At 39.8% G+C, this 122864-nt stretch overlaps 5 protein-coding genes across 5 annotated transcripts; 4 read left to right on the top strand and 1 right to left on the bottom strand.

Moving 5' to 3' along the window:
- The first annotated feature begins 10378 nt into the window (after window positions 1-10378).
- Window positions 10379-18188, top strand: LOC128698253 (regucalcin). Its single transcript, XM_053790431.2, has 7 exons — window positions 10379-10510; window positions 11162-11330; window positions 14557-14769; window positions 15322-15425; window positions 15751-15865; window positions 17183-17298; window positions 17517-18188. The coding sequence occupies exons 2-7, from the start codon at window positions 11168-11170 to the stop codon at window positions 17763-17765; spliced, it is 960 nt and encodes a 319-aa protein (XP_053646406.2). The 5' UTR covers window positions 10379-10510; window positions 11162-11167; the 3' UTR covers window positions 17766-18188.
- A 3951-nt stretch (window positions 18189-22139) lies between these two features.
- LOC128698255 (regucalcin) lies at window positions 22140-26615 on the top strand. Its single transcript, XM_070098585.1, has 7 exons — window positions 22140-22295; window positions 22896-23064; window positions 23491-23703; window positions 24160-24263; window positions 24512-24626; window positions 25458-25573; window positions 25975-26615. The coding sequence occupies exons 2-7, from the start codon at window positions 22902-22904 to the stop codon at window positions 26221-26223; spliced, it is 960 nt and encodes a 319-aa protein (XP_069954686.1). The 5' UTR covers window positions 22140-22295; window positions 22896-22901; the 3' UTR covers window positions 26224-26615.
- Window positions 26616-29003: 2388 nt separating this feature from the next.
- LOC128698254 (uncharacterized) lies at window positions 29004-73797 on the top strand. Its single transcript, XM_070098538.1, is given in 27 exon segments — window positions 29004-29147; window positions 32484-32646; window positions 34732-34944; window positions 35419-35522; window positions 35849-35963; window positions 36883-36998; window positions 37275-37525; window positions 40670-40755; window positions 42783-42907; window positions 43064-43229; window positions 44993-45205; window positions 45697-45800; window positions 46119-46233; window positions 47964-48079; window positions 48403-48653; window positions 49038-49069; window positions 50623-50760; window positions 51109-51282; window positions 51667-51840; window positions 51937-52110; window positions 57632-57785; window positions 59875-60047; window positions 64178-64405; window positions 66103-66203; window positions 68997-69111; window positions 70564-70679; window positions 72003-73797. Coding segments are annotated over 26 exon segments (3975 nt in total). The 5' UTR covers window positions 29004-29147; window positions 32484-32489; the 3' UTR covers window positions 72267-73797.
- Window positions 73798-74177: 380 nt separating this feature from the next.
- Window positions 74178-80161, bottom strand: Scox (Synthesis of cytochrome c oxidase). The gene is made up of 5 exons (XM_053790441.2): window positions 79642-80161; window positions 76115-76307; window positions 75433-75630; window positions 75100-75308; window positions 74178-74426 (listed from the first exon to the last, which is right to left on the bottom strand). The coding sequence occupies exons 1-5, from the start codon at window positions 79723-79725 to the stop codon at window positions 74268-74270; spliced, it is 843 nt and encodes a 280-aa protein (XP_053646416.2). The 5' UTR covers window positions 79726-80161; the 3' UTR covers window positions 74178-74267.
- A 6320-nt stretch (window positions 80162-86481) lies between these two features.
- On the top strand, window positions 86482-106683 carry LOC128698252 (uncharacterized). Its single transcript, XM_053790430.2, has 5 exons — window positions 86482-86926; window positions 87779-88033; window positions 96602-96853; window positions 96978-97015; window positions 105185-106683. Exons 3-5 carry the CDS (start codon window positions 96724-96726, stop codon window positions 105377-105379), a joined length of 363 nt encoding a protein of 120 aa, XP_053646405.2. The 5' UTR covers window positions 86482-86926; window positions 87779-88033; window positions 96602-96723; the 3' UTR covers window positions 105380-106683.
- The last annotated feature ends 16181 nt before the right edge of the window (window positions 106684-122864 follow it).

Raw genomic sequence — 122864 nt, 5'->3', positions numbered from 1 at the left:
TAGTTTGTGAGTTTAGCAATGTGAATGCTTTTGTTTTGGCACAGTATATAGTTTCAGTATTGGAGTATCACAGGATTCATTATTTTAAGATTGAGATTAATATTTCTGTTTATGGTCAAATGGGTGAGTGAGTTACACACATTATAATACATAGTAACATGTGTAAATTACTTAGGATAATCCCAAAAAATTCAAAAGTGACTTAATCTCACTGGGGTCCTTGTAATATCTTATTAGTGGGTATAATTATCATATAAAGTGTAAATTACCTATAACTAAAAAAAAAGTCAAAGTGACTTATGTCGACTGGGGTCCTTGTAATATCGTTAATTTAAAATTTAAAAGTCAAAGCAGCTAAGTAACTATATGCAAATCATAAACATTAAGGTGACACATCAATGACGTCTCACCTTAATGATTTGCATATAGTTACGTGGAGACAGACAAGACCATACACTGGAACACTTAAAAAAAAAAAATATATATATATATATATATATATATATATATATATATATATATATATATATATATATATATATATATATATATATATATATATATATATATATATATATAACAATGGTTATAAATGACCATAATTTTTAAAGGGGTGGACCGGTAAGCCAGCGGAAGGCCTCGGTCAGATGACCAAAAGCTCCAAAGGCGGGTCATCATCTGACTAAGACCCGCGTCAGGAAACATTTGTCCTGTTTCCTGACGAACACACACCCTCACACATTGGGTATGGGGTGCATAAAGATATTAAACTAAAGTGTGTGTGTGTGTACTCACCTAGTTGTACTCACCTAGTTGAGGTTGCGGGGGTCGAGTCCGAGCTCCTGGCCCCGCCTCTTCACTGATCGCTACTAGGTCACTCTCCCTGAGCCGTGAGCTTTATCATACCTCTGCTTAAAGCTATGTATGGATCCTGCCTCCACTACATCGCTTCCCAAACTATTCCACTTACTGACTACTCTGTGGCTGAAGAAATACTTCCTAACATCCCTGTGATTCATCTGTGTCTTCAGCTTCCAACTGTGTCCCCTTGTTACTGTGTCCAATCTCTGGAACATCCTGTCTTTGTTCACCTTGTCAATTCCTCTCAGTATTTTGTATGTCGTTATCATGTCCCCCCTATCTCTCCTGTCTTCCAGTGTCGTCAGGTTGATTTCCCTTAACCTCTCCTCGTAGGACATACCTCTTAGCTCTGGGACTAGTCTTGTTGCAAACCTTTGCACTTTCTCTAGTTTCTTTACGTGCTTGGCTAGGTGTGGGTTCCAAACTGGTGCCGCATACTCCAATATGGGCCTAACGTATACGGTGTACAGGGTCCTGAACGATTCCTTATTAAGATGTCGGAATGCTGTTCTGAGGTTTGCTAGGCGCCCATATGCTGCAGCAGTTATTTGGTTGATGTGCGCTTCAGGAGATGTGCCTGGTGTTATACTCACCCCAAGATCTTTTTCCTTGAGTGAGGTTTGTAGTCTCTGACCCCCTAGACTGTACTCCGTCTGCGGCCTTCTTTGCCCTTCCCCAATCTTCATGACTTTGCACTTGGTGGGATTGAACTCCAGGAGCCAATTGCTGGACCAGGTCTGCAGCCTGTCCAGATCCCTTTGTAGTTCTGCCTGGTCTTCGATCGAGTGTATTCTTCTCATCAACTTCACGTCATCTGCAAACAGGGACACCTCAGAGTCTATTCCTTCCGTCATGTCGTTCACAAATACCAGAAACAGCACTGGTCCTAGGACTGACCCCTGCGGGACCCCGCTGGTCACAGGTGCCCACTCTGACACCTCGCCACGTACCATGACTCGCTGCTGTCTTCCTGACAAGTATTCCCTGATCCATTGTAGTGCCTTCCCTGTTATCCCTGCTTGGTCCTCCAGTTTTTGCACCAATCTCTTGTGTGGAACTGTGTCAAACGCCTTCTTGCAGTCTTGTGTGTGTGTGTGTGTGTGTGTGTGTGTGTGTGTGTGTGTGTGTGTGTGTGTGTGTGTGTGTGTGTGTGTGGTGTGTGTGACTCAACAATCAATATTTGCACCAATAACTCATTACAGTTGTGACCGGGTGTGGAAGTGTGAATTGCTCATTACTCTATAATTTGTTCAGGATTGTAGCCAAAGTATAAACGCAAGTAACCATTCTACAGAATTCATTACCTTTGTAACTTGTGAGCTCATTACCTTTGTACCTAGTTCAGCTATCAAAACTTTGGGGGCCCAGTCCCTGGACCCATTACGTACCTCTGTAATCTGTAAATACCTTTGTAACTTGTCATGATTGTGATCAGACTTACCTGGAGTTCATTACCTTTGTAAATTGTGAGTTCATTACCTTTGTAAATTGTGAGTTCATTACCTTTGTAAATTGTGAGTTCATTACCTCTGTAACTTGCTCAGCTATCAAAACTTTGGAGTCCAGTCCCTGGACCAATTATGTACCTCTGTAATCTTTTGACTACCGCCCACAGGATGGGTATGGGGTGCATAATAAACATATTAAACTAACTAACTCCTGACGAACCTTACCTAACCTAACCTGGAACACTTAAGTCTTAAGTGTCCAAACATTATTTACAGTTTACATTATTATTATTATTATTATTATTATTATTATTATTATTATTATAATCAAAAAGAAGCGCTAAGCCACAAGAGCTATACAGCTTGCAGTTTACAGATATAATAGTTTACATGTGATAGAATATTGTTAGGCACAAGAGAAAGCCACTAGCATGCAATGTATTTCAGGCAAACTAATGCTATTGTTTAATGACTATTTAAGGACTAGACATAGATTCCTTAGTAGAATTTCATACAGCTCATTATAAATGACTCCTTTCTTCATTACATGTTTTAAATACCCCGAGACCTGAGTGTATCATGTCTATTATAGGCACAGTTATACAAAAATTAATAAGGGCTTGCAGTCAAGCTTTTCTGGATTCTCTCTCACATTGGACTCCAAGACGAATTAGCTAAACCGTCAGTTAATAAAGACAACATCGAGTATAATTCTGGCTTTTGAAACAAAGGTTTACGAAACAGAAAAGAACTAATAAACGAGTTTGAAGAAAGGACCCCGATGGAAATATAAAGGACCCCAATGGAAATATAAAGGACCCCAATGGAAATAAGTCACTCTGTCTAACTTTTTTTGGGTTATCCTAGGTTCTCTACACATATGCTGCTATGTATGATAATTCTATGTAACTATTTGTGTATACCTGAATAAACTTACTTAAAGTTAGTTTAATATGTTTATTATGCACCCCATACCCATCCTGTGGGCGGTAGTCAAAAGATTACAGAGGTACATAATTGGTCCAGGGACTGGACTCCAAAGTTTTGATAGCTGAGCAAGTTACAGAGGTAATGTGTACCTCTTCAGTACAGGAAAGACTGTGCTATAACTTAAATTGCCAGGCATACCATCTAAAGGGGACAAAAAGATACAAAACATCCAGGCCATGGGAAAACCTGGGTAGCCACAGCCACTCAAGAGGGAGAGGTTTTTTAGTGCCAGGAAGGAAAAAAAACTGGCAGGAAATGGCAGAAATCGTACACCAAATCCAGTCATTCCTGGAGTGGAACCACAGTCGATGGCCTCCACTCCAAACCAACAGATACAGATACTAATGCCGGAAAAAAAATCCCCCCCCAGTACCAACAATACCACCAGTCCGATAACATTCTTCTTTGCAAATATACAGGGTCTAAAGCCAGCAACAAACAACAAAATACCTTTCATCCGTGAACTGCTTGGAGAGGGAAAGGCAATGTTCGCGGCTTTCACTGAGACCCACATAAAGGATCACTTGGACAACGAAATATGGATCCCAGGTTACAACCTATACAGATGTGACAGAGTGAACATGCAAACGGGGGGGGGGGTTGGCCTGTACATTGCAGAGTCACTTGTTTGCACAGAACTGCTTAATGCCTCAAATGATGTAGTGGAAGTTTTAGCAGTAAAGGTCGAGAACCAAAACCTAGGCATTGTGGTAGTCTACAAGCCTCCGGATGCAACATCCCAGCAATTCCAGGGACAGCTGTTAAAAATTGACCACTGTCTGGAAAATCTTCCAGATCCTGCACCCAACATCTTGCTCCTGGGGGATTTCAACTTAAGGCACCTAAAATGGAGGAATATAGCAAATAATATTATTGCAGTAATAACACCAGGAGGCAGCTCTGATGAAAACTCACACTCACACGAGCTTTTAAATCTCTGCACAAAATTCAATTTAAACCAGCAAATAATAGAGCCTACTAGACTGGAGAATACACTAGACCTCATCTTCACTAACAATGATGATCTGATAAGAAATGTCACCATATCAAAAACAATATACTCAGATCACAACATAATTGAGGTTCAGTCATGTATGCGCGGAGCCCCAGACCGACATAATGAGATTAGTCACGAGGGAGCATTCACCAAATTCAACTTCAATAACAAAAACATAAAGTGGGACCAAGTAAACCAAGTCCTAACCGATATAAGCTGGGAAGATATACTAAGCAACACAGACCCCAACTTATGCCTAGAACAGATTAACTCGGTGGCACTCGATGTATGCACAAGGCTTATTCCTCTAAGAAAAAGGAGGAGTAGATGTAAAATAGAAAGAGACAGGCGCTCCCTTTACAGGCGACGGAAAAGAATAACAGAGCGGCTAAAAGAGGTCAATATATCTGAAATGCGTAGGGAGACACTGGTCAGAGAAATAGCAAGCATCGAACTTAAGCTAAAAGAATCCTTTAGGAGTCAGGAATCGCGGGAAGAACTAAAAGCCATAAATGAAATCGAAAGAAACCCAAAGTATTTCTTCTCCTATGCCAAATCAAAATCGAGAACAACGTCCAGTATTGGGCCCCTACTTAAACAAGATGGGTCCTACACAGATGACAGCAAGGAAATGAGTGAGCTACTCAAGTCCCAATATGACTCAGTTTTTAGCAAGCCGCTAACCAGACTGAGAGTCGAAGATCAAAATGAATTTTTTATGAGAGAGCCACAAAATTTGATTAACACAAGCCTATCCGATGTTATCCTGACGCCAAATGACTTCGAACAGGCGATAAATTACATGCCCATGCACTCTGCCCCAGGGCCAGACTCATGGAACTCTGTGTTCATCAAGAACTGCAAGAAGCCCCTATCACGAGCCTTTTCCATCCTATGGAGAGGGAGCATGGACACGGGGTTCGTCCCTCAGTTACTAAAAACAACAGACATAGCCCCACTCCACAAAGGGGGCAGTAAAGCAACAGCAAAGAACTACAGACCAATAGCACTAACATCCCATATCATAAAAATCTTTGAAAGGGTCCTAAGAAGCAAGATCACCACCCATCTAGAAACCCATCAGTTACACAACCCAGGGCAACATGGGTTTAGAACAGGTCGCTCCTGTCTGTCTCAACTATTGGATCACTACGACAAGGTCCTAAATGCACTAGAAGACAAAAAGAATGCAGATGTAATATATACAGACTTTGCAAAAGCCTTCGACAAGTGTGACCATGGCGTAATAGCGCACAAAATGCGTGCTAAAGGAATAACAGGAAAAGTCGGTCGATGGATCTATAATTTCCTCACTAACAGAACACAGAAACACCAACGTCAAAGACCTGGGAGTGATTATGTCGGAGGATCTCACCTTCAAGGACCATAACATTGTATCAATCGCATCTGCTAGAAAAATGACAGGATGGATAATGAGAACCTTCAAAATTAGGGAGGCCAAGCCCATGATGACACTCTTCAGGTCACTTGTTCTATCTAGGCTGGAATATTGCTGCACTCTAACAGCACCTTTCAAGGCAGGTGAAATTGCCCACCTAGAAAATGTACAGAGAACTTTCACGGCGCGCATAACGGAGATAAAACACCTCAATTACTGGGAGCGCTTGAGGTTTCTAAACCTGTATTCCCTGGAACGCAGGAGGGAGAGATACATGATTATATACACCTGGAAAATCCTAGAGGGACTAGTACCGAACTTGCACACGAAAATCACTCACTACGAAAGCAAAAGACTTGGTAGACGATGCACCATCCCCCCAATGAAAAGCAGGTGTGTCACTAGCACGTTAAGAGACCATACAATAAGTGTCAGGGGCCTGAGACTGTTCAACTGCCTCCCAGCACACATAAGGGGGATTACCAACAGACCCCTGGCAGTCTTCAAGCTGGCACTGGACAAGCACCTAAAGTCAGTTCCTGATCAGCCGGGCTGTGGCTCGTACGTTGGTTTGCGTGCAGCCAGCAGCAACAGCCTGGTTGATCAGGCGCTGATCCACCAGGAGGCCTGGTCACAGACCGGGCCGCGGGGGCGTTGACCCCCGAAACTCTCTCCAGGTAAACTCCAGGTAAACACAGAGAGTAGTCGTCAACAGAGCAAAGTCCGAGGCAGCTACGGTGAAAAGCTCTGTTCCACAAGGCACAGTACTCGCTCCCATCTTGTTCCTCATCATCATATCCGACATAGACAAGGATGTCAGCCACAGCACCGTGTCTTCCTTTGCAGATGACACCCGAATCTGCATGACAGTGTCTTCTATTGCAGACACTGCAAGGCTCCAGGCGGACATCAACCAAATCTTTCAGTGGGCTGCAGAAAACAATATGAAGTTCAACGATGAGAAATTTCAATTACTCAGATATGGTAAACATGAGGAAATTAAATCTTCATCAGAGTACAAAACAAATTCTGGCCACAAAATAGAGGGAAACACCAACGTCAAAGACCTGGGAGTGATTATGTCGGAGGATCTCACCTTCAAGGACCATAACATTGTATCAATCGCATCTGCTAGAAAAATGACAGGATGGATAATGAGAACCTTCAAAACTAGGGAGGCCAAGCCCATGATGACACTTTTCAGGTCACTTGTTCTATCTAGGCTGGAATATTGCTGCACACTAACAGCACCTTTCAAGGCAGGTGAAATTGCTGATCTAGAAAATGTACAGAGAACTTTCACGGCGCGCATAACAGAGATAAAACACCTCAATTACTGGGAGCGCTTGAGGTTCCTAAACCTGTATTCCCTGGAACGCACGAGGGAGAGATACATGATTATATACACCTGGAAAATCCTAGAGGGACTAGTACCGAACTTGCACACGAAAATCACTCCCTACGAAAGCAAAAGACTTGGCAGACGATGCACCATCCCCCCAATGAAAAGCAGGGGTGTCACTAGCACATTAAGAGACCATACAATAAGTGTCAGGGGCCCGAGACTGTTCAACTGCCTCCCAGCACACATAAGGGGGATTACCAACAGACCCCTGGCAGTCTTCAAGCTGGCACTGGACAAGCACCTAAAGTCAGTTCCTGATCAGCCGGGCTGTGGCTCGTACGTTGGTTTGCGTGCAGCCAGCAGCAACAGCCTGGTTGATCAGGCGCTGATCCACCAGGAGGCCTGGTCACAGACCGGGCCGCGGGGGCGTTGACCCCCGGAACTCTCTCCAGGTAAACTCCCGGTAAAAAGTTTACAAAGGTAATGAACTCACAATTTTCAAAGGTAATGAACTCCAGGTAGGTCTGGTCACAATCATGACAAGTTACAAAGGTATTTACAGATTACAGAGGTACGTAATGGGTCCAGGGACTTAAACCAGAAGTGTATAGATAGGAACTAACAGGGTCATAAGATAAGATAAGATTTCGTTCGGATTTTTAACCCCGTAGGGTTAGCCACCCAGGATAACCCAAGAAAGTCAGTGCGTCATCGAGGACTGTCTAACTTATTTCCATTGTGGTCCTTTATCTTGTCCCCCAGGATGCGACCCACACCAGTCGACTAACACCCAGGTACCTATTTGCTGCTAGGTGAACAGGACAACAGGTGTAAGGAAACGTGTCGAAATGTTTCCACCCGCCGGGAATCGAACCCGGGCCCTCCGTGTGTGAAGCGGGAGCTTTAGCCACCAGGCCACCATTATAAATTTATGAGATGTGACAAGTTAAGCATAACTATTGCGGCCAAGTACCTGGACCAATTATGTGCCTCTGTAATCTTATGACAGCATAGATAAGGGTATGGGATAAATAACAGAGATATTTTACTATGGAGAGTGTGGAAAATACTGTATATATTTTCCGGAAATACGGTAATTTATAGGTAAATAGATGCCCTATATTGTATTTTTAAAAGAAGTATGATATCGAAAATGGGAAACCTGCGGCTGGGGGAGTCAGTCGCCATCTTGGTTTTGAATTTGGATACAACGTTGGTGTAAGGGGAAGAATTTTTCGTGCTCTGGAGGTTAAAATTGTGTTGACACCTCTCAAATAGGAGGCGAAATTGGTGGATGTGCATTCCTGCATAACTTGAGATATCAGGCGACTGGACAAGACAGCTCCAGGAACCTCAGATAAGCTCTCTAGATTTGTGTATAATTCTGGCCAGTGTTTTCATAAATTTAGTTAGTGAGGTTTTTCTGAGCATGATACAACTTAATATCCAGTCAAATTGGTGAGTGATTATATTTTCCTTCTGTTATGTATATGTGTATTTATATATAATAATTTTTTAATTTAATATACAGTCCACAAATTTATATATTTACCAGAATTCCTGGTGATGTATAATTCATTTAATTAATAGGTCCAGAGCAACTTGTGGATATGACAGTGGTAGGTATCGAAGGGGGACATTTTTGCGACCTAGGTGTCCCAAATTCCTACTTGTCTAACTGATAAATAATAACTATCTATGTTCATTTATTGTTATGTACATAATTATACATACAGATAAATGCAATTTTCCACAGAGAGAGTAACAGGTCAGTAGATTGCAAGATGTGACTGCTAGACTAAGGCTAGGCTATAGGTATCACTAGCAGTACGGTTTTTATGAAAATATCAAGAACACAAAATGCAAAGTGTGGACGAGACAGGGCCAAAACCTTCAACCTTTCAGACACCTCTATGCAAACCCTACAGGATATAACTGAAATCTTGACATTATACCTGCATTCTGAATCGATTAGATGAATACCCTTTTAAATAGCCGAAATCAACACCTGACTTGAAACTAGATTGCTTTTATGAAGTATTATTTCAGACTGGGGTGGCTACCCTATAAGTGTTGGTACCTTTCCCAAAATTCTAATTCTTAGTTTTAATTAGTAATATTTTTCACTCACAAGTTCACTGGGAATCTGTTTCCCTCTGTGAAACTTGAGATAACTAATAATGAATATATCTACCGTACAAATTAAAGTATATATGGAGGTTCCAGGGGGTCAAAGCCCCCACGGCCCGGTTTATTGTGAGCTTAAATTTAAATTAAATTATAAAACAAATTAATTAACGGAGTAGGTCAATAGTTATGTCACATCCTGTTAATAATAAACATGGAAATACTTAGATTTTAACATCTAGTGACACAAATATAGTCTTACATTGAGTAACAGTAAATTAATTATTCTGTATGAAGAAATAATTTATCTCTTTTTAATGAAATATAATGCAATAATGATTAATAATGAACACAAAGCTGAAAAAATTATAAACAGTTTTTCCAATAAGTATGAAATTTACTTACATGTACAATGTATATATTTATAGATACAATATACATTTACATAATATATACCTTCAGCCTGGGAATCATTTCCACATGATGAGCATGTTAGGTCAACAGCTGTTACTGTTAGTTTAATTTTTTATTAAGTACCCCCATACCCATCCTGTGGGAGGTAGTCAAAAATATTACAGAGGTACATAATGGGTCCAGGGACAGTGTTGTAGCCTGGTAAAAGTCACATATAGAGCAATCTGGTCAGTTTAATTTGCATATAAAATCTTTTTGACTTTCTTAGGTTATCGTGGGTCACTGAACCTCTGAGGTTAAGAATTTGAAGAAAGTGTTCTTTTTTCCTTCAACTGGGGTTGAAATAATAAATACAGTAGTACAATATCTAAACTTTTTAAACACACAGGTCGTCTCTGTTCACCATTATTTATTCAGTCACTGCCTTGCCCTTATATTATGTCTGTTAAAAGAAGAATATGTTAAATACTTAGTATTAAACTGTTCATTGACATCACAGTACGACAGTAGTACAATATCTAAACTTTTTAAACACACAGGTCGTCTCTGTTCACCATTATTTATTCAGTCACTGTCTTGCCCTTATATTATGTCTGTTAAAAGAAGAATATGTTAAATACTTAGTATTAAACTGTTCATTGACATCACAGTACGACAAGACAGGTTTGCCCTTGGCAATGATCCCACATATTCTGCATTCACACAGCAATATTAAGTTACTATATACTCCCGTCTGCTCGTAACATAATGAAAAAATATATAATAAACACAATGGCCTGTGGTAATTTGCCATGAGCTATAGAATAAATGGATAAAAAATCTGTTTTCAAAATTATCTGCCACGTTAGCATCAGTGGTAGAGATCATACTGGGTTCAGTGAGCTCTCTCGCCTCACTCCTCTACACTGCTGACACACACTAACATTAAGGTAAGACAATGTATCTCTCACTCATGGGGTATATACAATATATCTCTAAATTTTTCCCCTACAGGTATATTCCAATTATATATATATATATATATATATATATATATATATATATATATATATATATATATATATATATATATATATATATATATATATATATATATATGATTTTCGAACCTGAACATACTAGGGAAATATTAGAAAAATTATTCATTTATAATATCCTTCGATAATGAGTTCTAGAAGGAGGTTATATACACTGAGAAGTATGTATCTTTTGGTATATATATACACTTATAATTTATTTGGAACTGTTTTAGGGATTAGAGTACCCTTGACTGGTGGTGACTAGATGACATGGGGCCTCAATGACCCTTGTTGTATATAATCTTTAAAACCAAATATTCAAATAACGTACAAAGGAATATTTAATAGTGTGGGTATTAGCACCTTATGCCCGTCTTGTGGGAGGTAATGAGAAAGAGGCACATCGTGGGTCTGGGTACTGGAGCCTAACCTTTCCTTAACAAGTTACAATAATAATAAACTACAGTGTTTACAACATGCAGTAACTGATAGATATTAATGATAATTAGGTTTTGATTATTAAATACAAATGGCGTTAATAATAATGAGTACATTACACAGGTAAATATGGTGAAGGAGAAAGTGGAAAAGTTGGCCGTGCCTAGCCTCAAGCTGGGTGAAGGACCACACTGGCAGGAAGACCTACAAGCTCTGCTCTTCGTTGATGTCTTCGATAAGAAACTCCGTCGACACTTCATCAACACCGGGAGGAGCCAGGAGCTCTATTTAGGTGAGCTGTGTCATCATATAATTGCACATTTATATGCATCGTGGAGTGTTTGTACACCGTGAGGAACTGAGTTTTGGGCGTCTACTCTGCAAAGTGAATTGTTTACCATTCTAATGGCAGTAAAGTTAACTTATGCCACTAGGCATGGCCCTGATAATTACAGACAGACACAGACACGGCGAAGAGGTGGGGCCAGGAGCTGTGAATCTACCCCTGCAACTACATATACATGTATGTGGCCCGGTGGTCTGGTGGCTAAAGCTCCCGCTTCACACACGGAGGGCCCGGGTTCGATTCCCGGCGGGTGGAAATTCCGACACGTTTCCTTACACCTATTGTCCTGTTCACCTAGCAGCAAATAGGTACCTGGGTGTTAGTCGACTGGTGTGGGTCGCATCCTGGGGGACAAGATTAAGGACCCCAATGGAAATAAGTTAGACAGTCCTCGATGACGCACTGACTTTCTTGGGTTATCTTGGGTGGCTAACCCTCCGGGGTTAAAAATCCGAACGAAATCTTATCTTATCTTATCTTATCTTAGGTGGGTACACAAACACGTGTGTGTAACACTAGAGGTGGGGGTGTCATACAGACTTGAGTAGAGGGAGTAGGTAGGGGGGCGGATATTTTGATTAGATATGTAAAGCACTTGTGTTATCAGGCAACCTGATGGAAATGTTTTTATAAAAGCCTTATATCTCTTCAAGGAGGTGCATTGATTCTGGTGAATAGCTCATGATCCAAGAAACTGGAGCTGCTCTTCCCTTCCTTATATCATACTTGTTTCCCCTATTCCCAGTCGCCACTAATAGTAATACTGGGAAAAATATTATTATTATTATTATTATTATTATTATTATTATTATTATTATTATTATTATTATTATGTTTTTGTTTGTTTATATGAAAATGGTAAATCCATCGGGTCCTGGAATATGCAGTACCAGTATAGAACCCACTGGAACAGCATGTAAAGAAGCTGGAAAAAGGGCTGTGGTTTGCAACGTGACTAGTTCCAGAGTTAAGGGAATATGCGCTATGATGAGAGTCTAAAGGAGATGAGCCTGATGACATTTAAAGGACAGAAAGACTAGTCGTAGGTGGTGTCACCTTGAACAAATCTATAGATTTAGGCAAGTGTAGAATCCCTGTATGAAGATCGCAAGATGTTGCTGTGTCTGACAGGAATGTAGATATAAATGGTTCAGAGAACCAACAAGTTGGTAAATTTATAATTTTGTCAATTCTCTTTGAACCATTTCCCTACAGCACTAGGAAATCTTTATTGATGAAGTAGACGAAGTGGAGAGGTAGTTGATATAACCAGTCCATCACCATTGGAGCAAGATAATACATCTTTTAGCCTAATGCAGAAACAAGTGGCGTCTTGTATACTGGAAAGTGAGATGTAGCAGCTGGGAGATGAAAGTCAATGCACCAGTGACCTTATCTCCAAGCTGCTGCACCTCACTTTCCAGTATACAAGACTGACTGGTTTAGAATTCTAAAACACTTAAGCAAACACTAGGACATATTTATTAGAAAACGTTTCGGTCCTGGGACCTCGATCACTTCTAGCATACAGAGGTTGAAAGACATTATAATAGGCGGAGAGTGAGGTGTGAGTGACGTATGGTGACTTGAAGAATGCCATGTTGGGATGAGGACGGAAAGACGATGAGATCATGTGACTCCTGTGTTGCTGGGTAGGTGGTGCTTTGCCTGCTTGAGTATCATATATGCTAATGTTTTAGAATTTTTGTAGTTTCCAGTTTTACGTTCTATTGTGTCGATGACGGCGATTAGCGAGGCTTCTAGACACCCTCAGCGTCTCAGGTCTTGTTCAGTGAGAACGAGTTGTACCTCATCCCAGTTCATCAGATGCATTTGACGAACTGTGTCAGGGAAGCAGTGGTTCCGTCCAACTTAGTGTGAACAGGGGCCGCAGCTGTAAGAAAATATTCACATATACTCCCTAGAACGCAGGAGAGAGAGATACATGATTATATACTCCTGGAAAATCCTAGAGGGACTAGTACCAAACTTGCACACGAAAATCACTCCCTACGAAAGCAAAAGACTCGGCAGACGGTGCAACATCCCCCAATGAAAAGCAGGGGTGTCACTAGCACGATAAGAGACAACACAATAAGTGTTAAGGGCCAAAGACTGTTCAACTGCCTCCCAGCATACATCAGGGGGATTACCAATAGACCCCTGGATGTCTTCAAGTAGGCACTGGACAAGCACCTAAAGTCAGTACCTGATCAGCCGGGTTGTGGTTCGTACGTTGGATTACGTGCGGCCAGCAGTAACAGCCTGGTTGATCAGGCCCTGATCCACCATGAGGCCTGGTTGATCAGGCCCTGATCCACCATGAGGCCTGGTCTCAGACCGGGCCGCGGGGGGCGTTGACCCCGAAACCCTCTCCAGGAAAACGAGTGACTTCTTCAGTCCCAGTAAAATAGCCAGTCGTGGTTAAACGTTCCTTCTAATAAATGTCCTGAACTATACACAAGTATCTTTAACCACATTCTGTCGGTATCAAAATACCATTTTTCACAAGAATAAAAACATAAGAAATGAAGAGAACTGCAGAAGGCCTATTGACCCACGCTAGGTAGGTCTGACTCACTCACTCATGTACTTGTCAGTTAGTTAGTTTAATATGTTTATTATGCACCCCATACCCATCCTGTGGGCGGTAGTCAAAAGATTACAGAGGTACATAATTGGTCCAGGGACTGGACTCCAAAGTTTTGATAGCTGAGCAAGTTACAGAGGTAATGAACTCACAATTTACAAAGGTAATGAACTCACAATTTACAAAGGTAATGAACTCACAATTTACAAAGGTAATGAACTCACAATTTACAAAGGTAATGAACTCCAGGTAGGTCTGGTCACAATCATGACAATTATTATTATTATTATAATCAAGGGGAAGCGCTAAACCCGGAGGATTATACAGCGCCTGGGGGGGGGATGTGGAAGGCATTCAGGCTCAATTCGGGGAACTGGAGCACAGATCCAATTCCCTAAATCAAGAGCCCCTCACCAACATCATGGAACCTTCCTTGAGGGGTGTACTTGTCACAGAATAGAATCTACAGTAGGTGTTTCAGTTGTTGAGCTTTAGGCGTTACCATTGTAGTAACAAGCCTTGGTTTAATAACAGTAAGGATGTCTTTGATCATTCTTCTTGATGTGTGTTGTGTGTGTACAGATGATGGAGGCGCGGCGGAGGTGGTCAGTGTAGTGATCCCGGTGGAGGATGATCCAGAGTTGATGGTGGTGGGTCTGGGGAAGAACCTGTCTGTGGTACGTTGGTCTGTTGATGACCCGGACATTCACACAACCAAGCCCAAGGTTCTCCATACCACCACTGATGACCACTTCAACGATGCGAAGTGTGACCCCCAGGGACGGTTGTGGGCAGGTAAGACCTTATGTGACCTGACCGGTTTTTCTTATATCCATGTTAATATAAAAACTATTTTAGACTCCGCTTTTCAGCACTAAGATTTGATAACGCTGAATTCAGTACGAAATGTCGTCTAAAATTAAAGCACACACTGCATCATGTGTATTTATATGCACTTGTAGGTATATTGTTCCATTCACAATATCTAGGCTAGTTTTGTCTAACACATAGCTAGACTGACCTATTAAAAGAGTTAATTTATTGAACAAATTTTTCACTTCCCTTGCAGGAAGTTTCAAAACGGATGCTACGTGTGCTCAGAAGGGAAATAAAACATTTTTGGCTGTGTTTATGGTGTTAGTTTTACAAAGACATTCCCAACGTAATGTAAATTTTCATTGACATGAACAGAGTTTTGTTTATGATTGTAGATAGTGTCTGAAATGCTTTTCTGTGGGTGACAGTCAAGTGATTATAGTATAAGAAAGAGTTCATGAACTGGACCCTAATATTCTGTTAGATCCAACAAATGCAGATGAATGCTTGACCAAACGTTTGTGTCGACAGGTACGATGTGTCCCCTAGACGACAAGGGAGAAGTACTCGAGTACAACAACTCCTCCTTATTCAAGTTTGACCACGACCTGGTGTGCACAAGCTGGGTGAAGAAGGTAGTTGAATCAAACTGGTTCTAGTATTTCATGAGGTAACTTGTTCTTAGATACATAACAATGGGCGGATTGTTCTGCCCAACACTTGAATACTCCAATAGGTATGAAATATTCTTACACATTATCATTATTACCCACAATATTACTTCTAACAGAAGTAGAGTTTTATACACTCTTTCTACAACGATTTTTTCAAGGCTGTGATACAACAAGATTCAACTCTGTATTGATTTTTATGGTCATTATTCAAATGAATCTTTCATTGAAACCTGATAACAGAATTTAATGTATTTTTATATGTGACAGTAAAAAATATATGCTTCAGGTGACAATATCCAATGGGATGACCTGGAGCCATGATCGCAAGTCCTTCTATTACATAGACTCAACTGCCCAGGTTATATACCACTTCGATTATGACGATGAAGCTGGGACTATCAGTACGTAAATAATAATATTAGTTATTATATCACTGAAGCAAGTATTCTGTGTAGCTTTAATGATGGGTTGTGTAAATGAGTGTGAATGTGTTGTTTGGATCTTGTCTGACGCTAGTCAGTAGGCCTACTGCGATATTGTTTATTTTCTTATGTCTTTTCTAATACGTCTCCACTGTTCGTATATCTTTTATATTCATGTGTCTGTTTCTATGTCTTTGTTATATTTTAGAGTTAATGACACACTACCAAGCTTGTTATACGACAAAATAACATGTACACACATATAGGATAAAATGTTATAATTAGTCTTTAGACTCCAGGTTTTCCAGGTTTCAACTCTTTATGGGCGATACTGTCTAGAGTATCTCCCAAGTGTTCTCCATTATACCGAGCCCTAGTTAAATATGAAATATTATTCCTGAATGGGGAAGTATCCCCTGAAAGTCACACTGTCTCCCCGAATTCTGATTCTTTATTTAATTAAAAACATCGTTCATTAGTTCGTTGAGAATCTGTTTTCCTTTGGGAAACTAAAGTTGAATAAGGAACATGTCTACTGTAAAATTCAAGTGCAGTGTCAGCTCAAATGTAAACTAAGTTGTAATGTATTTTTATTAATAGATTAAGACAATATTTACGTCAAATCGCTTTTAATACTATACATATGGAAATGCTTTGTTGCAAAACTTGCTTAAATTCATCAACTCGTGACGTAAATATAGTCTTACATTAAATAAGTTTAAGAAAATAGTTGTTCTACATGAAGTATGAGATAACTACTGTCTCTCTAATTAAATACAATTTTATAATAATTATTAATGAACATTAAACTCTGAAGAACGTGTAACATTTTCCACAGTAGTAATCTTTCCGTGGTTAACTTCAAATCTCAGTTCTATTGCGCGGTAGAACTTTAGTTAGTTTAATATATTTATTATGCACCCCATACCCATCCTGTGGGCGGTAGTCAAAAGACTACAGAGGTACATAATGGGTCCAGGGACTGGGCCCCAAAGTTTTGTTAGCTGAACAAAGGTAATGAACTCCTGGTAGATCTGGTCACAATCATGACCAAGTTACAAAGGTAATGAACCATCTACACGTCTATACATGGTTACAATCATGTAGTACTACCGCACAGAATGTCACCTAAAGCAGTCGACTAACATTCAGGTATCTACTGACTGCTGGGCCAACAGGGATAACAGGAATTCGATAACTTACTCATACGTCTAACCCTGCATGGGAGTAAAACCAGTCCCTTTGATGTGAGGTGAGCGTTCTACCATTTAAGATACAGGTCTCTGTTGATGGCAGGTAACCAGCGTGTGTTATTGGACTACCCAGAAGCCGGACTGCAGGACCAGACGCCCGATGGCATGACCATAGACGTTGATGGTAACTTGTGGGTCGCCTGCTTTGGCGGCAGACAGGTCAGTTCCTATTTATTGTCAAGTGAATAATATAATTCGCAGTACCGTGGATGGAAAAAATTCACTTCCTTTCCCAGCATTAATATTAATAATACTAGCAATAATGAATGTTTTCCTAAAAAATATATAAGGGGTAAAAGCATAAGGGAATAGTTTGTTTACAATGTGATTCGAAAAAATCTCCTAATTTGTCATTTACATATTTCACCTTTCTCCAGGTAATCTGCGTGGATCCTAAAGAAGCTAAAGTGTTACGAAAGATCGCCATACCATCCAAAAATGTGACATCAGTGTGCTGGGGTGGGAAGGACTACTCCACTCTGTATGTCACCTCGGGCTACTTCAAAACGCCTCCTGACGAGATAGCTGCTTATCCTTCGACAGGAGGAACTTTTGCTGTCACTGGCCTGGGTACTAAGGGCAATCCTCCTGTTAACTATAAGGTTAATCTCGACAAGCTGAAGTAGAAGTTGATATTAACAACCTATAGGAGAAGTTTATAGTTACAAGATTAAATAGAAGTTGATATTGATTAGTTAAAGAAGTTAATCATGACAGCTGAAGGAAAACATTGCAGTATTTGTGGCAACAACTGAAACACTTGCCTTTTTTATGAGTTACATGGAGTAAAAAAAAATAAGTATAGAATTTGAGGAATTTCAGATTTTGGTCACAAATTATTGTCTTAGGGAATAACTTTACTATTAACTCAAATATTCTTAATTGTATTTTACACAGATGTCATAGTGACTTGATAGTCCAGGATGGATCGAAATACTTTCCAGTTTGTTTAAAATTTGTGGATTAGCTATGATTTCTGTTATATAATGATCTTAGATACATCATGTTTTAACCTTCACAGAATATGATCAATAAATATATTTAAATGAGTTGCCTCATAATTATTGATAGTGATTCACTATTATTCCTCATGTGAAACGTTGCAACATACATGTCAATATTTTTTTCATTAGTAGTTCCCCTTTAAGGGTGGATGCCTTGTCATCCTGCTGGTGGAATGGTTGACAGTTTTCCTCCTGACAGAGCACTTATAACTCCCCTCCTGTAAACTAATTCAGGTATGATATCATGGTACTTAGGGTTATGTTAATAATATTATGGAAAGTCCAACACATCTTGTGATCCTGACTTATGCAACAATGTGGAGATGTCCAGAGGGGTGGGTATAGCAGGGAGGGGGGTGGGTATAGCAGGGAGGGGGGTGGGTATAGCAGGGAGGGGGTGGGTATAGCAGGGAGGGGGGTGGGTATAGCAGGGAGGGGGGTGGGTATAGCATGATATGAGTATCATGTATAGAGAGGGGGGGTGGGTATAGCAAAAAATATAGCAAGTATAATATGCAAGGTATGAGGTATAGCAGGGAGGGGGGTGGGTATAGCTGGAGACATGTCATGTTGAGAGGTTTAATAATATGTGATGATGTCTGACGGGTATGCATTTGTATTCTTGTGGTATAATATACCTATGTTTTAGGTGTATTGGGGAATGTATGATATAGCCGTTGTGTCGTTTTGGCATAGTGTGTAGGAGGGGAAATAATAAATTATTAGGTAAGAGTTTGTAATCTGTTTAGGGAAGTGGGAAAGGCCGATATAAGTCACTATACGGCAGTATGTTCTTTTATTGGTTTTAACAGATGCATGCATCATGTATGTACTTATTAAATTACTCTAGTTATGTTTATGACCTGATGTAGTGTCAGGCCAAGTTACTGGTTAGTGCCATATACACTGTACCTTTTTGTTTGTGCACCTAGCCATATAGGTACATGTTTAGTAAGTGCTGTTCAAAGGCAAAGTTCATAATATGGTCAGGGGTGTGTATATTAATGTATTGTATTTTTGGTGTAGGTGATTCTTCTATAACCTATGTTCAGTTATATGTATCCCTAGTGTGTATCTGTTAGCTTTTGCCTGTCACATGTAATGGGTTATAGGTAAACTGTGTATGCCGGTATGGTGCAACATTGTATGTTTTATGATTTAATTGTTTTTCACCCTTGGTTACAGGGTTCATTGTTGTAATGAAGTGTATTTTCAATAAAATATAAAAAAAAAAATAACTCCCCTCCCACCTCTGTTAGAGTTCTAGGTAAGGGTGCAAAAGTAGGACTGAACTCATGGATGGTCAAAGATTATTTGACAAATGTTCAGTTGGTTGTTTATTCTGCAGCATAAAGATCAGTGGTGTATGAGCTGTGAAGTTATACACTGGATACTGATATCTTGAAAATGTTTTAAAGCCTATACCATTGTAACTGAGTATTAGTCAAGACTCAACTGGCAAATGCAACACGACTGTACTTGTCATTATTCTTTCGTGTTAGAACGGCATCTATGCCAACTACACAAGCATCTGTTGTCATGTGAAATGTTTCTCAAAATTAAGGAATGTAAGAAAAGGAGCTGATGTGAGCCTTGACTTCAGTGTCTGATATGTTCGTTATTGACCGAAAGTCCAATTGAATGGAAAGAAGCATCTTGAGCAAGTGTCAAAGGAGTTGCAAGAGATGAAAAATTTGATAAATTATCTGTAGAATCATGCTAAGCCAACAAAGACTCTTATAATTCAACAATCTGCGGCTTAAGGAAATTACAAATAACAGCTACTTTGCTTTGGTCAGTTGTAACCCCTCTAGGAGTGAATGTGTGACCAAGAATCTTCATCTCTGACTTCAGAAACTGACTCTCAGAGAATCTAACTTTTAGGTTAGCATCAGTTAGTTCCAGTACCAGATTTAGTCTCTTGAGGTGTGTCTTCACACTGTGAGACATTACAGTCATATCTAAGGGATGCTCGTCAAGAATCTCAAAATATGTGATACAGGAGCTGCCAAGGATAAAGGCCATTCTGAGGAAATGATAATGATCTGTAAGGGTGAAAAAATTTGTTAATTCTTGACTCTCCCCATGAAGAGAGACTTGCCAAAACCGCTGCAAAAAGTCGAGTTTCAAGAAAACTTTGTTGCCACCAATGTTCCATAACAATTCACGCAGAACAGGAAAAGGTAAACTGTCTGGGATCATCTTCGAATGAGTCGACGAAAATCAAGCACAGGAGGTGTATATCTCTCGTACAGTAGATAGGTTTGAAACCCAACACACTAACCAACCATCTTGAGAAAGTAGCCAAACAAAAGAGGTGAAACATCACATTAGAAATAAATAAATACTTATTAAAACAGTATTTATCTATCAGCAGATACGCTACTGCTTGATCCCCATCAAAGGCGAGATAATAGTAGCCACAACTGTCTAGCAAAACCACAACTTTGTCATGTAATTGGTGGTATCCTTCCATTCACTGGGACAAACCTGATTACTTCCTGTTTCCCAGGAGCTGTATGACTCCTTCAGCAACATTATTTGTTGTCCAGTGTAATAGAACGCCCAAGACTCGTCTTTAAGGAGAAAAAAAACGAATCTCTGGTGCGTGAGTATGAAACAGGAACTTCGTGTAATCAAGATGCTGCGTCTGTGTAGAACATTGTATGGGCCTCTTGTTGCTTGATGAAAAGATAATAGATGGCCTGACTGGTGTCAGTCTTCCTTTGTCTCAAGTTAATGAAGTTCAGTTCTATTCGCATTATTGTCCTCACACTACTAGTTGATGGAGAATATAATCTACTTCCTTCTGGCATGTATTTAAAGGTCAGTGTGAGAAGGAATGTTCATAAGGAGTACTCTTCTTCCACTGTACAATTTTACCCTACCTGTGTCTAGCTAATGACACGAACATGTTACAAGTGACACTTAAAATTAACGTGTTAACTTGTACAGCAATCAGTTAGGTTGGAAGCCTACTTGTTAATCCATGCTCCAACTTTTACATAGGACGGTGGCCTGGTGGCGAAAGCTGTCGCTTTACACGGTGAAGGGGTAGAAACACCGAACGTGTTTCATTTACACCGGTTGTTTGTGTTCACCCATCAGTAAAATGGGTACCTGGGTGTTAGTCGACTGGTGTGGGTCGCATCCCGGGACAAAACTGACCTAATTTGCGGGAAATGCTCAGCATAACAAGCGACTTTCTATACAGTAGTATGTCATTGATGTCAGCTATGGTCTGTATACCTTGTACATGTACTTGTAGTAAATAAAAATATTATATTATAGGAACGATTACTCAGCATGACAACATTCTTCTTCTTGATTCGCTGGTACTCTGTCGACCCGGGTCTCTTCCAAATGGTGACCCGGCCTTGGGAGTGTCGTGAGACCTATGTCTCCCACGATAGGAGGTACAAGGACCTCTTCATCTTCGGGACCAACTGTCCCCAGGCCTAGCCCCATTCCCCGCCCTCTAGGGGCTCGTATGGAGAAGCTAGGCCTCTGGTCTGCCATCTGCCCCGCCCCAGGGGAATTTGTGGGAATGGCAGTCTTGTGAGCTGCAGGTGGTGGCAAGCTCTGGCTTTGGCACTTTCCCCGCCCTAGGAGTGCTCTTGGGAGTGGTGTCCTTGTCAGCGCATGACAACAACTGTAATAGCAGTGCCACTAGCTTCCACTGCATACTTATGTAATGTCTATCTGTCTGTATTGAAACCTTTCATGTAGAAAAAATAGTTGGAACCTATGTTAATAATGGTATATAAATGCGCATACATTTAGGAAAATATCTGCTGAACGGTTTGTTGTTGGCAATACTTAATTAGCTGATTCTTCTCAAGATAACAAGACAATGCTTGGTACCCCCACCATGATAGAAAGTTACCCTTCCAAATACATATGAAAGGTAATATATATACTTTATTGTTCATCAGTTGTTATTACCAAGTGTCACTGTGTATCTCCTAATAATCACGAGGATATGAAATGAATTATTGACCCAGTTGCATCGAGTAAATGGCTGTTTACAATGTGTTTTGTGGGGAAATTGTGGTTTGTGCCAACTGGTGATGCATCTCGGGAGGGGATGACTGCTACAGTAACCTCAGACCAACTTCCGATTACTTGGGCGTCGAGTGCACGATTACAACAGTGAGTACGTTGCACCTTATAACGATTATTTACGTTATTTATTCCCTTAAAACTGGAGGAAGACCAGGAATAAAGTATCATTAAGGTTCAGAACTTTTAGTTAAGAACCAAGCAAGGCCCAGCTGGTCAACACCACTATAACTGGTTGTCAATATCACACTAGAACCGACTGTTAACATCTTACTAGTACTGACTGTCAACATCACACTAGAACTGGCTGTCAACATCACACTAGAACTGGCTGTCAACATCAGGGATGGAAGATATCGGAAAAAGATGTCAGCATCCCGTGCCTTTCTCTATCGGAAGAAACACTACAAAATCTTCTAGTTCTATTCTTCCATACATCCTCTAGGAAAAACAAGTTTTTTCGAGCTTGTTTGGACGCCTGGTTAGGTTTAGATGTCTGTAGGGACAACTGGTTTTATAACATTACAACAATTAAAGCTTAGTTGTATATTCAGTAGTGAAGTATTAATTTAGCTTTATTAGTGTGGTATTTGCCAATTCTGTGTAATATTATCATGCAACATCCCACTGTATATTCATTCTCAACACCCTAATACAAATCGCATTAATAAAAATTATTAAATTACTCAGGTAAAGATGGTGAAGGAAAAAGTGGAAAAGTTGGCCGTGCCTTGCCTCAAATTGGGTGAAGGACCACACTGGCAGGAAGACCTACAAGCTCTGCTCTTCGTTGATATCTTCGATAAGAAACTCCGTCGACACTTCATTAACACTGGCAGGCACCAAGAGCTCAATTTAGGTGAGCTGTTTCATGACTCACGAAATCGTAGTGACACAACTGCAAACAAACCATACCACGGGTGGGGACAGAACCCACGGTCAGAGAGTCCTAAAACTCAAGACCGACGCGTTATCCACTGGGCCGGCTGGCTACAATAAGATTCATCCAACTCCCTCATCACTCGATCAGAGTTAAATGACATTGTCTTGTTGAACATGGTACCTTCTTACTGCTATGTGAACAGGGGCAACGGGTGTAAGAAAACATGCCCAACATTTCCACTCGTTGTTAAGCTTTAGGTGTTACCACTTGACTCACAAGCCTTGATAAATAACATTATTATAATAAAAAATAAGCGCTAAACCTATTAGGATCATACAGTGCTGCTGGTTAAATAACAGTAAGGATGTCATCTTTGATCATTCTTAATATGTGTGCATACAGATGATGGAGGCGCAGCGAAAGGGGTCAATATGGTGATCCCGGTAGAAGATGATCCCGAGTTAATGGTGGTGGGTCTGGGAAAGAACCTGTCTGTGGTACGCTGGTCTGTTGATGACCCGGACATTCACACAACCAAGCCCAAGATCCTTCATACCACCACTGATGACCACTTCAACGATGCCAAATGTGATCCCCAGGGACGGTTGTGGGCAGGTAAGATTTTGTGTGACCAGACGGATTTTTCTTATATTCAAGTTAGTATAAAGACACGTGATATAAAGCAAGACTTATTTTAGACTCTGCTTCTCCTCAGCATTGAGATTTGATAACGCTCAATCCGATAAGGAATGCCGTCTAAAATTAAGGCATGCACAGCATCACGTGTACTTAAATACACTTGTGGGCATATTGTTAGTCACAGTATCTAGGTTAGTTTTGTCTAACACAGCCAGATTTTGTCTTAATAAAAGAGCTAATTTACTGAACAAATTCTTACTTCCCATGTAGGAAGAGTTTCAAAACAGATGCTACGGGTTCTCAAAAAGAGCTAATAAAATTTTGGCAATGTTAGGTAAATTTTCAGGTAATGTATCCATGGACTGGACCCTAATATTCTGTTAGACCAAACAATTACAGGTGAATTTCTTAACCAAACGTTGGTGTCGACAGGTACGATGTGTCCCCAGAATGACAAGGGAGAAATACTCGAGTACAACAACTGCTCCTTATTCAAGTTTGACCACGACCTGGTCTGCACAACCTGGGTGAAGAAGGTAGTTGACTCAAACTGGTTCTAGTATTCAATGAGGTAATTTCTCATTAGATACAAAACAATGGGTGTATTCCTTTTGCCCAACATTTGAATACTTTAGCAAGTTTGAAAGATTCGTACACATTGCCATTATTACCCATAATATAACTTTTGTAATTATTGGCCATTATTAAAATGAATCTTTCATTTGAACCTCATGACAGAATTTAATGTATTTTTATATGTGACAGTAAAACATCTATGCTTCAGGTGACAATCTCCAATGGGATGACCTGGAGCCATGATCGCAAGTCCTTCTATTACATAGACACACCTGCCCGGGTTATATACCACTTCGATTATGACGATGAAGCTGGGACTATCAGTACGTAAATAATAATAATAATAATTAAATAATTAAGGCAAGTATAAATATGAGTGTGAATAATTGTGTTGTTTGAATATTGCCTGACGATAGCCAGTAGGCCTACTACTGCAGTAGACCTACTGCAATACTGTTGTTTATTTTATGTCTTTTCTAATATTATGTCATACCAGTGTTCTTATTTCTTTTATATTCAACTGTGTTTCGTATGTTTCTGTTTCTTTGTTATGTTCTAGACAATGTATCATGTAGAGCAAGATAGACTTTAATAGTATGGAAAAATTCTTGCATAAGGTCTACGCTCTAAAGACTTTAAATTTTTTTTTTAATTATTAAAATGTTACTCATTCTTACGGGAAATTTTAAATGTATATTTTTAAATAAAAAAAACTTGTTGAAATCAACAAACTGTTCCTTGGTATTTTTTTTTTACTTTAAGAACAGTATTTTTTTCATAGTTTACCTTAGATCTCATTCCTACGATACACTAGTACTGCCCCATAGGTTGTCACCTAGAACAGTTGACTAACACCCAGGAACCTAATTACTGGTGGGTGAAAAGGAACAGCACGAGTCCGGTAACTTACCCATACGTCTAACCGTACTTCTTGGTTTAATATCTTTATTAAGTACCCCCATACCCATCCTATGGGCGACAGTCTAAAGATTACAGAGGTACATAATGGGTCCAGGGACTGGGCAGCAAAGTTTTGATAACTAAACAAGTTTCAGTGGTAATGAACTGTTTACGTGTACTTGGTATTCAAACCAGTCCCTGTGGTTGTGAGCTGAGCGTTCTCCCGTTAAGATACAGGTCTCTGTTGATGGCAGGTAACCAGCGTGTGTTATTGGACTACCCAGAAGCCGGACTGCAGGACCAGAGGCCCGATGGCATGACCATAGACGTTGATGGTAACTTGTGGGTCGCCTGCTTTGGCGGCAGACAGGTCAGTTCCTATTTATTGTAAAGCTAATTTAAGTCACAGTACCGTGGCTGGAACAATTAACCTCCTCTCCCACAATTCAGAGATAAAATTAGACGTTTCAGTAATCTTTGACCATTATGAATAATAATAATAATATTAGCAATGAATCCATTTTTCAATATATATATATATATATATATATGTATATATATATATATATATATATATATATATACATATATATATATATATGTATATATATATATATATATATATATATATATATATATATATATATATATATATATATATATATATATATATATAAGAGCTAAAATCATAAAGGAACAGTCTGTATATAATCTAATTCGGAAAAAACTTATGCCTAACTCAAGTCATTTACATATTTCACCTTTGTTCAGGTAATCTGCGTGGATCCTAAAGAAGCTAAGGTGATACGAAAGATCGCCATACCATCCAAAAATGTGACATCAGTGTGCTGGGGTGGGAAGGACTACTCCACTCTGTATGTCACCTCGGGCACTTACAAGATGACTCCTGAAGAGATAGCTGCTTACCCTTCGTCAGGAGGAACTTTTGCTGTCACTGGCCTGGGTACCAAGGGCAATCCTCCTGTTAACTATAAGGTTAATCTTGACAAGCTGAAGTAGAAGTTGATTAACAAGCTAAAGGAGAAGTTTAAAGTGACAAGTATAAGTAGAGGTTGATATTGATGAGTTAAGGTAGTTAATTATGACAGCTGAAGAAAAACATTGCAATATTTGTGGCAATAGCTGAAACACTTGCCTTTTTTATGAGTTACATGGAGTAAACAAATGGTACAGAATTTGAGGAATTCTAGATTTTGTTTACAAATTATTAACTCAAATATTTTTAACTGTGTTGTAAGCGAATGTCAGTCGTGACAATAGTTCAGGACGAATCAAAATAATGTGTTCAAAATTTGTGGGTTAGCTATAATGTCTGTTATATAACAATGATCTTCAATATATTAGTCTGTTTTACCATTCACAAACTATGATCAATAAAAGTACTTAAGTAAGTTTGCTTCATCATTATTGATAGTGATTCACTATCATTCCTCAAGTGAAACACTGGAACACACTTGGTATTTTTTTCATTACTAGTTCCCCATCAGGGAGCCATGATGATGGCGCAGAAATTAAAGCTTTCCATTTCCTTGTCATACTGCTGGGGGGGGTCATACATTTTGTCTCCTGACAGAGCACTTATAACCCCCTCACCCACCTCTAACAGAGTTCTAAATTAACGACCACATTTTGTTTGCCAGCCAAGCATGCAAAAGTGGGATTGAACTGGATGGTCTAAGGCTGTTTAGACAAATGTCCGGTTGGTTGTTTGTTCTGCAGCATAGGGCCCCTCATGGGAGGTTCCTTGATGCTGGTGAGGGGCTCTTGATCTAGGGAATTGGATCTGTTCTCTAGTTTCCCGAATAACGCCTGAATGCCTTCCAACCCCCCTGCCCACAGGCGCTTTATAATCCCACAGGTTTAGCGCACCCTATGACAATAATCTGCAGCAGAGAGGGTAAATGGTGCATGAGCTGTGAAGATATGGACTGCATACTGATAAATGATGTCTCGAAAATGTTTTTGAACCCATACCATGGTAACTGAGTATTGACGTTCAGTATCAGTCAAGACTCGACTTGCAAATTGCAGTCGAGTCTTGCATGATTATCTACATAATCCAACAAAGGATAATAATAATGTCTTTATTTCTATAAGTACATGTACAAGGTATACAGACCATAGCTGACATCAATGACATACTACTATATAGAAAGCCGCTTGTTATGCAGAGCATTAGTCAGTCGACTAACACCTAGGTACCTAATGTACTGATGGGTGAACATGGACAACCGGTTTAAAGAAACATGCCCAATGTTTCTAACCTCGCCGGGAATCGAACTTGGACCTTCACCGTGTGAAGTGAGAGCTTTTGCCACCAGGCTGCGGGCCACCATCTGTAGCTTAAGGAAATTACAGATAGCTGCTACTTTACTGTGGTTAGTTGTAACCCCTCTAGGAGTGAAAGTGTGACCAAGAATCTTTATCTCTGACTTCAGAAACTGACTCTCAGGGAATCTAACTTTTAGGTTAGCATCAGTTAGTTCCAGTACCAGATTTAGTCTCTTGAGGTGTCTTCACACTGTGAGACATTACAGTCATATCTAAGGGATGCTCGTCAAGAATCTCAAAATATGTGATACAGGAGCTGCCAAGAATAAAGGCCATTCTGAGGAAATGATAATGATCTGTAAGGGTGAAAAAATTTGTTAATTCTTGACTCTCCCCATCAAGAGGGACTTGTCAAAACCGCTGCAAAAAGTCGAGTTTCAAGAAAACTTTGTTGCTACCAATGTTCCATAGAAAGTGATGCAGAACAGGCAACGGTATACTATCTGGGATCATCTTCACGTGAGTCGGTGAAAATCAAACATGGGGGAAGTGTATATCTTGGGTATATATACACCGAGAGGCGTGTATTTCTCAGTATATTTATACCATGAAGTATATATCCCTTAGTGTATAATCACTGAGATGTCACCACTTCACTGGTGGAGTACAGGTGACATGCAACCATGGCAACCCTCGTATAGTAGATAAGATTGAAACCCAACTTACCAAGCAGCCGCCTTGAGAATGTAGCCAAACAAAGCAGGTGAAACATCACATTAGAATTAAATAAATACGTATTAAAACAGTATTTATCTATGATCAGATACACTGCTAATGGATTGCCCTCAGAGGCGAGATAACAGTAGCCACAACTGTCTAGCAGAACTCCAACTTTGTCATTTAATTGTTGGTATTACCTGGAGAGAGTTCCGGGGGTCAACGCCCCCGCGACCCGGTCTGTGACCAGGTCTCATGGTGGATCAGGGCCTTATCAACTAGGTTGTTACTGCTGGCCGCACGCAAACTGACGTACGAACCCCCTGCTTTTCATTGGGGGAGTGTTGCATCTCCTGCCGAATCTTTTGCTTTGATAGTTTGGTACTAATCCCATTAGGACATAGGAACCAATACTCTGCATGACAACAACGGTGCTACCAGTGCCAGTAGGCTCTACTGTATACTTATGCAATGTTTATATGTCTGTATTGCAGCAATTCGTCTAGAAAAAAAAGTTGGAACCTATACTAATAATGGTAAGTAAATGCGCGTACATTTAGGCAAATATATGCTGAAATGTTTGATGTTGGCAACGATTAATTTACTGATTCTTCTCACCATGACTAGACAATACTTGCCACCTTCACCATGACAGAAAGTTACCCTTCTAAATACTTATACAAAATAATCCATATATAAATATATACTTTAGTATTCATCAGTTATTACCAAGTGTTACTGTGTATCTCCTAATAACCACGAGATATAACATGAGTTATAGACCCAGTTGTATTGAGTAAATGGCTGTTTATAATGTGTTTTGTGGGAAAATTGTGGTTTGTGCCAACTGGTGATGCATCTCGGGAGGGGATGACTGCTACAGTGACCTCAGACCAACTTCCAATTACTTGGGCGTCGAGTCTTCCATTCCAGCAGTGAGTATGTTGCACCTTATAATGTTGATTATTTACGTTACTTATTCCCCTAAAACTGGAGGACGACTAGGAATAAAGTACGTATCAGAAAAACCCATCTGGTCATCACGACTAGAACTGGCTGTCAACATCACATCATCTCGTGTTATATTAACGATGATAACATCACACTACCTGGAGTCTAGACAGAAATGTTTGGCAAGATCATACTAGTCACATTAGAAATGTTTGCAAATATCACACTAGAAATGTTAGTTAATAAGACTAGAATTGGTTATCAGTATACCAGAAATGGTTAACGCTAGAACTTGCTGTCAGCATCAAGCTAGAACTTGCTGTCAGCATCAAGCTAGAACTTGCTGTCAGCATCAAGCTAGAACTTGCTGTCAGCATCAAGCTAGAACTTGCTGTCAGCATCAAGCTAGAACTTGCTGTCAGCATCAAGCTAGAACTGATTTTCAATACCACACTAGAATTATTATTATAATCATGGGGAGCGCTAAACCCGTAGGATTATACAGCGCATGTAGGGGGGATGGAAGGTATTCAGGCTCAATTCAGGGAATTGGAGCACAGATCCAATTCCCTAGATCAAGAGCCCCTTACCAGCGTCAAGGAACCTCCCTTGAGGGGAATACACTAGAAGTGGTAGTCAAATTTATACCTATCGACACTTTGTATCTATCCCTAGTAAGATGATACAGGATATATATTAAAAGGAATATTAAAAATACTTTCCTGGGAGATAAAGTTAAATCTCTGAAGGTCGTTGTATCTCAGTTGTCTTGATAAATCAACACAGTAGACTTATCAAGACAGATTTGAGATATCCACATTTCCTGGTTACTCTTTTCCTCGTGGTAATTAAGGTTGTAAGTGTGACCATATTTCTAAAAGGGTGGACGGGTAAGCCAGCGGAAGGTCTCGGTCAGATGACCAGAAGCTCAAATGGCGGGTCATTAGTTAAGATCAGCGTCAAGAAACACTTGTCCTGTTTCCTGACACACCTTATCTAACCTAACCTGGCCCGGTGGCCTGGTGGCTAAAGCTCCCGCTTCACACACGGAGGGCCCGGGTTCGATTCCCGGTGGGTGGAAATTCCGACACGTTTCCTTACACCTATTGTCCTGTTCACCTAGCAGCAAATAGGTACCTGGGTGTTAGTCGACTGGTGTGGGTCGCATCCTGGGGGACAAGATTAAGGACCCCAATGGAAATAAGTTAGACAGTCCTCGATGACGCACTGACTTTCTTGGGTTATCCTGGGTGGCTAACCCTCCGGGGTTAAAAATCCGAACGAAATCTTATCTTATCTTATCTTATCTTAACCTAACCTCGTGGTAATTACTCAGTTCTTTCTGTAGCCTGGTAAGTGTCACATATATCACAAGCTGCTGAATCTAAATTGCATTAAAAATATTTTTGTCTTTCCTAAGTTATCCTGAGTCACTGATCCTCTGAGTTTAAGAACGTGAAGAAAGTATTATTTTTCCTCTCGCATGTATCATATCATATAGCCATCAACTGTAGTTGTAATGATAAATGCAATATTGCAATATCTGAGCTTTTTTTACAATACAGTGATCGTCTCCTATCCATGTGAGGTTACCCACAAAAATGAAACACTTTCACCATTATTTATTCAATTGCTGTTTTGCCACTGTATTCTTTAGCAAAATATTAAAATGATAAATACTTGGTATTAAACTGCTCATTGACTAAACATTATGGCAAGACAAATTTCACCTTGACAGTGATGCCACATACTGTTGCTATATACTCCCATCTGCTTGTAACATAGACAAAATTATCCTAAATATAAAAGTCCATGGTAGTTTGCCATGGGTTATTGAATAAATTGGGACAAACAAGTTTTCAAAATTAGATGCCATGTTAGCATCAGTGGTATATTTCAGGCTGAGTCCAAGAGGTGACAGTATGTGTGGAAAATTTGACATTTTCAATGCTTTATTTTTTTATTTTATTAAAAACCGCACATATATATACATATATGGATAGATACACATAGTAAAAACATACAATGTAGGTAGTAATAAACATTAACTCCGCCCAACACTACACAAGGTCAGAAAGAAAATACACCATACCTATAAGCACAAAAGCTAATCTAACACGCAACTCACAGGCAAATACATCGGCATGGTTTACATCATGCCATAGTATATACACCATGCATCCTAAACACACTACCCCCCTTCCTCCCCAATGGAAAGGCATGCCAACTGCCACTTATATTTTGCATAAGTACACACATAATAATTAACCATAGTCATGCAGGTATCCACCGAACATCTGCATAACTAAAGTGAACAGCCCCCAACACTGGCATCATATGTACACATTATAAACACAGCTTACAGAAACAAAGCTTACTTTTACAAAAAGAAAATGAAGATATGGAATTTCACAAACACAGCGGCAACAAAGGCCAATCAAAGCACAATATATCCGTGCTAACTTTATTTTATTGTGTAATGTCTTAGCTAAGAAGAATCTGTTCATGTACTAGACAAATGGAAACACTTTAGTGTATCATCGCAAAATAATCATATTACTGAGATGTGGGATGAAATTTTTCCTGATGGGTAAAAGAAAGATTACACTAGTGTCGACGGTCGAACCTCAAGCAGTTTATAAGCTGAACTGTAAGTGTGAGGATTTCATTCATTTACGTGTACATTGTTACTTATGAAAGTCGTCATGACCAAGTGTTAACTCTAACAATAACAATGACAATGTCAGGGCACTCATTAGTTAGTATTAACTGTTGGTTTAAATACAGAACCCAAAAAAAAGGTGCTATTGGTAATGAAAAAAGTCTGCAAAGTGTATCCGTGTGGTCAACAGCTTAACAAAATTGCTTCTGGAGAGACGTTATTACGACTTCATGCTGAAGTACTCCTGTGTTATTTCTCTATATAAATCATCACAGGATCTGCAGAGGAGAGATGGAGCTAAGGAAGAAGACTTCGGAAAAAGACGTCAGCATCCCGTGCCCTTCTCTACCAGAAGAAACAAAGCATAATCTTCAAGTTTTCCTATTCCTCTATATATCCTCTCGATAAAATAAGTTATTTTCTAGCTTCTTTGGTCGCCTGGTCAGGTTTAGATATCTGCAGGGACAGCTGGTTATTAAATATCAATACAGTTAAAGCTTATCTTGTAAAGCTTACTTGTATATTCAGTACTGAAGAATTAATTTAGATTTATTAGTGTGGTATTTGCCAGTTCTGTGTAATATAATGCAACATGCCCCTATACGTTCATTCTCAACACCCTATTACAAATGGCATTAATAATGAGTAAATTACACAGGTAAAGATGGAGAAAGTGGAAAAGTTGGCCGTGCCTTGCCTTCCAGTAGGTGAAGGACCTCATTGGCAGGAAGACCTACAAGCTCTGCTCTTCGTTGATGTCTTTGCTAAGAAACTCCGTCGACACTTCATTAACACTGGGAGGAGCCAGGAGCTCTATTTAGGTAAGCTGTTTCGTCATATAATTACACAGGATATATGCACCGTGGAGTGTTTGTATCTGTAAAGGATACATATTGTTCGTCCACCTAATGGCATTAAAGTTAACTTATGACACTAAACTTAACCCTTTGATTATAACAGATTCTGTGTAATCACTAAACACATTTAACTTGCATAATGACTAATAACATGCTCATTGGAAAAGCCAGATTTAACAATAGGCATATCATTCGCGGGAAAGGGAGTAGTAGGACGGGAGAAAGGAGTAGTGGTAGTAGTAGTAATAGTACTGGTAAAACAAGTGGTAGCGCAATAGCTACATCGCATTATATATATATATATATATATATATATATATATATATATATATATATATATATATATAATAACCTGTACTCTTAATACCGAAACTTATGACGATATTTCAGTTTGACTTGGACCATTATGAAGCCACACTGAAGCTATGTACTGTGTACTGTGTACTATGTACTGTGCCAAAACAAAAGCATTCACATTGCTAAACTCACAAACTAGTATTTAGTCACTTAGCCATAATACCAACTTACCTCATAATTTGTAATATTTTACAATTAAGAATAAAACTAAGTATGCCCGAAATGCCTAGCCATGCTAAGCGTTCTAGTGGTACACTCTGTAATCACAATTTTACTACATGTAAACCAAACAATAACCAAATTTCTGTAAACTCAGCATTGTAATCCTTATAGAGAATAAACTTTGAATTTGAATTTGAATTTGAGAAGGGAAGGGGGCCAGAATATATACAAGAAAGAGCAGGGGATGGCAGTAGTACAACGAGAGAAAAGAGTAGTAGAACGGGAGGAGGGAGTAGTAGAACGGGAGAAAGGAATAATATAATGGGATAAGGGAGTAGTACAGCGAGAGAAGGGAGCAATAGTGGTAGAATAATTGGTAGTACAATAGTCGAGGTAGAAATAAGACGGTATCAGTGGTGACAGTAGTGGTAATGGAAAATTCAGGAAAAAATAATGGCTAATGGCAGAGTGAAGTATTAGTAAAGACATAATAGTAGTAGCAATAGTAATAGTCAAGGAAGTCCATTAAACAAGATAACAGAGGGGCACTGTGGGAGAGCTGCTGGCTCATGGGGTAGGATAAAGTGTCCCGAGCGACCAAACCCCATAAAACGCAATCCACCTTGACAGAAGACAGGAAAGGCAATGGAAATATAGGAAAGTTGAAGTGGTAAGGAGAGGAAACAAAAGTCAATTCAAGTCATGAGTGTTGTGAAGTTTAGAACATATGACAATATAATGAGAAAGATCATCTACAGAGACAGAGCCTACACTATAGTTCATGTTAGGAATGTTATGTACACGTAATGCTTCAGTAAGACGGCATCTGTATAGACTAGAAGAAGGTTAGACATTTTTGGCAGAGGACCAGTTAATACGATGAATGACATGACAGAAAGGAGTATGGTTAGTATCGACAAGGCTAACACCTACTGTGCTCCTTTAAATTTGTCAGAAAGACCGCCAGTTTCTCCAAAATATTGGAGTGAACTCACGAAATCGTAATAACACTAATGATGACAAATCACAGAACAGGCCAAGTGGTTAATGCATTGACCTGTGAGTTTAAAGATTCACTTGCCATGGATTCAAGCACCCACCAGTTCTGTGATGTATTGAAGAGGAAACAAGGGGCAGGAAATACAATATTTCTGAGGCTGACTTCATATCTGCATAAATAACTCATTTTGTAACATTTTTGTGACTTGAATTCATATCTGCATAACTCGTTACAAATGTAACCAGATACTGAACATCTACTAACTTCTTGCATAACAAGCAGTCACCGGGGTTTTAATTTAAGCAAAATTCTGTATTGACCCTTCTAGCTCCCTCAACACTCGCTCGAAGGTAAATAACATGTTCCTGTCGACCATGGTACCGACCTACTTACCGCTATGTGAACAGGGGCGACAGATGTAAGGAAACATGCCCAATATTTCCACTATTCACAGAATCCAATCTATAGTAGATTCTTCACTTGTTAGCACTTGTGCCACGACCCTTCTTAATTAATGTTTGTGCGTACAGATGATGGAGACTCAGCAACGCACGTCAGTATGGTGATCCCGGTGGAAGATGATCCAGAGATGATGGTGGTGGCTCTGGGGAAGAACTTGTCTGTGGTACACTGGTCTGTTGATGACCCAGACATTCACACAACCAAGCCCAAGGTCCTCCATACCACCACTGATCACCGCTTCAACGACGCCAAGTGTGATCCCCAGGGACGTTTGTGGGCAGGTAAGACCTTATATGACCTGACAGATTTTTCTTATGTCCATTTTAATATAAAGACACGTGACATAAAGCAAGACTTATTTTAGACTCTGCTTCTCCTCGGCATTAAGATTTGATAACGCTCAGTCCGATAAGGAATACATCACGTGTATTTATATTCACTTGTGGGATTATTGTTTCAGTTACAGTATCTAGGTTAGTTTTCCTTAACACATAGCCATATTTTGTCTAAATAAAAGTGCTAATTTATTGAACAAACCCTCACTTCCCATGCAGGAAGAGTTTCAAAACAGATGCTACAGGTGCTCAAAATGGAGATATTAAAACCTTTTGCGTCTCTTTTTAAGGTCTTTTTTAACAAATATACATCAGAAGTTACGTAAGGTTTCATGTAATGTATCCATGGACTGGACCCTAATATTCTGTTAGATTCAATAATTATAAGTGAATTGCTTGACCAAACGTTGGTGTCGACAGGTACGATGTGTCCCCTAGACGACAAGGGAAAAGCACTCGAGTATAACAACTCCTCTTTATACAAGTTTGACCACGACCTGGTGTGCACAAGCTGGGTGAAGAAGGTAGTTGAATCAAACTGGTTCTAGTATTTAATGGGGTAACTACTTCTTAGATACATAACCATGGGCGGATTGTTTTGCCCAACACTTGATTACCTCAGCAGGCATGAAAGATTCTTACACATTGTCATTATTACCCCACAGTATTACTTCTAACAGAAGTGGAGTTTTATACACTCTTTCTACATCAATTTTTTCAAGGCTGTGATACAACAATATTTGACTGTAATGATTTTTATGACAATTATTCAAATGAATCTCTCATACGAAACTGGTGACGGAATTAAATGTATCTATATATGTGATAATAAGAAATATACATGCTTCAGGTGACACTGTCCAATGGGATGACCTGGAGCCATGATCGCAAGTCCTTCTATTACATAGACTCAATCGCCGAAGCTATATACCACTTCGATTATGACGATGAAGCTGGGAGTATCAGTACGTAAATAATAATAATAATAATAATAATAATAATAATAATAATAATAATAATAATAATTGTTATTAGATCATTAAAGCAAGCAATCTGTGAAGTTTTAATGATGGGTTGTATAAATGAATGTTATTCATTGTTTTGGTTGAACATTGCCTGACGCTAGCCAGTAGGCCTACGGCAATACTATTATTTATTTTATGTCTGTTCTAATATTTTTCCAATGTTATTTCAATTATATTTAAGTGTGTTTCGTATGTTCTTATGTCTTTGTTATGTTCTAGACATTGTGTCATGTAGAACAAGATAAACTTTTATAGTATAAAAACTGCCAACATACTGCAACAAAGCATTGGGAAAATCAGTTACATAAAACCTATGCTCTGAAGACGACATTCATTCTTAGGTACAATTTTACATGTGTATTATTAAGTAAAAAGCAACACTTCTTAAAATCAGCGAACTAACTGTTCCATGGTATTTTTTTTCACTAGGAACAGTAATTTTTCATAGTTCGCCTCATACATGAGCCCAACGATACACTAACTAGCACTGCCCTAAAGGTTGCCATCTAAAACAGTTGACGAACACCCAGGAACCTATTTACTGCTGGGTGATCAGGAATCCGGTAACTTACCCCTACATCTAACCGTACTTGTTAGTTTGATATCTTTATTTATATACCCCCATACCCATCCTGTGGGCGGTAGTCAAAAGATTACAGTGTACACAGTGGGTCCAGTGACCCATTGTGTACTTCTGCACACAATAGCTGAGCTCAGTACGTACCTCTGTACACAATAGTTGAACAAGTTACAGTGGTAATGAACTATTCAAATGTACTTGGTAATCAAACCAGTCCCTTTGGTTGTGAGCTGAACGTTCTAACATTGAGATACAGGTCTGTCTTTCTGTTGATGACAGGTAACCAGCGTGTGTTACTGAACTACCCAGAAGCCGGACTGCATGACCAGATGCCCGACGGCATGACCATAGACATTGATGGTAACTTGTGGGTCGCCTGCTTTTTCGGCAGACAGGTCAGTCCCTATTTATTGTAAAGTGAGAAATAAAATTTACAATACTGTAGCTGGAAGATTTCGCCACCTTTATCACAATTCAGAGAGAAAATTAGACGTTTCAGTCGTCTTTTACCTTTATCAATAACAATAATAATAATAATAACAATAATAATAATAATAATAATAATAACAATAACAGTAAATAAGGGCTACAAGTATAAGGAAAATATGTTTACGAACTAATTCGAAATTCAGTCATAGTGTAAGTCATTTACATATTTCACCTTTGTCCAGGTAATCTGCGTGGATCCTAAAGAAGCTAAGGTGATACGAAAGATCGCCATACCATCCAAAAATGTGACATCAGTGTGCTGGGGTGGGAAGGACTACTCCACTCTGTATGTCACCTCGGGCGCTCTCATGACGACTCCTGAAGAGAGAGCTGCTTACCCTTCGTCAGGAGGAACTTTTGCTGTCACTGGCCTGGGTACCAAGGGTACTCCTCCTGTTAACTATAAGGTTAATCTTGACAAGCTAAAGTAGAAGTTGATGTTAACCATCAAAAGTAAAAGTTGATATTAACAAGCTAAAGTAGAAGTTGATATTGATTAGTTAAAGTAGTTGATCATGACAGCTGAAGGAAAATATTGCAGTATTTGTGGCAACAACTGAAACACTTGTCTTGTTTTTATGAATTATAAGGCCGTAAAAAATTTGGTACGGAATTTGAGGAATTACAGATTTTGGTCACAATTTCTTGTCTTCAGAGAAAAATTTCACCATTAATTCAAATATTCTTAATTGTACACAAATGTCAGTAGTGACTTGATAATCCAGGATGGATCGAAATACCTTCCAATTTGTTTAGAATTTGTGTGTTAGCTATGATTTCTGTTACGTAATAATCTGAGATACATCATGTTTTAACCTTCACAAAATATGATCAATAAAAGTATTTAAACGAGTTTACCTCATCATTATTGATAGTGATTCACTATTATTCCTCATGTGAAACGTTGCAACATACATGTCATTTTTTTTTCAATATTAGTTCCCCTTCAAGAGTGGGCGCTGCCTTGATGCTGGTCAAATAAATAAAGTTATGCCTTCCCTTGTCATCCTGCTGGTGGGATGGGTGATAATTTTCCTCCTGACAGAGCACTTATAACTCCCCTCCCACCTCTGTTAGAGTTCTAGGTAAGCGTGCAAAAGTAGGACTGAACTCATGGATGGTCAAAGATTATTTGACAAATGTTCAGTTGGTTGTTTATTCTGCAGCATAAAGATCAGTGGTGTATGAGCTGTGAAGTTATACACTGGATACTGATATCTTGAAAATGTTTTAAAGCCTATACCATTGTAACTGAGTATTAGTCAAGACTCAACTGGCAAATGCAACACGACTGTACTTGTCATTATTCTTTCGTGTTAGGACGGCATCTATGCCAACTACACTAGCATCTGTTGTCATGTGAAATGTTTCTCAAAGTTAAGGAATGTAAGAACAGGAGCTGATGTGAGCCTTGACTTCAGTGTCTGAAATGTCCGTTATTGATTGAATGTCCCTTGAGCAAGTCTGTCAAGGGAGATCTGGGATCATCATCGCATGAGTCGATGAAAATCAAACAGGGGGTAAGTGTATATCTCTGGGTATATATACACCGAGAGGCGTGTATTTCTCAGTATATTTACACCATGAGGTATGTATCCATTAGTGTATAATCACTGGGAGGTCACTTCAAGCAATATAATATGTATTAAAGTTTGCTTCACTCGTGGTGTACAGACGACTTGCAACCATAACAGCCCTCATATACTAGATAAGATTGAAACCAAGTCACAGACCTGGAGTTTACCTGGAGAGAGTTATAGGGTCAACGCCCCCGCGGCCCAGTCTGTGACCAAGCCTCACCAAGCAGCCACCTCGAGAATGTAGCCAAATAAAGCAGGTGAAACCGCACATTATAATTAAATAAATGCGTATTAAAACAGTATTTATCTATGAGCAGACACGTTGCTGATGGATTGCCCTCAGAGACGAGATAACAGTAGCCACAACTGTCTAGCACAACCACAACTCTGTCATGTAATTGGTGGTATCCTTCCATTCACTGGGATACACCTGATTACTTCCTATTTCCCAGGCGCTGTATGACCCCTTCAGCAGCAATATTGCTAAGTGTAATAAAACGCCCAGAGACTTGTCTTTAAGGAGAAAAACTAATCTGTGGAGTGTATGTAACGGTACTTCATGTTGTCAAGGAGCTGCACTTGTATAGAATAGATGTGTAAAACATATTATGTGTGTTGAACACAGCAGGTGTCTGGTGATTTTGCTAATGTACCAAAGCTATGGAACTCTTCTAGCTTTGTTCAATGATGATAAATGGACTGACTGACGTCAGTCTTTCTCTGTCTTAAGTTTATGAAATTCAGTTGAAGTTCTCATACTACTAGTTGACTTCCAATATTGTAATCTACTTCCTTCTGTCATGTAATTATAGGTCAATGTGAGAAGGAATGTTTATAAGTACTCTGGCCAATGAAACGAGCATGTCAAAAGTGACACATAAAAATTAACGTGTCAACTTGAGAGACACAGACATATTTGAGTGCAAAGAGTATAGAAAGAAGTTAAGTTTGAAGGTTTAAGCCTACTTGTTTTTAATGTCCTCCAATTTTTACATAGGAACCAATAATCTGCATGACAACAACGGTGCTACCAGTGCCAGTAGGCTCTACTGTATACTTATACAATGTTTACTGCATACTTATACAATGTTTACTGCATACTTATACAATGTTTACTGTATACTTATACAATGTTTACTGCATACTTATACAATGTTTACTGCATACTTATACAACGTTTACTGTATACTTATACAATGTTTACTGCATACTTATACAATGTTTACTGCATACTTATACAATGTTTACTGTATACTTATACAATGTTTACTGCATACTTATACAATGTTTACTGCATACTTATACAATGTTTACTGCATACTTATACAATGTTTACTGCATACTTATACAATGTTTACTGCATACTTATACAATGTTTACTGCATACTTATACAATGTTTACTGTATACTTATACAATGTTTACTGTATACTTATACAATGTTTACTGCATACTTATACAATGTTTACTGCATACTTATGTAATGTTTACTGCATACTTATGCAATGTTTACTGCATACTTATGTAATGTTTACTGCATACTTATGCAATGTTTACTGCATACTTATGTAATGTTTACTGCATACTTATACAATGTTTACTGCATACTTATGCAGTGTTTACTGCATACTTATGCAGTGTTTATATGTCTGTATTGCAATAATTCATCTAGAAAAGAAATTGTTGGGACCTACGTTAATAATGGTAAAAAAATGCGCGTACATTTAGGCAAATATCTGGCAATGATTAATTTATTTCTTCTTCTCACGATGACCGAACAATACTTGGCACCTTCACCATGATAGAAAGTTACCCTTCTAAATACTTATAAAAAATAATATGTATATATACTTCAGTATTCATCAGGTATTACCAAGTGTCATTGCTTATCTCGTAATAACCACAAGGGTATAACATGAGTTATAGAATCAGTTGTATCGAATAAATGGCTGTTTACAATGTGTTTTGCGGAGAAATTGTGGTTTGTGCCAACTGGTGATGCATCTCGGGAGGGGATGACTGCTACAGTAACCTCAGACCAACTTCCAATTACTTGGGCGTCGAGTGCACGATTACAGCAGTGAGTACGTTGCGCCTTATAACGTTGATTATTTACGTTACTTATTCCCCTAAAACTGGAGGAAGACTAGGAATTTTGTATCACTTGTGGGTCAGAACTTTTATTTAAGAACCAAGCAAGGCCCAACCGGTCAACATCACACTAAAACTGGCTGTCAACATCACACCAGAACTGGCTATCAACATCACACTACAACTTGCTGTCAACATCACACTAAAAATGGCTGTCAACATCACACTAGAACTGGCTGTCAACATCACACTAGAACTGGCTGTCACCATCACATTAAAACTTGCTGTCAACATCACACTAAAAATGGCTGTCAACATCACAGTAGAACTGGCTGTCAACATCACACTAGAACTGGATGTCAACATCACACTAGAACTGGATGTCAACATCACACTAGAACTTGCTTTTAACATCACACTAAAAATGTCTGTCAACATCACACTAGAACTTGCTGGCAACATCACACTACAACCGGCTGTCAATTTCACACTAGAACTTGCTGTCAGCATCACACTAGAACTGGTTTTTAAAACCACGCCAGAAGTGGTAGTCAAATTTTTACCTATCGACACTTTGTATCTATCCCTAGTAAGATTTTACAGGATATAGATTAAAGGGAATAAAAAAGAATACTTTCCTGGGAGGTAAAGTTAAATCTCTGAAGGTCGTGGTACCTCCAATACGTTGTCTTGGTAAGTCCACACAGTGGTAGTTTCTGGTGCATCAGATCTGCGATATCAACATTTACTGGTTATTCTTTTCCTCGTAGTAATTAAGGCCATATATTTTATGGTCATATATTTTAAAGGCGTGGACTGGTAGGCCAGCGTAAGGCGGGTCATCAGCTGAGACCAGCGTCAGGAAACACTTGTCCTGTTTCCTGACACACCTTATCTAACCTAACCTAACCTCGTGGTAATTACTCAGTTCTTTCTGTAGCCTGGTAAGTCTCACATAGATCACAAGCTGCTGAATCTAAATTGCATTAAAAATATTTTTGTCTTTCCTAAGTTATCCTGAGTCACTGATCCTCTGAGTTTAAGAACGTGAAGAAAGTATTATTTTTCCTCTCGCATATATCATATCATATAGCCATCAACTGTAGTTGTAATGATAAATGCAATATTGCAATATCTGAGCTTTTTTTACAATACAATGATCGTCTCCTATCCAGGTGATGTTACCCACAAAAATGAAACACTTTCACCATTATTTATTCAATTGCTGTTTTGCCACTGTATTCTTTAGTAAAATATTAAAATGATAAATACTTGGTATTAAACTGCTCATTGACTAAACATTATGGCAAGACAAATTTCACCTTGACAGTGATGCCACATACTGTTGCTATATACTCCCATCTGCTTGTAACATAGACAAAATTATCCTAAATATAAAAGTCCATGGTAGTTTGCCATGGATTATTGAATAAATTGGGACAAACAAGTTTTCAAAATTAGATGCCATGTTAGCGTCAGTGGTATATTTCAGGCTGAGTCCAAGAGGTGACAGTATGTGTGGAAAATTTGATATTTTCAATGCTTTATTGAAGAGTGTAATGTCTTATTTAAGAAAATTCTGTTCATGCACTAGACAAATGGAAACACTTTACTGTATCATCACAAAATAATCATATTACTGAGATGAGGAATGAAATTTTCCTTGATAGATAAAAGAAAGATTACACTAGTGTCGACGGTCGAACCTCAAGCAGTTTATAAGCTGAACTGTAAGTGTGAGGATTTCATTCATTTACGTGTACATTGTTACTTATGAAAGTCGTCATGAGCAGGTGTTAACTCTAACAATAACAATGACAATGTCAGGGCGCTCATTAGTTAGTATTAACAGTTAGTTTCAATAAAGAACCAAAAAAAAAAAAGGTGCTATTGGTAATGAAAAAAGTCTGCAAAGTGTATCCGTGTGGTCAACAGCTTAACAAAATTGCTTCTGGAGAGACGTTATTACGAATTCATGCTGAAGTACTCCTGTGTTATTTCTCTATATAAATCACCACAGGATCTGCAAAGGAGAGATGGAGCAAAGGAAGAAGTCTTCGGACAAAGATGTCAGCACCCCGTGCCCTTCTCTACCGGAAGAAACAGCATAATCTAGCTCGTTTGGACGCCTGGTCAGGGACAGGCGTAAAACTTACATGTATATTCAGTACTGAAGAATTAATTTAGATTTATTAGTGTGGTATTTGCCAGTTCTGTGTAATATAATGTAACATGCCCCTATACGTTCATTTTCAACACCCTATTACAAATGGCATTAATAATAATGAGTAAATTACACAGGTAAAGATGGTGGAGAAAGTGGAAAAGTTGGCCTTGCCTTGCCTTCCAGTAGGTGAAGGACCTCATTGGCAGGAAGACCTACAAGCTCTGCTCTTCGTTGATGTCTTTGCTAAGAAACTCCGTCGACACTTCATTAACACTGGGAGGAGCCAGGAGCTCTATTTAGGTGAGCTGTTTCGTCATATAATTACACAGGATGTATGCACCGTGGAGTGTTTGTATCTGTAAAGGATACACATTGTTCGTCCACCTAATGGCATTAAAGTTAGCTTATGACACTTATGACACTTAGCTTATGAACTTAACCCTTTGATTATAACTGATTCTGTGTCATCACTAAACACATTTAACTTGCATAATGACTAATAACATGCTCATTGGAAAATCCACATTTAACAAGAGGCATTTCATTCGCGCGAAAGGGAGTAGTAGGACGGGAGAAAAGAGTAGTAGTAGTAGTAGTAGTAATAGAACTGGTAAAACAAGTGGTAGTGGAATAGGTACATATCATTATATATATAATAACCTGCACTCTTGATACTGAAACTTATGACATTTCAGTTTGACTTGGACCATTATGAAGCCACACTGAAGCAAGAAGGGAAGGGGGCCAGAATATATACAAGAAAGAGCAGGGGATGGCAGTAGTACAACGAGAGAATAGAGTAGTAGAACGGGAGGAGGGAGTAGTAGAACGGGAGAAAGGAATAATATAATGGGATAGGAGAGTACTACAGCGACAGAAGGGAGCAATAGTGGTAGAATAATTGGTAATAAATAGTCGAGGTAGAAATAAGACGGTATCAGTGGTGACAGTAGTGGTAATGGAAAATTCGGGAAAACATAATGGCTAATGGCAGAGTGAAGTATTAGTAAAGACATAATAGTAATAGCAATAGTAATAGTCAAGGAAGTCCATTAAACAAGAGAACAGAGGGGCACTGTGGGAGAGCTGCTGGCTCATGGGGTAGGATAAAGTGTCCCGAGGGACCAAACCCCATAAAACGCAATCCACCTTGACAGAAGACAGGAAAGGCAATGGAAATATAGGAAACTTGAAGTGGTAAGGAGAGGAAACAAAGGTCAGTTCAAGTCATGAGTGTTGTGAAGTTTAAAACATATACAATATAATGAGAAAGATCATCTACAGAGACAGAACCTACACTATGATTCATGTTAGGAATGTTATGTACAAATAATGCTTCAGTAAGAAAGCATCTGTAAAGACTAGAAGAAGGTTAGACACTTTTGGCAGAGGACCAGTTAATACGATGAATATGGTCTCTAACATGACATAAAGGAGTATTGTTAGTATCGACAAGGCTAACACTTTTATTGTGCTCCTTTAAATTTGTCAAAAAGACCGCCAGTTTCTCCAAAATATTGGAGTGAACTCACGAAATCGTAATAACACTAATGATGACAAATCACAGAACAGGCCAAGTGGTTAATGCATTGGCCTTTTAAGTTTAAAGATCCACTTGCTATGAATTTAAGCACCCACCAGTTCCGTGATGTGTTGAAGAGGAAACAAGGGGCAGGAAATGCAATATTTCTGTGACTGTCTTCATATCTGCATAAATACTCATTTTGTAACATTTTAATATTTTTGTGACTTGAATTCATATCTCCATAACTCATTACAAATGAAACCAGTTACTGAACATCTACTAACTCCTTGAATAAAAAAGCAGTTACTGGGGTTATAATTTAAGCAAAATTCTGGATCTACCCTTCTAGCTCCCTCAACACTCGTTCATTTTCCTGTTGACCATGGTACCGACCTACTTACTGCTATGTGATCAGGGGCAACAGATGTAAGGAAACATGCCAATTATATCTACTATTCACAGATTCCAGTCTATAATAGACTCTTCACTTGTTAGCACTTGTGCCACGAGCATTCTTAATTAATGTGTGTGCGTACAGATGATGGAGACTCAGCAACATTCGTCAGTATGGTGATCCCGGTGGAAGATGATCCCGAGTTGATGGTGGTGGCTCTGGGGAAGAACTTGTCTGTGGTACGCTGGTCTGTTGATGACCCAAACATTCACACGACCAAGCCCAAGGTCCTCCATACCACCACTGATCACCGCTTCAACGATGCCAAGTGTGATCCCCAGGGACGTTTGTGGGCAGGTAAGACTTCATGTGACCTGATTGATTTTTCTTATACATGTTAACATAAAGACACGTGATATAAAGCAAGACTTATTTTAGACTCTGCTTCTCTTCGGCACTAAGATTTGATAACGCTCAGTCCGATAAGGAATACATCACGTGTACTTATATACATTTGTGGGATTTGTGTTTCAGTAACAGTATCTAATTAGTTTTGTCTAACACAGTCATATTTTGTCTAAATAAAACAGCTAATTTATTGAACAAACCCTCACTTCCCGTGCAGGAAGAGTTTCAAAACAGTTGCTACAGGTGCTCAAAATGGAGATATTAAAACCTTTTGCGGCTCTGTTTAAGGTCTTTTTTAACAAATATACATCAGAAGTTAGAAGGAGCCTATAATCAATGTTATGTAAGTTTTCATGTAATGTATCCATGGACTGGACCCTAATATTCTGTTAGATCCAACAAATGCAGATGAATGCTTGACCAAACGTTGGTGTCGACAGGTACGATGTGTCCCCTAGACGACAAGGGAAAACCACTCGAGTATAACAACTGCTCCTTATACAAGTTTGACCACGATCTGGTGTGCACAAGCTGGGTGAAGAAGGTAGTTGTATCAAACTTGTTTTAGTATTTACTTAGTTAACTTGGTCTTAGATACATAACAATGGGAGGAATGTTTTGGCAAACACTCTAATACTTGATCAGGTATGTAAGATTCTTACACATTATCATTATTACCCACAATATGAATTCAAAAAGAAGTGGAGTTTTATACACTCTCCATCACTTTTTTCAAGTCTGTGACACAGCAATATTTGACTAATGATTTTTATGGTCATTATTCAAATGAATCTCTCATATGAAACTGGTGACAGAATTAAATGTATTTTATATATGATAATAAGAAATATACATGCTTCAGGTGACACTGTCCAATGGGATGACCTGGAGCCATGATCGCAAGTCCTTCTATTACATAGACACAGTCGCCGAAGCTATATACCACTTCGATTATGACGATGAGGCTGGAAGTATCAGTACGTAAATAATAATAATAATAATAATAATAATAATAATAATCGTTATTAGACCATTAAAGCAAGCATTCTGTAAAGTTGTATAAATATGAGTGTGAATAATTGTCCTGTTTGAATATTACCTGACGCTAGCTAATAGGCCTACTGTAATACTATTTTTGCAATACTATTCTAATAATACATCTGTCCAATGTTCTTATTTCTTTTATATATAAGTGTGTTTCGTATGTTCCTGTGTCTTTGTTATGTTCTGGACATTGTATCATGCAGAACACGATAGACTTTTATAGGTACTTTACACATATTACCTGGACCTGGAGTTTACCTGAAGAGAGTTCCGGGGGTCAACGCCCCCGCGGCCCGGTCTGTGACCAGGCCTCATGGTGGGAATACAGGTTTAGGAACCTCAAGCGCTCCCAGTAATTGAGGTGTTTTATCTCCGTTATGCGCGCCGTGAAGGTTCTCTGTACATTTTCTAGGTCAGCAATTTCACCTGCCTTGAAAGGTGCTGTTAGTGTGCAGCAATATTCCAGCCTAGATAGAACAAGTGACCTGAAGAGTGTCATCATGGGCTTGGCCTCCCTAGTTTTGAAGGTTCTCATTATCCATCCTGTCATTTTTCTAGCAGATGCGATTGATACAATGTTATGGTCCTTGAAGGTGAGATCCTCCGACATGATCACTCCCAGGTCTTTGACGTTGGTGTTTCGCTCTATTTTGTGGCCAGAATTTGTTTTGTACTCTGATGAAGATTTAATTTCCTCGTGTTTACCATATCTGAGTAATTGAAATTTCTCATCGTTGAACTTCATATTGTTTTCTGCAGCCCACTGAAAGATTTGGTTGATGTCCGCCTGGAGCCTTGCAGTGTCTGCAATGGAAGACACTGTCATGCAGATTCGGGTGTCATCTGCAAAGGAAGACACGGTGCTGTGGCTGACATCCTTGTCTATGTCGGATATGAGGATGAGGAACAAGATGGGAGCGAGTACTGAGCCTTGTGGAACAGAGCTTTTCACCGTAGCTGCCTCGGACTTTACTCTGTTGACGACTACTCTCTGTGTTCTGTTAGTGAGGAAATTATAGATCCATCGACCGACTTTTCCTGTTATTCCTTTAGCACGCATTTTGTGCGCTATTGCGCCATGGTCACACTTGTCGAAGGCTTTTGCAAAGTCTGTATATATTACATCTGCATTCTTTTTGTCTTCTAGTGCATCTAGGACCTTGTCGTAGTGATCCAATAGTTGAGACAGACAGGAGCGACCTGTTCTAAACCCATGTTGCCCCGGGTTGTGTAACTGATGGGTTTCTAGATGGGTGGTGATCTTGCTTCTTAGGACCCTTTCAAAGATTTTTATGATATGCTGCTATGTATGATAATCTGTGTAACTGTATTTGTGTATACCTCAATAAACTTACTTATAAAAACTGCCTACATATAATAAAGCATTGGGAAAATCCATTGCATAAAACCTACGCTCTAAAAACTTTCAAGAGTATTTTAATTGTATTTTTTTTATTATTAAAACGATATTCATTCTTAGGTACAATTTTACATGTGTACACAATGGGTCCAGGGACCCATTGTGTACCTCTGCACACAATAGCTGAACAAGCTACAGTGGTAATGAACTATTTAAGTGTACTTGGTAATCAAACCAGTCCCTGTGGTTGTGAGCTGAACGTTCTAACATTGAGATACAGGTCTGTCTTTCTGTTGATGACAGGTAACCAGCGTGTGTTACTGAACTATCCAGAAGCCGGACTGCAGGACCAGAGGCCCGACGGCATGACCACAGACGTTGATGGTAACTTGTGGGTCGCCTGCTTTGGCGGCAGACAGGTCAGTCCCTATTTATTGTAAAGTGAGAAATAAAATTCGCAGTACTATTGCTGGAATATTTCGCCACCTTTATCACAATTCAGAGAGAAAATTAGACGTTTCAGTCGTCTTTTACCTTTATCAGTAATAAATAATAATAATAATAATAATAATAATAATAATAATAATAATAATAATAATAATAATAATAATCAATAATAATAATAACGACTCCATTTTCCTAAAAAAAATGTAAATAAGGGCTACAAGTGTAGGTTTGTTTACAAACTAATTCGAAAATTCACTCCTAATGTAAGTCATTTACATATTTCACCGTTCTCCAGGTAATCTGCGTGGATCCTAAAGAAGCTAAGGTGATACGAAAGATCGCCATACCATCCAAAAATGTGACATCAGTGTGCTGGGGTGGGAAGGACTACTCCACTCTGTATGTCACCTCGGGCACTCTCAGGACGACTCCTGAAGAGAGAGCTGCTTACCCTTCGTCAGGAGGAACTTTTGCTGTCACTGGCCTGGGTACCAAAGGTACTCCTCCTATTAACTATAAGGTTAATCTTGACAAGCTAAAGTAGAAGTTGATGTTAACAAGCTGAAGTAGAAGGTGATATTAACAGGCTGAAGTAGAAGTTTATACTGACAGGTTAAAGTAGTTATTCATGACACCTGAAGGAAAATGTTGCATCGTTTGTGGTAACAACTGAAAAGTTGGTCTCTCTTTGAGTTAACAACGGAGTAAAGGAAAAATTATTCTGAATTTGAGAAATTCCAGAATTTGTTAATCATTTAAATTACAAAATATTTGTGTTCAGTGAGTAATTCCACCGTTAACTCAAATAGTCTTCGTTATGCAAAAATGCCGATCGTGACTTGAAGTTAGTCCAAAACAGATCGAAATATCTTCCATTTTATGATTAAAATTTGTTGCTTAATTATGATTTTTGTCATATAATGATCTTAGAGACATTAGTTTCTTGTTTTTCCTTTCAAAAAGTAAGATCAATAAAAGTATTTAAATTTACTTCAATATTAATAGAGATTCACTATCATTCCTCAAACAAAGTGTTGCAACACACATATCATAATTATCTGGTGAAGGACTTGATACTGGTGAAGGACTTGATACTGGTGAAGGACTTGATACTGGTGAAGGACTTGATACTGATGAAGGACTTGATACTGGTGAAGGACTTGATACTGGTGAAGGACTTGATACTGGTGAAGGACTTGATCCTGGTGAAGGACTTGATACTGGTGAAGGACTTGATACTGGTGAAGGACTTGATCCTGGTGAAGGACTTGATCCTGGTGAAGGACTTGATCCTGGTGAAGGACTTGATACTGGTGAAGGACTTGATACTGGTGAAGGACTTGATACTGGTGAAGGACTTGATACTGGTGAAGGACTTGATACTGGTGAAGGACTTGATCCTGGTGAAGGACTTGATACTGGTGAAGGACTTGATCCTGGTGAAGGACTTGATACTGGTGAAGGACTTGATACTGGTGAAGGACTTGATACTGGTGAAGGACTTGATCCTGGTGAAGGACTTGATACTGGTGAAGGACTTGATCCTGGTGAAGGACTTGATACTGGTGAAGGACTTGATACTGGTGAAGGACTTGATACTGGTGAAGGACTTGATCCTGGTGAAGGACTTGATACTGGTGAAGGACTTGATACTGGTGAAGGACTTGATACTGGTGAAGGACTTGATACTGGTGAAGGACTTGATCCTGGTGAAGGACTTGATACTGGTGAAGGACTTGATACTGGTGAAGGACTTGATACTGGTGAAGGACTTGATACTGATGAAGGACTTGATACTGGTGAAGGACTTGATACTGGTGAAGGACTTGATACTGTTGAAGGACTTGATACTGGTGAAGGACTTGATACTGGTGAAGGACTTGATACTGGTGAAGGACTTGATACTGGTGAAGGACTTGATCCTGGTGAAGGACTTGATACTGGTGAAGGACTTGATACTGGTGAAGGACTTGATACTGGTGAAGGACTTGATACTGGTGAAGGACTTGATACTGGTGAAGGACTTGATACTGGTGAAGGACTTGATACTGGTGAAGGACTTGATACTGGTGAAGGACTTGATACTGGTGAAGGACTTGATACTGGTGAAGGACTTGATACTGGTGAAGGACTTGATACTGGTGAAGGACTTGATACTGGTGAAGGACTTGATACTGGTGAAGGACTTGATACTGGTGAAGGACTTGATACTGGTGAAGGACTTGATCCTGGTGAAGGACTTGATACTGGTGAAGGACTTGATACTGGTGAAGGACTTGATACTGGTGAAGGACTTGATACTGGTGAAGGACTTGATACTGGTGAAGGACTTGATACTGGTGAAGGACTTGATCTTGATATCCTGGTGAAGGACTTGATACTGGTGAAGGACTTGATACTGGTGAAGGACTTGATACTGGTGAAGGACTTGATACTGGTGAAGGACTTGATACTGGTGAAGGACTTGATCCTGGTGAAGGACTTGATACTGGTGAAGGACTTGATACTGGTGAAGGACTTGATACTGGTGAAGGACTTGATACTGGTGAAGGACTTGATACTGGTGAAGGGCTTGATACTTGTGAAGGACTTGATACTGGTGAAGGACTTGATCCTGGTGAAGGACTTGATCCTGGTGAAGGACTTGATACTGGTGAAGGACTTGATACTGGTGAAGGACTTGATACTGGTGAAGGACTTGATACTGGTGAAGGACTTGATCCTGGTGAAGGACTTGATACTGGTGAAGGACTTGATCCTGGTGAAGGACTTGATCCTGGTGAAGGACTTGATCCTGGTGAAGGACTTGATACTGGTGAAGGACTTGATACTGGTGAAGGACTTGATACTGGTGAAGGACTTGATACTGGTGAAGGACTTGATACTGGTGAAGGACTTGATACTGGTGAAGGACTTGATACTGGTGAAGGACTTGATACTGGTGAAGGACTTGATACTGGTGAAGGACTTGATCCTGGTGAAGGACTTGATACTGGTGAAGGACTTGATACTGGTGAAGGACTTGATACTGGTGAAGGACTTGATACTGGTGAAGGACTTGATACAGGTGAAGGGCTTGATCCTGGTGAAGGACTTGATCCTGGTGAAGGACTTGATACTGGTGAAGGACTTGATCCTGGTGAAGGACTTGATCCTGGTGAAGGACTTGATACTGGTGAAGGACTTGATACTGGTGAAGGACTTGATACTGGTGAAGGACTTGATACTGGTGAAGGACTTGATACTGGTGAAGGACTTGATCCTGGTGAAGGACTTGATACTGGTGAAGGACTTGATACTGGTGAAGGGCTTGATCCTTGTGAAGGACTTGATACTGGTGAAGGACTTGATACTGGTGAAGGACTTGATACTGGTGAAGGACTTGATCCTGGTGAAGGACTTGATACTGGTGAAGGACTTGATCCTGGTGAAGGACTTGATACTGGTGAAGGACTTGATACTGGTGAAGGACTTGATACTGGTGAAGGACTTGATCCTGGTGAAGGACTTGATACTGGTGAAGGACTTGATACTGGTGAAGGACTTGATACTGGTGAAGGACTTGATACTGGTGAAGGACTTGATACTGGTGAAGGACTTGATACTGGTGAAGGGCTTGATACTTGTGAAGGACTTGATCCTGGTGAAGGACTTGATCCTGGTGAAGGACTTGATACTGGTGAAGGACTTGATCCTGGTGAAGGACTTGATACTGGTGAAGGACTTGATACTGGTGAAGGACTTGATACTGGTGAAGGACTTGATCCTGGTGAAGGACTTGATACTGGTGAAGGACTTGATACTGGTGAAGGACTTGATACTGGTGAAGGACTTGATACTGGTGAAGGACTTGATACTGGTGAAGGACTTGATACTGGTGAAGGGCTTGATACTTGTGAAGGACTTGATCCTGGTGAAGGACTTGATCCTGGTGAAGGACTTGATACTGGTGAAGGACTTGATCCTGGTGAAGGACTTGATCCTGGTGAAGGACTTGATACTGGTGAAGGACTTGATACTGGTGAAGGACTTGATCCTGGTGAAGGACTTGATACTGGTGAAGGACTTGATACTGGTGAAGGACTTGATACTGGTGAAGGACTTGATACTGGTGAAGGACTTGATACTGGTGAAGGACTTGATCCTGGTGAAGGACTTGATACTGGTGAAGGACTTGATACTGGTGAAGGACTTGATACTGGTGAAGGACTTGATCCTGGTGAAGGACTTGATACTGGTGAAGGACTTGATACTGGTGAAGGACTTGATCCTGGTGAAGGACTTGATCCTGGTGAAGGACTTGATACTGGTGAAGGACTTGATACTGGTGAAGGACTTGATCCTGGTGAAGGACTTGATACTGGTGAAGGACTTGATACTGGTGAAGGGCTTGATCCTGGTGAAGGACTTCACGCTATTCCTTGCCTTGTTACCCTGCTGAGAGGATACTTCTTCACCTCCTCATAGAGCTCTTGTACTCTTCCACTGCAATAGAGTTCTATTTAATCCTCATTAGTCTTAATTCACTAAGACTTATTTCCTTTATTTAGAGGGATAATATTCTGGGATAAGGGCAAACTTTTGAAAGATATTTTCCCCTCAAGGGAGGTTCCTTGACGCTGGTGAGGGGATCTTGATTTAGGGAGTTGGATCTGTGCTCCGGTTCCCTGAATTGGGCCTGAATACCTTCCATCCCCCCACAGACGCTGTATAATCCTTACGGGTTTAGCGCTTCCCCACAATAATAATAATAATAATATTGTAAGATATTCTATAAAATAACGGCTTATATGAAATAAGACACTTGCAGTATTAGTACTAAAGAAGCCATTCATAGTAAAACGTTTCCTTATTTAAATATCTTAATACTGCAAATGTGTCTTATTTCACAAGGATAAACACTATATGAATAAGACTAACTGGCAAAGTATATGTTAATAACTTTGTCCTCTTGGTAGGTCTTAATGGGGTTCCCTTCAACTCTAGGAGAGGTGTGTCTCAGTGTATATACACCGAGAGGTATCTCTTAATGTATTTATACCAAGAGGGGTGTATCTCTATGCATATACAGCAAGAGGTGTGTGTGTGTGTGTCTCAGTGCATAAACACCCAGAGGCATTTCTCACTGTGTATATACAGTGGAACGTGTGTATCCCTCAGTGTACATTTGTCATGCCCTACCTGGGCGTGGATGATTTCTCTAGGACTGACGGTAAGTAATAATCACTTTTAGTTCCAACGTTTATTATAGAAATATGTGGATACAGTGAGAGCCACAGTGATGTACGCCCACACCCTAAGGCTTCACTATTTAAACTGAGATGAGCTGTGCTGTGCTCCCGGGCACTGTTACCCATCGGTCATGAGTCACACTTGAATCATACTTAAGTATTGCATACAAAGATATAACTGCCAACACCAACACAAAGGGCGCTCATACTATGCCAATGATGCATTACTGACAGCTCAGCTCCGCTGCAGCTGGGTGACCTCCCACTAGAGTAACAGTGCTGAGTGTCAGTTTACAAGTAACGTGACCTGTAAACTTAAATTTAACACACAGCAAGGTAATCAGTAACTTGGTAATTACGTTCAGCATTAGTCAAGATTCCACTGGCATATCCAACACGACTGTATTTGCCATTGATCTTTTTCGCTAGGACAACGCCTGTGTCAATAGTACTAACGTCTGTTGTCAAGTAAAAATTTTCTCAGAGTTAGGGAATGTCAGAACGAGCTGATGTGAGTTGTGATATGAGTATCTGAAATGCCCCTTTTTGACTGAAGGTCCGATTCAACGGAGCAGCTTTCTTGAGCAAATCTGTCAAACGAACTGCAAGAAACGAAAAATTTCTAATAAACTGTAGAATCTTGCTAAGCCAACAAAGGATCTTATGGTTTAAGTAGTTTGTGGCTTGGAGAAATTACGGATAGTAATTCAGAAATTTATTTGTAGGTTAGCATCAACTAGTTTCCCCAATACCACATCCAGTCGCTAATCGAGAGGTGCATACTCCGATAGGTGTATACCTCTCAGTATATATACATCGAGATGTGTGTATTTCTCAGTATATTTACACCGAGAAGTATGTATCCCTGGAGTTTACCTGGAGAGAGTTCCGGGGGTCAACGCCCCCTCAGCCCGGTCTGTGACCAGGCCTCATGATGGATCAGAGCCTGATCAACCAGGCTGTTACTGCTGGCTGCACGCAAACCAACGTACGAGCCACAGCCCGGCTGGTCAGGTACCGACTTCAGGTGCTTGTCCAGTGCCTGCTTGAAGACAGCCAGGGATCTATTGGTAATCCCCCTTATGTATGCTGGGAGGCAGTTGAACAGTCTCGGGCCCCTGACACTTATTGTATTGTCTCTTAACGTGCTAGTGACACCCCTGCTTTTCACTGGGGGGGATGTTGCATCGTCTGCCGAGTCTTTTGCTTTCGTTGTGAGTGATTTTTGTGTGCAAGTTCGGTACTAGTCCCTCTAGGATTTTCCAGGTGTATATAACCATGTATCTCTCCCTCCTGCGTTCCAGGGAATACAGGTTCAGGAACCTCAAGCGCTCCCAGTAATTGAGGTGTTTTATCTCCGTTATGCGCGCCGTGAAGGTTCTCTGTACATTTTCTAGGTCAGCAATTTCAACTGCCTTGAAATGTGCAGTTAGTGTGCAGCAATATTCCAGCCTAGATAGAACAAGTGACCTGAAGAGTGTCATCATGTACTTGGCATCCCTAGTTTTGAAGGTTCTCATTATCCATCCTGTCATTTTTCTTGCAGATGCGATTGATACAATGTTATGGTCCTTGAAGGTGAGATCCTCCGACATGATCACTCCCAGGTCTTTGACGTTGGTTTTTCGCTCTATTTTGTGGCCGGAATTTGTTTTGTACTCTGATGAAGATTTAATTTCCTCATGTTTACCATATCGGAGTAACTGAAATTTCTCATCGTTGAACTTCATATTGTTTTCTGCAGCCCACTGAAAGATTTGGTTGATGTCCGCCTGGAGCCTTGCAGTGTCTGCAATGGAAGACACTGTCATGCAGATTCGGGTGTCATCTGCAAAGGAAGACACGGTGCTGTGGCTGACATCCTTGTCCCTCGGTGTATATTCACTGAGAAGTTACTTCAAGTAATACAGTATTAAGTATGCTTCACTGGTGACATACAACCTTAATGACCCTCGTATAACAGATAGGATTGAAACCCAACACACCAACCAACCACCTCGAGAATGTAGCCAAACGAAACAGATGAAACATCTCAAAAGAAATAAATAAATACGTATTGTAACTCTTTATCTACGTGTAGATACACTGCTACATGATTGCCCTCAAAGGCGAGATAATAGTAGCCATAACTGTAGCAGAACCACGGACTTGTCCACGGAAGAAATAAACACTATAACCTACCTCTGCAACTCTAAAAAATTATTATTATTATTATTATTATTATTATTATTATTATTATTATTATTATTATTATTATTATTATTATAAAAAACAAAATTTTACACTGTTCCCGTCGAGGGAAGGAAATGTATTGGAGTCACTACAAGGTTCTTCATCCCCCCAAAAATGGGGGTATTCTTCTATTTATTAAGTGAAAATCTTATTACCTCCCATTTCCTAGGCGCTGTATGACCCTTATGGATTTAGCGCTCTCCAGTCAATTTGATAATGAGAAAAGCAAATAATCAAAGGCCCGTAGACTCATTTTTTAGGAGGAAAAAAAAAAGATGTGTGTGTGTGACGGTGCTTCGTGTTGTCAAGAGCTACACCTGTGTGAAACAGGTGTGTAGAGAGCAAGTGTGTAGAACTCCGCAGGTGTCTAGTTTTTTTTTGTTTGTTTTTTTTTCTTATTCGCCGGTATTCTCCCGGCCCGGGTCTTTTCCAAGTAGTGGTGACCCGGCCTTGGCTCCCTATCTGGGGAGTATCTCGAGACCTAAGTCTCCCATGGGAGGAGGTACAAGTACCCCCTCATCTTTAGGACCAAGTGTCCCCATGCCTAGCCACAGTCCCCGCCCTCACGGGGCTCGTAGGGAGAAGCTAGGCCTCGGGTCTGCCATCTGCCCCGCCCCAACGTTTGTTGGATGCGACATAGACACGGGCCTCTTCTTGCTTGATGGAATGATAGATGGACTGGTTGGAGTCAATTTTCCTCTGTCTCAAGTTAAGGAAGTTCAGTTGAAGTTCTTTTCATATTATTGTTCTCATACTACTAGTTGACGTCCAAAATTACAATCTTCCTCCTCCTTTGCCAGTTCATCAGTTCTAAAGGTCAACGTGAGAGGGAATATTCACAAGTTTAGTTTAATATGTTTATTATGCACCCCATACCCATCCTGTGGGCGGAAGTCAAAAGATTACAGAGGTACATAATTAGTCCAGGGACTGGACTCCAAAGTTTTGATAGCTGAGCAAGTTACAAAGGTAATGAACTCACAATTACAAAGGTAATGAACTCACAATTACAAAGGTAATGAATTCACAATTTACAAAGGTAATGAACTCACAATTTACAAATGTAATGAACTCCAGATAGGTTTGGTCACAATCATGACAAGTTACAAAGGTATTTACAGATTACTGAGGTACATAATGATGAAAAATCATAAGTACTCACTATTTTAATACAACTTGATACATAATTTTAAGGGGCACGTAAGTACCTCGTCTTCTAATAACATGTTTATTTTCCCACCTATAATCTACCTTGTCCATAATTACTATCTCAGGAGCTTTGCTCAGACCTCTGTTTTTTTTTTAGTTTAATATGTTTATTATGCACCCCATACCCATCCTGTGGGCGGTAGTCAAAAGATTACAGAGGTACATAATTGGTCCAGGGACTGGACTCCAAAGTTTTGATAGCTGAGCAAGTTACAGAGGTAATGAACTCACAATTTACAAAGGTAATGAACTCACAATTTACAAAGGTAATGAACTCCAGGTAGGTCTGGTCACATGAAGACTCTACTCCCACTGTCCACAGTTTTACCCTCCCCGTATCCAGCTTCTGACACGAGTATGTCACAAGTGACATACTCGTGTCAACTTAAGATAGATGGACATATTTGAGTGCAAGAAGTATAGCACATAGTTCACTTTAAAGGGTGGAAACTCAGTTGGTAATGTGTGCTCCAAGTTGAATATGAGAATCGTTTCTCTGCATAACAACAACGGTACTACTAGTGCCAGTAGGTGCCAATTCGTACTTATCTAATGTTTATCTATGCATTGCAACAATTCATCTGGAAAAAATTGGTTAGCACTATGTTAATAATGGTAAATAAACGCTCATGCATTTAGGAAAATATCTGCTGAACGTCTGATGCTGGCAATGCTTAATTTACTGATTCTTCTCACGATAACAGGACAATGCTTGGTACCCTCCCATGATAGAAAGTTACCCTCCCAAATACATATTGAAAGATAAAATATATAATCTATTGTTCATCGGTTGTTATTACCAAGTGTTACTGTGTATCTCCTAATAACCACGAGATATAATATGAATTATAGACCCAGTTGTATCGAGTAAATGGCTGTTTATAATGTGTTTTGTGGGGAAATTGTGGTTTGTGCCAACTGGTGATGCATCTGGGGAGGGGATGACTGCTACAGTAACCTCAGACCAACTTCCAATTACTTGGGCGTCGAGTCTTCCATTACTGCAGTGAGTATGTTGCACCTTATGATGTTGATTATTTAGGTTCTCCTACTAATAGAGGAAGACTAAGAATAAAGTATCATTGGGGGATTACTGTTGGTCGTCAAGATTATTATTATAATCATGGGGGAGCGCTAAACCGGTAGGATTATACAGCGCATGTGGGAGGGGGAATGGAAGGTATTCAGGTTCAATTAAGGGAACCGGAGCACAGATCCAATTCCCTAGATCAAGAGCCCCTCACCAGCGTCAAGAAACCTCCCTTTAGGCGAGGTCAACGCCACACTAGAAATAGTTAACACCACAATATAACTGATTCTTAACACTTAGAACAAGTTGTTAACACTAGAACTTCTCAGCATCGCTGGAACTGGTTGTTAACACTAGAACTGGCTGTTAATGTGGAAAATATTGTATATATTTTCCAGAAATACAGTATTTATATGTATATAGATGGCCATACTGTATTTAATAATATTTATGTCATAGAAAACGGAAAGCCTGCGTCTGCGCAGACGAGACTCGCCATCTTGGTTTTGAATTTTGTACAAACGTTGGTGTAATGGGAAGAATTTTTCGTGCCCTAGAGGTTAAAATTGTGTTGACACCTCTCAAATAGGAGGCGAAATTGGTGGATGTGCATTCCTGCATAACTTGAGATATCAGACGACTGGACAAGACAGCTCCAGGAACCTCAGATAAGCTCTCTAGATTTGTGTGTAATTCTGGCCAGCATTATTTTCATAGATTTAGTTAGAGTGAGGTTTTCTGAGTATGATACACATTAATCTCCAGTCAAATTGGTGAGTGATATTAAAATATATTTTCCTTCTGTTATGTAATTGTGTATATATATATAACCATTTATTATTTTTAATATTCAGTCCGCAAATTTATATATTTACCAGTATTCCTGGTGTATGTATATTTCATTTAATTAATAGGTCCAGAGCAACTTGTGGTTATGACAGTGGTAGGTATCGAAGGGGGACATTTTTTTGCGACCTAGGTGTCCCAAATTCCTACTTGTCTATGTAACATTGATAAATAATAATTATCTTTGTTATCATTTACTGTTATGTACATAATTAGTTACATTCAGATAAATGCAATTTTCCACAATTAACATACTAGAACTGGGTCTCAACATCACACTTAGAGCTGGTTGTTAAATACCACACCAGAACTGGTCAACATCAAACTAGATTTAGAAAAATACATTTCCGTGCTGCCATGCATCTAGTTAACATGACCAAGGTTCAACACACTCCCATCATGGATGTGCCTTGATGCTGGTAAAGGGCTCTTGATCCATGAAAGATATCCCTTATTTTGGATTAGAATCTGATTACATCCCTTTACCAGCCGCTTTGTGACCCCTTTTCCCCCACGGGCTTAGCGCTTGCCCACGATAAACAGTTTATTTTATTATGCACCCTATACCCATTATCTGGGATAAACAAATACGTCCAATAATTTTTCAACAGAGTTATTACAGTTTTTAAAAGCCCCAGATAATCAAATATTTCGGGCTGACTAGAACTACCACTTCAAACTACTGTAGTTAATACTGATAACGTTATATAGTTAATTCAGTATAGTTGTCTGAAGATAAATACCATTAGGTGACCATTCAGTGTATAAACCACAATAATGGCTAAAATGTAGAGGTAGCAACGTAATGTGCTGGCTGCAATAGATGACTTTGACGTAGTACACGTTTATGGCATTTATACAGTACCTAAAAATGCTAATTACCTCCACATTGCTCCTTCACAATATGCAATCACCATTAATAATGGTGTGAGGGACCACACTACATGCATCACCTACGATTGTCACCAGATATAAACATGTAAATAGTTAATACCACTATAACTTGTTCAGCTATCAAAACTTTTGCGGCCCAGACCCTAGACTCATTATGTACCTCTATAATCTTTTGACTACCGCCCACCTAATGAGTATGGGGTGCATAATATATTAAACTAACTACACCTTCTTTGATTAACAGGTGAAGCAGGTGGTGGAGGGTGGCACCTGGTTGAGGGAACCACTACATACATCAGTCACCTACACACTCTCTCTGATTCAGTAATAGGTGCAAGATGTCTGCAGTTCAGGTGAAGCAGGTGGTGGAGGGCGTGCACCTGGGTGAAGGACCACACTGGGTACAAGACCAACAGTGTCTCCTCTTCGTCGATATAACGAAGAGCAACGTACACAGATATTTCCTCCAGACAAAAAGACACCAAGTACTTCACATCGGTAATGTATACTAAAATTATTATTTGCAAAAAAAAAAAAAAAAGCTAATCATATTGGAAAGGAAAATGTAAGTATTTATCTTATTCGTGGAAAACACTAAACTCGTAAGGAGCCTATAGTTTTTGTATTATTATTATTATTATTATTATTATTATTATTATTATTATTATTATTATTATTAAAACAAGCATTAAGCTTGTATACCTGGAGATTGTTTTGGGGGTCAACGCCCCCGAAACTCAGCATCTCAGTAAAGACAGTTAAGATATCAGCTGAGACCCCTGACCCAGCACCGCCCGAGGTCACTATTAGCGGCGTGAGGGAAACCCTCGTACAGGTGGAGGGGCACCCTACCGGCTCAGGCAGGGTTGTAATAAAGTTGGTAGAATTACCGACAATATGTAAAGTAAAAGGACACAAGTGAAACTAATGTGACATTTATTGTGGCAACGTTTCGCTCTCCAGGAGCTTTATCAAGCCATTACGTAATGGCTTGATAAAGCTCTTGGAGAGCAAAACGTTGCCACAATAAATGTCACATAAGTTGCACTTGTGTCCTTTTACTTCAAGCAGGGTTGCATCACCTGTAAAGAAGGTGCAATTGTGTGATGGGGGTAGAGGGTAGGTAAATTTAAGGATGGGGTAGGTAGAGGTTGGCTAAGTTAAGTTGGAAAGTTGTTTTCAGAGAGGGTTGGTAGTGTGTGTAGCAGGTTCATCTTCGTGGACTCACCAGTGTGTGGGTCCAGGGGTCAAGTCAGAGCTCTTTTGTGTGTGTGTGTGTGTGTGTGTGTGTGTGTGTGTGTGTGTGTGTGTGTGTGTGTGTGTGTGTGTGTGCATGTGTGCATGTGTGTGCGCGCGCGCGTGCAAGCTTGGATCTAGATGTTGGCCATTTCCTACCCACGCAAGAATGGCCCAAACAATTGAGAACATTCACCACCATTCAATAAATATCTTGCCAGAAATGTACAAATTTCAGTTCAAATGATCTTTCAACATGTAAAATCCTTCTTTAGCATATCGATACTCTACTTTCCACCTCCAGGATTTAAGAACATAAGAAAGAAGGAACACTGCAGCAGGCCTACTGGCCCATGCGAGGCAGGTCCAAGTCTCCTACCGGCTTAAGCCAATGCCTCAACCTAGTCAGGTCAGGTCACATTCACTTAAGGAAGGAACACGGTAACTGACCTAGTAGCACAAGCTAATCAGGTCCAACTCACACCCACCCACACCCATTCGTGTATTTATCCAACCTATTTTTAAAACTACACAACGTTTTAGCCTCTATAACTGTACTCGGGAGTTTGTTCCACTCATCCACAACTCAATTACCAAACCAGTGCTTTCCTATATCCTTCCTGAATCTGAATTTTTCCAACTTAAAACCATTGCTACGAGTCCTGTCTAGGCTAGATATTTTCAGCACGTCATTTACATCCCCTTTATTTATTCATGTCTTCCATTTATACAACTCAATCACATCCCACCTAATTCTCCGCCTTTCTAGAGAGTGCAGATTCAGGGCCCTCAGTCTATCCTCATAGGGAAGTTTTCTGATATATGGGATCAACTTTGTCATCCTCCTTTGTATGTTTTCCAGATCATTTATATCCATTCTGTAATACGGTGACCAAAACTGTGCAGCATAATCTAAATGAGGCCTAACCAAGGATATATAGAGTTGAAGAACAACCTGAGGACTCCTATTATTTATGCGTCTTGATATGAAGCCAAGGTTTCTGTTAGCTTTATTGCGAACACTTATGCACTGTTGTCTTGGTTTCAGATTACTGCTAACCAGAACTCCTAAATCTTTTTTGCAATCCGTAATATTAAGATCTACATTATTTAGTTTATATGTGGCATGGTTATATTCCTGTCCAACATTTAGAGCTTTGCATTTGTCTATATTAAACTGCATCTGCCACTTCTCCGACTACTGCATAAGTCTATTCAAATCTTCCTGGAGTGCTCTAATGTCCTGGTCAGAATGAATTCGACGGCCTATTTTGGTGTCATCGGCAAACTTGCTTATGTCGCTCTTTATGCCCTCATCAATGTCGTTTATGTAGATTGTGAACAGGTGGCCCAACACTGACCTCTGTGGAACACTGCTCGTGATGCTTCCCCACTCTGATTTCTCCCCATTTATGCAAACTCTCTGCTACCTATTTGTCAACCATGCCTCTATCCAGGAAAAAATTTCTCCTCCTGTTTCATGTGCCTTAATTTTCCTCAATAGTCTCTGATGTGGGACCCTGTCAAAAGTCTTACTGAAGTCCATATACACAATATCATATTCATTACCATGATCTGCCTCCTCAAATACCTTAGTGAAAAAAAAGTTAATAAATTCGTAAAGCAGGAACGCTCCTTTGTAAAACCCATGCTGAGATTCGTTGATTAATTTATGCTTTTCAAGGTGGCTACGAACTGCCTTGGCAATTATTGATTCCATAAATTTTCCCACTATGGAGGTTAGGCTTATTGGTCAATAGTTTGAAGCTAAGGACATGTCACGTGCTTTGAAAATAGGTATCACATTTGCCATTTTCCACTTATCTGGCACCATGCCAGTCTTTAGTGATATGTTGAAAAGATTAGCCAAAGGTTTGCTAAGCTCCTCTTTACATTCCTTTAGAACCCTTGCGTACGGTTCATCAGGGCCTGGGGATTTGTTGGGTTTTAATTTATCTATTTGCCTAAGGACCATGTCACTTGTGACCCTAATCGTGCATAGTTTATCATCCTGTTCTACATACTGCAATTTATTATTTCTGGAATATCGCTAGTATCTTCCTGTGTAAACACTGAGAAGAAGTATGTGTTAAAAATTCTACACATTTCCTTATCACTGTCCGTGAGCTGACCCGAGTAACTTTTGCATACCTGAAAGAATCCTTTTGGGTTAGTCTTCGATTCTCTTGCAGCTTTAACCTCATAATCTCTTTTTGCTTTTCTTATTCCCTTGTTCATCCATTTAGGATCATTTTTGTTTGATCTGAGTTCCCTATTTGGAACATAAGTTGTCTGAGCAGCTAGAACTATGCCCTGGAAAACGTCATATTGGCAGTCATCACCACCTACCAGACCCATAGTCAGGTCATTCCAGTTCAGCCCACCCAAGTAATTTTTCAGTCCTATGAAATCAGCCAAGCGAAGTCAGGGACAGATACTTGATTACCATTATTAGGGGAATTGCATGATATATTAAAACTGAGTGATTTGTGATCACTTTCCTCAAGCTCATCATTAACCTGAAGTTTATTAATTAGCATCTAGCTAACTGGTTTTCCCTGGATCCCTTCATAAGTACTACCTAGCTCACACTCCAACAGCACATCAAATCTCTAACACCATTTGTTTCTATTCACCTCAATCTAACATGATCACATATGCCTGCCGAAGGTTCAGGTCCTTACCAATTAAATAATAATAATAATAGTAATAATATCTTTATTTCTATATAAGTACATGTACAAGGTATACAGGCCTTGCTGACATCAATGACATACTACTGTATAGAAAGCCCCCTTGTTATGCAGAGCATTTCGGACAAATTAGGTCAGTTTTGTCCCAGGATGCAACCCACACTGGTCAACTAACACCCAGGTAACCATTTTACCAATGGGTGAACATAGACAGCAGATGTCTCATGGAAACACATCCTAATGTTTTCCAGCCATACTGGAGGCTCAATCTGCAGACCTCAGTGTGTGAGCCGAGTGTGCTAGCAGTCACACACCCTCTCTCTAACCCTTCCTGGGAAGATCACTACTGCTCTTTCCTTCTTCCCTAGATTTGAGCACTCTCTTGGTCATCAGATTCTACTTGTTCATATATAGTACTTTATTTTTTCTCAGTTTTTCCCACATCCCTTTTGTTCTTAAGAGGAAAGTCAAAGTTTACACATTATTTTACTTGTAGGGAAATGCTAAATTTGTAGGTAAAGTTGGCATAACTATTATTATTATTATTATTATTATTATTATTATTATAATCATGGGGAAGTGCTAAATGTTGGCATAACTAGAAATGGTCCAGAGTAACCAGAATGTTATTTCTGATTCCAGTTTGTGTGCTAGTTCTGAATTGTTACAGGCATTGTATTGACTTTTATTGCATTGCAGATAGTGGCAGCTCAGAAAGCACCGTATCTCTCATCATTCCTATAGAGGGAGAACCAGACTTATTTTTGACAAGTCTTGATCGGTCTCTTGCTGTAGTCAAGTGGTCTACCACTGACCCTGATCAGCACACAGTGAAACCAAAAGCCATTCTACATACTGTTGATGATCACTATCCAACTAATCGCTTTAATGACGGCAAGTGTGATCCGCAAGGCAGACTCTGGGCAGGTGAGGACAAGTGTAAATTGTGAGTTCCTCCACTTCCTTGATAGCTTTATTTACACACATAACTGTTAAGTATTTTGCATTACTGGGTTTAGAACATTTTAAATCAGTTTTAAGCTAAAATATAATACAGTACTGTACCTTATTTTTAGTACAGTATAAACTCCACACCAGTTGGCAAACACCTTTTCACAATTTCAGGATTAAAGTCTATTATTATTATTATTATTATAATTTTTATGGAAAGTGCTTAACCCAAAAGTCTCTGTAGATACTATATTATTATTGTTACTACCATTATATTCACAAAAAACAACATAAGTACAGTACCATGAGTTACATTGGCTGGCTTTCCATGTATTTTCATGCATAAGAGGTAAGCTATAATTATAGGAGTCATACAGTAGTTTGGGAATGAGGGAGTTATCAGCTTGGATACAAGGAAAAGGAGAGTGGCTTCAATTCCTAATCAAGAGCCTTAACCCAGCATGAAAGCACTTCCCTTGAAGCATATCTCTCCATTAACCTTGGGGCAGAGAGCCTTATCATGCTCGATTCAGTGGTAGAGTGGGGGAGTAGGGGTAGAGGAAGCAGGGATGGAGATGAATTTTTACTACTTATTAAGAGCATTATCTGCTGTGTCAGAAACCAGCCACCTCTATTTTCCCACGATGTAATGTGAGTTGAATCAAGTGTGCTTTGGAATGCTACCAGTATCAAAATGAATCTTTCTCTCCAGGAATGATATACAAGCTATTGGAGAAAACTGTTCTCTGAGATCACTTGACAGCTGCTCATGCTGAACCCAACAGATCATTTGACACTTAGTCCTTAACCACAGACATGGCATCTCCAACAATGCAATGGCAATTAACTTCTCTTGCAAAACCCAGCAGAATATTGCCTAAACTACTAACACAATCACTGAAACTACTTATCACAATGCACTGTAAGATGGAATATTCATTGTCCACATACAAGATACAGGTACTTCCCAAGTTGGCAACTATTCAAGTTGCTAACTGTAAACAAAATCTGCAACAGTTCACCAACTTGGTTCTAGATGTAGAATGGTTGTTCTTCCATGCCTAATCTTTAAACATCATCCATTTTCATTGTGCAAATTATAGTTATATTCTGACAACTATAATATGTATCCATTACTAAGTAGAGGCATTTGTTCGTCCTTTGGGCAGTGAACGCCAGTACCCATACATCACCAAGCATTCTTTTGGCTGTTGTAAGCTCTGCTTTCCAGTCTGTTTAGCCAGTCACTGTTAGAAAGTTAAGAGACTTATTTAATCTTAACAATTTCATAGCTGCTAATGATACAGTCATTCAGCAAAGTATTATAAGTCACTCAGTGCCCCATCTGCACTGATAACTCAAAATGATCACTCCTACCACCGTTGTTCACCTGAACGTGAAACCTACTACAACCTTCCTCCAACAAGCCGGCCAGCAGCAGCCTGTCCTTACACTCATCACCTTGTAACCTGGACTTAAAATGTCAATCTCAAATGTCAAGGCCTGTATGCAGCTGTTACCAGAAAGTGTATGTCTGCTAGAAATAAGTAATGTACAATCCAAATTAGTATTAAAAATTTCAGAGAGGTATGCAGTTCTTGAAAATCCAATTAACTTGTCTTTAATGTTGTGTGTTTATGACTGCCCTAGTATTTTCTTTATATACTAACAAGGTACAATGGGGAAAGAAACAGCACCTGGACAACTAGATATGTACCAGGGCTCATTGTTCTGCATTGATGCTGATCTTAACATCACTAACCGGGTTAATAAGGTAGGTTGTATATAAAGTTGTTGACTGGTTGATAACACTGTTTTGTAATGAAAATGACAAAAATTATTTATATTACTTACAAAAGCATTATTGTAGTACAGAGATAAGCAGCATTATAAAACAAATTTGTATAAGATCATTATTACCATAAATTAATAACTGAAGTGAATGTATAGTTAAATCTGCAAATGTATAAAACTTAAAATGGAGTTTTACACTGCTCCTTCAGTCTACTCTTGAGAAGTGCATCCCATATAACTACCTTCCTTAACCCTTAAACGGTCCAAAGAGATCGACGTTCAAATTCGTAGTGCTACAAAAGTAGATCTACTTTTTTTTTACATATTTTCAAATATAACAAAAAAAATGTAGATAAAAGTTTTTTTTACACATTTTCAAATGTAAAACAAAAAAGAAGATCTACATTTTTTTACATACTTTCAGATGTTGAAAAAACGTATATATACGTTTGGACCATTTAAGGGTTAATCTACCCCAATACCAATAACAGCTACAGCACTTCCATTCTGCCTTCCAAAATGCTGTAATTTTTGTTATCTTATCCTTTAGATTTTTCACTACTGTACTGCACATCATATTTCTCAACACAAGTAAAAAATATATAAACAAATAGTACAAATGAACAACTCATGTATTTCTTATACTAAGCTGTTATTCCTGCAAACATCCTTTCAATGAATAACAAAAAGGCACAATACCGTGACTGGAACGATACACAAATAACCCGCACATAAAAGACAGAAGCTTACGACGACGTTTCGGTCCGACTTGGACCATTGACAAAGTCACACTAACAGAGGAGGAGCAGAACGGCTATATATAGGCAGGAAGAGGTAGAGGTAGTAGTAGTGGTAGTAGTAGTAGTAGTAGTAGTACAAGAATTGTATATAATACCGACAGGATGAAATGACACATGCACAACACCCGGGCATCCCCACCGTAGACGTTTCGCCATCCAGCCAGCCACTGGATGGCGAAACGTCCACAACAAAGACAACCAGACGCCGCACATGTGTCTAATTTCATCAGTAGATGTAGTAGAAGAAGAAGAGGTAGTGGTAGTGGTAGTGGTAGAAGTGGGAAATAAGGAAGACGAGCCAGTCAAATACAAAGGAAGGGGAGCACTGCAAGAGAGCTAGAAACCCACAGAGGGAGAGCAAGCGCACCGAGGTGCGTGAAAGGGGAAGTGGTGAAATAAAATAAAGAAGGAACAGAAACACGAGACAGGAGAGAGAAAGACAACCCAGAGGAGAAAAGGAGAGAGGAAAGGGGAAGAGGAAGAAGAAAAAGAAGAAGAAAAAATGAGGATTCAGGTTAAGTCACGGGTGTTCTGAAGTTTGGAGCATTTTACAATGTAGTGGGAGAGGAAGGCATCTACAGAGACGAAGCCAGGGCTAAGGTTCATACAAGGAAAGTTGTGTATAAGAGAGGATTCAACTAAACGGCGACTGTTCGAGTTGGAAGTAGGGAAGACAGTTTTAGCAGAAGACCAGTCAATAGGATGGCTATGATCTCTGACGTGACAGAAAAGAGCATTGTTTCTACTACATCTACTGATGAAATTAGACACATGTGCGGCGTCTGGTTGTCTTTGTTGTGGACGTTTCGCCATCCAGTGGCTGGCTGGATGGCGAAACGTCTACGGTGGGGATGCCCGGGTGTTGTGCATGTGTCATTTCATCCTGTCGGTATTATATACAATTCTTGTACTACTACTACTACTACTACTACCACTACTACTACCTCTACCTCTTCCTGCCTATATATAGCCGTTCTGCTCCTCCTCTGTTAGTGTGACTTTGTCAATGGTCCAAGTCGGACCGAAACGTCGTCGTAAGCTTCTGTCTTTTATGTGCGGGTTATTTGTGTATCCTTTCAATGATCAGTTTTATATTTAAAATATTAAAAATGTTTGTTCCATTCCATATCTTTTAGCTCTTTCTTAAAATCCTTGATATTTTTCTAATCATAACCCTCACTTAAAGTATAATCAATACTGTATGTGATAAGCTTTGTACAGACCTATCCTTCATTGTGCCATATTTACATAATGATTATAATGTAATACATAGTTCAAAAATGTATGTTACTGGTTTCAGTAATCACTCTGTCAAATAATATAATTATGGGAAGCATAATAATGAATGTAATTTGAGAATGCCTTGTACTAACTACTACAGTATGTATATTTAAAAACAATGGATATATACTGAATACAGGCATACCTCACTAATACAGCAGGCTAGATTCTGGACTGCCACTGTAAAGCGAATATTGCCTTAAAGCAGATGAGTGCCTTTTTCTCACTTGCCAGTGCATATAAAACCCTAAAAACATGTATACATTATCATTTATTAATTGTGCAATAGCACTAGGCCTAAAAAATGAAATGCAAAAGTAAAATAATAAATAAAAATTTAAAAATTGCTGAAAACCATCTTAAGAGTACAACAAGCACTGAAAATAAACATGAATATGATTGAAAAGTGCCAGATTAGCAAAGTGCTCTAAGATGAGTGCTGTATTAATGAGGTATGCCTGTGTATGTCCCTTTGTTTTATACATGATGACTGCTCGTTATATTATGATTTGAAGAGAAAGCAGTTGATTTCAAACATTTTTTATTATTATTTATTATTATTATTTCATATCATTATTACAAAGGTATTAAACCTGTATGGGTCATTTAATTTCATACACTGGATTACAGTACTTTTTCTTGAGTTCTTATGAGTTTGAACCTAGTTATCTTCTATTCTTCTTAATTCACAGATCTCCATTGCAAATGGATTAGCATGGAGTCTCGATAGGAAAACTTTCTATTATATTGACTCTCTTGCCCACTCCATTGATGCCTTTGATTACGATGATGCCACTAGCAAAATTGGTGAGTTCTGGAATTCACATGTTTACTCTGTTAGCACCAACAAGACTGATAAGCTCTTAATTAGTACTGTATTTCTGATACAGCTTCTCCTCTCTTAACGATAGAGTTCCGTTCCTAAGACCACATCAGTAAACTAGTAATTTGTTGCTAAGTGAGGAGCATACTACAATGGTAGTGGGTTTGTGTCAACCCTCATTGATATTGTGTAATTGTCACCTTTGCACTATTTATAACATTTCTGGTATAGTTTTAAATGTATATACAGTAGTGTACTGTAGTACTGTAATAAAAGGAATAGAGGAAATCAGATATAATATACAATATTTAGGTATGCATACTGGTCAGAGAGCCCATCATAAGTCCGAGTTGTCGGTAAACGGGTACATCGCTAAGTGAGGAGAGGTTGTAGTGTATTATCTTAGTCTTAAATAATTATGCAAGATTATCTTTGTTCTTTTTGAAGGCTGACTGTGGTCAACATTTGCTTATGAGCATTAAAATAGTGGAAATATATTAAAGAATGATCTCTGAAAGACAATGCAAATTTAACAGTAGTGATGGAAATGGTACTGGAACTGTTTTGTAAAATACACAGTAGGTTTCCTCACTGCATGCAGTAAGGTGTATTGCTCCTTCAGGTACTGTATCTGTAATAATGTAAATGAATTATAGTTACGAAAGTCTAAAATGGAAGGGGGGGGGGGATATTTGGTGTTGAGTGACATCTAAACTGTCATACCTGTGCACCTCTGGCAAGACAGTAATAGTATGAATGATGGTGAAAGTTTCTTTTTTAGATCCCCCTGCCTCAGTGATAGATGGCCAGTGTGTTTAAAAAAAAAAATGAAAGTCTGGAGATCATGGGAACACTACATCTAAAATACACAGGCCTCCCCAATTAACAAACATTCACAGACTATAATTTTGAATGACAACCGAAAAAAAGAACCTCCCCAGCTTAAAACATTTTATGCTCACAGAATGACCTCATACCAGGTGGCAATAACCAAGAAATGAACACATGATGCCACACTGCTTGCTATCATGGTGGCCACTCTCCATAATAGACGACTCGCTTTTCAGCATTTACCGTTGTTGTGACTTGCAGGAATTCACAAGAAAACGAGTTAATTGAGCAAGTCCATATGTTTCCTTGCTTCTCAAAACTTTTCTATAATACTCAAAACTTTTCATCTTAGCTAACATGGTGCAAAAGCTAAAAGAAGTGCTTTACTCTAAACACGAAAGTGGATTTAAAAGTTTGTGAGAAAATACAATTAATGTATATTTTGCCTAACAAACCCTTTGTCCAGATCCTATCAAGGTCATTAAGTGGAGATTGATTGTACATTAACAATGATAAAGTTGAGAAATTCATGCAACTGCAATTTTTTAAACACTGCTGATCTTTAGATCTTCAAAATAGACATACATTTTATTATTTTTTTGCAGAAAACCGTCGTACTGTGTTTGACTACAAAGCATCTGGACTGGCAAAGGACCTTCCTGATGGAATGTGCATTGATGAAACAGGAAATCTATGGGTTGCCAATTTTTTTGGTAAAAAGGTTGGTGGTCATCAAAATGTTAACCATATAAGACTGCTTGATGTGTTTAAAACTGTAAGATGCTATAAAATATTTATTCAGCATAAAATCTAATCAGACTAATTCTTTCTTACTTCTGTGATAAATATAAATGTATAAACAGTAAAAATAAACAATAAGAAAACTTTATTGTCAACTAAACCAATTAAAAATTCCCACCAAAATACAGTACTCTGAACTTTATTCTCTTAATTCTTGATTTTACCTGTAATTGTTTTATATGATGGTAGGATTGCTGGTGTCTTTTTTCTTTCCCATAAACATGGCAGTTTTCAGGGATATGTTGTGTATCTTTATATGTATATACTTCTAAACTGTTGTATTTTGAGCGCCTCTGCAAAAACAGTGATTATGTGTGAGTGAGGTGAAAGTGTTGAATGATAATGAAAGTATTTTCTTTTTGGGGATTTTCTTTCTTTTTGGGTCACCCTGCTTCGGTGGGAAACGGCCGACTTGTTAAAAAAAAAAAAATGCAAGATAACAGGTATACACATCTTGCTATTTCTACTTACACTTAGGTCACACTACACATACATGTGCATGCATATATATTTACACACCCATGTGGGTTTTCTTCTATTTTCCTAATACTTCTTGTTCTTTGGGAGATAAAGTCCATTTGGCACATAAGAAGGCAGAGCTTATGTTCTTGTTCTTTATTTCCTCTTATCTCCATGGGGAAGCAGAAAAGAATTCTTCCTCCATAAGCCATGCATATCATATGTGGCAATTAAAATTCCAGGAGCAAGGGGCTAGTAACCCCTTCTCCTGTATATACATTATAAAATTTATAAAGAGAAACTTTCTTTTTTCGTTTTAGGTCACCCTGCCTTGATGGGATACAGCAGGTTCATTTAAAATGAAAAAATTCTTGATTTTAAACTCTCTCATCCTGCTTAGTTTTGTTTTACTCAGTATCAGGACATTAACCCTTAAACTGTCCAAACGTAGATCTACGTTTTTTCAACATTTGAAAGTATGTAAAAAAAGTAGATCTTTTTTTTTTTTACGTTTGAAAACGTGTAAAAAACTTTGATCTACTTTTTTTTTGTTATATTTGAAAATATGTAAAAAAAAACGTAGATCTACTTTTGGAGCACTACGCATGTGAATGTAGATCTGCTTGGACAGTTTAAGGGTTAAGCTTCCTTTCATAATGTTTGTGTGGGTTGAGACTCAGCTCCTGGCCCAATGGGTGTGGGTGGCATTCACTTAATAGAGCATAAAATAGGGCATTTCTATAATGTATTTATGAAATGACAATGGTGCTGATTTATTTTACAGGTTATGTGTGTGGACCCAAAAGTTGGTAAGATAATCCGTAAAGTGGAGTTGCCAACACAGAACATAACTTCAGTTTGCTGGGGTGGAGCAGATTACTCCACTCTCTTTGTAACATCTGCCCAAACTGGATTATCAGCTGAAGCACTAGCAAGTGACCCTGCAGCAGGAGGCACATTTGCTATCACTGGCTTAGGAGTTCGTGGCCTTCCACCAACAAACTTTAAAGTTAATCTCAACTTGTTGAAGGAGAAGATAGCTTCTTAAGTTTCTAACACTAAAAGCTAAATACAGTACATACATGAAGAATTTTATATTTCCTGAAATAGTAAGACTAAGGCAAAATTTCCTCTGAACGCTATGGTTGCTATTCTATTTTACAGTAAGGAGAGGGCATGGACCAGGTTTTAGGTAGTGGTTATGGATAGGATGGGAAGGAACAAGAACCACCCTCTTCCTTCTCAACATGCATACTATGCTGAAAAGGGCTTGCTCCTTATATATTTAGTATTAGTATAAATCATTTGCTAGGATTGGGTTTATTAATTAGTCTCTCAATGCTGAAACACCAGAGGGCACTTTGTAGAGCCTGGCACTTTGGTTATGATGTTTTGTCCTATATTACTTTAGTATATGAAATCAGTATATTTTTTCCAGTAACAAAGTGGTCCTCTCCCACTAAAGTAGGGTGACCCTCCCAAAAATTGAACACACCATCATTCATTCAACGACTGTCTAGCGAGAAATTTGCAGAGATCACAATTCAAATGACTAAGTGTGGTATTTGCATTATACTGTATAAAATGATTTGGAATATCTTTCAGGATTTTCAACCCAGGTGTTTAGGTAAAGTTACTCAGGCATCCTCAAAAAAAAAAAAAAATACTATGTACAATAATACATAGTATTCATAAATTTGCTTAATATTATAATGGAAACTAAGTGCTGTGTAAATTTGCTTAAAAATAGCAAAACATGTTTATATATACAAGATATGTTTATATTTTTTGTGAAGGGATTCAGGGAAACTGGTTAGTCGGATTTGAGTTTTGGAGATGTGATGTACAATGCCTGCACTCTAAAGAAGAACTAGGTATATTTGCCGTTTGGAAGGACATCTGAGCTGTTGTATCTGCATGCCTCTGGCAAGATAGTGATAGTGTGGATGATGGTGAAAGTTTCCTTTTCTGGGCACCCTACCTCGGTGGGAGATGGCCAGTGTGTTAGATACCAGGAAAAGTGTCATGAGCCACAAGTCCTTTCAGAGTAAATGCTGCACGTGATTGTAGTGTCTCGCAGTATTCATAATTCTTATGTTTTATTTTGATTATGGGCTTTTAATGTTATTGACCAATTAGTCAATTTGAAACATTTATATCTTTACTCCAAATTTTCCTTTACTTTCTAAATATGCTTTAAGTTACAGCACAGTACTGTAATTCCAGCACAGCTTGTAATGAATAGAGTAATAATTTTAATTAATTAGTATATACATTTCTTTGTCTAAATGAATTTCAGAAAACTTATTACTGTACTGTTATGCCTACAGCTTCATAGGATTATGTATCCATGAATTTCAATTATCAAGCACTTTCCCTGAAAGGAAACCACTGATTAGATTAAATTATTCAATGTGTATTTGGCTCAGTGGTTTTCCTGCATCAATATCTCTCTATTGTCATGATTTCTTATGAATGCCAACATTAACTGGATTAGAGTGATACAATAAGGAGATAATCTCTGTAACAAAATACATGTATACAATAAACTTGAAACAAAATACATTATGCACACTTAATTTTGTATTCACAGTTCCTAGTTTGTGGGATCTCTACAAATGTGACACCCTGTGAATGTGTACGAATGACTATAAAAACTATTCTACTGGGTTATTTAAAAGATTAAAGAATTTCCGAAATATAAATTTATGTAATGTTGCATATTTATATTAAATAATGGCTCATTCTAATATGCTACAGTGTATCAATTACTGTATATAGCCCCATATACCATTAGCAATTTTTACCTTTCTACAAATTACATTCATTGCTGAAAAAATATTTACAATTAGTGCTTTTAACATATATTCATACAACAATGTAATTTTTCTACAAAACAAATATTGCATGATTAAAAGAATATTTCATTTCCAGGAGTATGTGCAATGGAAAAGTTAAATCTTTTTAACCCTTTTCTTTTTTATTAATTAAAAACTTATGCATCAAGTAAATATACAACATTACGACATTACATACTATCCTCCTAAAACTACAAGAGGCGACTAAAGAAATTCTTTTTCATATCCTCGAATTTCTTCATATTGAAAGCAATGCTGGCAGTCACTTGGTCTGCAGTTGAGTTTTGTCCATAATAGTCCACAAAGTCACCATCTGGATTCACTAAGTAGAGGATGATAGTATGGTCCACCTGAAGGCATAAAAAAATAATCTGTAAAAAGCAAGATTGACAGTAATGCAAATTATTAGTGTGAGCAAGTAAAGCTCTAAACCTGAAAGAATCAAACTAAAATACACAACATAGGTGGTGGTGCAACATGACACCACACTCACCAGAGTGAAAAATTTATGCATCCAGACTTCTTTCTTATTATTATATTCATGGGTAAGTGCCAAACCCACAGTGGTTATACAATGCTTGGGAATGGAAAGTACTCAGATCTGATCCAAGGAAGACAAGAGTAGATTCAATTCCTTGGATCAGAAAAACTTCACCAACATCAGGGTATTCTCCTTAAAGGGCTCTAGTAACAAAACTTGAAATATAAAAAAAAAAAAATCCAGGGAATAGTCTATGGTGTCTGCCAAGTCCATTAATCATATTTTCAAAAAAAATTTACAACTGATTTTGATTATAAATTCCATATAAAAATTATTTTGTTGAGCTTTCAATTGCAGTTATTGTAATTATAATAGCCATTACTTTTTATTTGGCTAATACACAGCATACTGCATAATGGTTGAAATATTTTGAAAGAATGTTATAATGTATGCAGTACTCTGTAATATACTATATTTAATTTCTGAAGCACAATACTAAAAACTTATGTGATCAAAATCAAATCAAAGGGGTGTTTACGCACTATATAATCATCATCGTCGTCCCTGGGTCCAGCACTGAAATACACTCTGTAAGCATGGCACGCCTCTGCAATCTTCTCATCTGACCCTGTCAGTCCTAACATCTTGGGATGAAATTCACTTAAATACTTTCTGATGGCCTCCTGGCTATCTCTTTGTGGATCCACTGTGATGAACAGTGGCTGAATGTTCTTTGCATTCTCCATTGCATCTGTAAAAAATAAGAATTATGATTTTTCAATAATGGGATAGTGCTATGCAATAATTTTTGTAATATATTTCAGGTGACTAGTGAGAAATATATTCATATTATTATTGCAATGAATATTGCTCACCTATAGAGTCAACTACAGTGGCCATCTTCTCCAGCTCATCTGGACAGACATCTGGACAATGTGTGAAGCCAAAATAGAGTAAAACCCACTGGCCTAAGAAATCTTCACTCTTTCTGGGAGTGCCATTATGGTCGATTAAATCAAATTTTCCACCAATGCTGGCCTTCCCTAAAGCTCTCTTCCTTTCCTTTGTTAAAGCTGAAAATAAATGAAGCAAAATGGATTTACTCTGATCAAAACTTTTCAATAAATTAAATACAAAAACTGAAGTAAAGTAACCTATTTTATACATGACTGACAAAATATCTTGCATAATACCTAATCTCACTAAACAAAATATGAATTATGCAACAATTGTATTTTAAAACTTTATGAAATACATTTAAATAATTGCTGCTTAATATACATGCATCTTATTAACTTTATTGCTGTCAGAATCATTTATTTGAATATTACCAGCAACTATTAAATAGTTGTTAAATAATGTTCTAGGTGAAAAGGCCTTGAGTATACCTGGAGGGTATTACAAAGGTCAACACCACCCCAGACTGGTCCATGACCAGGCCTCACGGTGGATCAGGGCCTGATCAACCAGGCTGTTACTGCTGGCTGCACATGAACCGATGTATGAACCAATGAAATATCAAAACTAATGAAATATCAAAAATAAATCTTCACAAACCTAATTCTTTCTCTGATCTGACATACATCATGAAGCCCAAGAGACTAGAACCAACAATTCCTGTGACCAGGAGAGATTTCCATGATACTATTGACTTCGTCTTCTTTGACTCCTTCTTAGGTGGTTGACTCCTTGGGTTTAATGCAGAAAAGACTCTATGATTTATAATACAGCTTGAAGATTTTGGCCATTTCTGTAAAAAGTATACAGAGTGAATTCACGTGATGCCATCAAAGTGGAAGTCAGTCATGTTGCTGATACTGTATTGAATAAAATGAATTGGTTGGTAACATTATTCAGTTACATTATTATTATAATCAAGGGGAAAGCGCTATACCCGTAGGATTATACAGTGCCTGTGGGGGGATGTGGAAGGTATTCAGGTTTAATTCAGGGAACTGGAGCACAGATAAGATAAGAGATAAGATTTCATTCAGACTTAACCCCGGAGGGTCAGCCACCCAGGATAACCCAAGAAAGTCAGTGCGTCATTGAGGACTGTCTAATTTATTTCCATTGGGGTCCTCAATCTTGTCCCCCAGGATGCGACCCACACAAGTCGACTAACACCCAGGTACCTATTTGCTGCTAGGTGAACAAGACAACAGGTGTAAGGAAACGTGTCAAAATATTTCCACCCGCCGGGAATCGAACCCAGGCCCTCCGTGTGTGAAGCGGGAGCTTTAGCCACCAGGCAAGAGCCCCTCACCAGCATCAAGGAACCTCCCTTGAGGGGTATTCAGTCACATATAAATCAAAATTAATTAGTTGAATGGGCAGGATAAAAATAATTGTTATACAGTAGAATATTATTATTATTATAATCAAAACTAAGCGCTAAACCCACCAGAATTATACAGCAGAATAAAAAGCAATAGTAATAATATGGTAATTATATAATAAAGGTTACAAATACTCAATAACAACATTAATAACTTCACAACAGCAGTAACAAACATTGACTGGCACACTGAGCTAGAAATCTATACAGATATTGACGAATGTTTTAATAATTTTCTAAAAAAGACCCAATACCTTTATAACAAGCACTGCCCTAAAAAACTAAACAGATGACAGCTAAGAGACTGAACAGTCCCTGGCTAACACCCAGCATTCTCAAATCCATATATACAAAACACCGATATGAAAAACAGTACAGAATGGGTCACATAACCAGAGACCAAACAAAACGTTACTCGTCAATCCTAACCAGCCTGATAAGAAGGGCAAAAAAATTGTATTATGAGAACAGATTATCCAACTTACGAGGTGATATAAAAAAGACCTGGAAGATCCTATCAGAAATTCTGGGAACAAAAAAGATATCATGACATAGCGAAATAAAATTAGCAAAATCAGATGAACCCCAACTCCCACCAACAAAAACAGCAGACTCAATGATTTCTTCTCCACTATAGGTCAAAACCTTGCCAATAAAATCCCCAGCTCAGATACCCCACCAAATGACTACCTCACTGGCAACTACCCGAACACACTGTTCCTAGCTCCGACTAACCCATACGAAGTCTCCCTTATTATCAACGCACTGAAAAACAAGGCAGGAGATTTAAATACCTTACCACCCTTTATATACAAAAAAGCGTCACAAGTACTGTCACCAATCATTGCAACACTCTTTAACAAATCCATTGAATCCTCCACCTTCCCTACAGTTCTCAAAATAGCAAGGGTCACCCCGATCCATAAAGGAGGAGACCAAACAGAGTTGAATAACTATAGGCCAATATCCAATGTACACCCTCTCTCAAAAATCTTCGAAAAATTAATTCATAAACGAATCTACTCCTACCTCATCTCCCAAAACATTCTCAACCCCTGCCAATTTGGATTCAGGCCTAATAAAAATACTAATGATGCTATTATACACATGCTAGAACATATATACACTGCAATAGAGAAAAAAGAAGTCCCACTGGGGATCTTCATTGACTTACGTAAAGCTTTTGATACAGTTGACCATGACTTGCTCCACGTAAAATTGTCACACTATGGTATTAGAGGGCACTCCCTCAACTACCTCAAGTCTTACCTCAGCAACAGAAGCCAATATGTGTATGCAAATGGGGCAAGCTCTTCCGCACAACCAATTACAGTTGGTGTCCCACAGGGAAGTGTCCTTGGCCCTCTTCTCTTTCTCCTATACATAAATGACCTACCAAATGCTTCGCAATTACTCAAACCCACACTTTTTGCAGATGACAATAAATACGTCTTCTCTCACCCGAGCCCAGTCACGCTAGCCAATACTGTAAACACCGAATTACAGAAAATATCTACCTGGATGAGGACTAACAAACTTACACTAAACATTGACAAAACCTACTTCATTCAGTTTGGTAAAAGAGCTACAGATGTACCTCTTAACATAACAATAAACGGATCACCTATCACAAAGCTAACAGAGGGAAAATTCCTAGGAATCCATCTCGATAATAGACTCAAATTTCATACACATATACAACAAATTTCTAAGAAAATCTCCAAGACTGTAGGCATACTATCGAAGATACGGTACTATGTTCCACAGTCAGCCCTACTGGCCCTATATCATTCTCTTATTTACCCCTATCTCACCTATGGAATTTGTGCATGGGGCTCAACAACAATTAACCATCTCAGACCACTAATTACTCAACAAAAGGCTGCAGTTAGAATGATAACAAATTCTCACTACAGGCAGCACACTCCACCAATATTCAAAACACTCAACCTACTCACCATACAAAACATCCATACTTATTATTGCACCTATTACATACATAGAACACTTAACTCTGATATTAACCCTCCCCTCAAACATCTCCTTGCCAACCTCAACAGAACACATGACCATAATACAAGGCACAGATCACTCTTTGATGTTCCTCGTGTCCATCTCACGCTATGCAAAAACTCAATGCACATAAAAGGCCCTAAAATCTGGAATTCATTACCTGTAAATATAAAAGAAACACGACCTGTTCATAAATTCAAGTCTCTTCTCAAAGATCACTTATTCACTCAAAACCAAATAAATACTGAATAACTGAACCTTATCAATTGTATATCCTATATGTTACTCACAATTATATCACACAAATGTTAAACCTAGGACCCAATCTAACTTTATTATTTTTTTAAATACACTACCTAACAGAATACTCCATTCTACTGAATGAACAGCAATGCATGCAACCATATGACCTGTCTTTGTAATACTCACTTGTGCTTTATAGTTATCTGTTTACAATAATGTTTTATCACTGATTTCATCATTGCTTAGTTAATCTTAAGTTAATTTTAAGCCAGCCCGTAATGCTATGCATATAAGTGGCTTTGGCATGCTGCTCTTACCTGTATTTTTTGTACCTCTGTTTGTATGCTTAAATTACTAAATAAATAAATAAATAAATAAATTTAGTTCAGATCCGGCTGTAGGACGAGGAAAATTCCAGTTCCCTGGATCACGAGCCCCTCACCGGCATCACAACACTTCTCTAGTTATTCTGAATACGAATAATTTCTACCTGTAATAGTCTCAAGGCTCCTCTTCTCTCAAGAGCAGCACTGGTTTGTATAATGTAGCTTATATAAGACGTTAAGACAGCCATTGTGGAAGAAGAATGTTGTTGTTGTTTGGTTTATGAGGGCCACTAACAGCATACGCCGTATCGAACCCGGTTTCTCGATGGTACGAGGAAGATTTGTTGCCTAAGGCTGGGCGATGAAAGAAAAGGAACAAAAGTTCCTTTGTAAATAGAGATAGAAACTTGATGTTTCCACTTAGATCCGGTGGACCCCCTTGCCAAGCCCCAGCAGAGAGGGACGCCTACATTCCCACCTGAGTTCAGTAACCGGCTTCCCACCAAAGACCATTAAAGAATTTTCCGCAGGACGGAAAAAAAATGGAGCTGGCTACAGTAAGCCGATGTACAGGTGCCCGGTGGGCAAAATAGATGAGGACAAGCGTCCCAGAGAGAACGGTGGAAATTTGTCACTGATACACAAGCGAGAGAGAGATGTCCACACCCGACGAAAATTGGCGCAGAAGTCGGCAAAAGAATGTTCCCAGTGTGTTTGTTGGGGTTATAAAGACCACTGACAGCTTATGCCGTATCGAGCCCTCCTTTGCAAGTTAGTTTATTTAGGTATACACAAATAAATTTTTTTTATATTTTATTTAAAAACATTGTGTACAACATACATAGCATCACATATATATTATCCGTCAACATTAAACAATACAAAGAAACGTGCACACCTTACCCATACAGTATGACGCCATCCATCTAATACTATGTTATGACAGGTCTTAACATAAATGATCACATATTGAAAATAACGATAAACATGGTCAAACTTTACATGGCCAATCTTAACATAACCATCACATGCGCACAAAGTGTGTAATATGGAAATAAAATCCATATACAAACAACATTAGGGCATATATTGCACGCCCTACCCATACAGTACGACGCCAAAAATACAATTACATAGATTATCATACATTGCAGCATATGTGTAGAGAACCTAGGATAACCCAAAGAAGTCAGAGTGATTTATTTCCATTGGGCTTCTTGTGATAATTATTATTTATATTTAAAAGTTAAAAACAGGTAAGTATCTTAACTATGTAAAAGCTATTACAATAAAAGAAGTTATATTGGGGGGGGGGGATTAGTTATTTTCATACAAGAAATCACTCTCCTCCCTTTCTGTAGCCATACTCATGAGGTACATATTGGCTCTCTTCTCGAACTGGCTCATGCTATGACAGGCTTTGATATATGCAGGCAGTCTATTCCATTCCTTTATTGCTGTATAGAAAAATGTCTTTGAAGCCTGACCACTGACTCTAGGTACTGCAAAGTTTTTCTCCCTTCCCCTAGTTCTGTAATTGCACTGGTTCCCAGCCTTAACAAAATTGGCAGTAAGATATTGGGGACACTGGTTGTGAGCAGTTTTATAAACGTAATTTAGCTTTGGTTGATTTACTGTGTCTTCAACATTCAGCATGCCACTAGCCGTAATTCATTCTGGCCTACATGCTCTCTTGGTCCCAGGTCCAGAATGAATCTCACCATTTTGTTCTGGGTGATTTGTACCCTATCTTTCAGGTTCGTGTTAAGGCAGAGTACCATGAAGAGCAAGAGTATTCTATAACATATTGTATGAGAGCTAGGCATAGGGTCCTGCGAGCCTCAGTTGGTAGACCCTGCGTCTGTCTGTAGAGGAACTTGAGACTGGCATTCACTTTCTTGACTACATTGTTCCCTATTAGTTCTCCTGATATGCTTGGGTCAAAAGGGATTCCTAGATATTTCACCGAATTTACTTTAATAATAGGTTCCCCATTACCCTGGACATTAAAATTATTTACCCTTTTCAATTTATGTTTCGTGCCAGAGTATGGGTTCCGTTTTCCGGAGGTGTAGTGATAATTTGTTGCCTACCAACTATTTGCTATAGGACTCTAGTGATGGTGATAGTACACTAGCAATGTCTTGTGGGTCTTTACCTGATACTAACAGAGCACTATCATTTGCGTACACCTGACAGTGATAGGTGTGTTGTGGAAAATACTGTATATATTTTCCGGAAATACAGTAATTTATAGGTAAATAGATGCCCTATATTGTATTTTTAAAAGAAGTATGTTATCGAAAATGGGAAACCTGTGGCTGGGGGGGGGTCACTCGCCATCTTGGTTTTGAATTGGATACAACGTTAGTGTAGTGGGAAGGAATTTTCGTGCTATAGAGGTTAAAATTGGGCTGACACCTCTCAAATAGGAGGCGAAATTGTTGGACATGCATTCCTGCATAATTTGAGATATCAGATGACTGGACAAGACAGCTCCAGGAACCTCAGATAAGCTCTCTAGATTTGTGTATAATTCTGGCCAGTGTTTTCATAAATTTAGTTAGTGAGGTTTTTCTGAGTATGATACAACTTAATATCCAGTCAAATTGGTGAGTGATATTAAGATATATTTTCCTTCTGTTATGTAATTGTGTATATATATAACCATTTATTATTTTTAATATACAGTCCACATGTGTCATTCACATAACACAAGAATAGCAAAGGGCCCAGGATACTACCTTGAGGAACCCCACATGTTATCAACATGGGTTTTGATTCTGTACTGTTGATCTTGACAATTTATTTCCTGTTGCTCAAGTAGGACTTAAACCATTCTACAGAACTTATGCCGATAGCTTGTAGCTCCCTACACAATATATTGTGGTTAACAGTATCGAAGGCCTCTTGCAAGTCTAAGGTTACCATTCCTATGAAATTCCCTAGCGACATTTCAGTTCTCAGGTAATCCATCAAATTAATGAGGGAGATGTCGGTTGAATAAGATCTCCTAAAACCTGACTGGTAACTGTGGAAAATGTTTTTGTCATTATGATACCTAACTATTTGACAATATACCGCCTTCTCTAGAATTTTGGACATCACTCTGAGTATACTAAAAGACCTATATATACTGATATCAGGCCTAATGTTTTTCATGAAGACAGGAGTAACTCTGGCCTCTTCGAATCCCTCCGGGACAGTATTTGTGGCTATGGACAAATTTATTATGTGCGCAATGGTAATTCAGAGGCGCCTCTTTTAGGAACTTAGGCTGGATGTTATCGGGACCGGTGCTCTTAGTTGGGTTCAATTTAATTAGTTCTTTTCGTACGAAGTGACAAGATACACCAACTAGCTGGCAACTGTTCGGGGTGACGCCCTTATTAATGTAATATGTTTTAAATTTATCAGTTTGTGTTAATGGAATCTGACGCAACTGGCAGTTTACTTACTAGTGTTGATGCGACACTTGTGTAGTATGAATTAAAACAATTTGTTAATTTAGTTGTGTCGTGGCATGCCTCGATATCAATATTTAGCCATGTGTTAGATCTAACTACGGGTTTATGGATATACCCCAACTGTTGTAGATGTTACCAGATACCTAAAGTCAGTGCCGGATCAGCCGGGCTGTGGCCCGTACGTTGGACTGCGTGCGGCCAGCAGTAACAGCCTAGTTGATCAGGCCCTGATCCATCGGGAGGCCTGGTCATGGACCGGGCCGCGGGGGCGTTGATCCCCGGAATAACCTCCAGGTAACCAGCTTTCTGGGGTTATTCTTGTACTCTTCGATTTTTGAGCAATAGTGCCTTGCCTTTGCTCCTTTTATGAGCCTCTGTACTCATTTCCTAACTCTGGAATTCATTTAGCGCTGCAATATCCTGCCTGTTTATCTTAAATCTTTTCAGCAACTGGTCTCTGAATTTCATATTATCTAATATCTCAGTAGTCATTCAGGGTTCAGTTCTTCGTTTAATCCTAACCTTTTTAACTGGTGCAATATTATCAAGGATGGCAGTGAACATTATTTTGAATTTTTCCCAGGCATTATTTACGTCCGTGCAACATGTAATCACTGTCCGGTCACAATTTTCTAGCCTATTTACCAGTATTTCTTTGTTGAAGTTTCTAGTTGACCTCATTTTAATTGTCCTGTGTAGGCCTGTCTGATCCCTAATGATTTTCCTGGTGCAGTAAATGATGAGATGATCGCTAAGATCTGTGGTAATGACGCCTGACTGGATAAAAACTGCGTGATCCGGGTTGGTGCATTAATTAGTCGAGTGTAACTATTTAATCACAGAATCTGCTTATACCTGTTACGTAGTCCAATATTTTGCTGTTGGCAATAGATACTGAAGTCTTCCAATATCACTGTCTCAGAATTGCTATCAATTCCGGACAAAACTCTCGAAAAATCCTCTAAGCATTGATCATGTGTGGAGGGCAGTTGTAAGTTCCTACTAGGATTAGTTTAATCATGGATAACACCTCAAGCCATAGAATCTCCATTTTATCATTCAAATCAGGTCTTGGCTAAGTCATTTCTTACATAAGCACATACCCCACCTCCATTTCTATTCTTATCTAAGCTCTTTATGTTGTAACATTCTATTTTTTCATATGGGATATGCCATATCTTAGGGTTGTGATGGCCAAACATTGTGTGCCAGTATGGTATGACGTTTTGATTTAAATGTATTTATCTTTTGGTCACAGGATTTCATGTCCTCGTTATGTATTGCATTTTAAATAAAATGTAAAAAATAGCAACAGCAACCACAGCGGCAATAACAACAGCAGCCACAGCAACCACAGCAGCAATAGCAACAGCAGCCACAGAAGCAAAAGCAACAGCAGTCACAGCAGCAACAGCAACAGCAGCCACAGCAGCAATAGCAACAACAACCACAGCAGCAATAACAACAACCACAGCAGCAATAGCAACAGCAGCCACAGAAGCAATAGCAACAACAACCACAGCAGCAATAACAACAACCATAGCAGCAATAACAACAACAACCACAGCAGCAATAGCAACAGCAGCCACAGCAGCAATAGCAACAGCAGTCACATCAGCAATAGCAACAGCAACAACAGCGGCAATAGCAACAACAACCACAGCAGCAATAACAACAGCAGCCACAGCAGCAATAGCAACAGCAGCAATAGCAACAGCAGCCACAGAAGCAATAGCAACAGCAGCCACAGAAGCAATAACAACAACCACAGAAGCAATAGCAACAACAACCACAGCAGCAATAACAACAACCACAGCAGCAATAACAACAACCACAGCAGCAATAACAACAACAACCACAGCAGCAATAACAACAACCACAGAAGCAATAGCAACAACAACCACAGCAGCAATAACAACAACCACAGCAGCAATAACAACAACCACAGCAGCAATAACAACAACAACCACAGCAGCAATAACAACAACCACAGCAGCAATAGCAACAACAACCACAGCAGCAATAACAACAGCAGCCATAGCAGCAATAGCAACAGCAGCCACAGCAACAATAGCAACAGCAGCCACAGAAGCAATAGCAACAGCAGCCACAGAAGCAATAGCAACAGCAGCCACAGCAGCAATAACAACAGCAGCCACAGAAGCAATAGCAACAGCAACCACAGCAGCAATAACAACAGCAGCCACAGCAGCAATAGCAACAGCAGCCACAGAAGCAATAACAACAACAACCACAGAAGCAATAGCAACAACAACCACAGCAGCAATAACAACAGCAGCCACAGCAGCAATAGCAACAGCAGCCACAGAAGCAATAGCAACAGCAGCCACAGAAGCAATAGCAACAGCAGCCACAGCAGCAATAGCAACAACAACCACAGCAGCAATAACAACAGCAGCCACAGCAGCAATAGCAACAGCAGCCACAGCAGCAATAGCAACAGCAGCCACAGCAGCAATAGCAACAGCAGCCACAGCAGCAATAGCAACAGCAGCCACAGAAGCAATAGCAACAACCACAGCAGCAATAACAACAGCAGCCACAGCAGCAATAGCAACAGCAGCCACAGCAGCAATAGCAACAGCAGCCACAGAAGCAATAGCAACAGCAGCCACAGAAGCAATAACAACAACAACCACAGAAGCAATAGCAACAACCACAGCAGCAATAACAACAGCAGCCACAGCAGCAATAGCAACAGCAGCCACAGAAGCAATAACAACAACAACCACAGCAGCAATAGCAACAACCACAGCAGCAATAGCAACAGCAGCCACAGCAGCAATAGCAACAGCAGCCACAGAAGCAATAGCAACAGCAGCCACAGCAGCAATAGCAACAGCAGCCACAGAAGCAATAGCAACAGCAGCCACAGCAGCAATAGCAACAGCAGCCACAGAAGCAATAGCAACAGCAGCCACAGCAGCAATAGCAACAGCAGCCACAGCAGCAATAGCAACAGCAGCCACAGCAGCAATAGCAACAGCAGCCACAGAAGCAATAACAACAACAACCACAGAAGCAATAGCAACAACCACAGCAGCAATAACAACAACAACCACAGCAGCAATAACAACAGCAGCCACAGCAGCAATAGCAACAGCAGTCACATCAGCAATAGCAACAGCAACCTTAACAGCAATAACAACAACAGCCACAATAGAGGCAGCAAAAACAGCATCAAAACTATTTTTACTTGAATTATCTACAACATAAATGCTACAGAGAACATTTTCTCTTCAGACAAAAATGTTCAAACATTTTAGAATCAAGAAATGTTCAAAAAAAATTTCCTCCTTAAGCAAGAAAAAAAAACATTGTTTTTAGATGTTACTTTTAACCTTATATTATTATTATTATTATTATTATTATTATTATTATTATTATTATTATTATTATTATTTCATGGATAGGCACTAAACCCGTAGGGATCATCCACCATGTTCTTAGCTTGGAAATATAATAATTTCTTAAAAAAAATTATGAAGTTTGTCAATAAATCGATGGATAATTCAAATTCAGTTAGGTTTGAAGCCTAGCGCCTGCACAACGGTCATTAGGGTTGGAAGTCGCCTCTAAATTAAGAGGGAGAATTCCTTATAACTCAAATTAGAGATTAAAGCACACTACGAGTGTATACATTCGTTTTTTTATTAGGGAAATGTTGCTCTGAATCCTTGGATCAAGAGCCACAGCCAAACAAAGCGAGAATTGTAAAGTTGGCGGGAAGCAGCAGCCAATTAAAGCCTTTAATTTAAGCTATGACGTCACAGACTCGACAGCCAAGACCTAGCAGCCAATCAAGAGTCGTGACGTCACTGTTGAGGATGCATACGTCAGGGTTGATCAACCAATGAGAGTGCTCAGAGGCTCCTACGTCATCGTCTGGTGGTGGTGCATAAATCCACGTAAATTGGCGCCTCAGTCATGCGCCGATGACGTTGGCGTGTGCGTCCCTCTGGTAAGCATTTTTCCCTTATATCGCCTAAATTACTGGTTATTTACTCTAACTAATGCTTTTACATGGTAATATAAACATTATATATATTTCTAAAGTAATAATTCTATGAAATTATTGAATTTTGTTCTATTTAAGTTTGTTGTTGGAACAGTTCAGCATCAACTGTTGTCAACCTTATAGTAAGTGGTAACTTTATATTATGTAGTCATTTATTATGTCACTTGCATTTGTCACTACTATTTATAAGTGCTAGTAATCTGTTGAAACATCACTAGCAAGTGTTCGTTTAGTGTAAATTGTCACCACCACTTGTGAGCTGTCAGTTGTAGCTTGTCACTTTACCACTTACAAGTGGAAAGTTTAACTTGTGTCACTACCAAGTGGTAAACTGTCACTATCACTTAAGTGGTCGTTTAGAGTAACGCCCCTGTAACAGTTGTTATAGTGGCGCAGTAATGTGCGCCGATTAAATGGCGCCAGTTTTTTTAATGTTAGGAAGCGCTAAACCAGTACGGGCTATGCAGCCTTACATGGATAAAGCTTCAAGCCTATCAACCACACGAGGGTCAAGATTGTATGCAACTTGTTCACCACCGGTCAGGAATAATTTAATATTAACCATGGGTCTATGGGAATTAATGTAAACGAAATTATATGTATTCTCAGTGTATATATTATATATATATATATATATATATATATATATATACGTATATATTTTGCATATACATAAGGTTTAGCGCTTCCTTTTGATTAAAATGTGTATATACATTAAGAGATATGCATCCATTATTTATAAAATATTTTCTCTATTATTCTAGGCTATTTCAACATTAATATTGTTTTTATTAGGGGGAGATTGCTCCAAGTCTTTGGATCAAGAGCCCATCACCAGCCAGGGGTATGCATGTAACCCCTCTGGCCACAGCCACTCAAAACGCAAATTACAAAGTTGGCGGGAAGCAGAAGCCAATTACAGCCTAGATTTAACCTATGACGTCACGGGCTCGAGCACCAAGACCCAGCAGCCAATCAGCAGTCGTGACGTCACTTGTTCATCTACTCGTCACCGTTTTTGAGCCAGTCAGAGCGCTCAGAGGCTCCTAAGTCAGTTTTTTTTGTTTATATTTTATTTAAAGCATACAGTATACATACATATCACACATTGACGTAATCACAATACATGAAACCATTTATAAGAAAACATCCTTATAACTAACGGATGACAACCTACCCCTGAACATACATAATAAAATTGCTACTAGCCAAACCTGGCATTTGTATTCATATCTTGTATGAAAACTGTATATACAAAAGTTTTTATATATAAACTAATGCTTTGGCCTCTTACTTTACATTGTAATATTAGCATTTTATGTACCTAAACATTCCGTAGCTATTCTTCTAAGTTTGTATGTTTTATTTAGAGCACACAGTATAAGATAAGATTTCGTTCGGATTTTTAACCCCGGAGGGTTAGCCACCCAGGATAACCCAAGAAAGTCAGTGCGTCATCGAGGACTGTCTAACTTATTTCCATTGGGGTCCTTAATCTTGTCCCCCAGGATGCGACCCACACCAGTCGACTAACACCCAGGTACCTATTTGCTGCTAGGTGAACAGGACAACAGGTGTAAGGAAACGTGTCGGAATGTTTCCACCCGCCGGGATTCGAACCCGGGCCCTCCGTGTGTGAAGCGGGAGCTTTAGCCACCGGGCCACCTAATATACTTGTAATCATACATGATGGACTAAAATCACTAAACGTGAAGCTATATATAAGAAATACACCATCCTTATAACTAAACGATTTACTACCCACACCTGAACATACGTAACAAAAAATGCTACAAAGCTTGCATGTATAAACTCTGTATATGTAACTGTAAACCATACATGAAAAACTTGCATCAAGAACATAGGACTTAACAAAAACAGTACCAGGGTTGTGACCTAAATTAATATAAACTTTAAATGAAACAAAACCAAACATATATAAATTTGTACATAAAACAAAGTGACATTAAACAATAAGTTGATATATGCCTCCTCTCACCACACACAAGGTACACAGTATGAACAGTTTGAAAAATAACCCCGTAATCCGTATGTGTATATAATCCTATCTCATTAACCTCCAATCAGAGATGAGCCCTTAATAGGGCAACGTTCAATGCTGTCTCCTAGAACAAAACATTCTATTACACCCCCCCCCCCCTTTTCCCCCTCACTTAGGCAACCACCACTGTCTCTCGGCAGTATACATTTCCCTGTCACTCAGTCTCCCAGCCTGTCACATCGTAACAGTATCTCAATCACAACAAACCACACTCAAGCATTCTTACTGCATACATGCGTACAATACCTCTAAACAATAATATATACCTCAACCCTCTGACATAGGTGTGATGGTAAGTGACCAAGCATAGCAAGGAGTTATATACACAGAGGGTAATACAGTCATCATCCCATGGGACACGCATGCAAAAATATAAACCTAAATTCCCCACTATCAAACTGGATCACACACTTAATCCAGCTAGCATCACACGTACCTACTAACAATTACTAACCACACTGAACCTTCCCTCGTTTGCATCTAAGCCATACACCCACACCACACGCACACACACACAGACACACACACAGACAGACACACACACACACACACTCCCGACGGCGAGACCATTGAAACCCCGGATGACATTCTCAATCCTTGCCCCAGCCATTAAAACCCCCCCCCCCCCCCACTATAAAGCGAGTAAGATCCCAATAGTTAAACTACGATAACCTACTGGGAAGGCTCCCTCCCACCGCGATCCATATATTTCCCTGTTCCTGCAAACCGTCCTTTAAAAAGTAGCTGCCAGTACCCTGAGAGAGATCTGAAGGAATATCTACAAAAGATACTTGCGGGTTTCTCATTACTTGTCGGGTACGCAAGGAGTAACGACATTCAGGTTGAGTATCTGAGGTAGAGAGTACAGGATCAGGAGGATTGTCAGAGTCTGTCTCATTAGTCTGGGTAGCAATATCCTCAACATCGCATACTAATTTCATATGATCTAAATGCGATTCTTTGTATTTGCCAGTACTAACTTCTCTAACCTTATACTTATTTCCAGAGATATGTTCTACAACTCGATAAGGTCCGACAAACTTTTGATCAAGCTTTGGCATTGCAGACGTTTTGTTAAAGTTAATCAGCATGACTCTCGAACCTACTTTGATTTTGGATGGCTTAGCACGGCTATTAGTTACTCTAGTAAATTCTGCTGTTGCTTTATGAAGTGTTTCACGGATTCTTCTAAAAACACTTTGAGCTAAGCTGGTACGAGTTGCTACGAAATCATCAGGGTTGTAATTAGGTTTCGGAGTGGAATATAACAACTCATAGGGTAAACGCTTGTCTACACCATACAATGCATAATGTGGAGTATCACCTATGGAAGCATTGTAAGCAGAATTTATGGCACACTGGACATCTGGTATAACTTCATCCCAAGTTTCACTATTGGGATTGATAGTGGCTCTCAGAACATCAAGTACTTTCTTATTGGTTCGTTCAGCTAACCCATTGCTGGCAGGATGATGAGGAACAATGGTGGATTTAGAGATCTTGTATAAAGTACACAAATTTTCAAGAATCTCATTACAGAATTCACCTCCATTATCTGTTACTAAGGACTTTGGGGTGGTATGCCTGCAGATAATGCGTTCTTTAAACGCTCTAGCTACTGTCTCTGCAGTCTTATCTGCAATAGGAACTAGCTCACAATATCTGGTGAAATGGTCTACCATAACACACAGATGTTTGTTGCCTTGGAGGGAACATTTAAAATTAGTTAACAAATCAAGGGCAACTCTTTCCCACGGTTCGCTAGTGGTTGGGTACACTTGGATTGGGTTAGGACCATTGACATTTCCTTTATGCTGCATACAGACACTACATTTCTTAACATACTCGGAAATGTCAGTTGCCATACGTGGCCAAAAGTATTTCATTCTGGCTTGTTTCACAGAACGATCCATACCAGGGTGTGCAACACCTGGTGCATCATGAACTAGCTGTAGAGCTACGTTCACTAGTGACTGTGGAATTACTAACTGGTAAACTCTTCTGCTTGGAGTACCCAACTCGGCTGTTCGATACAGTAATTCCTGACTCATTACAAAGTCACTAATGGGTGCTGGTGGCTTTACAGTAAGAATGGGATCTTCCTGGAGAAGGAATCGAATCACACCAGACCACATGGGATCTATTCTTTGGGCATTTTTGACATCCTCGACAGCAAATGGAGGATCTGCAGTAACTACACTAACGTGTCGCGATAAAGCATCTGCGACTACATTTGACTTGCCAGGTAAATTTTCAAAAGTGGGATTGAACTCTTGGATAGTCAAGGTCCATCTGGCTAACCTTCCAGTAGGCTGTTTGTTCTGGAATAAAGGTAACAGTTCTTCCTTACTGGAGGAAAGAACAAACTCGGTGGAGTGGATGACTCCCCCCGGTTGAAAAATTAACGCTATAACACGCAATATGAGCAAGGGAGAACGAATCTACTATCTCAACTGCAAGCACAGGAGAAAAGAAATGAACACGGTGAACAATGCTGATATTCAATCTGAGTCGCACACAGTGACACGAGGTATCAGCTATAAAGAAACTACACTTACAAACGTTAACATGTGAAAGTTACTCGAGAAATAACTTCTTACAATGCACTGATTACTGTCAACTAGGATGGGATCACCATCTGGAACATTAGGAACAACAACAGACACTCTAGTGAGAACACTAGCTGTAACAGAGACGTCTTTCTGCAGACAGCATGTCACATCAACAAGAGATGGCATTACTAGTTGCAAGTAATCGTTTTCTGACAAGGCATCCCCTGTGGAGAAACTACTACTCGAACTAGCAGTCATTGCAGGGATAGGCTGTGCACTCAAGGCAGTCTGAGTGTCCTCGGACACTTGAGGCAACGGAACACTATCCTGCAAGTCTGAAGGTATAGGTGGAACACAGACGGGAATGACAGAATTACTAGTGCCTGACCGCTCGGCTACGTTAATAAGTAATTCACGGATCTATAGGAACTTAATCTGAACTTCACATTTCGCAGCACTTTAACAAATCTCAGATACAAGCTGTGAGAACAAACACATTGCTCAAGGGCTAGGTATTGTCTTTCAGTCAGTAAGGGAATGTTGGTACTGTGGACTGATTCATATTGACTTTGACTGGAATGATACACTAAGTGAACGTTCAAAAGTGACTGGGACATCTTCTCAGTGAAAATACTGAAGGGCATAAGTCAAGAAAAATGGAGAGAATGACACAGTAAGCTTAAATGGAAAAAAAAATGCTTAACTATTCTGCATAAGTAATTAAAAATTGACAAGTTACACAGTAAGCAAAGAACTCACACAAGAATAATATGCAACTTAACAAACACTGAAAATCAAGAGAACTTGTACTTTGCTCAAATCTAATATGCTCAACTTTTACTTTAAATTGAATAAATGGCACAGTGAGTTGTCTTTACTTTCAATGCAACAAGGAAAATACACAATAAAATAATAAAATGGACTCAATAAACTTGTGCAGAAATTAAAACAAACACACAATTCACTGAAATTAAAAAAATAAAATGACAGACAGAATAAAATACTATGCACAGAACAGAACATAAGAAACTGCACTGTAATAAACTGTATTGCACAACACTGCATAAAATTTTCTGCAAGAAAAACTTTAATAGCAACACAATATTTGCACAAGAATTATTGCAAAATGAGTCTGTGTGCAATAATTAAAATTATAACACACAAGAAAAGAAATATATCAAGGAATGAACACTTTAACTCTTAACTGCACTTAAACAACACTTAACAAGCAAAAGAACAATTTACTTTAAAAGGAGAACTTAAAAATTGCACTAAGAGTGAATTTGTTCAATAAAATATGAAAAAAAATAATAGGTGCTAAAACACACAACAAAAGGAACACAACACTTACAGTGATGCAGAACACAACACATCAACATAAACTCAGTACTAGAATTTTCTTGCAATGAAACTTGATGTGTTAAAAATTTTTGTAAACATGAGTTCTTGCTGGGGCATTAAAAATGGCACTATTGTCTGTGGAAATAAGACAAATTAAACACTGGCTGAATAAAGGAATATGAACACAAGAATGTTCAACACACAGGGAACAAAAATAATAAAATTACACAAATGCTGGGAAGAAAAAAATAACAGACAACACTGAGTTGTGATGCAGAATATGAGGTGAAAAAGTTACTGAGTTAATACACTGGAATTCTGAAGTTTAAACACAAGTTCTATACTGCTCATATGTTGCACACACAACAAAGGAAACACTAAGTACTTACTTCAAGTGTGTATAAAAAGAAACACAACACAACAGATATAAAATAATACACGAAAATTAACACTGAATTAAGGAGATTAAAAGAAATTAATAGAATCAGTACATGATAAACACTGAGTCTGATCAAGAGTCACTGAATGTCACTAAGAGAAAAATTCACTGGGAACACAAAAGAAATGTCTCAACACTCGCAAATGTCTCTAAAAAAAAATATTATAGCTGTAACACTTGAAAAAATGAGATTGATGGATTGTTTATATCGTCTTGCTGCTGTCCTCTGCACAGATGATCGTAGAATTGCGCTTAAATCGGCGAGAGACAACACACAGGAGGCTTTTAAAGATGGCGCGCCACTCTCTAGCTCTTGACCCCCTATGTGGTCCTTAAAATATGGTGCTACAACCCTTAGCAATGCACCAAAACACTGATGAGGTAGGTGAGTTGTAATGGCCGACTGTAGTTGGGTTTGTGGGTAATGGCTGAGCGAGGCGTCTGAGACCGGCAATGATGCGACACACGTGATCGTGAGTGGCTGGGCTTATGGGTTGAACGTCGTAAGCCTCACTGAGAAAACCCACACTGCCGCGAAGATAATTCTAAGCCGGCTGGCTTAGGAGAAACCCACGAAATACTACAACACCACAAGGATGAGAAGGAGCACTCAGAATGCTTGGAGCTTGAATCACAAGCGATGAGGCTACTCACGTGGCTTGCCTGAGTACTGGGGTAAGACACCTGGGTTAGTTGCTAGCTGGCTTATCTTAACCCTTCACACAGAATAGCTTGATAACTTCACACGATGAGCACAGCAGGGGTGGAAGCTGGCTTGGCAGGCAAAATAATTGGATGGAGTAGGCTAGGCTGGACTGGACTCGGGTGTTCTGACTCCCCCACCACAGACTGGAAGCTGGCTTATTTTGCAAACTCGGGTCAACCCCTCGGGAGTAATGCAAAAAAGCAGGAAACACTAATACAAAGAGACTGACCAGTGAATAATGTAGAAGCTGGTAGAGTAGCTGGCTTGAGGTAGCTGGATGGGGTGAACCTCGGTAGGCCTACTGGTAACACGAAATGGCCGTCTTGCTGGTCGACAACTTTATCTCCAGAAATCGCTGTAATCGTCAGAATTACAGGCCCTCCGCTGTCACCATTTATCGTAAGGGTTCTTGAATGGAGATATCACAGGTTGAAAGTAGACACACTTGTAGGATGGTAGATATATTGTCAGACTGAGATGGGAGATGGAGCCACAGTTACCTAGCCTGTTTACGCCTGTATGGTCTGCCGCTGAGTGAGGGCGGGACAAAGGGATCACTGCCCATGTGTATGCCCATGACGTCACACCAAGCCAAAGGCCTACGAGGGATCTCGTGTCTAAAGCACATGGAGGATACTAATATGCTATGCTATATAATACAGGGGATACAGGGATCAGCAACTATGCTGACACCCATTTCCTCGCCACACAATCCCCATTCCCACGCATACCCCACGACACGTACACGAAATCTACCATTAAATATGCCAATGCACATTGTGTACTCTGGCACCCCTCCCACATCCAAAACGAGCGCTCTCAACACCGGTATGCCCCCCTCCCACTAGCCTCACAATCCTACTCATCCAATCCCTAACATTACTCACGAAATCGTAATGACACGATTGCAAACAAACCATACCCCGGCCGGGATTGAACCCGCGATCATAGTCTCAAAACTCCAGCCCGTCACGTTAGCCACTAGACCAGCTAGCCACAATAAGATTCGTCCAACTAGGTATATTTCTACACCATAGGAAGGTTAGCACAGGCACCACTGTGACCACAAATGCAAGTTTTTACAGACGAATCTCCAGCTAGCGTGGCCGTGACGTGAAGGGACTTGAGCTAGAGTTCGTCACGGCCACGCTAGCTGGAGCCCATTAGTCTCGATTTAACTTATGACGTCACGGGCTCGAGCTCCAAGATCCAGCAGCTAATCAGCATTCGTGACGTCACTTGCCCATACATACGTCACTGTCGATCAGCCAATCACCACAGCGACTACTGGTGGTGCGGGAGCCCGCGAAAATGCTTCAGTCATAAGCGCGGGAGAGTGCGCACTCCTCTGGCAAGAATTTTATCATTTCTCCTGAATTACCTGGACCTGGAGTTTACCTGGAGAGAGTTCTGGGGGTCAACGCCCCCGCGGCCCGGTCTGTGACCAGGCCTCCTGGTGGATCAGAGCCTGATCAACCAGGCTGTTGCTGCTGGCTGCACGCAAACCAACGTACGAGCCACAGCCCGGCTGATCAGGAACTGACTTTAGGTACTGGTCGTTTACACCAATGCTTTTACATAATAATATAAAGTGTACATGTATCTGAACTTTTTTGGGTTATCCTAGGTTCTCTACACATATGCTATGTATGATAATTCTATGTAACTGTATTTGTGTATACCTGAATAAACTTACTTACACGTACCACTAATAATTGGAAAGTTCTGTCATTACCAATTATAAGTGGTTGGTTGTAACTTTGTCACTATCACAAAGTGGTAAGTGTTAGGCTGTAATTTGTCATTTTACCCCTTACAAGTGATTGATTATGGTCGGTTGTAACTTGTCTGCCACTTAACTGGTCGTTTATTTTAAATTTTCTGGACCATGGCCACGGTGGAAGGATCTTGATGCAAGGAATCTGAGCCACCATTCACAGTAGTCATGAATATATTCCATTCCCCAGGCTCTCTGGGGGATATATTCCATTCCCCAGGGGCTATGGGGGATATATTCCACTCCTCAGTGGCTATGGGGGATAATTCCAATCCCCAGGGGCTATGGGGGATAATTCCAATCCCCAGGGGCTATGAGGGATAATTCCAATCCCCAGGGGCTATGGGGGATAATTCCAATCCCCAGGGGCTATGGGGTATGTATTCCATTCCCCAGGGGCCATGGGGGATATATTCCATTCCCCAGGGGTTATGGGGGATATATTCCATTCCCCACATGCCATGGGATATATTCCATTCCCCACATGCCATGGGATATATTCCATTCCCCACATGCCATGGGATATATTCCATTCCCCACATGCCATGGGGGATATATTCCATTCCCCACATGCTATGGGGATTGATGTAAACTTGAAATGTGTATGTATATATATATTTATCAATGTGTATATATTCTTTGTATATACATTGAGAGATATTCACCAGTATACAAAATATTTTTTTCAGCTATTCTGGGATATTTCTACATTATAAATATAATTTTATTTTGTTTTATTAGGGTAAGGTAGCTCCAAATCCTTGGATCAAGAGTCCATCACCAGGATGTCACCGCTCTCTTCACATTCAATCAAAACTCAAGTTGGCGGGAAGCAGCAGCCAATTACAGCCTAGATTTAGCCTATGACGTCACGGGCTCGAGCGCCAAGACCTAGCAGTCGTGACGTCACTGTTGATCAGCCAATGAGAGCGCTCAGATACCCCTACATCACAGTCTGGTGGTGGTGCGGGGGTGAGGGTGCGCGCTCCTCTGGTAAGAAATGTTTTCCTTTATTTCTCCTAAATTACTGGTTATTTATAATAACTAATGAATTTACATGGTAATATAAACTATATGTATATCTGAAGTAATAATTGTGAAATTATTTTTATTCCAGTTGAAGCAGACGATGAGTTCAGTAACTTAGCCTTTATGGTAAGTGGTAACGTTTGTCACTTACACTTATAAGTGTTCAATTATTACTTGTCCCTTTACCATTTGTCTACCACTTTACCACATGTCACTTTACCACTTATACGACCTTTAGCCTTTATGGTAAGTGGTAACGTTTGTCATTTACACTTATAAGTGTTCAATTATTACTTGTCCCTTTACCATTTGTCTACCACTTTACCACATATGTCACTTTACCACTTATACGACCTTATCATTTGTCACTTTACCACTTTTACGACCTTACCATTTGTCACTACTGGAAATTTTAATTGAAATTATTCGCTGAAGCATTAATTTATTATCCAGCGTTTTATATATGGACTTTGTTGCCATGGATACGTGAATATGGTTGTCCTGTTGAATTATCCAAGTAAACTAAGATTTAAATGTCAAGGTATATAAGTTTTTTGTAGTTTCTGATTTTAATGTTTATTATTTTAGTAAACTGATTTAATGTTGATAGTATATTTTTTTCAGTCGCCATTTTTTTTTAATTACAGATTTTTGTTTATTATAGTGAACTATGATTTAAGTGATTGTATATTTTTTTGCAGTTGCCACTTTTTAATTGCTGATTTTAATTATTTTAGTAAACTATGATTTAAAGTTGGTAGTATAATTTTTTTGCAGTTGTCATTTTTTAATAAGTTGATACAAGTTAAACTTATTCATTTTCCAAAAGCCTAATATGTATGTATTTTTTTTTGGGGGGGATGACCCTTTGAGATCCTAATGGCTATACGACCCTTGTAGGTTTAGCGATTCTTTATGGTTATAATGTATGACCCTTGCAGGTTTAGCGATTAGTTATGATTATAATTTTTAAAAATTTCCTCAGGATCTTTTTAGTAATTTTGCAACGAGTTAAAGCTAAAAACCTGTTTAATATTACTGGTCTTCGGTTAATACTTTAGGTATTAAAAGTATTCTTGACAGGTGGTGCATAAGTTACATGCATCCTTAATGACCGTGTAGTAAATAAGCTTTAACTCAGTACCCTCGTGGGTTTAGCGCTTTGTTTTGATTATAATTCAACTCAGTAAATCAGTCATGATCTTCGTGAAGTAGTAGATAGGCTTTAAACCTAGTAAATCAATCACTACCTTATTGTAGTAGATAGGCTTTAAACCTAGTAAATCAATCACTACCTTATTGTAGTAGATAGGCTTTAAACCCAATCATGACCTTTGTGTAGTAGATAGGCTTTAAACCCAATCATGACCTTTGTGGAGTAGATTAAGTAATAAGTAAGTTTATTCAGGTATACACAAATACAGTTACATAGAATTATCATACATAGCAGCATATGTGTAGAGAACCTAGGATAACCCAAAAAAGTCAGTGCCTGTCCAGCGTGCTTCGTTGTGCTCCGTGTTTTCACGGTCGCTCTTACGTGCTAGAACTTTAATTTGTGCCGTCAATCCTATACGAAACATCCCTCTAGCGCTTGGAACCAATCTTGGGCAGAAAATATTACATACCGAGTCAAAAAAGGAGGATTAGTGTGCAGTACCTAGCAGAGTTTACTGCCAGAGGGGAATCATAGGCCTAGTGTGCCGTGTGCAAAAAAATAATAATAGAACTTTTCTTTGTCAGAGGAAAGAAAGTCTCCCTGATGATATTGTGTATATATAGCGTTATAGTGTATACTACAGTGGCACCCTAGTATATAGATAATAAATGCTAAAGTGTCAATTAAAACAGGTGTAATTCAAACTGAAGTGATGAGCCTAAAGAGGTAGGTGCCAGAAACTTACCAACACAGGTCAGCTGTTTTAATAATCTTCCTGGCCTGCTAGTAATAATAATAATAATATCTTTATTTACTACAAGTACATGTACAAGGTATACAGTCCTAGCTGACAACAATGACATACTACTATATAGAAACTCCCTTGTTATGCTCTGCATTTCGGGCAAATTAGGTCAGTGTCCCGGGATGCGACCCACACCAGTCGACTAACATCCAGGTACCCATTTTACTGATGGGGAACATAGACAACAGGTGGAAAGAAACACGTCCAATGTTTCTACTCTGGCTGGGAATTGAACCCAGACCCTCGCCGTGTGAAGCGAGAGCGTTAGCCACCAGGCCTAGTGATACCAGTGAATAGGAGATGTGGAAAATTACATTTATCCGAATGTATCATTATATACATAACAGTAAATGAACATAGATAATTATTATTTATCAGTTAGACAAGTAGGAATTTGGGACACCTAGGTCGCAAAAAATGTCCCCCTTCGATACCTACCACTGTCATATATCCACAAGTTGCTCTGGACCTATTAATTAAATGAAATATACATCACCAGGAATGCTGGTAAATATATAAATTTGTGGACTATATTAAAATTTAAAAAGGATTATAGTATATACACACATTTACATAACAGAAGGAAAATATCTTAATATCACTCACCAATTTAACTGGAGATTAACTTGTATCATACTCAGAAAACCTCACTGTCTATACATGAAAATAACTGGCCAGAGTTATAACATAACAGACTTATCTGAGGTTCCTGGAGCTGTCTTGTCCAGTCGCCTGATATCTCAAGTTATGCAGGAATGCACATCCAACAATTTCGCCTCCTATTTGAAAGGTGTCAGCCCAATTTTAACCTCTAGAGCACGAAAATTCCTTCTCATTACACTAACGTTGTATCCAATTCAAATTAACAATGGCGACTGACTCCCCCAGCCGCAGGTTTCCCATTTTCGATAACATACTTCTTTTAAAAATACAATATAGGGCATCTATTTACCTATAAATTACCGTATTTCCGGAAAATATATACAGTATTTTCCACACTGCGGCCGGCCAGAGTTCGTTGCTAAACGACTCAAATTTCTCATTTGACAATGGTGGAGGACCTGGGTACATATAGGATCTGGCATCCACACGGCGACATATTACACAAGATTTAATCACCCTTTTTACACTCTGCCATCCTTGTGGAATCCAGAAAGTTTCCCTAATACAATTTAAGGTATCTTGTACCCCATCATGCATTACATTTTTATGGGCATTTAGAACAATTAAATTTGTTAGATGATGAGTTTTGGGCAGTAAGATAGGGTGTTTAGCATAATCACACAATTCAGCATTTTGTAACCTACCTCTGCACCTAATTATATTGTTCTCTAAATACAGCCCCAATTTCTCTATTATGGAACCTTTCATAATTTTTCCTTCCATCATCAATTTAATCTCATTTCCATAGATTTCCTCCTGTACCTTCTTTAGCCAATATTCAAGAGGATGTGAAAACTTAAATGAAATATTCATCTTGTTTAGAAATTTAAACACCAACTTAGTTACATTGATTAGTTTGGGTAAAGAAGAATACCTATTTATATCAATGGCTGAGGGAGGACAAACTATTGGAGCGGTGGTCACAGTAATTTCAACAGGAGCACTATACACCTTTTGTACAGGCCAATTAGCTTTATTTACCAACCAACTCGGTCCTTTGAACCATGATACAGCATTTACAAATTTAGCATAAGGTAAACCTCGAGACAAGAAATCAGCTGGATTCTCCTCACCAGGTATATGATTAAATGTTAACATATGCTGACCCATTATACTTCTCTTGCATCTGATTAATTTCAGTGACTCTGTTTTGTACGTACACAATTTTACTGTTTCCATTACGAATCCATTGTAAGGATACCTCATTATCAGACCAAATTACAGTGTCACTAATATTTATCTCCTTTAACTTATTTCTTATATAATTAGCTAATTTGACACCTACATAAATGGCTGTTAATTCCAACTGAGGTAAGGTACGTGATTTAATTGGAGACACTTTAGCCTTAGACATAACAAGAGAAATAACACTATTACATTGAAGGTAAGCAACTGCTCCATATGCCAATTTTGAAGCATCACATAAAATGTGGAGTACATTTTTCCCATTTGGATTGGCCACCTGGCGTGGGAACTCCAACATTGGAATTTTCTCATAATCACCAATTAATTCATCCCACCTGTTAATGAATTCCTCAGGTAGAATTTCATCCCAAGCACATTTAAGTTTCCATGCTTCCTGAATTAATAATTTCCCTCTTATAGTAAGGGGTGACACTAAACTTAGTGGATCAAAACATTTGGAAACTTCAGCAAGCTAAACTCTCTTAGTTAATTTATTGGGCATACTGTAATTATTAGGTTTTAACATTAACAAATCTCTCTCAGTATCCCAAGTTAATCCCAATACATTACTACATTTTGGCACTTAATCTCCAGGATAATCTTTACTTATTTTATCCTTTAATTTGGACGAATTACTATTCCATTCCCTCAGAGGCATATTTTCACTTTGCATTATTTTATTAGCCTCTCCATAAGTCATTAACAGTTCCTCTTCAGTTGACGTCACACCCAGGAAATTGTCCACATAAAATTGTTTGCTCATTACTTTACTCAATGGACTTTCCATACGTTTAAGGTGTGCATTTATCGTCGCTTGAAGTAGGAATGGACTGGATGTAGCACCAAATAATATGCTCCTAAAGGAAAAGGTTTTCAGAGGGCTAAGTGGGTCACTAGGATTCTCAGGCCATAAGAAGCGGGTACAGTCCCGGTCAGCCTCTTGTAAACCCACTCTTAGTAAAGCTATACTTATGTCAGCCGTAAAGGCATAATGCTTCACTCTGAAATTTAATAAGATATCTCCTAATTTTTCTGTCAACGACGGACCTGTCATCAGTCATTTAAACTAGGTACATTTTTGTTACTCCTGGCACTACAATTAAACACAATTCTCAGAGGAGTGGTCTTAGAATCCTTCTTCACTCCGTGATGTGGCAAATAGTGACCATAAATTTTGGCTTGCTCAGGAGGTACCTCTTCTATAAATTTATTAATTAACTGCTCAGCAATTATATCATTATAGGCAGTTAACTATTCTGGTGTCTTACTCAGTTCGCGGAGCTGAGCCTTTAATTGTCCATATGCCATTCTGTAATTAGTGGGCAATTCTGGATGGTTCAGTCTCCACGGAAGTCGTACCCAGTATTGTCCAGATTCAAATTTTACATTTCTCAGGTATTGCTCCTGAGTAAAAGAATCGTCTGGATTTTCTTCATTTACATTTATTCCAGTGCTGTCTAATTCCCACAATTTATGCACTGGCTCAACACCATCCTCTATGGAAGAATTATACTGGGGCACGACTTCATGAGTAAGACACACAGTTATGGTATTTGTAGTTTCCTCTAGTCATGAATTATTATTACGAGGAATCCTACCATACATTACATGGCCCCCTGCAGTCTTCAGAAGGGTGACACCACATTTCTTTACCATACCCTTTACAAAGGAGGCATAATAGTCACTACCTATCAAAATATTTATTGGGCCTACAGAATCAACACTTACACCAGAAGGTGCTAAATTTACATTATGTGAAAGTCTTTCTGTAGCTTTACTAAGCCCTACTGTAGATATTTTCTCTGGAAGTCTATTTACAATTACTGCATTAACACGTTTTTTCTCATTGCACAATCTGACAGTTACATAAACAGTGTCATACAATTGAGCTCTTTTGTCTGAGAGAAAACCTGATAATTTTAAAGTTGTGGGATCTCCCATCTGTACTTTCATACCATCAAGACATTTACGTTTTATGAAAGTACGCTGGGATCCTTGGTCCAATAATGCATTTACAATTTTTTATTTATGCCTTTTATCATCAATTTTTACCTGTAACACAGGTAAGGCTACTTCAGCAAAACCATCATTATTAACAGCAGCAATTTTTACATTAGCCACTGTTGTGTCAAGGTTGTCAACATTATCATTATTATCAACATTATCATATAGACCTTTACACATGACTATATGGTGTCTTCCTTTGTGACATTGATAACAGAAGTTTAATTTGGCATAACAGTCCTTTACATTGTGATTACCTAAACATCTGATACATCTGTCAAATTCCTCCAATCTTTCAACTTTATCATTCCATGAATTGTATACATTGCAGAAAAGACAGTCTCTCTTTTCTCTGACTGGTTTCTTATTAACTGGGCTACTCTTAGGAGGGTACTTATTCTTCTTACCTAGTGGAGAATCATCATTTCTGATTCTTGCTACTTGATATGCACCTATGCAACTCTTTTTAGGAAATGAATTTTGATTATTACTATTGGGATAATTTTTCCCTTTGTGAAACTTGACAGATACCTCAGAGTTATTATGGTCCAGATATGGTACTTGTTTATGAAGTGTTTGGTGGAGTTTAATACCTGCTTATGCTGTATAGCCCTTGTGGCTTAGCGCTTCTTTTTGATTATAATAATAATAATACCTGCTTATTATGATCAGTTATAATGAAAAAGAAACTCTAAACCTACAAATGTCAGACAGCTCAGACTACCTGGTTATATATTCACATCTATTATGTTTTAATATAGGTACAAAATTTGTCATCTGCCTTATAGTGGAGTAATGGAAACCGATGCTATATTTCGTGTGTACACTGAGTTGCAGGGTAATATTTTGGGGAGGTATTCAGGGAAAAAGGTTAGCTGGACTTAGAGTCCTAGAGGTGAAAATACAATGCCTACAATTTAAGAGGTTTGAGATATTTGCTGTTTGGAGTGACAACTGAATTGTCTTACCTGTGTGCCTCTGCGAAGACAGTGATACTGTGAATGATGATGAAAGTTTCTTTTTTGGTTCATCCTGCCTCGGTGGGAGACGGCCAGTGTGTGTGTGTATTCTCTCAACAAACCGGTCATATCCCACCGAGGCGGGGTGGTGCCCCAAAATGAAAAACGAAAGTTCTCTTTTTAAATTTAGTAATGTATACAGAAGAGGTTACTAACCCCTTGATCCCGGCATTTTACCCTCATCTTATTAAGACACACATGGCTTACGCACTTCCCCATAGAGATGTGTGCATAAGTATGTCGTGCCGAATAGGTAAAACTTACGATTTTGGCTTAAGTAACATTACTCTTCTTGCCGAATAAGGCAAGCGAAAATTTGTATATTCAATAGTTTCGCAAAAATCATTCTGAACCTAATGGAAAAAAATATTTCATTGTTTATTAAATTAATGTAAACTTGCTAAATTAAATTGTGCTTGTTATAATAAGTTTAGGTAAGTTTTCTAAGGTTCTTTTGGTACATAATTTTTACATTAAATTAAAAAAATATACCTTTAAATGTATAAGGAAACTTTTAGAAAGGACTTTATAAATAAGAGGGTTATATATAAATGTTGAATTTCAATCTCCATACTGGTTGTCAAGTATTCTTGACAGATAGTCAACAGGTTACATGCAAACTTAATTAAACCCTTGTGTAGTAGATAGACTTTAAACTTGATAAATTAACTAGAGTAATTAGCTTATTTCCACAGTGCATTTTAATATCCAAAATATATTGTCTGAAGCAACTTTTTTTTCCTTGTAAAAATTATTTCAAGAGGTGTCCCTTTATTTGGTTTTAATTAGGCTATTAAAAAATCCATTAAAAAAATGCTGCTCCTTTCTCAAAATTCATACAATATTTTGTATTTAAAATTCCCTAATTTTTTTTTTTTTTTTTTTTTTTTTTTTCTTTTTATTTACTACATTTTTTTTAACGCATTAGCCGTTTCCCACTGAGACAGTGACCTGGAAAAGAAGAAACACTGATTATCTTTCACTCCATAGCAGTGATGGTGAATTAAGTCATGGTGAGAGTGTTAGGAATACGTATTGATGGACTATTGACCATTTTAGTTTATTGTGGTGGAACATCACACCTCTAGTGTCACCCCTTGATGCTAGTAAGGGGCTCTTGATCTAGGGAATTGGATCTGTGCTCCATTTCCCTGAATTGACTCTGAATACCTTCCATCCCCCCCCCACACATGCTGTATAATCTTATGGGTTTAGCTCTCCCCCATTGTAATAATTCTCTAGTGTGAGGCTCTTGATCCAGATAATTATAGCTAACTGCCCTTAGCTCAAACCAGCTTGCCTCTCATTTCCCAGGTGCTGTGTGAGCCTCATGGGTTTAGCACTTTCCTGTGATATTCTCATTGGTGTCATTGACAATCTGTGCTACTTATGTATTTCCAATATTTACCTTTTGGTAGGCTTCATATTAGTCAAGTGAAATGGGCATTTTATCATTCCAGAAATCTGAACTTCACAACCCCAGCAAGATGTTTGAACTTCTCAACCCCAGCAAGATGTTTGAACTTCTCAACCCAGCAAGATGTTTGAACTTCTCAACCCCAGCAAGAGGTTTGAACTTCTCAACCCCAGCAAGATATTTGAACTTTTCAACCCCAGCAAGATGTTTGAACTTCTCAACCCAGCAAGATGTTTGAACTTCTCAACCCCAGCAAGAGGTTTGAACTTCTCAACCCCAGCAAGATGTTTGAACTTCTCAACCCCAGCAAGATATTTGAACTTCTCAACCCTTGGATGATTTCAGCAGTAACCTCATAACACTTATATTGGGCAAGTAGTTAGTTAAACCAGGACAACTAACATGAAGTAAGTTAATATTTCTTCGTGTATTCCTTGTTGTGTACTTTACCTTCTGTAATATTTATTTTATATTAAACTGGTGTTTATAAGATTTATATTTAGGGAACATGTTTGTTTAATAAGAGGTGTGAGTGTTGCTCATACCTGGGTGCTGCTCATACCAGCATGCTACACCTGGGTGCTGTTCATACCAGCATGCTACACCTGGGTGCTGCTCATACCAGCATGCTACACCTGGGTGCTGCTCATACCAGCATGCTACACCTGGGTGCTGTTCATACCAGCATGCTACACCTTGGTGCTGCTCATACCAGCATGCTACACCTGGGTGCTGCTCATACCAGCATGCTACACCTGGGTGCTGCTCATACCAGCATGCTACACCTGGGTGCTGCTCATACCAGCATGCTACACCTGGGTGCTGCTCATACCTGGGCTGTTTATACCTGGGTGCTGCTCATACCCAGGTGCTACACCTGGGTGCTGCTCATACCTGGGCTGTTGATACCTGGGTGCTGCTCACACCTAGGTGCAGTTCATACCTAGGTGCTCACACCTGGGCTGTTTATACCTGGGGGCTGCTGTCAGCCTAGGTAGCACTTGGGCTATCAGCCTGGGTAGTGCTTGGGCTATTGTCAGCCTGGGTAGCACTGGGGCACTATCAGCCTGGGTAGCACTGGGGCACTATCAGCCTGGGTAGCACTGGGGCACTATCAGGTTGGGTAGCACTGGGGCACTATCAGCCTGGGTAGCACTGGGGCACTATCAGCCTGGGTAGCACTGGGGCACTATCAGGTTGGGTAGCACTGGGGCACTATCAGCCTGGGTAGCACTGGGGCACTATCAGCCTGGGTAGCACTGGGGCACTATCAGGTTGGGTAGCACTGGGGCACTATCAGCCTGGGTAGCACTGGGGCACTATCAGGTTGGGTAGCACTGGGGCACTATCAGCCTGGGTAGCACTGGGGCACTATCAGCCTGAGGCTACTGTCACCCTAGGTAGTACTGTCCTGCTTAATGTATGAAACTGCCTCTTGCATTTAAACTGCCAACCATATTGTTTTAAACTTTTATACTGCCCAGTGTTTTATACCTTCTAATGTTTTATACCTTCTAATGTTTTATACCTTCTAATGTTTTATACCTTCTAATGTTTTATACCTTCTAATGTTTTATACCTTCTAATGTTTTATACCTTCTAATGTTTTATACCTTCTAATGTTTTATACCTTCTAATGTTTTATACCTTCTAATGTTTTATACCTTCTAATGTTTTATGCCTTCTAATGTTTTATATCTTCTAATGTTTTATGCCTTCTGATGTTTTATATCTTCTAATGTTTTATGCCTTCTAATGTTTTATATCTTCTAATGTTTTATGCCTTCTGATGTTTTATATCTTCTAATGTTTTATGCCTTCTGATGTTTTATACCTTCTAATGTTTTATGCCTTCTGATGTTTTATACCTTCTAATGTTTTATACCTTCTAATGTTTTATACCTTCTAATGTTTTATACCTTCTAATGTTTTATACCTTCTAATGTTTTATGCCTTCTAATGTTTTATACCTTCTAATGTTTTATACCTTCTAATGTTTTATACCTTCTAATGTTTTATACCTTCTAATGTTTTATGCCTTCTAATGTTTTATATCTTCTAATGTTTTATGCCTTCTGATGTTTTATATCTTCTAATGTTTTATATCTTCTAATGTTTTATGCCTTCTAATGTTTTATATCTTCTAATGTTTTATGCCTTCTGATGTTTTATATCTTCTAATGTTTTATGCCTTCTGATGTTTTATATCTTCTAATGTTTTATGCCTTCTGATGTTTTATACCTTCTAATGTTTTATGCCTTCTGATGTTTTATACCTTCTAATGTTTTATACCTTCTAATGTTTTATACCTTCTAATGTTTTATACCTTCTAATGTTTTATACCTTCTAATGTTTTATGCCTTCTAATGTTTTATGCCTTCTAATGTTTTATACCTTCTAATGTTTTATACCTTCTAATGTTTTATACCTTCTAATGTTTTATACCTTCTAATGTTTTATACCTTCTAATGTTTTATACCTTCTAATGTTTTATACCTTCTAATGTTTTATACCTTCTAATGTTTTATGCCTTCTAATGTTTTATATCTTCTAATGTTTTATACCTTCTAATGTTTTATGCCTTCTAATGTTTTATACCTTCTAATGTTTTATACCTTCTAATGTTTTATACCTTCTAATGTTTTATGCCTTCTGATGTTTTATGCCTTCTGATGTTTTATGCCTTCTAATGTTTTATGCCTTCTAATGTTTTATGCCTTCTGATGTTTTATACGTGATGTTTTATATCTTCTAATGTTTTATGCCTTCTAATGTTTTATACCTTCTAATGTTTTATGCCTTCTGATGTTTTATACCTTCTAATGTTTTATACCTTCTAATGTTTTATACCTTCTAATGTTTTATACCTTCTAATGTTTTATGCCTTCTAATGTTTTATATCTTCTAATGTTTTATGCCTTCTGATGTTTTATATCTTCTAATGTTTTATACCTTCTGATGTTTTATATCTTCTAATGTTTTATGCCTTCTGATGTTTTATACCTTCTAATGTTTTATGCCTTCTGATGTTTTATACCTTCTAATGTTTTATGCCTTCTGATGTTTTATACGTGATGTTTTATATCTTCTAATGTTTTATGCCTTCTAATGTTTTATACCTTCTAATGTTTTATGCCTTCTGATGTTTTATACGTGATGTTTTATATCTTCTAATGTTTTATGCCTTCTAATGTTTTATACCTTCTAATGTTTTATGCCTTCTAATGTTTTATACCTTCTGATGTTTTATATCTTCTAATGTTTTATGCCTTCTGATGTTTTATACCTTCTAATGTTTTATGCCTTCTGATGTTTTATACCTTCTAATGTTTTATGCCTTCTAATGTTTTATACCTTCTAATGTTTTATGCCTTCTAATGTTTTATACCTTCTAATGTTTTATACCTTCTAATGTTTTATACCTTCTAATGTTTTATGCCTTCTAATGTTTTATATCTTCTAATGTTTTATGCCTTCTGATGTTTTATATCTTCTAATGTTTTATACCTTCTGATGTTTTATATCTTCTAATGTTTTATGCCTTCTGATGTTTTATACCTTCTAATGTTTTATGCCTTCTGATGTTTTATACCTTCTAATGTTTTATGCCTTCTGATGTTTTATACGTGATGTTTTATATCTTCTAATGTTTTATACCTTCTAATGTTTTATGCCTTCTGATGTTTTATACGTGATGTTTTATATCTTCTAATGTTTTATGCCTTCTAATGTTTTATACCTTCTAATGTTTTATGCCTTCTAATGTTTTATACCTTCTGATGTTTTATATCTTCTAATGTTTTATGCCTTCTGATGTTTTATACCTTCTAATGTTTTATGCCTTCTGATGTTTTATACCTTCTAATGTTTTATGCCTTCTGATGTTTTATACGTGATGTTTTATATCTTCTAATGTTTTATGCCTTCTAATGTTTTATACCTTCTAATGTTTTATGCCTTCTGATGTTTTATACGTGATGTTTTATATCTTCTAATGTTTTATGCCTTCTGATGTTTTATACCTTCTAATGTTTTATGCCTTCTGATGTTTTATAAGTGATGTTTTATATCTTCTAATGTTTTATGCCTTCTAATGTTTTATACCTTCTAATATTTTATGCCTTCTGATGTTTTATACGTGATGTTTTATATCTTCTAATGTTTTATGCCTTCTAATGTTTTATACCTTCTAATGTTTTATGCCTTCTGATGTTTTATACGTGATGTTTTATATCTTCTAATGTTTTATGCCTTCTGATGTTTTATACCTTCTAATGTTTTATGCCTTCTGATGTTTTATACGTGATGTTTTATATCTTCTAATGTTTTATGCCTTCTAATGTTTTATACCTTCTAATGTTTTATGCCTTCTGATGTTTTATACGTGATGTTTTATATCTTCTAATGTTTTATGCCTTCTAATGTTTTATACCTTCTAATGTTTTATGCCTTCTAATGTTTTATGCCTTCTGATGTTTTATACCTTCTGATGTTTTATGCCTTCTGATGTTTTATACCTTCTAATGTTTTATACCTTATAATGTTTTATACCTTATAATGTTTTATGCCTTCTAATGTTTTATGCCTTCTAATGTTTTATACCTTCTAATGTTTTATACCTTCTAATGTTTTATATCTTCTAATGTTTTATATCTTCTAATGTTTTATATCTTCTAATGTTTAATACCTTCTGATGTTTTATACCTGATGTTTTATATCTTCTAATGTTTGCTTTATACCTTCTGTTTTATATTTTAATGTTTTACACCATCTAATGTTTTATATTTTAATGTTTTACACCAATGTTTTTAATGTTTTATGCATTCTGATGTTTATATATTCTAATGTCTTACATATTTTCTAATGTTTTATATTTTTTCTAATGTTTTATATTTATATTTTCTAATGTTTTTTTTTATATTTCCTAATGTTTTATATTTTCTAATGTTTCATATTTTATAACTTTTTTTGTTTTATCTCGCAATGTTTTATACCTGTTTTATATTTTAATGTTTTATACCCAATGTTTTATGCATTCTAATGTTTATATTTTCTAATGTTTTATATATATATTTTCTAATGTTTCATATATTTTCTAATGTTTTATATTTCTAATGTTATTTATATTTCCTAATGTTTTATATTTTCTAATGTTTTATATTTTATTACTTCTTTTTTTTATCTTGCAATGTTTTATACCTGTTTTATATTTTAATGTTTTATAGCTTCTAATGTTTTATGTCTTACAGTGTTTATATCCTAATGTTTTATATACACCTATTTGTTTTCTCATGTTTTATATCCTGTTACATGTTTTCTAATGTTTAATATCTTCTAATGTTTTATATATATTATTTGTCATATGTTTACTTAATGTTTTATGTGCTTTTAAATTTTTTTAATTGATTTACATTGGTGTGGCTCGTACGTTGGTTTGCGTGCAGCCAGCAGTAACAGCCTGGTTGATCAGGCTCTGATCCACCAGGAGGCCTGGTCACAGACCGGGCCGCGGGGGCGTTGACCCCCGGAACTCTCTCCAGGTAAACACTCCAGGTATTCTTTTTCGAAAATTTACGTCGTTCTGTAATTAACCCGGCACTTAAAAACCACCAGTCAACACTGCAGAAACTACCACAATCACCAACAATCTGTAACACTTCGATACAACAACAATCACCGTTTTTTTTTTTTTTTACATCAATGAATATTGAACTTAATACCCTGTCTCGTATGGATTTTATTACAGATATGTTGTGTCCAGTTGTAAATTAAACCTTTTTTTTTCTCTCTTAAAGATTGTTTTATACAGATGCGTGTCCCAGGTAGTCAACTTGACAGGTAACTTGTGTCCAAACATTTCCATGGCAACTTGACAGAGGTAACTCCAGGTAAGTTTTTAAATGCAAATACTGAATTTTAGAAGTATTTTCAATGTACATGGTGCATGAGGCTACCGAAACTAGGTATTTTTTTATATGCAATGATGAGGGAGCAATTAACTCGCTGATCTCTTATTTTTAGTAAGTTTAGCCTACTTCCTGTTCAAAATTCATATATCTTGTAACTTTAATGGTAATTCCTAAATTATTGTATCAGTTTGTGTTTAAAATATTAAATGTGGGAAGTGGTGAAGGCTCAATACTCTTGTCTATCATGAGATGGAAGAGTTACCTAATTGTATAAAGACATACATCTAATGCTTCAGATATGTTTTTCATGGAGTTCAGTTTTATGGGCTGGAACGTTCAACAGGCTTATTCAACTTTCGCAATTGCTAAGCTACAGTGCAATATTGTGTAGAGTACAAAAATATTTTGTAGTGTTTTGTACAAGGTTACTGGCTTAAAAGCCAGGAATGCAGTACATATAATGTAAAGTCAGGAATGCAGTTGAATCTAAAGCCAGGAATGCAGTTTAATGTAAAGCTAGGAATGCAGGTTAATGTAAAGCCAATAATGCACTTTAATGTAAAGCCAGGAATGCAGTTTAATGTAAAGCCAGAGGCACGCCAGTTTGTCATTTGTAAAAGAATTGTCAAATCATTGAATGCACTTTGTAAGTTGTGAAACCAAAATTGTAATCTACATTATGGTTGTTACAAATGCTGGGCTGCCTGAAGGGACCTTGGGGAATTTTCAGGAGAGTTTATTGACTTTGATAATATTAAATGTTAATTATTTTAACTTGCAATGATCATATTTGTGTTTTATTCGTGGTAGAAATTTTATTATTTTTTTTTAATCTTGTGTTGCCAAGAATACTGATTGATCTATGATCAAAGAAACTTACGAGTTTCAAAAGAAACATATTAATAAACCTAGTCCAAAATTTTGAAACCACGAACGACACTGGTCTATTGTAAAACTAGGAGTGAACCTAGTCTATTAGTGAAACTAGGAGTGAACCTAGTCTATTACTTGTGAACCTAGTCTGCTAGTTGTGGAAAAGTGAACCTAGTCTAATATGAAACTGGTAGTGAACCTTGTCTTAGTTGTGAAACTAGTAGGAATGTGCATAGTATGTTATGAAACTAGGAATGTACCTAGTACATTACAAAACTAGGAATGTACCTAGTACATTACAAAACTAGGAATGTACCTAGTACATTACAAAACTAGGAATGTACCTAGTACATTACAAAACTAGGAATGAACCTAGTACATTACAAAACTAGGAATGTACCTAGTACATTACAAAACTAGGAATGTACCTAGTACATTACAAAACTAGGAATGTACCTAGTACATTACAAAACTAGGAATGTACCTAGTACATTACAAAACTAGGAATGTACCTAGTACATTACAAAACTAGGAATGTACCTAGTACATTACAAAACTAGGAATGTACCTAGTACATTACAAAACTAGGAATGTACCAAGTACATTACAAAACTAGGAATGTACATAGTACATTACAAAGCATGGACCCTAGTCCACTGGTGTTGGAGCATGGACCCTAGTCCACTGGTGTTGGAGCATGGACCCTAGTCCACTGGTGTTGGAGCATGGACCCTAGTCCACTGGTGTTGGAGCATGGACCCTAGTCCACTGGTGTTGCAGGATGAATATTAGTCTAGTGGTGTTGGACGATGGACCCTGGTCCACTGGTGTTGGAGGATGGATCCTAGTCCACTGGTGTTGGAGGATGGATCCTAGTCCACTGGTGTTGGAGGATGGAACCTAGTCCACTGGTGTTGGAGGATGGACCCTAGTCCACGGGTGATGGAGGATGGACCCTAGTCCACGGGTGATGGAGGATGGACCCTAGTCCACTGGTGTTGGAGGATGGACCCTAGTCCACTGGTGTTGGAGGATGGACCCTAGTCCACTGGTGTTGGAGGATGGACCCTAGTCCACTGGTGTTGGAGGATGGAACCTAGTCCACTGGTGTTGGAGGATGGACCCTAGTCCACTGGTGTTGGAGGATGAACCCTAGTCCACTGGTGTTGGAGGATGGACCCTAGTCCACTGGTGTTGGAGGATGGACCCTAGTCCACGAGTGATGGAGGATGGACCCTGGTCCACTGGTGTTGGAGGATAGACCCTAGTCCACTGGTGTTGGAGGATGGACCCTAGTCCACTGGTGTTGGAGGATGGAACCTAGTCCACTGGTGTTGGAGGATGAACCCTAGTCCACTGGTGTTGGAGGATGGACCCTAGTATACTGGTGTTGGAGGATGCACCTTAGTCCACTGGTGTAGGAGGATGTATTCTAATCCACTGGTGTTGGAGGATGGACCCTAGTCCACTGGTGCTGGAGGATGGACCTTAGTCCACTGGTGTTGGAGGATGGACCCAAGTCCATTGGTGTATGAGGGTTAATGTTAGTCTAGTGGTGTAGGAGGATGGACCCTAGTCCACTGGTGTTGGAGGATGGACCCTAGTCCACTGGTGTAGGAGGATGGACCCTAGTCCACTCGTGTAGGAGGATGGACCCTAGTCCACTGCTGTAGGAGGGACCCTAATCCACTGGTGTTGGAGGATGGACCCTAGTCCACTGGTGTTGGAGGATGGACCCTAGTCCACTGGTGTTGGAGGATGGACCCTAGTCCACTGGTGTATGAGGGTGAATGTTAGTCTAGTGGTGTAGGAGGATGGACCCTAGTCCACTGGAGTAGGAGGATGGACCCTAGTCCACTGGTGTAGGAGGATGCACCCTAGTCCACTGGTGTTGGAGGATGGACCCTAGTATACTGGTGTTGGAGGATGGACCCTAGTCCACTGGTGTATGAGGGTGAATTTTAGTCCATTGGTGTAGGAGGATGGACCCTAGTCCACTGCTGTAGGAGGATGGACCCTAGTCCACTGCTGTAGGAGGATGGACCCTAATCCACTGGCATTGGAGGATGGACCGTAGTCCACTGGTGTTGGAGGATGGACCCTAGTCCACTGGTGTTGGAGGATAGACCCTAGTCCACTGGTGTAGGAAGATGGACCCTAGTCCACTGGTGTAGGAGGATGGACCCTACTCCACTGGTGTAGGAGAATGGACCCTAGTCCACTGGTGTTGGAGGATCGACCCTAGTATACTGGTGTTGGAGGATGGACCCTAGTCCACTGGTGTATGAGGGTGAATTTTAGTCCATTGGTGTAGGAGGATGGACCCTAGTCCACTGGTGTAGGAGGATGGACCCTAGTCCACTGCTGTAGGAGGATAGACCCTAATCCACTGGTATTGGAGGATGGACCGTAGTCCACTGGTGTTGGAGGATGGACCCAAGTCCACTGGTGTTGGAGGATGGACCCTAGTCCACTGGTGCAAAAAGGTGAATGTTAGTCTAGTGGTGTTGGAGGATGGACCCAAGTCCACTAGTGGGTGTATGAGGGTGAATTTTAGTCTAGTGGTGTAGGAGGATGGACCCTAGTCCACTGCTGTAGGAGGATGGACCCTAGTCCACTGGTGTAGGAGGATGGACCCTAGTCCACTGGTGTATGAGGGTGAATTTTAGTCTAGTGGTGTAGGAGGATGGACCCTAGTCCACTGCTGTAGGACGATGGACCCTAGTCCACTGGTGTAGGAGCATGGACCCTAATCCACTGGTGTTGGAGGATGGACACTAGTCCAATGGTGTTGGAGGATCGACCCTAGTATACTGGTGTTGGAGGATGGACCCTAGTCCACTGGTGTATGAGGGTGAATTTTAGTCTAGTGGTGTAGGATGGACCCTAGTCCACTGGTGTAGGAGGATGGACCCTAGTCCACTGGTGTTGGAGGATGGATCCTAGTCCACTTGTTGGAGGATAGGCCCTAGTCTACTGGTGTTGGAAGATGTACCCTAGACCACTGGTGTTGGAGGATGGACCCTAGTCCACTGGTGTTGGAGGATGGACCCTAGTATACTAGTGTTGGAGGATGGACCCTAGTCCACTGGTGTTGGAAGATGGACCCTAGTCCACTGGTGTTGGAGGATGAACCCTAGTCCACTGGTGTTGGATGGATCCTAGTCCACTCGTGTTGGAGGATGGACCCTAGTCTAGAGGTGCTGGAGGATGGACCCTAGTCCACTGGTGTTGGAGGATAGACCCTAGTCCACTGGTGTTGGAGGATGCACCTTAGTCCACTGGTGTAGGAGGATGTACTCTAATCCACTGGTGTTGGAGGATGGACCTTAGTCCACTGGTGTTGGAGGATTGACCCAAGTCCACTGGTGTATGAGGGTGAATGTTAGTCTAGTGGTGTAGGAGGATGGACCCTAGTCCACTGGTGTAGGAGGATGGACCCTAGTCCACTGGTGTAGGAGGATGGACCCTAGTCCACTGCTGTAGGAGGGACCCTAATCCACTGGTGTTGGAGGATGGACCCTAGTCCACTGGTGTTGGAGGATGGACCCTAGTCCACTGGTGTAGGAGGATAGAACCTAGTCCACTGGTGTAGGAGGATGGACCCTAACCCACTGGTGTTGGAGGATGAACCATAGTCCACTGGTGTAGGAGGATGGACCCTAATCCACTGGTGTTGGAGGATGGACCCAAGTCCACTGGTGTATGAGGGTGAATGTTAGTCTAGTGGTGTAGGAAGATGGACCCTAGTCCACTGGTGTAGGAGGATGGACCCTAGTCCACTGGTGTAGGAGAATGGACCCTAGTCGACTCTTGTAGGAGGATTGACCCTAGTCCACTGCTGTAGGAGGGACCCTAATCCACTTGTGTTGGAGGATGTACCCTAGTCCACTGGTGTTGGAGGATGGACCCTAGTATACTGGTGTTGGAGGATGGACCCTAGTCCACTGCTGTAGGAGGATGGACCCTAGTCCACTGGTGTAGGAGGATGGACCCTAGTCCACTGGTGTATGAGGGTGAATTTTAGTCTAGTGGTGTAGGAGGATGGACCCTAGTCCACTGCTGTAGGACGATGGACCCTAGTCCACTGGTGTAGGAGCATGGACCTTAATCCACTGGTGTTGGAGGATGGACACTAGTCCAATGGTGTAGGAGCATGGACCCTAGTCCACTGGTGTTGGAGGATGGACCTTAATCCACTGGTGTATGAGGGTGAATTTTAGTCTAGTGGTGTAGGATGGACCCTAGTCCACTGGTGTAGGAGGATGGACCCTAGTCCACTGGTGTTGGAGGATGGATCCTAGTCCACTTGTTGGAGGATAGGCCCTAGTCTACTGGTGTTGGAAGATGTACCCTAGACCACTGGTGTTGGAGGATGGACCCTAGTCGATGTACCCTAGACCACTGGTGTTGGAGGATGGACCCTAGTCCACTGGTGTTGGAGGATGGACCCTAGTATACTAGTGTTGGAGGATGGACCCTAGTCCACTGGTGTTGGAAGATGGACCCTAGTCCACTGGTGTTGGAGGATGAACCCTAGTCCACTGGTGTTGGATGGATCCTAGTCCACTCGTGTTGGAGGATGGACCCTAGTCTAGAGGTGTTGGAGGATGGACCCTAGTCCACTGGTGTTGGAGGATAGACCCTAGTCCACTGGTGTTGGAGGATGCACCTTAGTCCACTGGTGTAGGAGGATGTACTCTAATCCACTGGTGTTGGAGGATGGACCTTAGTCCACTGGTGTTGGAGGATGGACCCAAGTCCACTGGTGTATGAGGGTGAATGTTAGTCTAGTGGTGTAGGAGGATGGACCCTAGTCCACTGGTGTAGGAGGATGGACCCTAGTCCACTGGTGTAGGAGGATGGACCCTAGTCCACTGCTGTAGGAGGGACCCTAATCCACTGGTGTTGGAGGATGGACCCTAGTCCACTGGTGTAGGAGGATAGACCCTAGTCCACTGGTGTAGGAGGATGGACCCTAACCCACTGGTGTTGGAGGATGAACCATAGTCCACTGGTGTAGGAGGATGGACCCTAATCCACTGGTGTTGGAGGATGGACCCAAGTCCACTGGTGTATGAGGGTGAATGTTAGTCTAGTGGTGTAGGAAGATGGACCCTAGTCCACTGGTGTAGGAGGATGGACCCTAGTCCACTGGTGTAGGAGAATGGACCCTAGTCGACTCTTGTAGGAGGATTGACCCTAGTCCACTGCTGTAGGAGGGACCCTAATCCACTTGTGTTGGAGGATGTACCCTAGTCCACTGGTGTTGGAGGATGGACCCTAGTATACTGGTGTTGGAGGATGGACCCTAGTCCACTGGTGTATGAGGGTGAATGTTAGTCTAGTGGTGTAGGAGGATGGACCCTAGTCCACTGGTGTTGGAGGATAGATCCTAGTCCACTGGTGATGGAGGATGGACCCTAATCCAAAGGTGTTGGAGGATGGACTCTGGTCCACTGGTGTTGGAGGATGGACCCAAGTCCACTGGTGAATGTTAGTCTAGTGGTGTAGGAAGATGGACCCTAGTCCACTGGTGTGGGAGGATGGACCCTAGTCCACTGGTGTAGGAGAATGGACCCTAGTCCACTGGTGTTGGAGGATCGACCCTAGTATACTGGTGTTGGAGGATGGACCCTCGTCCACTGGTGTATGAGGGTGAATTTTAGTCCATTGGTGTAGGAGGATGGACCCTAGTCCACTGCTGTAGGAGGATGGACCCTAATCCACTGGTATTGGAGGATGGACCGTAGTCCACTGGTGTTGGAGGATGGACCCTAGTCCACTGGTGTTGGAGGATGGACCCTAGTCCACTGGTGTTGGAGGATGGACCCTAGTCCACTGGTGTAGGAGGATGGACCCTAGTCCACTCGTGTAAGAGGATGGACCCTAGTCCACTGCTGTAGGAGGGACCCTAATCCACTGGTGTTGGAGGATGGACCCTAGTCCACTGCTGTATGAGGGTGAATGTTACTCTAGTGGTGTAGGAGGATGGACCCTAGTCCACTGGAGTAGGAGGATGGACCCTAGTCCACTGGTGTTGAAGGATAGATCCTAGTCCACTGGTGTAGGAGGATAAACCCTAGTCCACTGGTGTTGGAGGATGGACCCTAGTCCACTGGTGGTGGAGGATGGGCCCTAGTCCACTGGTGTTGGAGGATGGATCCTAGTCCATTTGTGTTGGAGGGTGGTCAGTAGTCCACTGGTTTTCGAGGGTGGATCCTAGTCCACTGGTGTTGGAGGGTGGACGCTAGTCCACTGGTGTTGGAGGGTGGATCCTAGTCCACTGGTGTTGGACGGTCGACGCTAGTCCACTGGTGTTGGAGAGTGGATTCTAGTCCACTGGTGTTGGAGGATGGACCCTAGTCCACTGGTGTAGGAGGATGGACCCTAGTCCACTCGTGTAAGAGGATGGACCCTAGTCCACTGCTGTAGGAGGGACCCTAATCCACTGGTGTTGGAGGATGGACCCTAGTCCACTGGTGTATGAGGGTGAATGTTACTCTAGTGGTGTAGGAGGATGGACCCTAGTCCACTGGAGTAGGAGGATGGACCCTAGTCCACTGGTGTTGGAGGATAGATCCTAGTCCACTGGTGTAGGAGGATAGACCCTAGTCCACTGGTGTTGGAGGATGGACCCTAGTCCACTGGTGTTGGAGGATGGGCCCTAGTCCACTGGTGTTGGAGGATGGATCATAGTCCATTTGTGTTGGAGGGTGGACGCTAGTCCACTGGTGTTGGAGGGTGGATCCTAGTCCACTGGTGTTGGAGGGTGGACGCTAGTCCACTGGTGTTGGAGGGTGGATCCTAGTCCACTGGTGTTGGATGGTCGACGCTAGTCCACTGGTGTTGGAGAGTGGATTCTAGTCCACTGGTGTTGGAGGCTGGACCCTAGTCCATTGGTTTTGGAGGGTTGATAATATTCCACTGGTTTTGGAGGATTGACCCTAGCCCATTGATGTTGGAGGGTGGTACCTAGTCCGCTGGTTTTGGAGGGTGGATCCTAGTCCACTGGTGTTAGAGGATGGACCTTACTCCACTGGTTTTGAAGGATGGTCCCTAGTCCAATTGTGTTGGAGTGTGGACCCTAGTTCATTGGTTTTGGAGGATGGACCTAGTCCACTGGTGTTGGAGGATGGACCCTAGTCCACTGCTGTAGGAGGGACCCTAATCCACTGGTGTATGAGGGTGAATGTTATTCTAGTGGTGTAGGAGGATGGACCCTAGTCCACTGGAGTAGGAGAATGGACCCTAGTATACTGGGGTTGGAGGATGGACCCTAGTCCACTGGTGTATGAGGGTGAATGTTATTCTAGTGGTGTAGGAGGATGGACCCTAGTCCACTGGAGTAGGAGGATGGACCCTAGTCCACTGGTGTTGGAGGAGAGATCCTAGTCCACTGGTGTAGGAGGATGGACCCTAATCCACTTGTGTTGGAGGATGGACTCTAGTCCACTGGTGTTGGAGGATGGACCCAAGTCCACTGGTGAATGAGGGTGAATGTTAGTCTAGTGGTGTAGGAAGATGGACCCTAGTCCACTGGTGTAGGAGGATGGACCCTAGTCCACTGGTGTAGGAGAATGGACCCTAGTCCACTGGTGTTGGAGGATCGACCGTAGTACACTGGTGTTGGAGGATGGACCCTAGTCCACTTGTGTATGAGGGTGAATTTTAGTCCATTGGTGTAGGAGGATGGACCCTAGTCCACTGGTGTAGGAGGATCGACCCTAGTCCACTGCTGTAGGAGGATGGACCCTAATCCACTGGTGTTGGAGGATGGACCGTAGTCCACTGGTGTTGGAGGATGGACCCTAGCCCATTGGTGTTGGAGGATGGACCCTAGTCCACTGGTGTTGGAGGATGGACCCTAGTCCACTGGTGTTGGAGGATAGACCCTAGTCCACTGGTGTTGGAGGATGGATCCTAGTTCACTGGTGTTGGAGGATGGATCCTAGTCCATTTGTGTTGGAGGGTGGTCAGTAGTCCACTGGTTTTCGAGGGTGGATCCTAGTCCACTGGTGTAGGGTGGATTCTAGTCCACTGGTGTTGGAGGCTGGACCCTAGTCCATTGATGTTGGAGGGTGGTACCTAGTCCACTGGTTTTGGAGGGTGGATCCTAGTCCACTGGTGTTGGAGGATGGACCTTAGTCCACTGGTTTTGGAGGATGGTCCCTAGTCCAATTGTGTTGGAGCGTGGATCCTAGTTCATTGGTTTTGGAGGATGGACCCTAGTCCACTGGTGTTGGAGGATGGACCCTAGTCCACTGGTGTTGGAGGAGGGTAACTAGTCCACTGGAGGTGGAGGATGGTCACTAGTCCATTGGTTTTGGAGGGTGGATCCTAGTCCACTGGTGTTGGAGGATGGACCCTAGTCCACTGGTGTTGGAGGGTGGATCATAGTCCACTGGTGTTGGAGGGTGGACACTAGTCCACTAGTGATGCAGGGTGGATGCTAGTCCACTGGTTTTGGAGGATGGACCCTATTCCACTGGTGTTGCAGGGTGGATCCTAGTCCACTGGTGTTGGAGGATGGACCGTAGTCCACTGGTGTTGGAGGATGGACCCTAGTCCACTTTGTTGCAGGGTGGATCCTAGTCCACTGCTGTTGGAGCATGGACCCTAGTCCATTGGTGTTGGACGCTGGACCCTAGTCCACTGTTTTTGGAGGGTGGATCCAGGTCCACTGGTTTTGGAGGGTGGACCCTAGTCCATTGGTGTTGGAGGGTGGACACTTGTCCACTTGTGTTGGAGGGTGGATCCTAGTCCACTGGTGTTGGAGGATGGACCCTAGTCCACTTTGTTGCACGGTGGATTCTAGTCCACTGGTGTTGCAGGATGGACCCTAGTCCACTGGTTTTGGAGGGTGGATCCTAGTCCACTGGTGTTATACGATGGACCGTAGTCCACTGGTTTTGGAGGGTGGATCCTAGTCCACTGGTGTTGGAGGATGGAAGCTAGTCCACTGGTGTTGGAGCATGGTCCCTAGTCCATTGGTGTTGGACGCTGGACCCTAGTCCACTGGTTTTGGAGGGTGGATCCAAGTTCACTTGTGTTGGAGGGTGCACGCTAGTCCACTGGTGTTCGAGGGTGGTCCCTAGTCCACTTGTGTTGGACCGTGGACCCTTGTTCATTGGTTTTGGAGGGTGTACCCTAGTCCACTGGTGTTGGAGGATGGATCCTAGTCCACTGGTTTTGAAGGATGGAAAGTGGTCCACTGGTGTTGGAGGGTGGATCCTAGTCCACTGCTGTTGGACCATGGACCCTAGTCCACTGCTGTTGGACGTTGGACCTTAGTCCATTGGTTTTGGAGGGTAGTTCCTAGTCCACTGGTTTTGGAGGGTGGATACTAGTCCACTAGTTTTGGAGGGTGGATCTTAGTCCAATGGTGTTGGAGGATGAACTCTAGTCCACTTGTTTTGAAGGGTTTAACCTATCCACTGGTGTTGGAGGATGGACAGTAGTCCACTGGTGTTGGAGGATGGACCCTGGTCCATTGGTGTTGGAGGATAAACTCTAGTGCACTGGTGTTGGAAGGTGAATCCTAGTCCACTGGTTTTGGAGGATGGACCCTAGTCCACTTGTGTTGGAGGGTGAATCCTAGTCCACTGGTGATGGAGGGTGGATGTTAGTCCACTGGTGTTGGAGGATGGATCCTATTCCACTGGTGTTGGAGGGTGGACACTTGTCCACTGGTGTTGGAGGGTGGATCCTAGTCCACTGGTGTTGCAGGATGGACCCTAGTCCACTGGTGTTGGAGGGTGGATCCTATTCCCCTGGTGTTGGAGGGTGGACACTTGTCCACTGGTGTTGGAGGATGGGTCCTATTCCACTGGTGTTGGAGGGTGGACACTTGTCCACTGGTGTTGGAGGGTGGATCCTAGTCCACTGGTGTTGCAGGATGGACCCTAGTCCACTGGTGTTGGAGGGTGGATTCTAGTCCACTGGTGTTGGAGATTGGACTTGTCCTCTGGTTTTGGAGGGTGGATCCTAGTCCACTGGTTTTGGAGAGTGGATCCTATTCCACTGGTGTTGAAGGGTGGTACCTAGTCCACTGGTTTACATGGTGGATCCTAGTCCACTGGTGTTGGAGGATGGACGTTAGTCCACTGATGTTGGAGGGTGTTCCCTAGTCCACTGGTGTTGGAGGGTGGATCCTAGTCCACTGGTGTTGGAGGGTGGATCCTAGTCCACTGCTGTTGGAGCATGGACCCTAGTCCACTGCTGTTGGACGTTGGACCCTAGTCCATTGGTTTTGGAGGGTAGTTCCTAGTCCACTGGTTTTGGAGGGTGGATACTAGTCCACTAGTTTTGGAGGGTGGATCTTAGTCCACTGGTGTTGGAGGATGAACTCTAGTCCACTTGTTTTGAAGGGTTTAACCTATCCACTGGTGTTGGAGGATGGACAGTAGTCCACTGGTGTTGGAGGATGGACCCTGGTCCATTGGTGTTGGAGGATAAACTCTAGTGCACTGGTGTTGGAAGGTGAATCCTAGTCCACTGGTTTTGGAGGATGGACCCTGGTCCATTGGTGTTGGAGGATAAACTCTAGTGCACTGGTGTTGGCGGGTGAATCCTAGTCCACTGGTGATGGAGGGTGGATGTTAGTCCACTGGTGTTGGAGGATGGATCCTATTCCACTGGTGTTGGAGGGTGGACACTTGTCCACTGGTGTTGGAGGGTGGATCCTAGTCCACTGGTGTTGCAGGATGGACCCTAGTCCACTGGTGTTGGAGGGTGGATTCTAGTCCACTGGTGTTGGAGATTGGACTTGTCCTCTGGTTTTGGAGGGTGGATCCTAGTCCACTGGTTTTGGAGAGTGGATCCTATTCCACTGGTGTTGAAGGGTGGTACCTAGTCCACTGGTTTACATGGTGGATCCTAGTCCACTGGTGTTGGAGGATGGACGTTAGTCCACTGATGTTGGAGGGTGTTCCCTAGTC

This window comes from Cherax quadricarinatus, chromosome 63 (assembly GCF_038502225.1).
Source record: "Cherax quadricarinatus isolate ZL_2023a chromosome 63, ASM3850222v1, whole genome shotgun sequence".
In the NCBI taxonomy this organism is placed as follows: Eukaryota; Metazoa; Arthropoda; class Malacostraca; order Decapoda; family Parastacidae; genus Cherax; species Cherax quadricarinatus.
Note: the sequence above shows the minus strand (reverse complement) of the source record. Positions and strands in the feature narration are given on the sequence as shown.

Bases quoted from the DNA above. Each gene is read 5' to 3' on its own strand.
- LOC128698252 (XM_053790430.2), top strand. From the start codon at position 96,724: ATGACGTCACGGGCTCGAGCGCCAAGACCTAGCAGTCGTGACGTCACT. The intron at 96,854-96,977 runs GTAAGAAATGTT...TTTTTATTCCAG, and splicing joins TGAGGGTGCGCGCTCCTCTG to TTGAAGCAGACGATGAGTTC. The intron at 97,016-105,184 runs GTAAGTGGTAAC...TTATCATTCCAG, and splicing joins TCAGTAACTTAGCCTTTATG to AAATCTGAACTTCACAACCC.
- LOC128698253 (XM_053790431.2), top strand. From the start codon at position 11,168: ATGGTGAAGGAGAAAGTGGAAAAGTTGGCCGTGCCTAGCCTCAAGCTG. The intron at 14,770-15,321 runs GTAAGACCTTAT...TTGTGTCGACAG, and splicing joins CCAGGGACGGTTGTGGGCAG to GTACGATGTGTCCCCTAGAC. The intron at 15,866-17,182 runs GTACGTAAATAA...TGTTGATGGCAG, and splicing joins CGATGAAGCTGGGACTATCA to GTAACCAGCGTGTGTTATTG.
- Scox (XM_053790441.2), bottom strand. From the start codon at position 79,725: ATGGCTGTCTTAACGTCTTATATAAGCTACATTATACAAACCAGTGCT. The intron at 76,308-79,641 runs GTAGAAATTATT...TACTTTTTACAG, and splicing joins GAGCCTTGAGACTATTACAG to AAATGGCCAAAATCTTCAAG. The intron at 74,427-75,099 runs GTGCGTAAACAC...TTATGCCTTCAG, and splicing joins ACGACGATGATGATTATATA to GTGGACCATACTATCATCCT.
- LOC128698255 (XM_070098585.1), top strand. From the start codon at position 22,902: ATGGTGAAGGAAAAAGTGGAAAAGTTGGCCGTGCCTTGCCTCAAATTG. The intron at 23,704-24,159 runs GTAAGATTTTGT...TGGTGTCGACAG, and splicing joins CCAGGGACGGTTGTGGGCAG to GTACGATGTGTCCCCAGAAT. The intron at 25,574-25,974 runs GTCAGTTCCTAT...ACCTTTGTTCAG, and splicing joins CCTGCTTTGGCGGCAGACAG to GTAATCTGCGTGGATCCTAA.